General features: G+C 43.2%; 1 protein-coding gene across 3 annotated transcripts; it reads left to right on the top strand.

The window, feature by feature from the left end:
* The first annotated feature begins 51,001 nt into the window (after window positions 1–51,001).
* TCAIM (T cell activation inhibitor, mitochondrial) lies at window positions 51,002–131,966 on the top strand. Of its 3 annotated transcripts, XM_069730036.1 has the most exons (12): window positions 51,004–51,189; window positions 79,443–79,512; window positions 79,775–79,910; window positions 88,176–88,329; window positions 91,408–91,654; window positions 102,430–102,552; window positions 107,120–107,217; window positions 112,413–112,504; window positions 126,720–126,952; window positions 129,262–129,393; window positions 130,511–130,557; window positions 131,485–131,616. In XM_069730036.1, exons 2-11 carry the CDS (start codon window positions 79,484–79,486, stop codon window positions 130,554–130,556), a joined length of 1,290 nt encoding a protein of 429 aa, XP_069586137.1. In that variant the 5' UTR covers window positions 51,004–51,189; window positions 79,443–79,483; the 3' UTR covers window position 130,557; window positions 131,485–131,616. The 3 variants fall into 3 exon arrangements, with proteins under 3 accessions (XP_069586136.1, XP_069586137.1, XP_069586135.1); XM_069730035.1 differs by having other exon boundaries at window positions 51,002–51,189; window positions 130,511–131,626; XM_069730034.1 differs by lacking the exon at window positions 130,511–130,557 and having other exon boundaries at window positions 51,028–51,189; window positions 131,485–131,966.
* Window positions 131,967–144,179: the final 12,213 nt, after the last annotated feature.

Raw genomic sequence — 144,179 nt, 5'->3', positions numbered from 1 at the left:
ACTCCACTGCCAAACAGGTCATGTGGGAGGATATTCCAGGCAGACGAATGTTCTCCATGTGTCTCCAGACTGTGTCACATGTGCTCAGTGTGAACCTGTGCTCATCTGTGAAGAGCACAGGGTGCTAATGTCGAATCTGCCTATCTTGGTGTTCTCTGGCAAATGCCAATTGCCCTGCAATTGTGGACATTGGACCTTTTAAACCACCCTCTTGGAGTCTGTTTCTGACACTTTGAGCAGTCACATGGACATTGGTGGCCTGCTGGAGGTAATTTTGCAGGGTTCTGGCACTGTTCCTCCATGCACAATGGAGGAGGTAGCGGTCATGCTGCTGGGTTGTTGACCTCCTACAGCCCCCTTCACGTCTCCTTGTGTATTGTCCTGTCTCATGGTGCCATACCTGCTCAATACTCTGGACACTGTGCGGACAGATACAGCTACCCTTCTTGCCACAGCTCGAATTGAGGTGCCATCCTGGATGAGCTGCACTACCTGAGCAACTTCTGTGGGTTGTACTGAAGATACTGCCTCAAGCTACTGTACCCCTAGGAGTGAGAGCAATGACAAAATGCGAAAGTTACCAAAACAGCCAAAAAGGATGAGAACAATGAAATGGTATGTGGTCACCACCGGAAGAACCACTCCTTTTGTAGGGGTTGTCTTGTTAATTGCCTATCATTTTTACCTGTTGTCTGTTCCATTTACACAACAGCAGGATAAAATTGATTCACAATCAGTGTTCTTCATAACTGGACAGGTTGATTTCACAGAAGTGTGATTGACTTGGAGTTACATTGTGTTGTTTAGGTGTTCCCTTCATTTTTTTGAGCAGTATATATAGAGAGGGGGATCATATATGAGGGATGTTACGTGTCCCCCAGAATGTGCATAAAAACATACTAAACATAAAAAAGATTAAAAAAAAAAAAAAAACATACTAAACCCGCTGGAAAGCGTTGTAATTACAGTCCTACCTGTGGTTACAACACAAAATAAGTGAGTGTAGACTTGATCAAGATATTTGACTAGGTCAGATTTAGGGAAACCAGACATGAGCTTTTATTTTAGGAGAGATCTGTAAGAAGGTAGTGGGAAGGATCTCTCCCTCCAGTCTGGGTCTTGGGAGTGGCCCAAGCATCAGTGCAGGAGCTCTGTGAATGCCTGTCTGTGTGAGACAGAGCCAGAGAGCAAAATCCTTAGCACACGGATAATAACATTTGGATTTATTTTGTTTAGAGACGTTTAAGTTGCACTTTCTTGGATCATTGCCACATGGACGTGAAAGCTGCTGCCTTACACTATACAGTTGGTACAGAAAGTATTCAGACCCATTTAAATTTTTCACTCTTTATTTCATTGCAGCCATTTGGTAAATTCAAAAAAGTTCATTTTTTTCACATTAATGTACACTCTGCACCCCATCTTGACTAAAAAAAAAACAAATGCAGACGTTTTTGCAAGTTTATTAAAAAAAGAAGCTGAAATATCACATGGTCATAAGTATTCAGACCCTTTGCTCAGTATTGAGTTAATACAGCCATGAGTCTTCTTGGGAATGATGCAACAAGTTTTTCACACCTGTATTTGGAGATCCACTGCCATTCTTCCTTGCAGATCCCCTCCAGTTCTGTCAAGCTGGTTGGTGGACAGCCATTTTCAGGTCTCTCCAGAGATGCTCAATTGGGTTTAGGTCAGGGCTCTGGCTGGGCCAGTCAGGAATGGTCACAGAGTTGTTCTGAAGCCACCTCTTTGTTATTTTAGCTGTGTGCTTAGGGTCATTGTCTTGTCGGAAGTTGAACCTTCTGCCAAGTCTGAGGTCTACAGCACTCTGGAAGAGGTTTTAATTCAGGATATCTCTGTACTTGGCCACATTCATGTTTCCTTCAATGACAACCAGTCATCCTGTCCCTGCAGCTGAAAAACACCCTCATAGCATGATGCTGCCACCACCATGTTTCACTGTTGGGATTGTATTGGGCAGGGGATGAGCAGTGCCTGGTTTTCTCCACACATACCGTTTAGAATTCTCACCAAAAAGGTCTATCTTCCCCTCATCAGACCAGAGAATCTTACTTCTCATAGTGTGGGAGTCCTTCAAGTGTTTCATAGCAAACTCAATGTGGGCTTTCATATGTCTTGCACTGATTAGAGGCTTCCCTGTGGCCACTCTGCCATAAAGGCCTGACTGGTGGAGGGCTGCAGTGATAGTTGCCTTTGTGGAACTTTCTCCCATCTTCCTACTGCATCTCTGGAGTTCAGCCACACTAATCTTGTGGTTCTTCTTTACCTCTCACCAAGGCTCTTCTCCCACGATTGCTCAGTTTGGCTGGATGGCCAGGTCTAGGAAGACTGCTGGTGGTCCCAAACTTCTTCCATTTAAGGATTATGGAGGCCACTGTGCTCTTAGATACCTTGAGTACCTTAGACATTCTGCTGTAACCTTGGCCAGATCTGTGCCTTGCCACAATTTTGTCTCTGAGCTCCTTGGCCAGTTCCTTTGACCCCATGATTCTCATTTGGTCTGACATGCACTGTGAGCTGTGAAGTCTTATATAGACAGGTGTGTGCCTTTCCAAATCAAGTTCTGTCAGTTTAATTAAACACAGCTGGACTCCAATGAAGGAGTAGAACCATCTCAAGGAGGATCACAAGGGAATGGATAGTATGTGACTTAAATATGAGTGTCTGAGCAAAGGGTCTGAATACTTATGACCATGTGATATTTCAGTTTTTCTTTTTTAACCCCTTTACCCCCAAGGGTAGTTTGCCCGTTATGGACCGGGCCAATTTTTACAATTCTGACCACTGTCCCTTTATGAGGTTATAACTCTGGAACGCTTCAACGGATCCTGGTGATTCTGACATTGTTTTCTCGTGACATATTGTACTTCATGATAGTGGTAAAATTTCTTTGATATTACCTGCGTTTATTTGTGAAAAAAACGGAAATTTGGCGAAAATTTAGAAAATTTCGCTATTTTCCAACTTTGAATTTTTATGCAATTACATCACAGAGATATGTCACACAAAATACTTAATAAGTAACATTTCCCACATGTCTACTTTACATCAACACAATTTTGGAAGCAAATTATTTTTTTTGTTAGGGAGTTATAAGGGTTAAAAGTTGACCAGCAATTTCTCATTTTTACAACACCATTTTATTTTAGGGACCACATCTCATTTGAAGTCATTTTGAGGGGTCTATATGATAGAAAATACCCAAGTGTGACACCATTCTAAAAACTGCACACCTCAAGGTTCTCAAAACCACATTCAAGAAGTTTATTAACCCTTCAGGTGCTTCACAGAAATTTTTGGAATGTTTAAATAAAAATGAACATTTAACTTTTTTTCACAAAAAATTTACTTCAGCTCCAATTTGTTTTATTTTACCAAGGGTAACAGGAGAAAATGGACCCCAAAAGTTGTTGTACAATTTGTCCTGAGTACGCCGATACCCCATATGTGGGGGTTAACCACAGTTTGGGCGCATGGCAGAGCTCGGAAGGGAAGGAGCGCCATTTGACTTTTCAATGCAAAATTGACTGGAATTGAGATGGGACGCCATGTTGCGTTTGGAGAGCCACTGATGTGCCTAAACATTGAAACCCCCCACAAGTGACACCATTTTGGAAAGTAGACCCCTAAGGAACTTATCTAGATGTGTGGTGAGCACTTTGACCCACCAAGAGCTTCACAGAAGTTTATAATGCAGAGCCGTAAAAATAATACAAAAATTTATTCCCACAAACATTATATTTTAGCCCCCAGTTTTGTATTTTCCCGAGGGTAACTGGAGAAATTGGACCCCAAATGTTGTTGTGCAATTTGTCCTGAGTGCGCTGATACCCTATATGTGGGGGGGAACCAGCGTTTGGGCGCATGGGAGGGTTCGGAAGGGAAGGAGCGCCATTTGGAATACAGACTTAGATGGAATGGTCTGCAGGCATCACATTGTGTTTGCAGAGCCCCTAATGTACCTAAACAGTAGAAACCCCTCACAAGTGACCCCATATTGGAAACTAGACCCTGAAACGAACTTATATAGATGTGTTGTGAGAACTTTGAGCCCCCAAGTTTATACAGTTTATAACACAGAGCCGTAAAAATAAAAAAATCCTTTTTTTTCCCACAAGAAAATTTTTTAGACCCCAGTTTTGTATTTTCCCAAGGGTAACAGGAGAAATTGGACCCTAAAAGTTGTTGTCCAATTTGTCCTGAGTATGCTGATACCCCATATGTTGGGGTAAACTCCTGTTTGGGCACACGGGAGAGCTCGGAAGGGAAGGAGCACTGTTTTACTTTTTCAACGCAGAATTGGCTGGAATTGAGATCGGACGCCATGTCACGTTTGGAGAGCCCCTGATGTGTCTAAACAGTGGAAACCCCCCAATTATAACTGAAACCCTAATCCAAACACACCCCTAATCCTAATTCCAACGGTAACCCTAACCACACCTCTAACCCAGACACACCCCTAACCCTAATCCCAACCCTATTCCCAACCGCAAATGTAATCCAAACCCTAACTTTAGCCCCAACCCTAACTGTAGCCTTAACCCTAACTGTAGCCTTAACCCTAACTGTAGCCTTAACCCTAACTGTAGCCCTAACTCTAGCCCTAACCCTAATGGGAAAATGGAAATAAATACATTTTGTGATGAAGGGGGGTTTGATTTACTTTTATAGCGGGTTTTTTAGTGGATTTTTATGATTGGCAGCCGGCACACACTGAAAGACACTTTTTATTGCAAAAAATATTTTTTGAGAGCTATAATTTTTCCATATTTGAGTCCACAGAGTCATGTGAGGTCTTGTTTTTTGTGGGACTAGTTGACGTTTTTATTGGTAACATTTTCGGGCACGTGACATTTTTTGATCGCTTTTTATTCCGATTTTTGTGAGGCAGAATGACCAAAAACCAGCTATTCATGAATTTCTTTTGGGGGAGGCGTTTATACTGTTCCGCGTTTGGTAAAATTGATAAAGCAGTTTTATTCTTCGGGTCAGTACGATTACAGCGACACCTCATTTATATCATTTTTTTATGTTTTGGCTTTTTTTATACGATAAAAACTATTTTATAGAAAAAATAATTATTTTTGCATCGCTTTATTCTCAGGACTATAACTTTTTTATTTTTTTGCTGATGTTGCTGTATGGCGGCTCGTTTTTTGCGGGACAAGATGACGCTTTCAGCGGTACCATGGTTATTTATATCCGTCTTTTTGACCGTGTGTTATTCCACTTTCTGTTCGGCGGTATGATAATAAAGCGTTGTTTTTTGCCTCTTTTTTTTTTTTTTTCTTACGGTGTTTACTGAAGGGGTTAACTAGTGGGACAGCTTTATAGGTCGGGTCGTTACAGACGCGGCAATACTTAATATGTGTACTTTTATTGTTTTTTTTTATTTAAAGAAATGTATTTATGGGAATAATATATATATATTTTTTTTCCATTATTTAGGATTTTTTTTTACACACTTGGAAATTTTTTTTTTTACTTTTTTACTTTGTCCCAGGGGGGGACAATATAGATCGGTGATCTGACAGTTTGCACAGCACTCTGTCAGATCACCGATCTGTCAAAAAGAGCGCTGCAGCGTTACCAAGTGCCTGCTCTGAGCAGGCACTGGTTAAGCCACCTCCCTCCCTGCAGGACCCGGATGCCGCGGCCATATTGGATCCGGGCCTTGCTGCAGGGAGGAAGGTAGGACACCCTCGCAGCAACGCGATCACATCGCGTTGCTGCGGGGGTCTCAGGGAAGCCCACAGGGAGCCCCCTCCCTGCGCGATGCTTCCCTGCACCGCCGGCACATCGCAATCATGTTTGATCGCGGTGTGCCCGGGGGTTAATGTGCCGGGGGCGGTCCGTGACCGCTCCTGGCACATAGTGCCGGATGTCGGCTGCGATAAGCAGCTGACACCCGGCCGCGATCGGCCGCGCTCCCCCCGTGAGCGCGGCCAATCGCGCTGGACGTACTATTCCGTCCTTGGGACGTAGGGCCCACCCCACATGGACGGAATAGTACGTCTAATGGCAGAAAGGGGTTAATAAATTTGCAAAAAAAATTACATTTCTGTTTTTTTGTCAATTAAGATGGGGTGCAGAGTGTACATTAATGAGAAAGAAATGAACTTTTTTGAATTTACCAAATGGCTGCAATGAAACAGAGTGAAAGATTTAAAGGGGCCTGAATACTTTCCGTACCCAGTGTGTGTGTGTGTGTGTGTGTGTAGATAGATAGATAGATGGATGGATAGAGATACAGTTAGGGCCAGAAATATTTGGACAGTGACACAATTTTCGCGAGATGGGCTCTGCATGCCACCACATTGGATTTGAAATGAAACCTCTACAACAGAATTCAAGTGCAGATTGTAACGTTTAATTTGAAGGGTTGAACAAAAATATCTGATAGAAAATGTAGGAATTGTACACATTTCTTTACAAACACTCCACATTTTAGGAGGTCAAAAGTAATTGGACAAATAAACATAACCCAAACAAAATATTTTTATTTTCAATATTTTGTTGCAAATCCTTTGGAGGCAATCACTGCCTTAAGTCTGGAACCCATGGACATCACCAAACGCTGGGTTTCCTCCTTCTTAATGCTTTGCCAGGCCTTTACAGCCGCAGCCTTCAGGTCTTGCTTGTTTGTGGGTCTTTCCGTCTTAAGTCTGGATTTGAGCAAGTGAAATGCATGCTCAATTGGGTTTAGATCTGGAGATTTACTTGGCCATTGCAGAATGTTCCACTTTTTGGCACTCATGAACTCCTGGGTAGCTTTGGCTGTATGCTTGGGGTCATTGTCCATCTGTACTATGAAGCGCCGTCCAATCAACTTTGCAGCATTTGGCTGAATCTGGGCTGAAAGTATATCCCGGTACACTTCAGAATTCATCCGGCTACTCTTGTCTGCTCTTATGTCATCAATAAACACAAGTGACCCAGTGCCATTGAAAGCCATGCATGCCCATGCCATCACGTTGCCTCCACCATGTTTTACAGAGGATGTGGTGTGCCTTGGATCATGTGCCGTTCCCTTTCTTCTCCAAACTTTTTTCTTCCCATCATTCTGGTACAGGTTGATCTTTGTCTCATCTGTCCATAGAATACTTTTCCAGAACTGAGCTGGCTTCTTGAGGTGTTTTTCTGCAAATTTAACTCTGGCCTGTCTATTTTTGGTATTGATGAATGGTTTGCATCTAGATGTGAACCCTTTGTATTTACTGTCATGGAGTCTTCTCTTTACTGTTGACTTAGAGACAGATACACCTACTTCACTGAGAGTGTTCTGGACTTCAGTTGATGTTGTGAACGGGTTCTTCTTCACCAAATTAAGTATGCGGCGATCATCCACCACTGTTGTCATCCGTGGACGCCCAGGCCTTTTTGAGTTCCCAAGCTCACCAGTCAATTCCTTTTTTCTCAGAATGTACCCAACTGTTGATTTTGCTACTCCAAGCATGTCTGCTATCTCTCTGATGGATTTTTTCTTTTTTTTCAGCCTCAGGATGTTCTGCTTCACCTCAATTGAGAGTTCCTTTGACCGCATGTTGTCTGCTCACAGCAACAGCTTCCAAATGCAAAACCACACACCTGGAATCCACCCCTGACCTTTTAACTACTTCATTGATTACAGGTTAACGAGGGAGACGCCTTCAGAGTTAATTGCAGCCCTTAGAGTCCATTGTCCAATTACTTTTGGTCCCTTGAAAAAGAGGACGCTATGCATTACAGAGCTATGATTCCTAAACCCTTTCTCCGATTTGGATGTGGAAACTATCATATTGCAGCTGGGAGTGTGCACTTTCAGCCCATATTATATATATAATTGTATTTCTGAACATGTTTTTGTAAACAGCTAAAATAACAAAACTTGTGTCACTGTCCAAATATTTCTGGCCCTAACTGTATATATATCCATTGGCTAGAATGGAGACCTGTGTAAATTAAAAGTTATAACGGTATAGATGCCCCTCTACTCTATAGAGACCCTGTGTTAGGGGTCGAGTTCCCGCCTCTGCACAGGGGGAGTCTCGAACCATCTCCGCTGTGGTCTCCCATTCTTCTCCAGCCGCAGTGGAGCCTGCTCAGCGGAGACGTAGGTGTCTGGCTCAGCCTGATACTGTGCGGATGGTTACTGCTGCCTTTCCAGGCTCAGCCATTGTAGCCAGTACTCGTCAGTGGCGAGCAGACGTCTCTGAGGCGAAGTCCTGCGTTTACCCTTCTGATCATGCCCAAGGTCAGACTTCTCATTGGAGGTCAGGGGGTCACATGCTCAGGTACTGCAGCAGCTCCCATTGGTCCTCTAGGAAGGTCCTGAAGTTGCTCAGGTACTGTGGCAGTGCCCATTGGTCCTCTAGGAAGGTCCTGAAGTTGCTGCAGCTATAAAAGGTTTGCATGGCCACACGCCATGCGCTAGGATCAGCTTATGTCATGAGCTTTTGCTATTCAGTGGTCTTGTCTGCTAGTGGTCAGGGTCTGGCTGAAATAAGCTACTAGAATACCTGCACCTCCGGTGAGGAGTTTTGTATGGTGAATTCAGGGCTGATGTAAAGCCATTAGAATTCCGGCTCCACCGGAGAGGAGGTGTTTGTGTGCTTACTACTCCCTGACCACTGATTGCTTTTGCTCTGTTAGGCAGCTGTGTTCCCCTGTGACGCTAACAGGGCACAGCGTTTTCCCTTCTGTGCGACTCTGAGAAGTAACAGAGTTCGCTAAACCGCCATATTGTGCTGCCATTTGCTAGCAGCAGGTTCGTCTCCTGCACGGTGGAGGAGGTAAAATATAGTCTGATATTGAGCCTATTTTTGTTATTTCTTATTTTCTCTTTATTTTTATTCTTTATAGAATGGAAGAGGACAATTCTAAGCATAAAACCAGCTACCATGCTGCAACAGAAAGATTATTTGAAGCAAGCAGGTTGTCAACCCCCAGGCTTTTTATAAAGCACATGACGGTCAATAGCACAAATGAGCAAGTATACACTTTAGACAATAACTCTTCTCTTAAATGGCTGAATGAGAATATGAAATGGGCTGGTATTGTTTGGTGTTCATTGACGCCTGTCTAATAGTATGTGTGTACTACATTATAGATATGTATATAGAAATATTTCACGCAGTTTCATTATTATTTTTCAATAATAAAGCAAATAAAGCCATGACTAGTTACTCTGTATACATTTAATTTGATTCATAATTTAGGTTTTAATAGGTTTTTATTTGTTGTGTTTGTCACTGGTTCAAATGTTATACGAGATATAAGTATGAATAAATAAATATTTGAAACTTGTGATTGTGTTTTATTCTATTTCAGATACTTGGTATAACAGTTCATAAGGATAAATTTGGCAAGTGTGGTATTATCTTGAAAAACTATTTTAGTACATATTCCAAAGTAATATATGAACATTGCACATGTTCCCCTTACTTCTTAACCTTTGGCTACATCACACTTATATTTATGTAAAGAGGAGGAAAGTAGGGAGCAGGCTCAGGAGTTGAACTCATTTTATATGCAGGAGTTGTCATCTGTACATTTCAGCAGTCTGCAGAAAAAAAAGCCAGGGCCAGAGCTAGTTTAAAAGACTTGTTGGTTCTGTCAACCAAAATTATGGCTAATATCTTGTCTACCACTAAGGAGCTAAACAAACCAATTGAGTCATGTGCATATACAAAAGGATGAGAGTTGTCAAGCATTGGAGTAGTTGTATGAAGCATAAGGGGGTTTGCAAACGAACAAAAGTTGATTTTAAAGGGACACTGTCACCTGAATTTGGAGGGAACAATCTTCAGCCATGGAGGCGGGGTTTTTGGGTGTTTGATTCACCCTTTCCTTACCCGCTGGCTGCAATATTGGATTGAAGTTCATTCTCTGTCCTCCGTAGTACATGCCTGCACAAGGCAAGATTGCCTTGTGCAGGCATGTACTATGGAGGACAGAGAATGAACTTCAATCCAATATTGCAGCCAGCATGCAGCCAGCGGGTAAGGAAAGGGTGAATCAAAAACCCCAAAACCCCGCCTCCATGGCTGAAGATTGTTCCCTCCAAATTCAGGTGACAGTGTCCCTTTAATCAATAGATCTTGAAATAATAATAAAAAAACAACAAGAGCCGGAGAAACAACACGCCGAGCAGCACTATCCTCGATGGCTTAAAACATCTGACAGGCTGTGTCAACAGATCCGACAAATGGAAGCACAACTCCAACGAATCCTGACTTCGCGTGCTCCCCAGAAAAAACAGTGTTCAATACGATCCAATACAAGAAATGAGAGCACTCACCAGTCTTCACCGTGATTCGTACTTTATTAATAGATACAACTTGTTAAAAATCCATGGCCGGAGTTGAATGAGCCGTAGCTCGTGTGAGCAGGGGGGGTCAGGACGACGATTGTTTCGCGCTGTGCTTGCGCTTCAACAGGGACCTGTTGAATCACGGTCCCTGTTGAAGCGCAAGCACAGCGTGAAACAATCGTTGTCCTGACCCCCCCTGCTCACACGAGCTATGGCTCATTCAACTCCGGCCATGGATTTTTAACAAGTTGTATCTATTAATAAAGTACGAATCACGGTGAAGACTGGTGAGTGCCCTCATTTCTTGAAATAATAATAACTTCCACGATTGGATGTGTTTAAATAAAATGCTCCTGTGCTGAGATAATCTTATAAATGTGCCCCTGCTGTGTACTGTGTAATGGCTGTGTCTGACCATACGGGAACATGGTCTGATCATATCACAGCTCCTGACCAGGAAGGGGGTGCAAAGAGTATACAGACATTACAGCATGGGATCACATCTCATTTATTTTGTGAGGTAAAATATTTCCCTGCCTGTTTTTAAATAATGGTTTACTTCAAAGAATCATTTGTGATCCCGTGCTGTAATGTCTGTACACTTTTTTTTTCCCCACCCAGGAGCTGTGGTATGATCAGACCAATGTTCCTGCACGGTCAGATACATCCATTACACAGTACACAGCAGGGGCACATTTCTAAGATTATCTCAGCACAGGAACATTTTATTTAACTCCTTAACGTCCATGGCAGTGTGCCAGTTCTCACACCAGGATGGTCTGTAAACACGCAGTGACCGTTCCGTGCCGATAGCTGTCACAGACAGCTGAGAGGCACGGAGAGAGGTGCAGGGACCCCATGCTGTTGGTCCCCTCACACAGATTGATCATTCTGACTGACCGATCACAGCATGGTCGCGCAGGAGACGCTGAAATATCAGCACTTCCTCCCCGATCAGTGCAGTAGTTCAGCTCTGCGAGTGGCTGAGCTTCTGCACTAAGCTAGGAGCGGTGTCAGCACTGCCCCTGGCTGTTAACTCCCTAAATGCTGCGATCGAGAGTGATCGCAACATTCAGGAGTGAGGTAGAGGGACAGGAGCTCCCTCTGTCTTCAGATCGGCTCCCCGTGACATAATCGAGGGGACCCGATCTTTGCCATAGTGACCTGGGTCACCAAACTACAGAAAAAGCTTCTGAGACCATGCTCACAACATGGTGTCAGAAGCTTTCAGTATAGGTATAATGCAGTGCAATGCTATTGCATTGCAATGCATTGAACCTTCAATCAAAGTAAAAAAAAAAAAAAAGAACGTCCCATCAAGGGACTAGGTAAAAAACTGAAAACATTGCAAAATAATAAGACTATGTGCACATGTTGCGGATTTTGTTGCGCATCTGAAGCGTTTTTTCCGCACGGAATTGCACCAAATCCGCAAAGGGTAGCTCAAGCATTGTTAACCCCTTCATGACCCAGCCTATTTTGACCTTAATGACCTGGCCGTTTTTTGCAATTCTGACCAGTGTCCCTTTATGAGGTAATAACTCAGGAACGCTTCAACGGATCCTAGCGGTTCTGAGATTGTTTTTTCGTGACATATTGGGCTTCATGTTAGTGGTAAATTTAGGTCAATAAATTCTGCGTTTATTTGTGATAAAAACGGAAATTTGGCGAAAATTTTGAAAATTTCGCAATTTTCACATTTTGAATTTTTATTCTGTTAAACCAGAGAGTTATGTGACACAAAATAGTTAATAAATAACATTTCCCACATGTCTACTTTACACCAGCACAATTTTGGAAACAAAATTTTTTTTTGCTAGGAAGTTATAAGAGTTAAAATTTGACCTGCGATTTCTCATTTTTACAACGAAATTTACAAAACCATTTTTTTTAGGGACCACCTCACATTTGAAGTCAGTTTGAGGGGTCTATATGGCTGAAAATACCCAAAAGTGACACCATTCTAAAAACTGCACCCCTCAAGGTGCTCAAAACCACATTCAAGAAGTTTATTAACCCTTCAGGTGCTTCACAGCAGCAGAAGCAACATGGAAGGAAAAAATGAACATTTAACTTTTTAGTCACAAAAATTATCTTTTAGCAACATTTTTTTTATTTTCCCAATGGTACAAGGAGAAACTGAACCACGAAAGTTGTTGTCCAATTTGTCCTGAGTACGCTGATACCTCATATGTGGGGGTAAACCACTGTTTGGGCGCACGGCAGGGCTTGGAAGGGAAGGAGCGCCATTTGACTTTTTGAATGAAAAATTGGCTCCACTCTTTAGCGGACACCATGTCACGTTTGGAGAGCCCCCGTGTGCCTAAAAATTGGAGCTCCCCCACACGTGACCCCATTTTGGAAACTAGACGCCCCAAGGAACTTATCTAGATGCATAGTGAGAACTTTGAACCCCCGGGGGCTTCACAAATTGATCCGTAAAAATGAAAAAGTACTTTTTTTTCACAAAATAATTCTTTTAGCCTCAATTTTTTTCATTTTCACATGGGTAACAGGATAAAATGGATCCTAAAATTTGTTGGGCAATTTCTCATGAGTACACCGATACCTCACATGTGGGGGTAAACCACTGTTTGGGCACATGGTAAGGTTCGGAAGGGAAGGAGCGCCATTTGACTTTTTGAATGAAAAATTATCTCCATCGTTAGCGGACACCATGTCGTGTTTGGAGAGCCCCCGTGTGCCTAAACATTGGAGCTCCCCCACAAATGACCCCATTTTGGAAACTAGACCCCCCAAGGAACTTATCTAGATGCATATTGAGCACTTTAAACCCTCAGGTGCTTCACAAATTGATCTGTAAAAATGAAAAAGTACTTTTTTTTTCACAAAAAAATTCTTTTCGCCTCAGTTTTTCATTTTCACATGGGCAATAGGATAAAATGAATCCTAAAATTTGTTGGGCAATTTCTCCCGAGTACGCCGATACCTCATATGTGGGGGTAAACCACTGTTTGGGCACACGGCAGGGCTCGGAAGGGAAGGCGCGCCATTTGACTTTTTGAATGGAAAATTAGCTCCAATTGTTAGCGGACACCATGTCGCGTTTAGAGAGCCCCTGTGTGCCTATGCATTGGAGCTCCCCCACAAGTGACCCCATTTTGGAAACTAGACCCCCCAAGGAACTTATCTAGATGCATATTGAGCACTTTAAACCCCCAGGTGCTTCACAGAAGTTTATAATGCAGAGCCATGAAAATAAAAAATAATTTTTCTTTCCTCAAAAATGATTTTTAGCCTGGAATTTCCTATTTTGCCAAGGGTAATAGGAGAAATTGGACCGCAAATGTTGTTGTCCAGTTTGTCCTGAGTACGCTGATACCCAATATGTGGGGGTAAACCACTGTTTGGGCGCACGGCAGGGCTCGGAAGGGAAGGCACGCCAATTGGCTTTTTAAATGGAAAATTAGCTCCAATCATTAGCGGACACCATGTCACGTTTGGAGAGCCCCTGTGTGCCTAAACATTGGAGATCCCCCACATATGACCCCATTTTGGAAACTAGACCCCCAAAGGAACTAATCTAGATGTGTGGTGAGGACTTTGAACTTCCAAGTGCTTCACAGAAGTTTATAACGCAGAGCCATGAAAATAAAATAAAAATTTTATTTTCTCTAAAATGATTTTTTAGCCTGCAATTTATTATTTTCCCAAGGGCAAAAGGAGAAATTTGACCCCAAAAGTTGTTGTACAGTTTCTCCTGAGTACGCTGATACCCCATATGTGGGGGTAAACCACAGTTTGGGCACATGTCGGGGCTCGGAAGTCAAGTAGTGACATTTTGAAATGCAGACTTTGATGGAATGCTCTGCGGGCGTTACGTTGCGTTTGCAGAGCCCCTGATGTGGCTAAACAGTAGAAACCCCCCACAAGTGACCCCATTTTAGAAACTAGACCCCGAAAGGAACTTATCTAGATGTGAGGTGAGCACTTTGAACCCCCAAGTGCTTCACAGAAGTTTATAACACAGAGCAGTGAAAATAATAAATACGTTTTCTTTCCTCAAAAATAATTTTTTAGCCCAGAATTTTTTATTTTCCCAAGGGTTACAGGAGAAATTGGACCCCAAAAGTTGTTGTCCAGTTTCTCCTGAGTACGCTGATACCCCATATGTGGGGGTAAACCACTGTTTGGGCACACGTCGGGGCTCAGAAGGGAAGTAGTGACTTTTGAAATGCAGACTTTGATGGAATGGTCTGCGGGCGTCACGTTGCGTTTGCAGAGCCCCTGGTGTGCCTAAACAGTAGAAACCCCCCACAAGTGACCCCATTTTGGAAACTAGACCCCCCAAGGAACTTATCTAGATATGTGGTGAGCACTTTGAACCCCCAAGTGCTTCACAGACGTTTACAACGCAGAGCCGTGAAAATAAAAAATCCATTTTTCTTTCCTCAAAAATGATGTTTTAGCAAGCAATTTTTTATTTTCTCAAGGGTAACAGGAGAAATTGGACCCCAGTAATTGTTGCCCAGTTTGTCCTGAGTACGCTGATACCCCATATGTGGGGGTAAACCACTGTTTGGGCACATGTCGGGGCTCGGAAGTCAAGTAGTGACGTTTTGAAATGCAGACTTTGATGGAATGGTCTGCGGGCGTCACGTTGCGTTTGCAGAGCCCCTGGTGTGCCTAAACAGTAGAAACCCCCCACAAGTGACCCCATTTTGGAAACTAGACCCCCCAAGGAACTTATCTAGATATGTGGTGAGCACTTTGAACCCCCAAGTGCTTCACAGACGTTTACAACGCAGAGCCGTGAAAATAAAAAATCATTTTACTTTCCTCAAAAATGATGTTTTAGCAAGCAATTTTTTATTTTCTCAAGGGTAACAGGAGAAATTGGACCCCAGTAATTGTTGCCCAGTTTGTCCTAAGTACACTGATACCCCATATGTGGGGGTAAACCACTGTTTGGGCACACGTCGGGGCTCGGAAGGGAAGGAGCACCATTTGACTTTTTGAATAAAAGATTGGCTGGAATCAATGGTGGCGCCATGTTGCGTTTGGAGACCCCCTGATGTGCCTAAACAGTGGAAACCCCTCAATTCTAACGCCAACACACCCCTAACCCTTATCCCAACTGTAGCCGTAACCCTAACCACAACCCTAACCGCAACACACCCCTAACCACAACCCTAACCGCAACACACCCCTAACCCTAACCACAACCCTAATTCCAACCCAACCCTAACCCTAAGGCTATGTACCCACGTTGCGGATTCGTGTGAGATTTTTCCGCACCATTTTTGAAAAATCCGCGGGTAAAAGGCACTGCGTTTTACCTGCGGATTTACTGCGGATTTCACCTGCGGATTCCTATTGAGGAATAGGTGTAAAACGCTGCGGAATCCGCACAAAGAATTGACATGCTGCGGAAAATACAACGCAGCGTTTCCGTGCGGTATTTTCCGCACCATGGGCACAGCGGATTTGGTTTTCCATAGGTTTACATGGTACTGTAAACCTGATGGAACACTGCTGCGGATCCGCAGCGGCCAATCCGCTGCGGATCCGCAGCCAAATCCGCACCGTGTGCACATAGCCTAATTCTAAAGGTATGTGCACACGCTTCGGAAAACGCTGCGGATCCGCAGCAGTTTCCCATGAGTTTACATTTCAATGTAAACCTACGGGAAACAAAAATCGCTGTACACATGCTGCGGAAAAACTGCACGGAAACGCAGCGGTTTACATTCCGCAGCATGTCACTTCTTTCTGCGGATTCCACAGCGGTTTTACAACTGCTCCAATAGAAAATCGCAGTTGTAAAACCGCAGTGAAATGCGCAGAAAAACCGCGGTAAATCCGCCATAAATCCGCAGCGGTTTAGCACTGCGGATTTATCAAATCCGCTGCGGAAAAATCCGCAGAGGACCAGAATACGTGTGCACATACCGAAACCCTAACCCTACCCCTAACCCTACCCCTAACCCTACCCCTACCCCTAACCCTAACCCTACCCCTAACCCTACCCCTAACCCTACCCCTACCCCTAACCCTACCCCTAACCCTACCCCTAACCCTAACCCTAGTTCTAACTCCAACCTTAGTGAAAAAAAAAAAAAATTCTTTATTTTATTATTGTCCCTATCTATGGGGGACAAATGGGGGGGGTCATTTACTGTTTTTTTATTTTGACCACTGTGATAGATTATATCACAGTGATCAAAATTCACATTGGAACGAATCTGCCGGCCGGCAGATTCGGCGGGCGCACTGCGCATGCGCCCGCCATTTTGGAACATGGCGGCGCTCGGGGAAGAAGACGGACGGGACCCCGCCAGGATCGGTAAGTATAAGGGGGGATCAGGGCACAGGGGGGGGGAGATCAGGGCACGGGGGGGCGTCGGAGCACGGGGGGGGGAGGGATCGGAGCATGGGGGAGAGTGATCGGTGTGCGGGCGGGTGGATCGGTGTGCAGGGGGGGTGGCTCGGTGTGCAGGGGGGGTGGTTCGGAGCACGGGGGGGGATCGGAGTGCGGGGGGGTTTGATTGGAGCACGGGGGGGTGTGATTGGAGCACGGGGGGAGCGGGCAGGAGGACGGGGGAGCGGAGCACAGGACGGAGGGGAGCGGGCCACAGATCGGGGGGCTGGGGGGGCGATCGGTGGGGTGGGGTGGGGGCACATTAGTATTTCCAGCCATGGCCGATGATATTGCAGCATCGGCCATGGCTGGATTGTAATATTTCACCATTTTTTTAGGTGAAATATTACAAATCGCTCTGATTGGCAGTTTCACTTTCAACAGCCAATCAGAGCGATCGTAGCCACGAGGGGGTGAAGCCACCCCCCCTGGGCTAAACTACCACTCCCCCTGTCCCTGCAGATCGGGTGAAATGGGAGTTAACCCTTTCACCCGGCCTGCAGGGACGCGATCTTTCTGTGACACAGCATATGCGTCACAGGTCGGATTGGCACCGACTTTCATGACGCATACGCTGTGTCACAGGTCGGGAAGGGGTTAATCAACGGGAATCCAGAATTGGTGTGCATATTCTGTGGAAAATTCCACATTGATTCGCAGCGTTTTATTTTCCGCAGCATGTCAATTTTTTTTGCGGATCTGCAGCGTTTCTGCATCCATTGACTTACATTGAGTCAGTCAAATCCGCAGCTAAACCGCAGGTGTAAAAAGGTTTGTGGATTTGTGTGCCAAAAACGCTGCAGAAATGAGGGAGGTGAGTGTGTGGGCAGAGAATGTGTGTGTGGGCGGAGACTGTGAGCAGAGAATAAGTGCCTGTCTGTCTGTATCTGTGTGTGTGTAGCCAGGCATCGTCTGATGGGACTACTACTCCCATCTGGCTATGTCTGCTATCACATGTGACAGCATGAGCCGACGAAGGGACAGTAGTCCCATCATCCGGCGACTGTGTTCAGTTGTAAGAAGAAAAAAAAAACCTAATCCCCGACGCCCGAGTTCTCCTACAACAAAAATAAAATAATAAACCAACATAAACCAACCTTGCCGCCGTAGTCCATTTAATAATGAGTGTCCCACGACGATCTCACGTGGCCTCTGGTGATACACTGACAGGAGGTAATCCTCCTGCAGTGTATCACTGCACCGCTGTGAGAGTTCATCGGAGTTTGTGCTGTCATTTAATAATATCTGTAAGATCTATAACATCCATGTCTAGGGCGACTGGGATCTGATGTTTTTAGCCTGGGTGGGTGCCAATATACATGGCCCCTTCCCAGGCTATTAATATCAGCCCACAGCTGTCTGCCTAACCTTTTGTGGTTCGATTTTATAGGGGGACCCCATGTCAATTTTTTTTCTGGGGTTCCCCTGTAAACTAGCCAGTAAAGGTTAAGCAAACATTTGTGAGCTGATATTAATAGCCTGGGTACCTTTATGGCTATTTGCTCCTTCCCAGAATATTAAACTAAGCCTCCGGCTTTCCCTCTGCTGGTTAAGAAAATTACGCGGGAGCTCATGCAATATATATATATAATTTTATTTTTTTTTTGAAAATCAAACAGATATTGCGTTTCACGCAGATTTCATGTGTGTGTTTCTTTTATTTAACTCTTTATGTACCATTTTATTAATGAGGGTATCTGGCTGACATACATATATATATATATATATTTATATGTATATATATATATATGTGTGTGTGTATATATATATATACATACACACACACAGTACAGACCAAAAGTTTGGACACACCTTCACATTTAAAGATTTTTCTGTATTTTCATGACTATGAAAATTGTTCATTCACACTGAAGGCATCAAAACTATGAATTAACACATGTGGAATTATATACTTAACAAAAAAGTGTGAAACAACTGAAACATGTCTTATATTCTTGGTTTTTCAAGGTAGCCACCTTTTGCTTTGATGACTGCTTTGCACACTTGGCATTCTCTTGATGAGCTTCAAGAGGTAGTCACCGGGAATGGTCTTCCAACAATTTTGAGGAGGTTCCCAGAGATGCTTAGCACTTGTTGGCCCTTTTGCCTTCACTCTGCGGTCCAGCTCACCCCAAACCATCTCGATTGGGTTCAGGTCTGGTGACTGTGGAGGCCAGGTCATCATGGGTAGCACCCTATCACTCCTTCTTGGTCAAATAGCCCTTACACAGCCTAGCTCTCAAAATATGGTGATGCAAAATCTTAGTGTGTGACAGCAGTCAAACATAAACAACCAAATCTGGTATCGCTGTAATCGCATGACTCAAAGAATAGTCGCCTAATCACTTATACCGAACGGTGAAAAAAATAAAACTAATTCTTCACCAGCTGTTGATTTTTCTAATTCTGCCTCCCAAAGATCGCAGTAAGGCTCGGCTCACATTTATCCTGCCTTAGCGCTGAGCACTTACACTTGGGTTTCCATGTAAAAATCTCTAAAAATACGTGATTAAGACAGAAGCGCCGGCAGAAGGTTTCCTATAATGAGGCATATGAAGGCACTGTGGACACCATAGGACCTGTGATTCAGCAGTGCCTAAAAACGCTGTACACCATCATTTTGTACACCTCTGAAAGGAAGAACAATGCTGAACAGAGGCCAGACTGAGTCCAGAGTACCTCTGCTGCCTCATTATAGTAATTGGATCCCTCGGGGGTTTTATCTGTCACGTCACTCAGAGATTTAGATGGAAACCACAAAGTGCTCAGCGTAGAGCGACAGATAACTATGATCCCAAAAGTTATGTAAAATGTTCCTAATAAAAGCTTCAACTCGATCAACAAAAAAATAAAGTCCCCATCCCCGTCATCTGTTAACCGAAATATAGGGGGCTTGGACGTTACTGTTAGCACAAAGGCTCTGGAAAAGCAAAATGGCTCCTTGACCCCCCAAAAGAAATTCTGCAAATTCTGCGCTCCCAAATCTAAATGCCTCCCACCCTTCTGAGCCCCAGTGTGCCTAAACCACCTTTAGCGTTCACATTTGGCAGGTATATAATTTCCAAAGTGGGGTCACTTGGGGGGGGGGAGGATTCAGCTCTCCAGCACTTAGGGGCTCTGTATCTGGAATCCGTAAACTAGTCTTGGAAAATCTGCTCTCCAGGAGGCAAATAGCGCTAAGTCCCTCCCGTGACTCCGTATGGCTAAGCAGTACTGTACACAGTACACATTCAGCGGAAATTGTGGGACAAGTTCTGGTGCTAATTTTACCCACTTCTTGTATAAAAATGTAAAATCTGGGACTAAAACCAAATTTTTGTGGTAATGTACCGTAATTATTTTTTCTTCACTGTCCAATGGTATAAAATTGTGTCCCACTGGTGTTGTCAAAATGATCACTATACCCCTAGATTAATTCATCAAGTGGTGTATTTTATAAAATGGGGTCACTTTTATGAGGAGTTTTGCTGTTCTGGGGGCTCTCCCAGTGGGTCATAGTACCTACAAACCATAATAGTAAAATCTGCACTATAATATAGCGCTCCTTCCCTTTTGAGCTTTGCACTGTGGATTATGAAAACCTAAGCAGATCGCTACCTGAAGACCCCCTACAGGCCACCCTGGATCACGAGCATATCATTAACTCAAAACTGAAAATAAAGATTAAACAACCACAAGATGGATTTCATCAACCGAGGTATCATTTTATTCAGTATAACGGCACCAACCTGACACTGTCTGTAGGTTAGTCAGTACAATCCTGCTGACAGGTTCCCTTTAAAGGGAATCTGTCACTAGTTTTTTGCTTGCTATTCAATCTGAGAGCTGCATGATACAGGGGCAGATACAGATTCCAGTGATGTCAGTTACTGGGCTGCTTGCTGTAGATTTGGTAAAATTCCTGTTTTATCTACTGCAGAATGCTCTCTGAATGCTGAGCTTTTGTAAAACGCACCCCAACCACTGATTGGCAACTTTTTACCTATGCATAATTTAAATCCGTGGACTAAATGGCAGAAGTCGTTTAGTGGTAATCTTCTGTTAATAAAGCAATTTTATCAAAACTACAGCAAGCAGGCCCAGTAAGTGACACACAGCTGGAATCGGGGTCTATCTCACTCTCCATCTCTCAGCTTAGGTTGCAAAAAATCTGGTGACAGTTTCCCTTTAAACATTTAAGATGGGAATTTGTGCAAAGACTGGTAAGAACTCCATTTTGAGCAACACAATTATTATAAAAGATTGCCAATTGTGATTTCACGTTTTATCAACAACAGTGGCCTAATAAAACACAACAGTAGTCTGATTTTATATTTGCCAGGCAGCACATTTCAGATATGTTATTTTTCGTAAAGCATGTATGCTTCTTGTTACCAATTGCAGGGATAGCCCAGATCCTGCAACTGTCCACACATGAGTTCACACACATCAGAGGTGCTGGCAGGCATAGCCTCACATCACTGAACATGATGTTGACCTCGAGATAACGCTTTCTATGAAGGGAGTAAATGTTTTTTCCAGCTTATCCATCTTGTCAGAAATTGCAGAAGTCCACATTATACTACCTCCACAGAATTCAAAATGAAGGCTATAGCTAGAAAGCAGATATACATGATCAAAATAGCATTCTCATCCATTAGAAATATAGGAACCCAGTGCTGCATTACCATTATATGATTATTGTTAAGTGTAAAAGAAAGTCAGTGAAATAATTGAAATTAATTTCTGCACCACGTACATTCATAATATTGGGGTTTCAGCCCACATTTTAGAACTTGTAATGTAAGCCTTACCACAAATATCAACATTCCCTCACTTGCAAAATTAATCCAGAATTATCCACCACATCTTCTTGATTATAAAAAAAAAAATTTCTTTATTCAAATCCTCTTAAAAACCTTGTTGGAGCTCAAGACAGAAAGGGATAGCTAATCCCACATGAGAATAAAACTTTACGCGTTTCGACCCATGTGTGAGTCACAAAGCTCCTGACATGATATCCTGCTCAAGAGAGGAAATGACATGTGAAACAGCTGATGAGTAATCAATGTTAGAACATATACCAATCAATAAGGTACACTACACACATAAGAAACCACATATCAAATGAAAATCAAAAACTATGGAGCAAAATCCCAAGGATTATTTCTAAATATACTTTTTTTTTAAATAAAAATAACTTAAATCTGTTTTCTGATTCAAACCTAAGGGAGCTCTAGTGTTTAAACGCAGAATCCAACGTGCTTCTTTTTTATGCATTTCATGCACTATGTCCCCTCCTCAGTGTCTCATATTTATTTTTTCAATTGCAGTGATTTTTAAATCCGACACATCACCGGAGAGAACATGCAGAAAAAGCTTTGAAACATTGGACAAACTGCACGTTGTACGGTTTTGTGCATCATAAATATGTTCTGATATCCGTTTGCGCAGTGTTCTGGTGGTGCATCCAACATATTTCTCTCTGCATTTCTCATTTTGCAGGTATATGAACAATACCAAACAGTTTGTTTCTTATCAGACAGGAGAAACTTTCAATATAAAATTGATGATGAATTGTGGGAGCACATATTTAGTGCATCTTATCTCATGTGAGAAATGCAGAGTGTAATATGTTGGGTGCAATCATACCCCCCGATAAAGAGAGATTCTGTGATGAGCACATTAGACCTAAAAAGTGCCTACTGTCACTTACCCATACATTCTTCATACCAAAGAATCCTCAGGTTCGCAATAAAGGATCAGGGGAAAATTCAGCATTTCCAGTTTCGGTGCCTTCTGTTGAGTCTCCTCCACATTCCGAATCTTTACAGGGCTTATGGTAGAAATAATGGCTTTTCCAAGGAAAAAAAGACATTCTCTAGACGAGCTACTCTTAATAGCGAACTCGCCAGATAAGATGAATTCTCATCTAACAACAACCATTGCAGTCCTGAAGCGTCTGGGATGTTTGATAAATCTAAAAAAAAAATCAATTCCCAAGCCAGAAAAAAGAAAGATATTCCTGGGAGTGCTGCTGGATTCAGAATAACAATACTCCTTCCTGCCCCCACACAAACAGGAAACAATCAGGAAGGAAATACAGATCATCCAGAGGAGAAAGTAGATTCCGGTCAGGAAAGCAATAAGGATCCTGGGTTTAATGACCTCATGTATATCCAGCATTCTTTGCAATCAATTCCATTCAAGGGTCCTACAGAAGTTGTATCAGCCTGGGACGGCAAAGACGCCACACTAGACTACAGTGATTCTAATAGTTCCCTATTGGCCCAAAATAAGCTGGTTTTCCCTGTTGAGGCGGAGTCTTTAGAAGATACGATACTCCTACCAAGAAGACAAGATCTGCTTCAGGGTCCTCTATTCATCAGGATCTGGAGATGCTGCACCTATCAGCCTAGATACCAAGATCAAAAGTCAGTCACTTCTACAATTCAAAAAAGTAGGAAGCCAGTGACTTCAGCTATATATCTCAAGATCTGGAAAAAGTTTTGTTCTCAAAGTAGAATCCCAGTTTCTATCACTTCGGTCCCAGATATTCCTGGAATATTAGACATTCTTCAGTCACTGTTCAACAAAGGACTGAGACCCAGTACCTTAAAGATACAGATATCAGCCCTGGCCAATCATACTTCAGGTCAGCAGCTTAAACCTACAATACAGTGCTCGGTTACCCCATGGGATCTCAGTCTAGTATTAAACGCCTTATTCAAGGATCCATACGAGCCTTTAGACAAGGCGGACCTAAGATCCACATCCCTTAAGACCGTCTTCCTGGTAGCAATAACGTCAGCAAGACACATAGGCGAAATTCGGACCGATTCTATTAAAAACCTATAGTTAAAAATCCAGGGAGATTGTCTCATTCTAAGACTGGATCGAGCATTCCTGCATAAAGTAGTCACAGACTTCCACAGAAGCCAGGAGATTATATTGCCCTCCTCCTGCTAGAATTATAACAATCAAAGGGAACTTACATTCCACTGCTTGGATGTAAGGAGAACAGTCCTACAATACGTGAGGGTCATGGAAGAGTGGAGAATTGACTCAAACCTCTTCATCCAATTTGGAGGAAGAAACAAGGGAAAGAAAGCATCAAAATCTACACTCACTACGTGGATAAAGTCAACAATTAGCTCAGCATACGTCGCAGTAGGAAGATCTCCCCTGGAGAACATCAATGCTCACTCAATGAAAGCAATATCGACATGAAGGGCAGAGATAGCAGTAGTAGCTTCTGTAGATCAGATCTGCAAAGCAGCGACCTGGTCGTTTAAATACTCTTTGCAGAGATTATAAATTGGACGTTCTGTCAAACCAACAGACTGACTTTGGGAGGAAAGTCATCCAAGCAGTAATCTTGCCCTAAAGGAGTTATTAGGTATTTCTCCTGGTGGTGCTGTCAGGAGGGATGTCCTAGAAAGTAGGAATTAGTAATAGCGGTAATGGTGTTTCCAGGAGTCCGTTATGACAGCACCCCTTATTTTCATTTTCCCTCCCTTAGAGGGACTGTGAGTGCTACCTTTTCTTTTTCCTTCGACAAATACTTATTTCATGCAATAAAATGCAATTATTTTTTTTTTTTAAATCATACAATGTTATTTTCTGGGTTTGTCTTTTTATATTGTGTTTCTCGCCATTGAAGTGTACCTACAATAAAAAAAAATTACAGACCTCTCCATTCTTTGTAGGTGGGAAAACTTGCAAAATCGACAGTGAATCAAATACTTATTTTCTCACTGTACATACCCATGCTAATGATGTGGTTATAGTTTTGGGTGCACTACAGTGCACTACAGTGCAAAATTATACATATGTTCCAATGTCAAAGACCTGAAAAACAGTATCTGAATAAATAACATAAAAACTGTGTTAATATTTTTTCATGAAAATTCCCCAAAATTTGTTATGCAAAATTTCATAATGAACATGTTTATTATAAATAATCTATGTATTCAGTGGCATACCGGAAAAAAAAACTATAGTATGTAAAAACAAGTAAATATATCACAGTAAAGAACAAACTCCAATGCATCAGACTCTGTCATTCATCTAAGGACCATTGGCTACTTCATAAATAGTAATGCAACTTGGGGCGCATTAGGATATATGTACAATTCGGTCCGAGACTGGACTGCAATGCGCGGCCTGGTCACAGGTCTCCCTACCCAAGTGTGACCACTTCATATATGTCTACGAAGCTGTCAAACTCTGGTCAGGAGCACATCGGCTAGTCCTTGCTTTGCGGTCCGATCTTGGACCAATTTGTACCGAAGTCTGAATGCATCCTTACTCTTTGACAACATGAGGTCATCCAGGCTGTGAGTGAACTTTCAACGCATACGGATGCAACAGTTATCTCCACTCTTTCTGGCAAGACATTCTTTTTTGGAGATAATCTCATCTTTTGCCTATCCCAGCCTGTTTTGCTGGGAATCCTAATGAGTGCCAGGGTTTTGTAAGCTAGTGTACTATGCATTTGAACTTTACCCATCAATTTTTTATTTGGTCTAAAGTGTCCTTTCATTTTTTCATTGCTCTCCAGGGAAGTCTTAGACAGGGCTACAATTTATGGGAATAAGACAATCCTATGATGTGCTCCCTTCTGTCCTTTCTTTCATTGTTCATAGAGTTTTGATAAGCCAGGTTGAATTCACCCAGCCGCTGACTCTTTATTCCAGTTAAAGCAAGGGACTAATTCAGTGGGATGATGCCCCAACTATAATTGGCCTTGAACAAATAAGCTCTTTTGACAACCTTATACAATGTTTTGTTTTGCTGTGTAAAGGATGAACAGGAACCCATGTAAATTAGCACTAAAAAAAAAAATTTCTTCTACTATGAAATCCTGTTACCTGACGGAGGGACTGCATTTATATTGTGGAGAGAGTAGCCTTTCCCATTTGGACTGATCAAAGCTTAGAGCAAAGGTGCCACGTTTTTGTTTTTTTTTTTTATTTTAAAAATAAAAAAATTACATAACATATTTTAATCTGTGCTTTATTACATTGTATTTTTGTTTTTAAATTTTTAATGCAGCTAGTGAAGGTTGCCATTTTACTTTGTAGGTCTATAAGAGTCACTGCACGATATACGGCAGCCCATGGGCATAGGAGACAGCTGTCAAACGCCTACCCTATCTCTTACATTATAGCTGCTTCAGCTGTGAACTGGGAACCCTTTTGTGAGCTGCCCAATTCACAGTGGTAGGTGTGGCCAGTTGCCATTTTATTTAGTTCAGTGCTATCTGCTGAGCTCCACATACCCTCTATTGCCAGAACATGTAACCGGAAGCTGTAACGTTCACTTCCGGTATAACGGGTCCTGGCTTGCAAGGAGACCGTGGGAGTAGCAGACAGCAGTAAAGATCATGGACCGTAGGTTCAGCAACAGTGATGAAGGGCCAGACATGGTGCTTTTGTACAGAGGCAAAAATATGAGGGGGAGAGAGATGGAAAGACATGGAATGTGCTGTGGAGAGAGACACATGAAATGCAAGGTGGGGAGACGTGGAATGTGCTGTGGGGTGAGAGACGAGGAGTGTGATGGGGAGAGACATGGAATAGGAGGAGAGGCAATGGAATGTGATGAGGAGAGACATGGAAAGTGCTGTGGGGCGAGAGACATGGAATGTGTTGTGGGGCAAGACATGGAATGTGCTGTGGGGCGAGAGACATGGAGTGTGCTGTGGGGTGAGACATATGGAATGTGCTGATGTGCTGTGGGGGGAGAGACGTGGAATGTGATGTTAGGGAGCAACATGGAATATGAAGGGGGAGACATGGAATGTGGTGGGGAGGGACATGAAATGTGATGGGAGACACATGGAATTTGGTTTGGGGGAGAGACATGGAATGTGATGTGGGGAGACATTCTCATATTCCATGTCCAGAATCAGCGCTGTTGCCGTCCTCGATGATGCCATCTACTTGTTAGTATCACTGGAAGCAGGGCCGGCGTCAGCACCCGGCGCACCTGGGCAAATGCCGGGGCCCTAGAGACAGAGGGGGGCCCACTCATGCTGTCATAGATATAGCTGGGAGAGCAGAGCAGGAGATAACATGCTCTCTCCACCTACAAAGTCACTGCTGGCTGCGTTCTCTTAACCCCTATGTGCCAGCTCTGACACAAGCATCTTCTCACGCAGTCAGTGCAGCCAGACAGGCACACATAGGGGTTAAGAGAAGGCAGCCAGTGTGACATTGTTTGTGGGCGGAGAGAGCACATTCTCTGCTCTGATCTCCGCCCCTGGCTGGCTGCCTTGCTGTTGAAGTTATGAGGCAGATTCAGGAGGACTCGGAGCTCCTAGTCCTACCAGTGCCTGAGTGAGTGGCGCTGCTGCTATATACTATGTGGGCTGCGCTGCTATATACTACGTGGGCTGCGCTGCTATATACTACGTGGGCTGCGCTGCTATATACTATGTGGGCTGCGCTGCTATATACTATGTGGACTGCGCTGCTATATACTATGTGGGCTGCGCTGCTATATACTATGTGGGCTGCGCTGCTATATACTATGTGGGCTGCGCTGCTATATACTATGTGGGCTGCGCTGCTATATACTACGTGGGCTGCGCTGCTTTATACTACGTGGGCTGCTATATACTACGTGGGCTGCGCTGCTATATACTACGTGGGCTGCTATATACTACGTGGGCTGCGCTGCTATATACTACGTGGGCTGCTATATACTACATGGGCTGCTATATGCTACGTGGGCTGCTATATACTACATGGGCTGCTATATACTACGTGGGCAGTGTTATATACTACATGGCTGTGTTTATGTGCGATCATGAATCGGGGTATGTGTTAAAGGGGGGGCCCACTGAGACTCTTTCGCCCGGGGCCCTAAAAAACCTGGAGCCGACCCTGACTGGAAGTCAACAACAAAATGCCTTTCATCCTTTTTTTATCCTTTTACAAACACCCAAAAGTGGAGGGGACTCCACTAAAGCTTATTTCTGCAAATGATATGACAATCCCGCTTGGCCATATCCAATTCCAGACTGATAAGGTGATCCTCCCAAGTGGCAGCTTTTCATGTTCACATTTCTTTTCTAGTTTTACCTCTTATTGATACACTGATGCTCTTGGGACTGCCGTGGTTAAGGCTTCATTATTCTTAATTAATTGGTCAACCAAACCAGATCACCCAGTGGGGATCTTCTTGCTTCCAAAATTGAATTTAAGCTTTATCTTAGCCGTCTTATCTGTTGCATTCAACTTCCTTCAATTCCTCCAACCTTTTACTTCCCTATCGGGACTGCACAGACATCTACTTAGAGCAAAAGGCTGGAAATCTGCCATCTCACTGGCAATTTCACAGTTCTATTTCCTTTCTTTCAGTTCTTTCAGGAGCTGTACTACCCAGAGGAAACCTGTATCCTTAATCTCTTCTGGAGATTGAAGCAATGTCTGTCTATATTAAACGCAACTTAAGAGAGGGGATTCCGCATCATTGGCCAGAGCAAGGTGGTTCTTTGTGAAGAGGAAAAATGGATCTATCAGACCTTGATTATTGGGGCCTAAATCTCCACTAAAGATTATTACTTGTGACTGTCACGATTCCTCCTACAGGTGTGTCTAGACACATTGAGTTGATAGTTCAACTGTCCAATCTAGGTATGCAGTGTGTTGAGCTGTCATTATGGTGATGGACAGCTAAGCTGTCCAATGGGAGGCTGGGACATGCTGAGCTGTCAGTGTTTTGAGGGACTGTCCAGCCACCCAATCAGGGCCATGGCATGTGGGGTTTTTCTTCATATGTCTCGTTTGGAGTGATTACCTGGCTATTTAGCTGGCTCTCTGACTCCCAATTACTGTCAGTTGTAGCTTAGGTCAAGTGGTGTGTGTTTGCTCTGTGCTTAGTTTTTGTATTCTGACCTTTGTTGCCCATCCCTGGAATTGCCTTTGACATCCGTTTGCCTAGCTCCTTTGTTATGATCCATTACCTTCCTTGAATTCTGACCTCGAACAGTTCCCTGACTACACCTCTGTCTTTCCTCTTAGTTTACGACGAGCTCTCATGGTATCTGACCCCGGACCTCTTCTCTTCCCTGCCTGACTGCTGGTCTTTGAATAGTGACTAGCGCCACATTACAACTAGCCTTACAGTTTTTTCTACCAGAAATGGATCCTATTTGTACACAATGCAATCAGGTGACAAATCTGGCCCAGGTGGTTCAGGATCTGACCAGGGAGCACCACTTACTAAAAATGTCACAGTTGTAGGGTCAGTTTTCTAGTACGTTAGGTGCTTCCCAGAGCCCTCCGTTGATGCCTGTATATTCTGATGTGCAGTTGGTTTCTCCCGAACCAGTAATGGGCCTCTCTGATAGATTTCTGAGGGAGAAAGACCAGTTTAGGGTGTTCAGGGAGAGTATAGGCTATTTTTTTACCCTATGGCCCTGGTTATCGGGGAATGAGTCCCAGCAAATGGGAATATTTATGTCCTTACTGCAAGGGGTTGGTTCCTCAAACTTAGGCATTTTTTTTTGTCCTCACATACCCCAGAATGGTCATCTGTTGATGCCTTATTTGATACCTTATGGTTAATGTACTACAGAATTTAGGTCATGGAATCAAAGATCATGACCCTGACATGGGGGCCGCGCCACCGAGGACTATAGTACCAAGTTCTGAAAATGGTCCACTGAAGTCTGCGGAATGATGCAGCTCTCAGATGTCCGTTTCACTGAGATCTTTTGATTTCACTTAAGGACACTAGCTCTGTACACTCCACCCTGTTTCTTTGGGAAAGCTATGACTCGGGTCATTCGATTTGATCACAGGATTCAAGAGAGGTGAGATTAGCGATGGGGTTTCATTCATTTCCCCCAAAGCTGGCCACGCGCCTTAGGCAGAACCGATGGAAGTTGGAGCTCCCAACTCTCGGATCGTTGAGAGGAGACGTTTGTGCTATCTTTGACTATTGTGGCCACTCTAGGCATTTCCTCAAGGACTGCTCGATACACCCTCAAGCAAGCAGGCTATAGGGAAACACCCACGTTTGGGTGATTGTCGAGATCACCCAGAATTTCAGGTACCTTTTACTCCTCAGATAAAGTACTGCTGAACGTGGAACTACTTTTCCAGAACCAGTCATTATCAACATTTAGCTTTCATTGACTATGGATCCACATCCAACTTCATTGATTTAGGTCTAGTTCATAAATTAGGGACAGTTAGGTTGGAAGGACCCATTCAAATCTTTGCCATTGACAGGACACCTTGTAACTATGGAATTCACACATGGAGTGGGAACACTTCACTCTGAGTCTATCTCCTACTTTGTTTTGGATAATTTACATACTGGGTTCATACTGAGGTTTCCACGGCTTCAAATTCACAATCCTGTTATTGATTGGTGTCAGAAGGATATTGTTAAATGGAGCCCCAATTGTCACGAGATGTCTTAGTTCTGTAAAAAATTTTCTCTGCTTGTCTGAAGGGTTTGCTGTGGCACCTGAAAGACTTCGGAGATGAGTTCTTGGGGAAAAAAAGATATTACCTCTCCATCATCCTTATGACTGAAATTAATCTTATCCCTAATGCCAAATGAACTAAAGCTTGTTTGTATAATTTATCAGGTCCTGAACCTACTGCCATGAAAGCATATGTAAACGAAAGTTTACGGAACAGTGATATCCAAAGAAGTAACTGCACTATGGTCCAACGTGGACGACCTAGAAAATAGGCTCACCCACAATAATATCAGGACTGTGGGCATTCCTGAAAAATCAGAATCCCGGCTGCTGCAAGAGTTTAGGAAAGAAGTCCAATCTCCCTCATATGCTGTAGAGAGGGCTCACCAGGTTAGCACTCATCCACTTCTTCCAGGGAGACCACCTCAACCAGCCTTTGCTAAGATTCTTCATTTTAAAGAGCAGAATCCAATCCTAAACCGGACAAGAGACCATCAGGACCTAACCTTTAACCCCTTCATCCCAGAGTCTGTTTTCACCTTCGAGACCAGGCCAAATTTTACAATTCTGACCAGTGTCACTTCATGTGGTAATAACTCTGGAACGCTTCAACAGATCCCACTGATTGAGATTGTTTTTTCATGACATACTGTACTTTATCGTAGTGGTAACATTTCTTTGATATGACTTAGTTTATTTGTAATAAATAAAAAAAAACGAAATTTGAAAAATTTAGAAAATTTTGCAATTTTCAAACTTAATTGTTATACCCTTAAATAAGAGATTGATATAACACAAAATAGTTAATAAATAACATTTCCCACATGTCAACTTTACATCAGCACAATTTTTTAAACATATTTTTTGTTAGGAAGTTAGAAGTTAGAAGTTGACCAGTGATTTCTTATTTTTCAAACAAAATTTAGAAAACCATTTTTTTTTTAGGAACCACATCACATTTGAAGTGACTTTGAGGGTCTTATATGACAGAAAATACCCAAAAGTGACACCATTCTTAAAACTGCACCCCTCAAGGTGCACAAAACACATTCAATAAGTTTATTACCCCTTCAGGTGCTTCACAGGAATTTTTGGAATATGGAAAGAAAAAAATCAACATTTAACTTTTTGTCACAAAAATTTTACCTTCGACCCAAACTTTATTTTTGCAACGGTAACAGGAAAAAAAATGGCCCCAAAAATTTGTTGTGCAATTTTTTCCTGACTACGCTCATACCCGATTTGTGGGGCAAAACTACTGGGCTTGGAAAGGAAGGAGAGCCACTTTACTTTTTGAATGCAAAATTTGCTGGAATAATTAGCCATCCTCATGTTGCGTTTGGAGAGCCCCTGATGTGCCTAAACAGTGGAAACCCCCCACAAGTGACACGATTTTGGAAACTACATGCCTCAATGAACTTATCTAGATGTGTGGTGAGTACCTTGAAACCCTAGATGCTTCACAGAAGTTTATAACGTTGAGCCATAAAAATAAAAAATCAAGTTTTCTCCACAAAAATATTTTTTAGCCCCAAATGTAGCATTTTCACAATGGTAACAGGAAAAATTGGAACATACAATTTGTTGTGCAGTTTCTCCTAAGTGCGCCGATACCCCATTTGTGGGGGTAAACTACTGTTTAGGCTCACTGCAGGGCTCAGAAAAAGAGTTACAGTTTGGAAAGCAGACTTTAATGGAAAGGTCAGCATGTTATGCCTTGTTTCAAGTGGAAAAGGAAAACCCTCACAAGTGACACCATTTGGGAAACTAAAAACAATATTTTAGCATAATGAATGTTTTTGCATCATAATATGCTGAGAGCTATAACTTTTTATTTTTTCTTGAATGAGCCATATTAGGGCTTGTTTTGTTGCGTGACTTTTTTTTTTTAAATATGACTTTTTGAACACTTTTTATTCACTTTTTTGTGAGTTAGTATGATAAAAAAGCGACATTTCTGTGTTTTTTATTTTTTTACGGCATTCGCCAAACAGAATAAATTGCGTGCCAGTTTTTTAGAGCGGGTAGTTTCGGACGTGGAAATGCCAATTTTGTTTTGTCAGAAACGCTGCGTTTTGAGTGGCAAAATGGATTTTCGGGATTTGTGTGTACTTTTATGTGTTTTTCTATACTTTTTTACATATCTTATTTTATTTTTCTTCATACTTTTTCACAGTGGGACATGTATAATTTTTATTTTGATCACTTGTCTCATACACTGCTGTACTCATGTACAGCAGTACATGAGAGCAGTCAGTGTCTCACTGACACTGTTAGACTCGGCTTATGGCCGGAGTCACACTTAACATATGAAAAATCGGTCCGTTTCTCTCACCCGAGAGTCGCACAAATGTTCTCTGTATGGTCATCCGTGTGTAATGCGTTCGCAATGTGATGATGAGATTCTCGCACCTATGTATCTTTATGACATGCGTATGGCTTTACATTTCTCACTGCTTTTCCCCAATTAATTTAATAGCTCAATGGGCTGAAATGAGGAAAATGTGTGTGTATTTCTCGCAAGTCACACTGATGATCCGTTTGGTGTCCTTTTTTTTTTCTCGCACCCAGACTTGCATTGGCGAGATTCGGGCGATATGCGTGTACAATCACAGCATGCTGCGATTTCACTCTCATGTAGAATAGGCCAGAGGAAAAAAAACGTGATGTGAGCTTCCACATAGATTAACACTGGTCCGAGTGCTATGCAATGTTTTCTCGCATAGCACTCATCCGTATTATACGCTAGTGTGACTCTGGCCTATTGCTGGATCTCACCAGCCACCATATCCTGGGGTCATGACATGACCTCAGGGTACCATGGTAACCATCGGGACCCGCATTTCTCATTTCGGGAATCTGATGGTTACTAAGGGGGTCTTGTGACCGTCTTGTAACAACTTAAATACCGCTATCGTGATTGACAGCGGCATTTAAGGGGTTAATCGGCCCTGATTGGTCGCAAAGCCGTTCGGGACCGATACAGCACGGTGTCAGCTGTCATGTACAGCTGACACCCATGGGAATCACCACCTCCACTATTTCCTTATTTCGCATTAACGACTTCCATTTTAATGCTTATTGGCGGTTAAGGGTTTGGGTGAACCTGTTACTGACCACGTTACAGGTGCCATACTGAAATACCACCTTGAAAGCGTGAACCTGCTTTCCTCCTTAGAAATGAGAAATATGAGGGGAGGGGGAAGTAAAGAGTGCATTGACATTTTTACTTTGAGCTCAGTTTGGTAAAAAAAATCAAAAAAATACGGGGTAAACAGAGTATACACCATTATGGCAAAACCCAGATTTGCTGGAATTTACTATTTAGTTAATTGTAAGAAGAATATCAAATAAAATATTCTACCAATACCTACAGGAACAACATGCCTTTGCTTCTCAAAATAGGCACAAAGCTATAAGAATACAAAAAGAAGTTATGCTCTCAGTTTAGCGATCAGACGGTATAATGCTGGACTTATTTCAGACTTATACAAACTATAAGGTTTTTAGGTTACAAACTATTACTTAGCTTTTACATAGATAAATATATGCTGGTAAATATGCATAAATGGAAAGAGATATAGGGGAAAAAAAACAGACCAGAAAAACACAGCCTTACCATTACCAGGTCAGATCACAAATGCACAAGCAGGATGCAGCAGACCCCAAATAATAAAGGCAGGGTCAGCATAGGTGCAAACTACTGATGAAAGCAGCCACTCACAACCCTACTAATTTATGGATGATGCCTGCTGCCTCTAATAAGTCAGAGCAGGAGCCGCTGATGGGAGTATTCATCAGCCGGAGGCTGTGCTGTAGATAAATCATTTTAAAAAAAATGGTGTGGGTTCCCCTATATTTTTGATAACCAGCCAGGCAAAACTGACAGCTGGGGGCTGCAATCCTCAGCTGTCAGCGTTAAAAGGGCTGGTTATCAAGAATAGAGGGGTCCCCACTCCGATTTTTTTTTTAAATAATTTAAAAAAAACGGCATGGGGTACCCTCCCATTTTTCACCACCAGCCTTGCTAAAGCGACAGCTGGTGGCTGGTATTATCAGGCTGGTAAGGGGCCATGGATATTGACCCCCAGCCTAAAAATAGCAGCCCGCTGTCGCCCAGAAAAGGTGCATCTATTGAGCAAATTCTGGCGCTTTGCCTGGCTCTTCCCACTTGTAACGGTGGCAAGTGTGGTTCATATTTGTGGGGTTGATGTCACTTTTGTATTGTCAGGTGACATCAAACCCATAGGTTAGTAATGCAGAGGCGTCTATAAGACACCTATCCATTACTAATCCTATAGTTATATGGTAAAGACACAGCCAAAATAAAGTCTTTTATTAGAAATAAAACAAAACACACTTTTCCATTTTTATTTAAAAATAGCAAACAGTTATACTTGCCTAACGCCTAAGGGTATGTTCACACGTTCCTGATTTCCATCCTTTTTTTTTCAGGACTGAAACCGCAGCTCTTTGCAGAAAACGCAGGTGTGTTTTTTGGTGCGTTTTTTGATGCGTTTTTTTGATGCGGTTTTTAGTGCGTTTTTTGATGCAGTTTTCTCTGCAGATTGTCTGTGTTTGACACAAATAAAGCTTACTGCAGTGGGGGAAGAAAAAAAAAAATGATGTCATTTCCTTGTCCAACCCTTTTCTTCTTCCATCCTCCATTTTGGAACTACACATCAAAATGAGTGGACGTGCTGAGCGTAGGCCAGATGACAGCCCGCGGATCCAGCTCCGCACGCCACACCGGATTGCGATCCTGGGGTTGATGCTTCTAATTCTGAATCGACATGCACGTCAGGTAAGCAGATGTCTGTTTGTTTTATATATTGGGTTATGGGTACATGTCCACGTTCTGGAAACGCTGTATGTTTGGCGCTGCGTGTGGCCGCAGCGCCAAACATGCAGCGTCCACATGTAACAGCATAGTGGAGGTGATTTCATGAAATCACGTGTCCACTGTGTGTCATCCGTCAGCCCTGCGACTCCGGACATGCTGCGCGTCTTTTATGATCACAGCATGTCCGTGTTCCTTGTTGAGAAGCTGCGGCTCCGCAAGGAATAAAACAGGGCCCTATGCGTGGGGTGCGATGATGCCGGATTTGTACAATGAACACATCTGGCATCATTGCGTACCAGAAGGGGGTGGGGCTTTGCACATAGCGGCTTTGGCGCTCCAACGATAACGATGGCCATCCTGAATGTGGACACGTACCCTTACATAATCCGCATTGGTTTCCAGGCATGCTTGATATTTTTTGTTGTGTTTTATAAAAAAAAAAAAAATTTATTTACTTTAGAGGCAGCGGCGGCAGAGAAGACGTGCGCAGAAAAGGATGTGGGTGCACCCGCTTGTAGCAGACCGAACTGAGAAGGGGCACTTTTATGTGCTGTACAATGATTTAAGGAGGTAAGTAGAAATATATTGAATGACAAATTTATCCTTTTTTTGCTAACAATATTTGTGAAGTAACCTTTTTTTGTGTTTCTTTTTCAATTTTCAGATATCCTGAAAAATTTCTCTCTTTGTCGGCTACCAATTATGGCATTTGACAGACTGCTCACCATCCTGGCACCCCATTTGACACTGCAAGACACGGTGATGAGGAAGTCCATCTCTGCTGAGGAAAGGCTGCTCATCACCTTGCGGTAAGTAACAATTTTTGGGGGGGAATGTCGTTAGGTCTCTATTTTACATGTCTCTGTGTCCAGTATGTGTGATTAAACCCACCCAGTCCTCCTGTTGGACAGGGGGCACACATACACACACACACGTGAGATACGGCCGAGTGTTGCATGGTAATCCCCGGCACTGCCGCCTGCACTCTGGAGCGGAGTGTGCACCCACATACCAATACATGGAGCCGCACGCTCCACAACGGAGTGCATGCAGCAGGTCCGGGGATTACCATGCAACACTCGGTCATATCTCGCATGCGTGTGTGCACAAGTCCCATCAGGCCTTTTATTAATGTTTTTTACACCCTTTGTGTTGTGCTGGGTGTTAATGCCATCATTATTGAATGGTGCTGGACGCATATTATAGCGGCCTTAACTTGTGACATGTTGTAATTACCTTTTTGTGTGACATTTCTAATTTTCTTTTTTGTTTCTTTCCAGATTTTTGGCCACAGGAGAGAGCTATACATCCCTGCACCTCCAATTTAGAGTTGGTAAATCTACCATCTCTAACATTGTGAGGTGTACATGTACCGTCATCTGGCAGAAGTTGCAGCCTATAGTGATGCCTTCCCCAACCGAGGAGACTTGGCTGCAGGTTGCAGCAGGCTTTCAGTCTGTGGCCAATTTCCCAAACTGCATAGGTGCAGTCGATGGTAAACATGTTAGGGTCCAGCAGCCCCCATGATCAGGATCACGCTTCTTTAATTATAAGAAGTATTTTTCAGTGGTCCTGATGGCGGTGGCTGATGCCCATTACAAATTTGTTGCCATTGATGTTGGTGCCTATGGTAGTACTGGGGATTCTCGGGTGTTGCGAACGTCACAGATTGGCATGCAAATTCTTCGAGATGGCGGAACGCTCCCAGCCCCAAGACCTTTGCCGGGTTCCACACATCCAGTACCCTTTGTGATGGTATCGGATGAGGCGTTTCCCTTAACGACAACCCTGCTGCGCCCATACCCACAAAGGGGACTGGATGCCCGACGGAGGATTTTTAATTATCGGCTGAGTCGTGCACGCAGATATGTGGAATGCACCTTTGGGATCATGACTAGTCAGTGGAGGATCTTTCACACTGCCATTCAGTTGGACACAGACACAGTTGATGCTGTGATAAAGGCTTGCTGTGTACTCCACAACTATGCTCGTGAGTACAACACTGACGTAGATGTGGGAGTACCAGCAGCCAGTATTTAATCCAGTTGTCAACGGGGGTCTGGGCAGGCCGTCCAACTCTGGTGTGCGTGTAAGAGAATCCTTCACTGACTACTTTATGAGTCCAGAAGGTGCCGTGCACTGGCAATACTCCTGTGCTGGTGTTGAGCAGCCTGACCAGCAGAGAAGGATGCATCTACACTGACCGTCCCCAAAAAGTTGCCGACATCGCTGCTAACAGTTTTGAAAACATCCCGAAGAATGATAAACGACAGCAATCAACACAAAAAATTTTAAAAAAAAAAATTTTTTTCATGTTACCCAAAAAAGAGAAAAAAAAATTTGGTTGTAATATAAATAAAAAAGTTATTTTGGTTTAATTTGTTTTGTTTATTTGTATGTCAAAAAAATGGTTGGTGTTTTCATAAATTAACAGCAGTATGAGATATACAATAGTTAACACATCAACCCCTAAACCACTAATCGATAGCCCATAAACCCAGGACAGCGGCCTTGTCCCCATTGTCTAAAAAGAAGATAATATTTTGTGAAAAATAAAATTTATTGTAAAGAACAAAAAATAAGTGGTAATTTGTACAAATGATTTTTCAATTTGAAAAAAAAAATATAAACAGCCCCTTTCAAATCCAACAGGCAACTGGAGCTACAAACAAAAGCACAGGTCCGGACACCATAGTCATAGAAAAAAACACAAGAAAACCACAAGAAAAAAGAAGTACATTATATCTCGGATAATCATTAAAATTGTCAGTTTTTTGTTGAATATTAAAAATGACCAAAATATGACAGAAAAACCGTTATACTGAAATATTCGAATATTAGGGAACGGGTGCACCACAACATCCACTATCACATAACAGGAGGGGAGAAGGGCAGGAGTTGTCAAAGGAGTTATATGTCCCTGTACATCTCTATTGAGACCTCCAGTGCCAGTACTCAGTTATATTTTTTAATCCTTTGACAACGCATGTCCTTCTCCCTTCCTGTTATGTGATAGTTGATGTTGTGGTGCACCTGTTCCCTATTATTTGAATACCAATACGGTTTTTCTGTTATATTATGTTTTGTTCATTTTTATTATTTTCAATAAACTGATAAGTTTAACGATTATCACATATGATGTACTTCGTTTTTCTTGTGGTTTTCTGTGCAACTGAAAACTTTTGCCCAATTTATGTTCAATTAAGAAAGGTGTACTCTGGTGAATAGAGGAAATTTGTTCCCTCAGTTTCATACGTTGCTCCCCCCAGCTGCTGCGAACTGCCTCTATCTCCATAACTGCCTTGGATGCCTCTATGTCCAGAACTTCCTTGGCTGTTGGCCAAATACTGGGGTCTTGTAGCTGGTGTTTCAGGTGTTCTGTGTCGGGGCCTGAAAAGTCCCAACACCCCCATCAGAACCTCATTGTATGGAGAAATAGGAGCAGGGTCCTCCAGAGCAGTGAGGGACATCTGGACCATAGACATAAAAAGAGATTGTCTATCCGGTGGCAGGGAGCGTGTTTTTCTGGCGACAGTTAGTGCAAAGGAGTCGCAATGGTCATCTGTAGTTGATTTTTTTAATAAATCCAATGTGTCACAGGCAATTTGAACCGTTTGGTCCTCTTGGTTCTTCGTTTTTGTTTTTTTTTTCTCTGCTGCCACCGGATAGACAGCTCTCTTCTCCACTCTCACAGCTTCTACGGAATCAGATGCTTCAGCAGCTGCTGAAGCAGATGTTGATGCAGCAGCTGCTGAAGTGGATGCTGATTCAGCAGAAGCTGTGGGAATGGAGGGAGAGATGGTCCCTCCCACTCCAGAGGAACTGCCTGCTCCATCCTCTGTGTCGCTGTCCTCTAAATCAGCTGCAGACATGTTTCCTTCCGTCCTGTGGGGGGAAAAAAAAGATCATTAATACAATTTTTAGCACAACATATTATATATAAATAATCTTGTGGAGTGGATTTTAACTTACTTTCTCAATGTCCTGCTGGTCACAATAAACTGTAGCTCTTCACTGAAGGGGAATTTGGCTTTGCTTGGCGAAGAGCCACTCTTTGAGCAATCATTCAGAAATTTTGTAAATCGGTCTCTGATGGAGCGCCAACGTTGCCTCACATCTTTATATACCAAAAAAAGGTTCCAAAAAAAAAACAACAATTTTTTAGAGATCTAAACAAATTATATTTTTAATATACTCAAGGTTCACTAAATAAATGTAATTATAATTACCTATTGTCAGCTGTGTTGCCCCAGGATATCTGTCCCAATCGGGGAACATGTCGCGAACTATTTTCGTCCACGCAAGTTCCCTGAAGTACTTATCCTTATAGGATTGATCGGAAGGATCCCACAGGGCCGGATAATCACGAACCTACAATGAATACAATAGTGTCATCTCATAATCTATAGCACGACCAAGTAATGTTACACAAATGCTTTTAAAAAGTTGAAATATATCAAAGTAACCCCTAATAAATGAACACAAACACCAATAAAAACGTTCGTGTGCAGTTGTTTTACTACTAGCTCTGGCGCCGTCAATCATGAGCGGTGCGTGCGCCAATCAACAACATTAAGTAAAAAACCCACTATAAACTGAAATAGTTAGGGTAGGGTTAGGGCTCATAACCCTAAGGACCCTACCCCCAAAGGGATCCTAACCCGAAAGGGATCCTAACCCGAAAGGGATCCTAACCCGAAAGGGATCCTAACCCGAAAGGGACCCTAACCCTACCCCTAACAATACCCCTAACCCTAAAGGGATCCTAACCCTAAAGGGATCCTAACCCCAAAGGGATCCTAACCCCAAAGGGATCCTAACCCTAAAGGGATCCTAACCCTAAAGGGATCCTAACCCCAAAGGGATCCTAACCCTAAAGGGATCCTAACCCTAAAGGGATCCTAACCCTACCCCTAAAGGGATCCTAACCCTAAAGGGATCCTAACCCTACCCCTAACCCTAAAGGGATCCTAACCCTAAAGGGATTCTAACCCTACCCCTAAAGGGATCCTAACCCTACCCCTAACCCTAAAGGGATCCTAACCCTACCCCTAAAGGGATCCTAACCCTACCCCTAACCCTAAAGGGATCCTAACCCTAAAGGGATTCTAACCCTACCCCTAAAGGGATCCTAACCCTACCCCTAACCCTAAAGGGATCCTAACCCTACCCCTAAAGAGATCCTAACCCTACCCCTAACCCTAAAGGAATCCTAACCCTAAAGGGATTCTAACCCTACCCCTAAAGGGATCCTAACCCTACCCCTAACCCTAAAGGGATCCTAACCCTACCCCTAAAGGGATCCTAACCCTAAAGGGATCCTAACCCTACCCCTAAAGGAATCCTAACCCTAAAGGGATTCTAACCCTACCCCTAAAGGGATCCTAACCCTACCCCTAACCCTAAAGGGATCCTAACCCTAAAGGGATCCTAACCCTACCCCTAAAGGGATCCTAACCCTAAAGGGATCCTAACCCTACCCCTAAAGAGATCCTAACCCTACCCCTAACCCTAAAGGAATCCTAACCCTAAAGGGATCCTAACCCTACCCCTAAAGGGATCCTAACCCTAAAGGGATCCTAACCCTACCCCTAACCCTAAAGGGATCCTAACCCTAAAGGGATCCTAACCCTACCCCTAACCCTAAAGGGATCCTAACCCTACCCCTAAAGGCATCCTAACCCTAACCCTAAAGGGATCCTAACCCTAAAGGGATCCTAACCCTACCCCTAACCCTAAAGGGATCCTAGGGTTAATGATAGGGTTGCTATTGTAAGGTGGCATTAAGCACGGTTAATAATGGAGAGGCGTCAATAAGACGCCTGTCCATTATTAATCCTATTAAAGGGTTACTATAATATATGTGGACCCCCTAAATAAAAAATACATAGGGTCCCCCTATATTTTTAGTCCAGAAAGGCTAGGCAGACAGCCGTGGGCCAATATTTGAGGCCCGGGAAGGGGTTAAAATACCCCTGGCTGTTCCCAGGCTATGAATATTAACCCACAGCTGTCTGCGCAGCCTTTCTGGCACTAAAATATAGGGGGCCCAGAAAAAAAAAAGTGTTGGGGTCCCCCTATATTTTTAGGCCAGAAAGGCTACGCAGCCGTGGGCCAATATTTGAGGCCCGGGAAGGGGTTAAAATACCCATGGCTGTTCCCAGGCCATGAATATAAGCCCACAGCTGTCTGCGTAACCGTTCTGGCACTAAAATATAGGGGGCCCCGAAAAAAAAAAGTGTTGGGGTCCCCCTATATTTTTAGGCCAGAAAGGCTACGCAGACAGCCATGGGCTTATATTCACAGCCTAGGAAAGGGGCCATGGATATTTGCCCCCCCCCCCCCCCCCGGCTACAAATATAAGCCCGCAGCCGCCCCGGAAAAGGCGCATCAAAAAGATGCGCCAATTCCGGCACTTAGCCCCTCTCTTCCCACTCCCGTGTAGCGGTGGGATATGGGGTAATGAGGGGTTAATGCCACCTTGCTATTGTAAGGTGGCATTAAGCCCGGTTAATAATGGAGAGGCGTCAATAAGACGCCTATCCATTATTAAGCCAATGAAAGGGTTAAAAAAAAAAAAAACACAAAGACTAGAAAAAAATATTTTAATGAAATAAAGACTCACACTTTTTGACCATAATTTATTCTTCGCTCAATCCGTCCTGAAGACCCTCGACCTGAAAAAGATGCAAAATAAAAAAACAAATTCATACTCCCTGGCCCTGTCCGCAGAAATCCATCGAGGGTCCCACGAAGATGTTCCATGGAGAACAGACACATCCAGAGATGTGTCTGCTCTCCACGGCTGCAGCAACACACTGACAGGAGCCATAGTTCCTGTCGGTGTGTTACTGCGCATGCGCGAGCGAGTTTACCGGCGGTCATTGACCCCGGCACTCTCGCTTAACGGCAGTGCTGCGTGGGAAAGTTCAACGCAGCTGTACTGCCGTTAACCGAGACGCCGGAGCCATTGAACTCTGGGACAGTATGCGATACACTGCTAGGAGCTTCGCTCCTGGCAGTGTATCGCCGGAGAGCAGCAGATCGGCGTGGGACACTCGTTTTATGGATTCTGCGGACAGGGAGTATGAATTTTATTTTTTATTTTGGGATTTTTTCCTGGAGGATCGAGGGCTTCGCCTACAAGTGTGCTGTTGGTGAGTATATACTCTATGTTATGGGTTGTATGTACTGTACTGTGTGTCATGTATGTGTATTGTGTGTTGGTGTTTTGTGTAACTTTACAATTGTGCTAAGTCGCCGGACACAGGGACAACTCTCCCATCCTAATACCGGATGGGAGTAGTAGTCCCATACGGCGACTTAGCACAATGGAGGCACTATCGTCGCATGGGGACACACACGCAGACACACACACAGACACACACACACACATACATACCAAATCAATCAGACGCCCGACATCGATCCCCATGCGACGGTATGCCTCCATGATGACAGTCTCTTCGGGATACAGTCAGGACCACACTCCGCCCACGCACTTCCGCGCACCAACTTCCTCCCGCTTCCCCGCACTTCCTGCTGCAGCGGTTCTGCACCACAAACCGCAATAAAACCCGCAGATATATTTTTGATCTGCGGGTTTTACTGCGGGTTTGACCTCACAATGGAGGTCTATGGGTGCAGAACCGCTGCTGTTTCGGAAAAAGAAGTGACATGCTCCTTCTTTTTTCCCGCAGCTATTCAGCGCGGCTTTTTATGGCAAATTCAGGATCATGTGCACAGCGGTTCCTGTTTTCCATAGGGTTACATTGTAATGTACCCTGCATGGAAAACAGCTGCGGAACCGCAGCGGCAAAACCGCTGCGGTTCCGCAGTAAAAAACACACTGTGTGAACATGGCCTTATTCCACTGAATCCCTCATCTCCTGTAATAAATCAAAAATTGAAAACAACAATATCCCTCACCTGTCAGTCGTTCTGTCCCACACTGTAATCCATGTCTGCGAACACTTTTCAACCTGGACAGTAAAAAAAATGCGACCATTCAGGCTGAGATCCACTGGTGAATGAGCTGCTGCGAGTGCAGCCTCAGTAACTAGCGGTGACATCATCAAGGTTACCTTCGGTCACTGAGGCTCCGTTCCCAGCCGGGCTGAACTGCGACGACGTCTCTGAGATCCCCGTTAGCACAGTGAGAAAAAGTATCACGGTGCAGAGTCGAGTTCATTGCAGTTCAAATTCACTGCAGTGAAATTCGCCCACAAAACACTGACTGGCACTTCAAATCAGAAAACTGGTGTGTACAGATGCGAACTAAGAGTAGCCATATCAATACTTAACAAAGTTGCACTCTGTAGTTCTAAAGAATGTAAATATAAAATATGAATAGCATTACTGATCTAGATAAGAAAAAAATGGAGATGCTTAGCACATAATTTGGCCAATTCATGCATGCCCAGCAGCCAACAACAAAGCGATCGCCGATGTATAGAGATGGCTACTCTTAGTTCACACACGTTAACACAAGTTTTCTGATTTGGAAATGCCAGTCAGTCTTTTGTTATTTGTATATTGACTGTCCGACCGAGCACTCCACCCTCCAGCCTAGAGTGGATTTAATTGCAGCAGGATCCTACATACCTATAAATTCAGGTTTTAACCTAAAGGTACCTTCACACTCAGCGACGCTGCAGCGATACCGACAACGATGTCGATCGCTGCAGCGTCGCTGTTTGGTCGCTGGAGAGCTGTCACACAGACAGCTCTCCAACGACCAACGATCCCGAAGTCCCCGGGTAACCAGGGTAAACATCGGGTTACTAAGGGCAGGGCTGCGCTTAGTAACCCGATGTTTACCCTGGTTACCAGCGTAAAAGTAAAAAAAACAAACACTACATACTTACCTACCGCTGTCTGTCCCCGGCGCTCTGCTTCTCTGCACTCCTTTTGCACTGGCTGTGAGCGTCGGTCAGCGGTTACCAGCGTAAAAGTAAAAAAAACAAACACTACATACTTACCTACCGCTGTCTGTCCCCGGCGCTCTGCTTCTCTGCACTCCTTTTGCACTGGCTGTGAGCGTCGGTCAGCTGACCGACGCTCACAGCCAGTGCAGGAGGAGTGCAGAGAAGCAGAGCGCCGGGGACAGACAGCGGTAGGTAAGTATGTAGTGTTTGTTTTTTTTACTTTTACGCTGGTAACCAGGGTAAACATCGGGTTACTAAGCGCGGCCCTGCGCTTAGTAACCCGATGTTTACCGTGGTTACCAGTGAAGACATCGCTGGATCGGTGTCACACACGCCGATCCAGCGATGTCTGCAGGGAGTCCAGCGACGAAATAAAGTTCTGGACTTTCCTCAGCGACCAACGATCTCCCAGCAGGGGCCTGATCGTTGGTCACTGTCACACATAACGATTTCCTTAACGATATCGTTGCTACGTCACAAAAAGCAACGATATCGTTAACGATATCGTTATGTGTGAAGGTGCCTTTAGAGAGGATTCACATATATTCATATCAATCAAATTTACCACTAACATAAAGTACAATCAGGGACGGCGTTAGGGGCAGGCAGACCACGCAGCTGCCTAGTGCCCCAGCTCTTCCAGGGCCCCCCAGCCAGTGGTGTGCCTCTAATAACGTCACATCACGCAGCCACTATGGGGCCCAGCGCCACCCCCATCGTTCATTCAACTTATCGGCATCATAGACGGCAATATAGTTGAAAGCAATGCTGGAGGAGAGTGCTTCCTCTCCCATATCTCCCATCTGCTTGTGACTCAGCAGACACGCGATGATGTTACTTCATTGTGCACCACGCTGTGCCAGCAAATAAGCTAATGAAAACGGATCAGAGCCTGGAGCAGCGCAGAGAACGAGGAGGGGTGAGTATTGTGTGAGTGTGTATGCATTATTGTGTGTCTGTGTTGGTGGCAGCTGCACTATACTGTGTGTTGTGAGAGAGCTGCACTATACTGTGTGTTGGTGGGAGCTGCACTATACTGTGTGTTGGTGGGAGCTGCACTATACTGTGTGTTGGTGGGAGCTGCACTATAGTGTGTATTGGGGAGCTGCACTATACTGTGTGTTGGTGGCAGCTGCACTATACTGTGTGAGTTGGGGGAGCTGCACTATACTGTGTATTGTGAGAGAGCTGCACTATACTGTGTGTTGGAGCTGCACTATACTGTGTATTGTGAGAGAGCTGCACTATACTGTTTATTGGAGCTGCACTATCCTGTGTGAGTTGGGGGAGCTGCACTATACTGTGTACTATTGGAGCTGCACTATCCTGTGTGTGTTGGGGGTGCTGCACTATACTGTGTATTGAGAGAGCTGCACTATACTCTGTGTTGTGGGCAAGCTGCACTTTATATGCAACGTCAGCAGCAGAACTTCAGCAAGCCTGATGGGACCCTGATGGTGCAGAAGGTATTCCGCAGAAGGGACATTATATTCATGTGACGGGAGACCAGGACGCGTAAAGCACATACTCTCAGCCACGACTGAGGTCCTGCCTCTCCCTCACAGCCAAACTACTGGGGGAATAAAGTTAATTTCCGCCCTGCAGCAGGGTCCAAGTGCGGCAGCCACATGGTGTCAGAATACTATTACTATTGCCCTGCACATTAACCCCTTTCTGACCTCGGACGGGATAGTACGTCCGAGGTCAGAAGCCCGCTTTGATGCGGGCTCCGGCGGTGAGCCCGCACCAAAGCCGGGACATGTCAGCTGTTTTGAACAGCTGACATGTGCCCGTAATAGGTGCGGGCAGAATCGCGATCTGCCCGCGCCTATTAACTAGTTAAATGCCGCTGTCAAACGCAGACAGCGGCATTTAACTACCGCATCCGGCCGGGCGGCCGGAAATGACGTCATAGCCGACCCTCGTCACATAATCGGAGGTCAGCGATGCTTCTCCATTGTAACCATAGAGGTCCTTGAGACCTCTATGGTTACTGATCGCCGGTAGCTGTGAGCACCACCCTGTGGTCGGCGCTCACAGCACACCTGCAATTCTGCTACATAGCAGCGAACAGCAGATCGCTGCTAGGTAGCAGAAGCGATCGTGCTGTGCCTGCTTCTAGCCTCCCATGGAGGCTATTGAAGCATGGCAAAAGTAAAAAAAAAAAAAAGTTTAAAAAAAATGTGAAAAAAATAAAAAAAAATATAAAAGTTTAAATCACCCCCCTTTCGCCCCAATCAAAATAAATCAATAAAAAAAAATCAAATCTACACATATTTGGTATCGCCGCGCTTAGAATCGCCCGATCTATCAATTTTAAAAAAAGCATTAACCTGATCGCTAAACAGCGTAGCGAGAAAAAAATTCGAATTGCCAGAATTACGTTTTTTTGGTCGCCGCGACATTGCATTAAAATGCAATAACAGGCGATCAAAAAAACGTATCTGCACCAAAATGCTATCATTAAAAACGTCATCTCGGCACGCAAAAAATAAGCCCTCAACCTACCCCAGATCATGAAAAATGGAGACGCTACAAGTATCGGAAAATGGCGCAATTTTTTTTTTTTTTTTTAGCAAAGTTTGGAATTTTTTTTCACCACTTAGGTAAAAAGTAACCTAGTCATGTTAGGTGTCTATGAACTCATACTGACCTGGAGAATCATAATGGCAGGTCAGTTTTAGCATTTAGTGAACCTAGCAAAAAAGCCAAACAAAAAACAAGTGTGGGATTGCACTTTTTTTGCAATTTCACCGCACTTGGAATTTTTTTCCCGATTTCTAGTACACGACATGCTAAAACCAATGATGTCGTTCAAAAGTACAACTCGTCCCGCAAAAAATAAGCCCTCACATGGCCAAATTGACGGAAAAATAAAAAAGTTATGGCTCTGGGAAGGAGGGGAGTGAAAAACGAACACGGAAAAACGAAAAATCCCAAGGTCATGAAGGGGTTAAGGCCTCTTTCACACTTCCGTTTTTTACAATCAGTCACAATCCATCAAAATGTTGAAATTTTGATGGATTGCCACAGTCCGATTAGTCCCTTCCTACTCCCCTGCAGTCAGTGCCTGGCGCCCGCTCCATACTCCCCGCAGTCACCGTTCACACAGGGTTAATGCCAGCGGTAACGGACCGCGTTATGCCGCGGGTAACTCACTCCGTTACCGCCGCTATTAACCCTGTGTGACCAAGTTTTTACTATTGATGCTGCCTATGCAGCGTCAATAGTAAAAGGATCTAATGTTAAAAACAATTTTTAAAAAATAAAAAATCATTATATACTCACCTTCCGCCGCCTTTCCCGCTCCTCGCGACGCTCCGGTAACCACTCCATGCAAGCGGCAGATTCCGGTGGCAAGGATGGTATGCGACAAGGATCATGTGACATGTGTCATGTGTCCGCGACGTCATCATGGGTCCTGCACTACCAACCCTGGGACCGGAAGCTGCCGAGTGCACCGCACACAGGCGACATGACTACAAGGGCTCCCTCGGAAGGTGAGTATATGTTTATTATTTTTTAACCTGTGACATACGTGGCTGGGCAATATACTACGTGGCTCTGTGCTGTATACTACGTAACTGGGCAATATACTACGTGGCTCAGTGCTGTATACTACGTAACTGGGCAATATACTACGTGGCTGGGCAATATACTTTGTGGCTGGGCAATATACTATGTGACTGGGCAATATACTAAGCGGGCTATGCAATATACTATGTGGCTGGGCAATATACTATGTGGCTGGGCAGTATACTATGTAACTGGGCAATATACTACGCGGGCTGTGCAATATACTTTGTGGCTGGGCAGTATACTACGTAACTGGGCAATATACTACGTGGCACGGCAATATGCTACATGGCTGGGCAATATACTACGTAGCTGAGTAATATACTACGTGACTGGGCAATATACTATGTAGCTGGGCAATATACTACGTGACTGGGCAGTATACTACGTGACTGGGCAATATACTACATGGCTGGGCAATTTACTGCGTGGCTGGGCAATATACTATGTGGCTGGGCAATATACTACGTCACTGGGCAATATACTACGTGGCTGGGCAATATACTACGTGGGCTGTGCAATATACTACGTGGACTTGCATATTCTAGAATACCCGATGCCTTAGAATTGGGCCACCATCTAGTATTCTAGGTTCTTCAAAGTAGCCACCTTTTGCTTCCATTCACCTTTTCTGCGTCGCACAAAGACATGGTGGTTGGAACCAAAGATCTCAAATTTGGACTCCTCAGACCAAAGCACAGATTTACACTGGTCTAATGTCCATTCCTTGTGTTCTTTAGCCCAAACAAGTCTCTTCTGTTTGTTGCCTGTCCTGAGCAGTGGTTTCCTTGCAGCTATTAACCTGTGATTTTTGAGGCTGGTGACTCGGATAAACTTAAATAAATAAAGTTAATTTCCGCCCTGCAGCAGGGTCCAAGTGCGGCAGCCACATGGTGTCAGAATACTATTACTATTGCCCTGCACATTAACCCCTTTCTGACCTCGGACGGGATAGTACGTCCGAGGTCAGAAGCCCGCTTTGATGCGGGCTCCGGCGGTGAGCCCGCACCAAAGCCGGGACATGTCAGCTGTTTTGAACAGCTGACATGTGCCCGTAATAGGTGCGGGCAGAATCGCGATCTGCCCGCGCCTATTAACTAGTTAAATGCCGCTGTCAAACGCAGACAGCGGCATTTAACTACCGCATCCGGCCGGGCGGCCGGAAATGACGTCATAGCCGACCCTCGTCACATAATCGGAGGTCAGCGATGCTTCTCCATTGTAACCATAGAGGTCCTTGAGACCTCTATGGTTACTGATCGCCGGTAGCTGTGAGCACCACCCTGTGGTCGGCGCTCACAGCACACCTGCAATTCTGCTACATAGCAGCGAACAGCAGATCGCTGCTATGTAGCAGAAGCGATCGTGCTGTGCCTGCTTCTAGCCTCCCATGGAGGCTATTGAAGCATGGCAAAAGTAAAAAAAAAAAAAAGTTTAAAAAAAATGTGAAAAAAATAAAAAAAAATATAAAAGTTTAAATCACCCCCCTTTCGCCCCAATCAAAATAAATCAATAAAAAAAAATCAAATCTACACATATTTGGTATCGCCGCGCTTAGAATCGCCCGATCTATCAATTTTAAAAAAAGCATTAACCTGATCGCTAAACAGCGTAGCGAGAAAAAAATTCGAAACGCCAGAATTACGTTTTTTTGGTCGCCGCGACATTGCATTAAAATGCAATAACGGGCGATCAAAAAAACGTATCTGCACCAAAATGCTATCATTAAAAACGTCATCTCGGCACGCAAAAAATAAGCCCTCAACCTACCCCAGATCATGAAAAATGGAGACGCTACAAGTATCGGAAAATGGCGCAATTTTTTTTTTTTTTTTTTAGCAAAGTTTGGAATTTTTTTTCACCACTTAGGTAAAAAGTAACCTAGTCATGTTAGGTGTCTATGAACTCATACTGACCTGGAGAATCATAATGGCAGGTCAGTTTTAGCATTTAGTGAACCTAGCAAAAAAGCCAAACAAAAAACAAGTGTGGGATTGCACTTTTTTTGCAATTTCACCGCACTTGGAATTTTTTTCCCGATTTCTAGTACACGACATGCTAAAACCAATGATGTCGTTCAAAAGTACAACTCGTCCCGCAAAAAATAAGCCCTCACATGGCCAAATTGACGGAAAAATAAAAAAGTTATGGCTCTGGGAAGGAGGGGAGTGAAAAACGAACACGGAAAAACGAAAAATCCCAAGGTCATGAAGGGGTTAAGGCCTCTTTCACACTTCCGTTTTTTACAATCAGTCACAATCCATCAAAATGTTGAAATGGATCCATCGAGGCTATGTGTATGTGTCTTCCCGCTGCGAAAACGCATGTACAACACAACCCAGGTTAAAAATAATTTTTTAAAATCGTGATATTCTTACCTTCCGGCGTCCCCGCAGCCTTCCCGATACTCGCAATACTGCCGGCAGCTCCCATTCCCAGTAATTCCTTGCGAGCAATGACCAGTGATGATGTAGCGGTCTCGTGCGACCGCTACGTCATCGGGTCATTTTGCAAGGCATTACTGGGAACGGGAGCTGCCAGCATTGCGAGCATCGGGAAGGCTGCGGGGACGCCGGAAGGTAAGAATATCACGATTTTTTATTTTTTATTATTTTTAACATTATATCTTTTTACTATTGATGCTGCACAGGCAGCATCAATAGTAAAAAAAGAGATGCTCAGTTTCAAAAGACAGAACCCGTCGCTGGATTGCTGCTTTTGACAGTCAGCGATGGATCCTGCGTCCATAATCTTCCATTATAGCAAACAACGGGCAGCGCAGTATCTGTTGCTGAGCGATTTTCCAACGTACAGTACAAACGTTCCTCTGTACGTTTTCTCTGCCCGACAGCAATTTTACAACGGATCCAGCGCACGACAGATGAAACGGAAGGCCATCCGCCACAATCCGTCGCTAATAGAGGTCTATGAGAAAAAAACGGATCCGGAAGAAACATTTCCTGAATCTGTTTTTTTTCACAAAACGACGGCTTGTGACGGAAACAGAAAGACAGAAGTGTGAAAGAGGCCTAAGCCCATAGCTGCTGGGATGCAGCCCTATCTTACAGGACAGGTTCCCTGTACTCGGCTTTAGCTTCTTCATTCCAGTGGGACACCGGCCATCTTGCCCTCCGTGCTCCGCTTTGTTTTCAACGTGCTTTTTTTTTCTTTCGAGGGAAATAACATGTCCGTGCTTCAGGTGTTTCTGCTTGTAGAAAATGCTTCAAATTTGCCTACAAGAGAAGCAGACAAACGCCCCAACACTTATATACAAAACGCAGTGGATGAACAAGCCGCTAACGACAACTGCACGGAGCTCAGGGAGTGTTCCAACCTCCTCACCAACAAAAACTACCGCTCTGCGCTCCTCTCCGGGACGCTACCCGACGGGCCCGGTGAGCGCGGGTCCACCCTATGCCCGGACACTATCGGAGCCTCAAGGGAGAAAAAAAACTCCGGGTGACAGAGAATCCGTGCGGTGACGAGCTGTGGGCGGAGCCTGCACTACCAGAGGTGTGTCACAAAGGGCGGTGCAGCCTGCAGCTCAGCCTATCACAGGCCTGCGCCGTCCTTCCCCCGGGGCCGCCGCCTCCTCAGCTGAAGGGCAGTTTGCGGCCGACAAGATCTGTTGTTCTTAGTGGGAGCGCAAATATCGTCTGACGCGCAGAGTGATTGCGTCTAATGACCGGGAGAACGTGTTCTGCGGGGAGGATGACGAGTGAGGTGAGCGCAGCCGCAGAGCTGAGAGGGAGGGGATAGAGGGGAGGGGCAGCCAGGGAAATACACAGATGTAATGTACAACCATACTCCTAGGGATATGTATACGTGCTCTAGTGATGTGCAGTCATAGATATGTGTATACTAGATGATGGCCCGATTCTAACGCATCGGGTATTCTAGAATATGCATGTCCACGAAGTATATTGCCCAGTCACGTAGTATATTGCCCAGTCACGTAGTATATTGCCCAGTCACGTAGTATATTGCCCAGTCACGTAGTATATTGCCCAGTCACGTAGTATATTGCCCAGTCACGTAGTATATTGCCCAGTCACGTAGTATATTGCCCAGTCACGTAGTGTATTGCCCAGTCACGTAGTATATTGCCCAGCCACGTAGTATATTGCCCAGCCACGTAGTATATTGCCCAGCCACGTAGTATATTGCCCAGTCACGTAGTATATTGCCCAGCCACGTAGTATATTGCCCAGTCACGTAGTATATTGCCCAGCCACGTAGTATATTGCCCAGTCACGTAGTATATTGCCCAGTCACGTAGTATATTGCCCAGTCACGTAGTATATTGCCCAGTCACGTAGTATATTGCCCAGTCACGTAGTATATTGCCCAGTCACGTAGTATATTGCCCAGTCACGTAGTATATTGCCCAGTCACGTAGTATATTGCCCAGTCACGTAGTATATTGCCCAGCCACGTAGTATATTGCCCAGCCACGTAGTATATTGCCCAGTCACGTAGTATATTGCCCAGTCACGTAGTATATTGCCCAGTCACGTAGTATATTGCCCAGTCACGTAGTATATTGCCCAGTCACGTAGTATATTGCCCAGTCACGTAGTATATTGCCCAGTCACGTAGTATATTGCCCAGTCACGTAGTATATTGCCCAGCCACGTAGTATATTGCCCAGCCACGTAGTATATTGCCCAGCCACGTAGTATATTGCCCAGTCACGTAGTATATTGCCCAGTCACGTAGTATATTGCCCAGTCACGTAGTATATTGCCCAGTCACGTAGTATATTGCCCAGTCACGTAGTATATTGCCCAGCAATGTAGTATATTGCCCAGTCACGTAGTATATTGCCCAGCCGCGTAGTATATTGCCCAGTCACGTAGTATATTGCCCAGCCACGTAGTATATTGCCCAGCCACGTAGTATATTGCTTAGCCACTTAGTATATTGCCCAGCCACGTAGTATATTGCCCAGCCACGTGGTATATTGCCCAGCTACGTAATATATTGCCTAGCCACGTAGTATATTGCCCAGTCACGTAGTATATTGCCCAGCGACGTGTATTGAGGCCTATTTAGACAGGTAAGCATCTTTGCCTGTTTTTTGGTGTTTTTTCTTGAATGTGTCCTTTTTTGGTGTTTTTCATGTTAGAGTAGGACTGGCAATACGTAAGGACCCTTGGCGTGGGTTGCCAGCTTCCATATTATGGCCCTAATATCAACTAAGACCTTACATATATTTATATGTTTTTTTGCACGTATATTTTTTGCAGGGTGCAGCTGGGCCCGAATTGTTCTGTACACTGTGGCCTCTGTTCGCACGGGATGCATTTTTAGCACTGGGCAGCCCGCCATATGGCGTCATTAATAGGCTGTAGCCAGACGCTTTGTATTCCTTGTGTGAACACGCCACATACAGAGTATTTTATCTTAGTGCATTGGTGTACCACACGGCCAAACCCTTATTGAAGGCTGGCTGTTTCATTAGGTATTGCACCTGTGCACTTGCTATTTTGTTTGGGTCCGCTGCACCCTGCTTGTGCATTTGTATTGAGGCCTATTTAGACAGGTAAGCATCTTTGCCTGTTTTTTGGTGTTTTTTCTTGAATGTGTCCTTTTTTGGTGTTTTTCACGTGGTATATTGCCCAGCTACGTAATATATTGCCTAGCCACGTAGTATATTGCCCAGCCACGTAGTATATTGCCCAGCGACGTAGTATATTGTGCAGCCATGCAGTATATTGCCCAGTGACGTAGTATATTGCCCAGTGACGTAGTATACAGCAAAGAGCCACGTAGTATATTGGCCAGTCACGTAGTATATTGCCCAGCCAGGTTTATCACAGGTGAAAAAATAAAAAATAAACATATACTCACCTTTCCGAGGGAGCCCTTGTAGTCCACGGCAGCTTCCGGTCCCAGGGTTGGTATTAGCGCAGGACCTGTGATGACGTCACGGTCACATGACCGTGACGTCATTGCAGGTCCTTGTCGCGCAGGCGCACAGGGCCTTGATGACGTCGCGGTCACATGACCGTGACGTCATGGCAGGTCCTTCTGCCATGGAACCTGCAACAGAAGATGGCGGCCGGCGCGAGCTGCTACGGAGGGTGAGTATAGCAGTTTTTTTTTGTTTTTTATTATTTTTAACATTACATTTTTTACTATTGATGCCGCATAGGCAGCGTCAATAGTAAAAAGTTGGGGACACACAAGGTTAATAATGGCGGCAACGGAGTGCTTTACCCGCGGCATAACGCGGTCCGTTACCGCCGGCATTAACCCTGTGTTAGCAGTGACCGGAGGGGAGTATGCGGGCGACAGGCACTCACTGCGGGGAGTAAGGAGCGGCCATATTCTTCCGGACTGTGCCCGTCGCTGATTCGTCGCGGCAGCCATGACAGGCAGCTGGCGAGACCAATCAGCGAATGAATAACCGTGACAGAAAGACAGACAGAAGGACAGACGGAAGTGACCCTTAGACAATTATATAGTAGATACACTGTAGTAATGTACAGTCATAGATATGTGTATATACAGTACAGACGAAAAGTTTGGACACACTTTCTCATTTAAAGATTTTTCTGTATTTTCATGACTATGAAAATTGTATATTCACACTGAAGGCATCAAAACTATGAATTAACACATGTGGAATTATATACTTAACAAAAAAGTGTGAAACAAATGAAATTATGTCTTATCTACTATATAATTGTCTAAGGGTCACTTCTGTCTTTCTGTCTGTCCTTCTTTCCGTCACAGATATTCATTGGTCTCGGCCTCTGTCTGTCATGGAATCCAAGTCGCTGATTGGTCTCGCCAGCTACCTGTCATGGCTGCCGCGACCAATCAGCGACGGCCACAGTCCGATTAGTCCCTTCCTACTCCCCTGCAGTCAGTGCCTGGCGCCCGCTCCATACTCCCCGCAGTCACCGTTCACACAGGGTTAATGCCAGCGGTAACGGACCGCGTTATGCCGCGGGTAACTCACTCCGTTACCGCCGCTATTAACCCTGTGTGACCAAGTTTTTACTATTGATGCTGCCTATGCAGCGTCAATAGTAAAAGGATCTAATGTTAAAAACAATTTTTAAAAAATAAAAAATCATTATATACTCACCTTCCGCCGCCTTTCCCGCTCCTCGCAACGCTCCGGTAACCACTCCATGCAAGCGGCAGATTCCGGTGGCAAGGATGGTATGCGACAAGGATCATGTGACATGTGTCATGTGTCCGCGACGTCATCATGGGTCCTGCACTACCAACCCTGGGACCGGAAGCTGCCGAGTGCACCACACACAGGCGACATGACTACAAGGGCTCCCTCGGAAGGTGAGTATATGTTTATTATTTTTTAACCTGTGACATACGTGGCTGGGCAATATACTACGTGGCTCTGTGCTGTATACTACGTAACTGGGCAATATACTACGTGGCTCAGTGCTGTATACTACGTAACTGGGCAATATACTACGTGGCTGGGCAATATACTTTGTGGCTGGGCAATATACTATGTGACTGGGCAATATACTACGCGGGCTATGCAATATACTATGTGGCTGGGCAATATACTATGTGGCTGGGCAGTATACTATGTAACTGGGCAATATACTACGCGGGCTGTGCAATATACTTTGTGGCTGGGCAGTATACTACGTAACTGGGCAATGTACTACGTGGCACGGCAATATGCTACATGGCTGGGCAATATACTACGTAGCTGAGTAATATACTACGTGACTGGGCAATATACTATGTAGCTGAGCAATATACTACGTGACTGGGCAGTATACTACGTGACTGGGCAATATACTACATGGCTGGGCAATTTACTGCGTGGCTGGGCAATATACTATGTGGCTGGGCAATATACTACGTCACTGGGCAATATACTACGTGGCTGGGCAATCTACTACGTGGGCTGTGCAATGTACTACGTGGACTTGCATATTCTAGAATACCCGATGCCTTAGAATCGGGCCACCATCTAGTATTCTAGGTTCTTCAAAGTAGCCACCTTTTGCTTCCATTCACCTTTTCTGCGTCGCACAAAGACATGGTGGTTGGAACCAAAGATCTCAAATTTGGACTCCTCAGACCAAAGCACAGATTTACACTGGTCTAATGTCCATTCCTTGTGTTCTTTAGCCCAAACAAGTCTCTTCTGTTTGTTGCCTGTCCTGAGCAGTGGTTTCCTTGCAGCTATTAACCTGTGATTTTTGAGGCTGGTGACTCGGATAAACTTATCCTCAGAAGCAGAGGTGACTCTTCATCTTCCTTTCCTGGGGAGGTCCTCATGTGAGCCAGTTTCTTTGTAGCGCTTGATGGTTTTTGCCTCTGCACAGGGGACACTTTCAAAGTTTTCCCAATTTTTCGGACTGACTGACCTTCATTTCTTAAAGTAATGATGGCCACTCGTTTTTCTTTACTTAGCTGCTTTTTTCTTGCCATAATACAAATTCTAACAGTCTATTCAGTAGGACTATCAGCTGTGTATCCGCCAAACTTCTGCACAACACAACTGATGGTCCCAACCCCATTTATAAGGCAAGAAATCCCACTTATTAAACCTTACAGGGCACACCTGTGAAGTGAAAACCATTCCCGGGGACTACCTCTTGAAGCTCATCAAGAGAATGCCAAGAGTGTGCAAAGCAGTCATCAATTCAAAAGGTGGCTACTTTGAAGAACCTAGAATATAAGACATAATTTCAGTTGTTTCACACTTTTTTGTTAAGTATATAATTCCACATGTGTTAATTCATAGTTTTGATGCCTTCAGTGTGAATGTACAATTTTCATAGTCATGAAAATACAGAAAAATCTTTAAATGAGATGTGTCCAAACTTTTGGTCTGTACTGTATGTATGTATGTGTATGTGTGTATATATATATATATATATATATATATATATATATATATATATATATATATATACATATACATACATATATAGTAATGTATACTCATAGGGACATATACTATATATACTATATAATTATATGCAGCTATCAAGAATATGGCTCTGTTCTTTACAGAAGGTGTAAACCATAAATCTGGCCACTTCTATCTATTTGTAACGCGCGATTCATTTTTTTACAATGGACTGTGTCCTTCCTTGTCTATAAGCACCATCAGGTGCTCCTGTGTAATTTGGGGTCGGGCGACCTGAGTGTCCTGTATCTCCATCAAACCACACCACACACAGGCAGGAGACATTTCACTGGATGCCGGTGGTCGTATCGCTACATGTAGACCCGTGTGACCATTACACCTCCACAATCGTGGGCTGACACACAATATGGCCTAAGGATACTGTCACAAATAGATTGGGATCTAGAAATCCTCCAACAGCGACTTTTCCCAACACTGTAGGAGCATTTTGGTGATAAAGCTTTTTACAGCATGATGGAAACCAAGTTACCAAGCAAAAGTGATAGCTAAGTGGCTGGCTGAATAATACATTAACATTTTGGGTCCATGGCCAGAAAACTCCCCAGATCTCAATCCCATTGAGAACCTGTGGTCAATCCTCAAAGAGCAGTTGAACAAACAAAAAGATAAAAATCGTGAACTATTCCAAGCACTAATTATACAAATATGTGTTGTCATTAGTCTGGATTTGGCCAGAAGCTGATATCTAGCAGTCAGGATGAAGGGCAGAAGTCTTGAAGTCAGACTTTTGGGAAAATGAAAAAATTGTGTCCATTCTGTCCACGGCTGTACTACATAACTATCTGCTGTAATAATGAATAATCTTACAGGTAATGTACTAACGTGTATATGTGTTTGTGTATATGTATGTGTGTGTGTGTATATATATATGTATTATATTTGTATAGTCTTATATATATATTGGCAGGGCCGGTTTTAGATAAAGTGGGCCATGCGCAAAAGTTTAAAAGTGAGGCCCCAAATGCTCACATATTGCACCATCACACAGAAACATTTCTATTGTATTTACATGTGCTGTGTTCAGGCCGCTAAATGAGCGTGATTGACAATATTGAAGTTGTTCAACGCTTGTTTCCCGGGCTCTTTACACCTGGTGAGGAAGAATGATGGGTACAGATAGTCCTCGATACAGTATGATGCAGGTCCCATATGGTATAATGCAGCCCCCCTCACAGAGTATAATGCAGCCCCCCTCACAGAGTATAATGCAGCCCCCCTCACAGAGTATAATGCAGCCCCCCTCATAGAGTATAATGCAGCCCCCCTCACAGAGTATAATGCAGCCCCCCTCACAGAGTATAATGCAGCCCCCCTCACAGAGTATAATTTAGTCCCCTCAGAGCATAATGCAGCCCCACTCAAAGTATAATGCAGCCCCCTCATAGAGTATTATGTAGCCCCCTCAAAGTATAATACAGCTCCCTCAGAGTATAATGCACCCCACACACACTCACAGTATAATCAGCCCCTCCACACACACCACACACACAGTATAAAGCAGCCCCCCTCAAAGTATAAAGTAGCCCCCACAGAGTATAATGCAGCCCCCTCAGAGTATAATGCAGCCCCAACGCAACATAATGCAGCCCCCCACAAACAGTATAATTCAGCCCCCCACACAAACACACACAGTGTAATTCAGTCCCCCCACAAACACACACAGTATAGTGCAGCCCCCCCACATACAGTATAATTCAGCCCCCCACACAAACACACACAGTGTAATTCAGTCCCCCCACAAACACACACAGTATAGTGCAGCGCCCCCACACACACAGTATAATGCAGCCCCTTCAGAGGATAATGCAGCCCCCTCAGAGTATAATGCAGCCCCCCACACAGTATAATGTAGCACCCAGAGAATAAAGCAGCGCACCACACACAATATAGTGCACTTCCCCACATGCACAGTATAGTGCAGCCCCCCACACAGTATAGTGCAGCCCCTCACACACAGTATAATGCAGCCCCCTCAGAGTATAATGCAACCACACAAACACACACTATAATGCTGGCCCCCCATAGTATAAAGCAGCCCCACACACAGTATAGAGCAGTTCCCCCACACACAGTATACTTCAGCAAACACACACACACTAGAATGCATTCACACACACAATATAGTGCAGCAGACACACAATGCTTACCTCTCCTCCTCGTTCCCCCTGCTCTGGCTTCTGCATTCTGCAGAGCTTCTCAACTCCCCTGCTGGCATATGCTGAGGCAGAGAGAGAGTGATGGGAGAGGGAGTGTTATTTGACTCTCTGTCCTCCATCACTGCTTTCAACTGTATCGGCATCTATGATGCCGATAAGTTGAATGCTGGGGAGGGGACAGCGCTGGGCCCCTCTTTCTCACGGGCCCCATAGTCGATGCACTATATATATATATATATATATATATATTCTTCATCAAGATCCGCTACTGGCAGCTCACTTTGCAATTGCAAACCAATGATGTCCCTGATATGCCAGATGGCACACAAGTTAGGAGATGATGAAGGCCATAGTAGAATGTTTAGGACTTGTAGGCTGCACACTGTAGCACAAGCAAGATGTGGCCTGGTGTTGTCGTGTTCAAAAACAGCTCATGGAATACTTTACTTTAAGGTTCCCTCATGAAAGCCTCTATATGGCATTGCCCAAGTAGTCTCTAGGCCAATCTCCAGCTATTATTGCATCTAAGACAAATGCGGGACTTATTGCTGCTCCACCTGTTGCTGTTAAATGCACATGGTGGCTAATTAAATCAGCCATCATATGCCGGGAAAGATTGAGGCTCTCACAAAGTCAGGGGCACGACATATGACCTAAATGCATGTTGTGATGGGGTTAATTATGAGGGAGACCAAGTAACACACTCAAATGGTTCTCAATTCAAAGTGGAACTATAGAATAACTTGCCCTTTTAATGCTGCACAATAATGCCACGCTACAATGTGTTTTATGTAAATTTCCTCAGGCGGCGTTTAGCATAACACAGACAAAGTGGAAGATAAATAGACGGAAGAGGGGACGGCCGAAGATGATGCATCAGAGAAGCGTTAGCAAAAATGCCTGCCGTCTTGTGCTGAGCGTGTGCTAATGCTTCTTTACACATTATAAGGCTGTGTGCACACGTTGCAGTTGTTTCACTTTTTTTTGCGTTTTTTTGCTATAAAAACGCTATAAAACCGCATAAAAAACGCATACATTATGCATCCCATCATTTAGAATGCATTCCGCAATTTTTGTGCACATGATGCGTTTTTTTCCACGATTTCCCACTATATCATTGCATTGGGAAATCTCCGGAAAAATCCGCAACAAAAAGCGCCAAAAACGCTAAAAAAAATGCATGCGGATTTCTGCAGAAAATGTTCTATTTTGCTCAGGAAATTTCTGCAAGAAATCCTGAACGTGTGCACATAGTATAAGAAGTGATGAGTCATATATTATTATGTTCTACTTTTGATTCATCCATTTCTCAGTTTGGACATAGTAATTTGTTTCTAGATGTTCTCTTAGCTCTTCAATATCTATACACAGTCACAAGAGGTCAGTCGATCGGCACTGAACGAGCTTTCTCACATTCAGACCTCCACAAATTCTCCTTAGAGACCAGACGAGGTAAGCTTCTTCTGAAGACGGGGCGGTGCATGCACAAGACGCAGCTGAATCACCAAAACATGAGGAGATGAATGAAAGCAGCACTCACCCGTGATCTTCAATGATAATATAGTCCTTTATTGACCGTGGCTCAACATTCCCAGCTAGGAACAAGGCAGGTTACAACATGAGGAGGGAGCGGTGAGGGAGGGTGCAGAGACGAGACAGACGACGACGGCCGTTTCGCGAACAATCGCTTCAACGGGTCCAGTGAGTTGTGTTAGTGACGTCATATCCTTTTATAGGAGTTGACGCCCTACTTACCACATATGCGTGCAATTGACAAATACTAAAAACAACATAACTCATTCTACTATCTCCACATTTTAACGGATCTAAAGGAAAACCGCCATGTCTAATTTATCGTTAAGACCCCAAGCACCTTGTGCGTCAGTTTTTAGAATCCAGTGTGCTTCGCGCTGTAATAATAATTTATTATGGTTTCCTCCTTGCTGAGGGAATTTAACTACCTCTAAGCCGGCAAAACTAAGGGAACTAGGGTCGCCACCATGCGCATCATGTATATGTTTTACCAGGCGCACACGCCCCTTCCCTGTAAGTACAGAGTTAAAGTGCTCGCGAAACCTAACAAATAGGGGTCTTATGGTTTTTCCGATATAAAAACGATGACAAGGGCAGAAAATAACGTATACCACAAATTTACATTTACATGTTATAAAGTCTTTTACGAAATGAAAAAAAGTGCCTATTTTGAGGGGATTAGTAATATTATGGAGGTGACACATACTGCAACCACCGCACCTGAAATTACCTTGCGGGAGCGATTTTTTGATCCAGCTGCTGGTGTCAGCAGACAGCCGGTGCTTTACTACCAAGTCGCCCAAATTTACTGTTCGTTTATAGGCAAAACGCGGGATACAGGTGGTTAAATCGCGAAAAGCGGTATCATTTTTAATCACGTGCCAATTTTTTCGGATGGCTGCATGGATGTTATCATCAAGTGGACTATGTTTAAATAAAAAAGTAAAAGTCCCATTTTCTTTACGATTAGTCAACGTAGTATTATTTCCTCTACTCTTATTTCTCCCTTTCCTTAAAAGATCAGCTTGGGTTAAATTGGCGGCCCTTTGTTCTGCCTTATGCAGTATGTGATTGGGATAACCTCTATTTCTAAAGCGCAATTTGAGATCCTCCAGTTGTTTTATGTAATTTTCCTCACAATTATTAATTTTTCTTAATCTTACCATCTGACTATATGGGATACCACACTTAGTGTGAGCTGGATGAGCGCTCTGAAAATGCAACACATTATTAGTCGCCGTTGTTTTTCTGTGGACACTAGTTTTGATACTGCCTTCCTCTATCTCAATTTTTACATCCAGAAATTCTAGTTGCTTATCTCCAAATACAGACGTAAATTTCATATTTTGATCGTTGTTATTATTTAAGAAGCTGACAAAATCGTTAAACGTGGGTTCACCTCCATCCCACACAATAAAAACGTCATCCGCGAAACGCAGATAAAGGCGTATATGTTTTAGGTATGGATTTAGGGCTCCGGTGATGTGCTTCTCCTCGAACGCTGCAAGAAACAGGTTCGCGAAAACGCACGCCACCGGGGTACCCATCGCGGTACCGACCCTTTGACTGTACCATTTATCCAAGAATTTAAAGGTGTTATTGCACAGCACAAATTCAAGTCCTTCCAGCACAAACGAAACAAAGTCATGATCTTTGTCTGTATTAAGAAGAATACGTTGGATAGCTTCCAAGCCTCTTTGTTGTGGTATTCTCGTATACAGATTAACAATGTCTATCGAAGTTAGGGCAAAGGTGGGTTGCCAAACAAAGTTCTTAAGCGCCAATAAGAAGTCACCTGAATCTTTGACGAACGAAGGTATTTTCAACAATAGGGGTTTCAACAACCAATCTAAAAACTGGGATAACGGCTCAGTCACTGAATTCTTCCCTGAAACTATTGGGCGTCCAGGGGGACGCTCTGCATTCTTATGAATCTTTGGGATACTGTACCAGGTAGGGAAATGTGGGAATTCAGGTATTAATTTTTCTGCTCGCTTTTTAGAAATGGTCCCCTTTTCTACATATTTTCGTAACAGTGTTCTTAGTTTTTGTTTGATCCTATTAGTCGGATTATTAGGTAAAAGCGAATATGTGCTGGAGTCATTTAGTTGGGACAAAGCCTCGTCGATGTAATACGCTTTATCTAAAATAACGAGGTTACCGCCTTTATCGGCTTTTCTAATGATTACATCGTCCCACCTCTGTATTTCTTTCAGGGCTCTTTTCTCTTCAAATGACAAATTGGATTGAGGTTGTCTATATAATAATGCCTCTATATCTTTGATCACCAACTCCTGAAAAAGATCTATATTATTACCGGGTGAGATAGGAGGCATCCAGCTAGATTTTGTACCCCCTGTAAACGGGTTTGCTGGACCATGTTTAAAAGCTATTTGCCGATCATCATGAACCTCTTCAGCGTCCTCACTTAACCCCGCTAGTAGTGTACTCATTTCAATATCCCCTTGATCCATAACAGGATATACCATAAAGCCCAAAGATCCCACTGTGGCTGGTGTATCTGTAGAGACTGAGCTGGCCTGATTATCCTTACATTTAGAAAAGTGTTTATGTAAATGTAGCTTTCTAACACCTTTAAATAAATCAATTTTGAAATCATTTAAGTCAAAAGCCTCAGGCAGACAAAAATTAACCCCTCGTGAGAGAACTTTTATTTGATCCCCTGTAAGCATTCTTTGTGATAAATTAATAACTTGGAGCGAGTCATCTGGGTGGCTATCCTCACTACGTGTCTCTAACGTCTCCAAGACACTTGTTTGCGCTTCTTCCAAGCGCTTTTTTCTTCTGCCGCCTCGCCGGATTTTTTTCCTCCTAAAGGGATTGGAGTATTAACCGGTGCTGGGAGTGGAAGTGTGGCATTAGAGGTGGAAGCCACTTCTTCTCCACCCTCCTCCGTAGCGCTGGAATCTGAGTCTGTAATCCATCCATCGCGAGACGTTTTCTGATATTTAGAAAATTTCTTAGAACGAAACCGGGAAAAAGGTTTTTTAGGCTTATTTTGATTCCATGAAAAAATCTGTCCTGAATCAAAATCCCGCTTATCTCTGAGAAATTTCTCTTTTTTCTTTTCTTTCGTGTCCATCTGGACTACGATCAATTTTTTCTCTAACTTTTTCTCAAAGGATCTAAAATTATCCACACTTATGCGGGAGGAGAGTTCACATTTAGATTTTTCCAATTGTTCACAGATAAATTTATAGTCTTTCTCATTCTGAGTGGTGACTAATTGTAGCAGGTTTCGAGAGCACTCAAGATGAATTTGCTCCCATGCTTTCAAGAAGCCAGGATCCTCCTTAAACTGCGAAATCTCTTTAAATACTCTTAAACCTCTCGGGACACGATTACAATCCATATAAGACTTTAGAGACTTAATTGTCCAATAAAGGCGGATTTCTTTTTCTGCCAGATTCTGGATTTTAACTTCCAGGGACTTGGTGCTTATCAGCTCCAGTTCATCTTTGTGGTTACAATCCGTAAAAAACTCCCCCGCTCCCTCTCTGCCTGCCATAAGGCCATTAACAGCTTCATCGCCATTAGTCAAATCTTCCATTTCATCTGTCAACATAATGGATTGCGGTCTGACGGGGGCTCACCTTTCGTGCTCTGATCACCAAAAAGAGCAGTAAGCATACACAGTCACAAGAGGTCAGTCGATCGGCACTGAACGAGCTTTCTCACATTCAGACCTCCACAAATTCTCCTTAGAGACCAGACGAGGTAAGCTTCTTCTGAAGACGGGGCGGTGCATGCACAAGACGCAGCTGAATCACCAAAACATGAGGAGATGAATGAAAGCAGCACTCACCCGTGATCTTCAATGATAATATAGTCCTTTATTGACCGTGGCTCAACATTCCCAGCTAGGAACAAGGCAGGTTACAACATGAGGAGGGAGCGGTGAGGGAGGGTGCAGAGACGAGACAGACGACGACGGCCGTTTCGCGAACAATCGCTTCAACGGGTCCAGTGAGTTGTGTTAGTGACGTCATATCCTTTTATAGGAGTTGACGCCCTACAATTGATTTAATTGATTTATTTAAAGGTGTTAGAAAGCTACATTTACATAAACATTTTTCTAAATGTAAGGATAATCAGGCCAGCTCAGTCTCTACAGATACACCAGCCACAGTGGGATCTTTGGGCTTTATGGTATATCCTGTTATGGATCAAGGGGATATTGAAATGAGTACACTACTAGCGGGGTTAAGTGAGGACGCTGAAGAGGTTCATGATGATCGGCAAATAGCTTTTAAACATGGTCCAGCAAACCCGTTTACAGGGGGTACAAAATCTAGCTGGATGCCTCCTATCTCACCCGGTAATAATATAGATCTTTTTCAGGAGTTGGTGATCAAAGATATAGAGGCATTATTATATAGACAACCTCAATCCAATTTGTCATTTGAAGAGAAAAGAGCCCTGAAAGAAATACAGAGGTGGGACGATGTAATCATTAGAAAAGCCGATAAAGGCGGTAACCTCGTTATTTTAGATAAAGCGTATTACATCGACGAGGCTTTGTCCCAACTAAATGACTCCAGCACATATTCGCTTTTACCTAATAATCCGACTAATAGGATCAAACAAAAACTAAGAACACTGTTACGAAAATATGTAGAAAAGGGGACCATTTCTAAAAAGCGAGCAGAAAAATTAATACCTGAATTCCCACATTTCCCTACCTGGTACAGTATCCCAAAGATTCATAAGAATGCAGAGCGTCCCCCTGGACGCCCAATAGTTTCAGGGAAGAATTCAGTGACTGAGCCGTTATCCCAGTTTTTAGATTGGTTGTTGAAACCCCTATTGTTGAAAATACCTTCGTTCGTCAAAGATTCAGGTGACTTCTTATTGGCGCTTAAGAACTTTGTTTGGCAACCCACCTTTGCCCTAACTTCGATAGACATTGTTAATCTGTATACGAGAATACCACAACAAAGAGGCTTGGAAGCTATCCAACGTATTCTTCTTAATACAGACAAAGATCATGACTTTGTTTCGTTTGTGCTGGAAGGACTTGAATTTGTGCTGTGCAATAACACCTTTAAATTCTTGGATAAATGGTACAGTCAAAGGGTCGGTACCGCGATGGGTACCCCGGTGGCGTGCGTTTTCGCGAACCTGTTTCTTGCAGCGTTCGAGGAGAAGCACATCACCGGAGCCCTAAATCCATACCTAAAACATATACGCCTTTATCTGCGTTTCGCGGATGACGTTTTTATTGTGTGGGATGGAGGTGAACCCACGTTTAACGATTTTGTCAGCTTCTTAAATAATAACAACGATCAAAATATGAAATTTACGTCTGTATTTGGAGATAAGCAACTAGAATTTCTGGATGTAAAAATTGAGATAGAGGAAGGCAGTATCAAAACTAGTGTCCACAGAAAAACAACGGCGACTAATAATGTGTTGCATTTTCAGAGCGCTCATCCAGCTCACACTAAGTGTGGTATCCCATATAGTCAGATGGTAAGATTAAGAAAAATTAATAATTGTGAGGAAAATTACATAAAACAACTGGAGGATCTCAAATTGCGCTTTAGAAATAGAGGTTATCCCAATCACATACTGCATAAGGCAGAACAAAGGGCCGCCAATTTAACCCAAGCTGATCTTTTAAGGAAAGGGAGAAATAAGAGTAGAGGAAATAATACTACGTTGACTAATCGTAAAGAAAATGGGACTTTTACTTTTTTATTTAAACATAGTCCACTTGATGATAACATCCATGCAGCCATCCGAAAAAATTGGCACGTGATTAAAAATGATACCGCTTTTCGCGATTTAACCACCTGTATCCCGCGTTTTGCCTATAAACGAACAGTAAATTTGGGCGACTTGGTAGTAAAGCACCGGCTGTCTGCTGACACCAGCAGCTGGATCAAAAAATCGCTCCCGCAAGGTAATTTCAGGTGCGGTGGTTGCAGTATGTGTCACCTCCATAATATTACTAATCCCCTCAAAATAGGCACTTTTTTTCATTTCGTAAAAGACTTTATAACATGTAAATGTAAATTTGTGGTATACGTTATTTTCTGCCCTTGTCATCGTTTTTATATCGGAAAAACCATAAGACCCCTATTTGTTAGGTTTCGCGAGCACTTTAACTCTGTACTTACAGGGAAGGGGCGTGTGCGCCTGGTAAAACATATACATGATGCGCAGGGTGGCGACCCTAGTTCCCTTAGTTTTGCCGGCTTAGAGGTAGTTAAATTCCCTCAGCAAGGAGGAAACCATAATAAATTATTATTACAGCGCGAAGCACACTGGATTCTAAAAACTGACGCACAAGGTGCTTGGGGTCTTAACGATAAATTAGACATGGCGGTTTTCCTTTAGATCCGTTAAAATGTGGAGATAGTAGAATGAGTTATGTTGTTTTTAGTATTTGTCAATTGCACGCATATGTGGTAAGTAGGGCGTCAACTCCTATAAAAGGATATGACGTCACTAACACAACTCACTGGACCCGTTGAAGCGATTGTTCGCGAAACGGCCGTCGTCGTCTGTCTCGTCTCTGCACCCTCCCTCACCGCTCCCTCCTCATGTTGTAACCTGCCTTGTTCCTAGCTGGGAATGTTGAGCCACGGTCAATAAAGGACTATATTATCATTGAAGATCACGGGTGAGTGCTGCTTTCATTCATCTCCTCATGTTTTGGTGTCTTCAATATCTATATCTATAGCCTCCATCCTGAAAGTGTAGACTGAGGTTACAACATTTGCTTTTTGTACTGTGGAGGGAAGACCAACATACCGTATATACTCGAGTATAAGCCGACCCGAGTATAAGCCGACCCCCCCCCCCTAATTTTGCCACAAAAAACTGGTAAAACTTATTGACTCGAGTATAAGCCTAGGGTGGAAATGCAGCATTTACCGGTGAATTTCAAAAATAAAAATAGATCATTATTTCCCCATAGCTGTGCCATATAGTGCTCTGCACCGTTCATTTTGCCCCATATCTGTGCCCCATACTGTGCTCTGCACCGTTCATTTTGTCCCATAGCTGTGCCATATAGTTCTCTGCACCGTTCATTGTGCCCCATATACAGTGCTCTGCACCGTTCATTGTGCCCCATAGCTGTGCCCATATACGGTGCTCTGCACCGTTCATTGTGCCCCAGAGCTGTGCCCATATACGGTGCTCTGCACCGTTCATTGTGCCCCATAGCTGTGCCCATATACGGTGCTCTGCACCGTTCATTGTGCCCCATAGCTGTGCCCATATACGGTGCTCTGCACCGTTCATTGTGCCCCATAGCTGTGCCCATATACGGTGCTCTGCACCGTTCATTGTTCCCCATAGCTGTGCCCATATACGGTGCTCTGCACCGTTCATTGTGCCCCAGAGCTGTGCCCATATACGGTGCTCTGCACCGTTCATTGTGCCCCATAGATGCTCCACATAAATCTCTGCCGCCGCTGCTGCTGCTGCAATAAAAAAAAAAAACACATACTCACCTCCCTTGATTGCAGCTCCCAGCGTCTCGTTCCGGCGCCTCCATCTTCCCGGCGTCTCTGCTCTGACTGATCAGGCAGAGGGCGCCGCGCACACTATATGCGTCATCGCGCCCTCTGACCTGAACAGTCAGAGCGCAGACGCCGGGAAGATGGAGGCGCCGGCCGGGAAGATGGAGCGACGCCCGGCGGCTGGAACGCGGACAGGTGAATATGCTATACTTACCTAGTCCTGGCGATCCTCGCACTGTCCCTCTGCCTGGTCTTCGGTGCCGCAACTTCTTTCTCTATCAGCGGTCACCAGCACCGCTGATTAGAGGAATGAATAGGCGGCTCCGCCCCTATGGGAGGTGGAGCCGCCTATTCATTTTTTTTAATGAGCGGTCCCACGTGACTGCTGAAGAGGGGAAGACACTGCAGCACAGAAGCCCGTGGGACGGCAGGGACAGCGCGAGGATCGCTGGGACTAGGTAAGTATACCTCAGCGCCCTCACCCGCCGACCCTGCCACCCACCTTGACTCGAGTATAAGCCGAGAGGGGCACTTTCAGCCCAAAAATTTGGGCTGAAAATCTCGGCTTATACTCGAGTATATACGGTAATTGGCACACGACAAGGAATTCACAGCTGTGTGCCATCCTAAAAGAAAAAAAAATATCAATATAACATCTCCATCTCCATGAAAGCAACAAATGTTTTTCACTGGATGCATAATGCAGATGCGGTGCTCACATGCACCTAAAAAGAGATTGGCAAAGGAAGGTGCATGAGTGGCCCTCATTGCTATATCTTGCAATTGCAGATAATAACATTCTTTGAAAACAAAATAGTGTTTAAGAATGAATTTAAAAAGTGTCAATATTAGATTGCTCAGGTCTTGGTCCAAATTGTTGTTTTCCAAAAAGCTAAGAAACTATTGAAATATCATCATCATACTTGATGTATACAATGAATAATAATAATAGTATAAGTATTATCTAAAGTTAGACCATCCAGTCTATTCAAGTCCAAAGAGGTAGTAAAACATGCTAGTGCATATTATTATTATTATTATTTTTTATTATAGTGCCATTTATTCCATGGCGCTTTATATGTGAGGAGGGGTGTACATAATAAAAACAAGTACAGTAATCTTAAATAATACAAGTCACAACTGGTACAGAAGGAGAGAGGACCCTGCCCGCGAGGGTCCACAATCTACAAGGGATGGGGGAGGATACAGTAGGCGAGGGCAGAGCTGGTCGTGCAGTGGGTTTGTGGATCGGTGGTTACTGCAGGTTGTAGGCTTGTCGGAAGAGGTAGGTGTTCAAGTTCGTTTTGAAGGTTTCGATGGTAGGCGAGAGTCTGATTTGTTGTGTGGTAGAGAGTTCCAGAGTAAGGGTGATACACGGGAGAAATCTTGTATGCGATTGTGGGAAGAGCAGCTAAGAGGGGAGTAGAGAAGGAAATCTTGTCAGGATTGGAGGTTGCGTGCAGGAAAGTACCGGGAGACAAGGTCACAGATGTATGGAGGAGACAGGATGTGGATGGGTTTGTATGCCATGGTTAGAGGTTTAAAGTAAAAATCAATAATTTGACTTAGAACTTCACACAAACCACTGTTACCTGAGTTGATCGACTTGCCCGGGGTGATCTTCAGCATGTTTATGAATTTTGGGAATCAGAAAGTTAGAATGCATGGATTAGTCACTTGATGAGCCTCCAAAATATTATGTGGTATAATTCCTCTCTAATACGCCTGGCTTAAGATGGTTACCAATTCATCTTGGAAAGTAGCTGTGGGATTAAAGAAAAGTTTCTTGTTACATTGCTGATCTCTCAACAGTTTAGAGGCTTGTTCTTCATATTTTTTACATGGCCAGATCAGTTAATTACCCCCTTTTATCAGCCAACATCATTCCAAGTTTTGAGTTCTTCTAAGGCCATCCATTCTTGATAGATATTATTATCGAAATGTTTAATCTTAGTAGGCAAATTATTAATTTCTTCCACTACTAGTTTGACAAATATTTCAACTGCTGGACAAAGTTTGAGCGAAGGAAATTATTTACCTCTTTACATAGATGAGTAAACTAAGAACTTACCTCTCCAATAACGATCACTTTGAAAAACAAGCTTGAGACCTCAGTCTGTTTCAGGAGAGAGTCGATATCAATCTACAAATAAAAAATGGATATTGATGAGCTAATAGAACACCTAGAAGCAAATTACTTACCCAACCTGGGAAAAATAATAATCAATTCTAGAAGATAGTCAGGTACGACTCATACTGGGAATAATGCTCAATGCAGAGACTTGACTGACATTTTTCAATGACATCCAACTTTGAGTAAAGGTACCGTTACACTAAACGACTTACCAACGATCATGACCAGCGATACGACCTGGCCGTGATCGTTGGTAACTCATTGTGTGGTCGCTGGGGAGCTGTCACACAGACAGTTCTCTCCAGCGACCAACGATCAGGGGAAAGACTTCGGCATCGTTGAAACTGTCTTCAACGATGCCGAAGTCACCGGGTAACCAGGGTAAACATCGGGTTACTAAGCGCAGGGCCGCGCTTAGTAACCCGATATTTACCCTGGTTACCATTGTAAAAGTTAAAAAAAACACACAAAAAAACAGTACATACTCACATTCCGATGTCTGTCACGTCCCCCGCCATCAGATTCCCGCACTGACTGTGTCAGTGCCGGCCGTAAAGCAGAGCACAGCGGTGAGGTCACCGCTGTGCTCTGCTTTACGGCCGACGCTGACAGTCAGTGCAGGGAAGCTGACAGCGGGGGACGTGACAGACATCGGAATGTGAGTATGCACTGTTTGTTTGTTTTTTACTTTTACAATGGTAACCAGGGTAAATATCAGGTTACTAAGCGCGGCCCTGCGCTTAGTAACCCGATGTTCACCCTGGTTACCAATGAACACATCGCTGGATCGGCGTCACACACGCCGATCCAGCGATGACAGCGGGTGATCAGCGACCAAAAAAAGGTCCTGATCATTCCCCAGCGACCAACGATCTCCCAGCAGGGGCCTGATCGTTGGTCGCTGTCACACATAACGATTTCGTTAACGATATCGTTGCTGCGTCACAAAAAGCGTGACGTTGCAACGATATCGTTAACGAAATCGTTATGTGTGAAGGTACCTTAAGGCTTTACCTTTATTTCCCCAAATTACAGTTAAAATATGTTTAAACCTAAAATATATATGTTGGTCCATAGTCATTATATGCTTCACAAACAATGTTTGTGACATGAGGAACAATAACTAGATTTTTTTCCTTGCAGTTATAGCAAAGCATCTCTGAATTTGGTCAGCGGTTCAGAATTTACAAATTTGGAGGAGCGTCAAAAAGTCAGTATTAGACACCATCTCACTTGCAACTTTATGGGAGTTATATACTAACAGTGGCGTATCTAGGGGGGGGCAGCCGGGGCATTTGCCCCGGGCGCAGCCGGCAGAGGGGCGCAGTCGGGCCACCTAAGGCCGGGGACACACACAACGTATAAAAAAGGTCCGTTTTTTGTGGACGAGAATCGCACAAATGTTACCAAAACAGTGATCTGTGTGCAGTGCGAGGATGCGATTTTCTCGCATTAAATGATCCGTGTGACATCCGTATGGTGAGATTTTCTCACACACTTGCAAAATGAGCAAATAATGGCTGAGCCTTTCCTGTCACCTGCCCAATGCCTGAGAATTTCTCGCAAGTCACACTGATGGTCCGTGTGCTGTGCTATTTTTTCTCACCCCCATAGACTTTCATTGGCGATGCTGCGATTTCACTCGGATCCTGAATACGGCCGAGAAAATATCAGATGATGGGAGCTGCCCCATTGATTAACATTGGGACGAGGGCTATGCGATTTTTTTATCGCATTGCACTCGTCCGTATTACGGTCTAGTGCAGTGGTCCCCAACTCCAGGCCTCGAGGGCCGCCAACAGTGCAGGTTTTCAGGATTTCCTTAGTATTGCACAGGGGTTGGAATCATCACCTGTGCAGATGATCACATTACCACCGATGCAATACTAAAGAAATCCTGAAAACCTGCACTGTTGGCGGCCCTCGAGGCCTGGAGTTGGGGACCCCTGGTCTAGTGTGACCCCGGCCTTATTCGGCGGTCCGCAGTGTCTCCCCTGGCAGCTGCATTCTGCCGCCCCCGCACTGGGAGTCAGCTGTTCTCTGTGCCGACTGTCAAGCTGACAGCCGGCACAGAGAAGCTGCAGAGCGCCGGCTCCCAGTGTGTGCAGAGGGGCAGGGGAGCCCCTGCAGAGTGGCTGCGGCGGGCAGGGAGAAATCCCTGCAGCTCCACTGCCCAGCCGCACGATCTGTCTTCTCCCTGCTTCCTCTCACACAGACGCGCTGCTGGATGACGTCATCATTCAGCGGCCGGCTGTGTCAGAGGAAGGCGATGGAGCTGCTGCACAGAGCACGAGGAGAGGTGAGAGGAGTGTGTGTATGTGTGTTTGTATATGAGTGTGTGTATGTGTGTGAATGTGAGTGTGTGTGTGTGAATGTATGTGTGTGTGTATGTGTGTGAATGTGAGTGTGTGTGTGTGAATGTATGTGTGTGTGTATGTGTGTGAATGTATGTGTGTGTGTGAATGTGTATGTGTGTGAGTGTGTGTGTATGTGAGTGTGTGCGTATGTGTGTGTCTCAGTATTGTGTGTGTGTGTATCTCGCTGCAGGGGAATGTGCAGAGAAGTGAATGGTGTGTGGGGGGGGAGGAGAGGGCAATGATGGGGCTGACGGGGGGCATATGCCCTTGGAGGGGGGGGGGGCGCCAAAATGAATTCTTGCCCCGGGTGCCAGAAACACTAGATACACCTCTGTATACTAAGCTCAATGTCCCTGCAAGAAAATCTATGTTGGTTTAACTACCAGATAGCTCCATATCAGAGGAAGAGATATTAAAAAAGCCTGAAAGTTTATGACAATTCGCCTTTAAAAACTATCCCAAAAGACTTAAGAAATCTATCAATGTAACTCCCAACTGCTACGAATCAAATGCATTAATAAATTAATGATGAGATTAAGAGGTGACAACCTCAACAATAGGTTAGCATGACTTGAGTGCAAGTGGGTATATATGTTTTTATTTAAAATACATTTTTACTTTTCATTCTAATTAGTCTAGATAAGGAAACAAATATCAGCACGCCATGTATTAGTCTTTTTTTTTTGTTGTTGTTTTCGGAATGAAGAATTTTGGATAAGGGAAGAAATCAACGGCCAGCCGTCCAAAATACTATGAGATCTATTGCAATTTTATCAAGCTTGAACATGGACTCTATCTATATATATAATCGTCTAATGGGCACTTCTGTCTGTTTGTCTTTCTGTCTGTCACTGAAATCCCACGTCGCTGAGTGGTCGCGGCCGCAAGGCCGGGACCAATCAGCGACAGGCACAGTCCAGCCGCGAATTCGCCCCTTCCTACTCTCTGTCAGTGCCGCCTCCAGTCAGCGCTCACACAGGGTTAATGGCTCCGTTACACCGCGTTATGCCACGGTGTAACACAGTCCGTTAACTCAGCTATTAACCCTGTGTGACCAACTTTTTACTATTGATGCTGCCTATGCAGCATCAATAGTAAAAAGATCTAATGTTAAAAATAATAAACAAAGTAAAAAATCATTATATACTCACCTTCCGTCACCTTTCCCACTGCTGCTCGCGGCGCTCCGGTCCATGCATTGCGGTCTCGCGAGATGATGACGTAGCGGTCTCGCAAGACTGCTACGTCATCATCTCGCAAGACCGCAATGCATTCTTGGGACTGGAGCGTCGCGAGGAGCATCGGTAAATGCCTCGCCTGGATCCAGGGGCCGACGGAAGGTGAGTATATAACTATTTTTTATTTTAATTCTTTTTTTTAACAGGGATATGGTGCCCACATTGCTATATACTACGTGGGCTGTGTTAAATACTGCATGGGCTGTGTTATATACTATGTCTCTGTGCTATATACTACGTGGCTGTGGTATGTATTACGTGGCTTGGCAATATACTACATCGCTGTGCTCTATACTACGTGGCCTGTGTTATAAACTGCATGGGCTGTGCAATATATTACGTGGCTGTGTAATATATTACGTGGCTGGGCAATATACTACATGGGATGTGTTATATACTGTGTGGGCTGTGTTTTTACTACGTCTCTGCTATATACTACGTGGCTGTGCTATATACTACGTGGCTGGGCAATATACTACATCGCTGTGCTCCATACTACGTGGCTTGTGTTATATACTGCATGGGCTGTGTTATATACCACATCTCTGTGCTATATACTACGTGGCTGTGCTATATACTACGTGGCTGTGCAATATAGTACGTGGCTGTGCAATATATAACGTGGCTGGGCAATATACTATGTGTCTGTGCTATATACTACGGGGGCTGTGCTATATACTACGTGACTGGGCAATATACTACGTGGGCTGTGCTATATACTACGTGGACTGTGATATACTACGTGGGCTGTGTTATATACTACGTGGGCTGTATGCTAATTGGCTGTGCTATATTTCTCTGTTGTATCTGTGCATCATGAATTGTGGTATGTGTTAAAGAGGGGGGCCCACTGAAACTCTTTCGCCCGGGGCCCTCAAAAACCTGGAGCATGCCCTGGCTTCACTGATTGCCCACGGCCGGGCATGACCAATCAGCGACAGGCGCAGTCCGGCCGCCAATTGGCGCAGTATTTGAACCACGCTTCGCTAATTGGTCGCGGCCGGCCGAATCCTGTGTATAAATTGCATTATTCTGAAAACTTCATAAATAAACTACATACATATTCTAGAATACCCGATGCGACCAATCAGTGACGGGCATAGTCCAGCCGCGAAATGGCTGCTCCCTACTCCCCTGCAGTCAGTGCCCCCTCCATACTCCCCTCCCAGTCAGCGCCCGCCGCCCACATAGCGTTTTAGCAGTCCGTTAAACCGCGGCATAATGCGGTGTAACACAGTCTGTTAACGCTGCTATTAACACTGTGTGACAAACTTTTTACTATTGATGCTGCCTATGCAGCATCAATTAAAAAAAAGATATAATATTAAAAATAATTTTTTTTTAAATGGAGCTATTCTCACCTTCCGCCATCCACCAATGCACGCGAGCGGCGAGGCTGCCACCAGCTTCCTTTCACAAGTGAAATTTTCACATTTTGTTATAATTGTATTGCACATTTTATCATTGATCTGATCAATCATACTTGAAATATATTTTTGCATGGTATTCATGTGATATGTTTGTAAAGTAAAGTTACAGCTCTCAAATATGACAATGCTAAAACAAATTATTTGTTGTTAAATATTGTTTTTAGTCCATAAAAGTAGGAAAGCATAAATCTGGTATTGCTGTAATCGTACTGACCGTTCAATCAAATTGGTCTTATCACGTTTACAGCAATGTGAACGGCAGGAACAAAAAATTTATAAAACAACAATAACTGAAATGCTGTTTTTTTTCATTCTGTGTCCTGAAAAATCTGAAAAATCAATCAAAAAACGTTGTGTGCCTCAAAATGGTGCCAAAAAAATCTCCAATTTGTTGTTAAAAAAAATAAACCCTCATAGAGCTCTGTTTGCCAAAAAAAAAAAAAAAAATTGCAGCTCTCAGAATATGGCGACAAAAAAAGTATTTTTTATAAATAAGCATTTTTACTGTGTGATAGTAGCAAAACCTAAAAAAAATTATAAATCTGGTATCTCCATAATTATACCGACCAAAAGAATAAAGCCGCCTTATCACGATGAACCGCGCAAAAGAAAAATAAGAACTATTCTTGTACTGCTACTATCAATATCATCCAAACTGCTGTCTATGTGTTCATTCTACCTCTCAAAAATCAAAAAAAGGCTCCTCTCACATTTATCCAGTGCTCTCCTCTGAGCGCTCATGTGGGCATTTCTGTGTAAATCCCAAAAACTGCAATTCAGACAAAACCCCCGACGGAAACACTCACTTATGAGGCATATGGAGACACTTCAGACTTCGTATGGTCTCTGTTTCAATGGTTACACATTATTTTAGGTGAATTTTTAGCGCACAAGTGTGGACGATCATCGTTCTGTGCACGCCTAAAAATATGGACAGCACCAGAGCAGACGCCAAATGGACTCCATCTGCCTCATTAGAGTCAGTGGTTCTGTTGGGTGTTTCGTCTGAATTACATTATTGTGAGATTTATACAGAAAACCCAACGTAAGTGCTCAGCATAAAACACAAGAATGTGATCCAAGACTTCTACTTAAAGCGATCGAAAAATGTTATGTACACCAAATGTTACCAATAAAAACCCTAACTTAGGCCAAAGAAGAAAAAATAAGTATCAGTCCGTGATGTAGTAAAATAGTCCTTTCTTTATTCAATACAAGTAGTACATGGATTCAGGAGAGCAGGTGCAGCAGAGGATGACGGATGTTTCACATCGATCAGATGCTTCAACGGGTCCAGGTATGGAAGGAAGTGGATAGGCGGTCCCAATTCTACAGACAACGCCTTCTTCACCACCTCTCTGTAGCAACAATTAAAAGCAAGTATTTTTTAATTTAAAACCAACAGTCAAAAAAAATTTACAAAAAGACTGACATGTCGATCTTATCATTAAAGCCACATGGACCTTGTGCATTTGTGTGTATTATCCATCTGGCCTCCCTACGTAAAATAAATAATACCACAAATGCACAAGGTCTATGTGGCTTTAATAAGGGGTGGTGAAGAAGGCGTTGTCTCTATAATTGGGACCGCCTATCCACTCCCTTCCATACCCGGACCTGTTGAAGCGTCTGATTGATGCGAAGCTGCCGTCTTTCTCTGCTGCACCTGCATCCAAGTACTTGTATTGAATAAAGAAAAGATAGTTTTACTGCATTATGGCGGGCCACCTATTTTATCCTCTTTGCCAGGACTTTGTAGGATGCTGAACGTTTCATCCTGCATAAAACCAGAGCCCACGCAGGTCGATCATCCGTCACTGTATATATAGGGGGTTCCCCCATGTTACTGGTAGAACAAAGAGTCCGGGAAAGCAACATGGCTCCCAGACTCCTACCACTTCCCCTTCAATCCAGTAAAATCTGCTCCCCCAAATGCGAATGGCCCCTCCTTCACACAGTAAGCTGCCACATGTTTGGCATTATTGTAGGTGGGAGAGCCGAAATAACAATGTATGGGGGTATTTCACCATACAAAGGCACAATGTATGGGCACTAAACTGGCATATTTTCAATTTACTAGAATAACACTTGGCGTGGATGTTACAAAATAGGCAGTGCAGCCATAGATTAATTCATTGATAGGTGCAATTTCTACAATGGGGTCACTTTTTGGGGGTGTTTGCTGTTCTGGCACCTTAGGGGCTCCTCAAATGTCAGCCACAAACTTTTCAGCCCTGACGTGTGACCAGTAGTTTCTGATGACAAATGGGGCATCACTGCGCTCGGGAGATATTAAGCAGTAACTTGTGGGTCCATTTTCACCTATTTTACTTTATTCTTCAGTGCTGCCTGAAGCTGAATAGCACAGCTCTGCAGCTGAAAGTCCCTCAGGTGACAGCTATACATGACAGTTGGCACCCTGCGGTATCGGTCCACCCTGTTTTGAAACCAATCGGGGCCAATTACGCCTTAAATAATGCTGTCAAGCGGCATCTAAGTGGTTAAAAGGGGCATGCAAGGCCTCCCTTTTGCAGGATTGTCCACCTGTGATCATATTTGTGTTTGCGGATTCATGCCATGGTACCCTGAGGTCATACAGCTGGGTCCAATGTCTCCTATTATCCATTGTGAAAATTACAAATTTAGGGCTAAACCACAACATTTCAGTGGAAAAAAAGTAATTTTTGTTTTTACATCTACATTCTAAAAGGTTGTGTGAAGCACCGATTGGTTCAATATTCTCAACACAGCGACAGATTAATTCCTTGATGGGTTTAGTTTCTAAAATAGGGTAACTTTGTTGGTGTTTTTGCTGTTTTGGTACCTATCTATTCCAGCCAAGTTTACATTCCAGATACCATATGTCGCTTCTTCCGAGCATCTAAACAGAACTTTTTGACTGCATGTGGGGCATCGTCATGCTCAGAAGAAAGTGGGTAACAAGCTGTAGTGTCCACTTTTTCATCTTTCCTTTAGCAAAAGTAAAAAATTTGGGTATAAAGCGACAATTTGGTGAAAATTTGAAAAAATTCAAATTTTAAATATTACAACAAAATGTTATCAAATTCTGTGAAGTACCCGTGGGTTCAAAATGCTCACTATACCCATGTATAAATCCTTGAGGGGTGTACTTTCCAAAATGGGATCATTTGTTCTGGATTTCTGCTGTTTAGGCACCTTAGGGGAACTGCAAATGCAGCATGGTGCCTGTAATTTCAGCCAAATTTGTGTTTCAAAATTCAAATTCAAACGTTGATCCTCCTCTATGGTGCCCTGCTATTTGTACAAACAGAGGTTTCTGACTACATGTGGGGTGTCTGAAGAAACTGGGTAACAATTTTTGGGGTCAATTTTCTTGTGCTATTCCTTGTGAGAGTACGCTCACACTGGGATACAGTGGGGGAAATAAAAGTTACGGTACATATCCTGAAAGGGTTGCCCAAGCCATATTCCAGAAACCATTAGGAAACTACACAAATATCACCTGACATATTCCCTTTAAAGGATGGGTGAGATCCAGCACTAATTAAAAACAACCTTAGACTGGTGGGAGGAGTGCACAGCCAAATATGTCACCACCTCTAACCGTATAGTGCAAAAAACTAACCAGAACTTCCGAACAAGTGTCAACAGGTGCAAACGGCTATGACTGCATAAAATCCAAGCAAAAAAAAACACAGCAGCATGCTGTAAGCGCTAGGATGTATGCAAACATTGAATATATGATGTTTGGATTGCATTACTGCTCAATGCCTTCACCTGTTCAGACTTGCTTTATTTTGTTCGGAGGGGCTAGTCAGTTTTTTGTAATATACTGTTGGAGGAGGTGACTGTGGATATAGGATCTCTCATATAACCTACATCCACCACCATTCAGCCACATGTAACAGCATGCAAAAATGCTATATATGACTCCAATTTGCACTGCAAGGAAAAAATACACCTTTTATTATACTCCTCTATAGGGCGGTCCTGTCCGATGGGTGTCACTGATCTTCAATCGGCGCCTCCTCTCTTCTTGCGATGCCGTCCACCTTCTCTGCTTCGTGTACATGACTTGTCCTACGTCATCTAAAGTGTTCCCCTTCACGCCATTTAGAAAAAGCTGCACAATTTCCATAGTATTGCACAAGGAATATCCATTATGCTGTTATTATGCTTTGCTTATATAGCATCATAATATTCCGCAGAGCTTTACAGACATTATCATCGCTGTCCCCAATGGGGCTCACAATCTAGATTCCCTATCAGTATGTCTTTGGAGTGTCGGAGGAAACCGAAGAACCTGGAGAAAACCCACACAGATATGGGGAGAACATACAAACCACTTGGCTACAATGCTGTAATAGGGCATCTGTTAGTAAGATCAACCCTGCTAAGTAGTAGGAAGCTGAATAAAATGGTGCCTTAATACCTGCGATCCAATGTCATATTCCAGAGAGATCATCGTGGCATTTATTTTTTGGCTGTGCATGTTCCAAAATCTTTGTACAATCTGCAACACTAGAAAAAAAAAAAGTACGGTATATTTTAGATTTTTTTAATTTTATTTTAAAAGAAGTGAGCCTAAAGGGAGAGGTGAAATTAAAAGCTTTATATTTATTTTCTTCTTAATTTGCCTCCTACCCAGTTATGCCCTGTACAAGAAAATATATCCGAAAGTGAACTGAACTTAATAATTCCTTTATCTGTTTCAGGCTCTCCTTTGATTTCTTCTGGATTTCACACCAAAAGTGACATGTTTGCCTGCTGCAGAGCTACAAAGCAGTAAGTTGAAAGCTGACCTGAATAATTAATATTCCATACAAGTGTGTGTGGAGAATCACATCTAGTGACATCATTGACCTGACGGTGACTCCCGGAATAAGCGCTCCCTAAGCGCTCTACTAAGAACAATGATTTTTATTGTGCTGTCGATCAAGATCAATAAGAAAATGGGAGAACATAACAGTTTGGGGCTGTGTAAATGGACCTTAAAGGGGTAACTGATGAACCTATTTTTTATTTTTTCACTTTTTTGTTTCTTTAGGCTCTGTTGGGGTAAGCTCCTTTATATTCATCTGGTCCACGCCAGGTCCCTGTCTGGTGCTGATGCGGTCAACGCCTTAAGGCCATTCTATTTTGCTGTGCACCCAGATTTCTTTGGTCAGCACCCACGAGAAAGAGTAAGTTTTATTTACACAACCATTTTCTTTCTCTATGGTAATGTGTAATCTGGAGAACTGTGTCCTGTGCATCTTTTATTTAGGTCAAAAGGAGAATCAGATTTCTGGGAAAGTAAATGTTGCGGAATGTTCCCCTTGTGCTCAGATCTCATCTTAACTAAAATACTTAGTTTAACCCCCATTAACCTACTATCCATGGGCACCTTTTGATCCATTCGTTTTCTTTAGGACATGCTTTAACTTTGCTCCATTCAAAGGGAGTTCTTTAGTTCTTGGGATCTTAATGGGACCCAGTAGTCAAATGCCGAGCAATCAATAAATTATCCCCCATCAATAACCAGTACAACCCATTTAGCGATGACTTCTGACACTTGATTTTGTTGCAGAATTTCTGTGACTGAAAATCGTTTCTATATATTTGATAGAGGTTGTTTTAGATAAATGGTCCAATTTCAGGACTTTATGCAGCAAAATCTGGACCTCTGGACCCTGGAAATTCTCCCTAAGTTGAGTATTTGGTGAGTTTTTACCTCAGTATTAGTAAGCCAACACCAGGAGTGGGTGATAAATACAGAAGTGGTGACGTGTTTCTATTATACTTTTCCTCTGATTCTTCCACAACTGGTTTAGGCTTACAAATATTAAGGTGAAAAACTCACCAAATACTGAACATGTGAACGTGGCCTCCGAGTCATGGGAAAAGAAACTACACTATAATGCTGTGTTGCTGGGCCTGAATAACAATTGTGGGGTCTTCAGTAGCTTTAATGAACAAACAATCAATCAACTTCAAGTGTCTAGAAAATAACACACCTGCTTTCAAAATAGTTTTTCTATTCGCCACGACAGCACCCACTAGAGAGAGGGGATCCGCCCCTAGGAACAGGAAACCTACAGAGAGATAAAAGGGGCGGCCCCCCTCGCTCCTCAGTTGGTTTCCTGTTCCTAGATGAAGACCCACAGAGAAGACTCTATGGATAGGAAGAGGAAGACCTGCCTGGACTACCGCCTGTACGACTCTGCTGAGCGGCAGGGGTTCCAGAGCAGGTAGACAGAGTCGGGGGAATGATCCTGCGGGCTCCCCCCTCATCTGGTGCGGCTGACAGGCAGCCTGAAGTTATCCAACGGTCTCCCTGCTGGGACACCGTTGTGGAGACGCCGACAGTGCGGGTACCTGGTGCGACGTCCTCCGGTGTGCGTCTGAGCAGCGGTGAGACGGTTCCACGATACGAGGCCCTCCTGTCCCTCCAAGGTAAGAGGTGACATGGTGGGAGGCAGCAGGCAGCGGCGTCTCCCGGCATACAGGACGCGGGCGCATGCGCAGTAGCGTCGGCGTCCCGGAAATGGAGAGGAACTTCCGGGGCACGGTGTTGGAGGTCATTTCCGGGGGAACCGCCATATTGGATTCCCCCATGCGGTGCCATTACTCTAAACGCCGGATCTGTAAGTAAAAAAAAAAAAAAAAAAAAGTGGAGACAAAGCAAGGGGTGTGTACATTACTACACTATAAAGTGTAGTCAGTTAAGGTAGTCAGTGTGCCATTATGTCGTCCCAAGAGGAGGTCAGGGTGCACCCTATGGAAGAGCCATTAGTCCCTAGTGGTGAAGCCAGGAAAAGGAATAGTGGACACTCTAAAATAAGTGACTCCACTGATAAATCAGGAAGAAAATCCTCCCGTTCCACACCCCAAGCTAAGGCATCTCCGCAGCCGGTATAAATATTACGCTGGGTGAGTGCGTATATAGCTTCACTGAAGCTTATATTGATTCCTTTGCTTATATTATTTCTAGGCAAAGAGGACGGGGAAGAGTAAGCACAAACAATGTGCCATATGTACCGAACCCCTGCCTGACTCCTATCTTAAAAATCTGTGTCAGGCATGTATAGACAACACCTTACGGCAGGAGGAATCGGTTAAAATGAATGAGATACGTCTCATAATTCGGGAAGAACTCCAGTCGTTGGGAGGTGGTTCTACTTCTTCAGTAAATATGGAGAAACGAAGGAGAAAAACATCCTCTCCTAGAGCTGACACATCAGCGGAGAGTGGGGAGGTCGACTCTGATATTTCTCAGCAATCTAATTCCTCAGAGGAAGAGGACTTCGTCTGTTTTCCAACTGAGGGCATAAACAACCTAGTAAAATCAGTGAGAAATACGATGGGGGTGTCTGAATCAAAAGAACCCCAGACGCCACAAGAAGTTATGTTCGCTGGTCTTTCTCAGAAGCAAGGCCACGTATTTCCAATAAATCAGGCCATAAAAGATCTCGTTAAAAAAGAATGGAGTAGAGGTCAAAAGGGGTTGGTCCCAATATCCTGTAAGAGGCGCTACCCCTTTGATGATGAGGATTTGAATACCTGGGCCAAGATACCAAAAGTCGATGCGGCAGTTGCGTCTACATCTCGCCGTTTCTCCTTACCAGTGGAGGATGCAGGTTCCTTATCAGATCCTATGGACCGGAAATCAGACGCACTCCTTAAAAAATCGTGGGAGGCCTGTGTCACGGCATTCAAGCCGGCTATTTCAGCCACATGTACTGGCAGATCAATGCTAGTCTGGCTGGATCAGCTGGATCAGAAGATTAAAAGTGGCGTATCTAGAGAAAAATTAAGGGCATCTATCCCTTTGATTAAAGGTGCTGCGGCTTTTATTTCAGATGCCTCAATTGATTCCCTCCGCCTGGCGGCCAGAACAGCTAATCTCGCTAATACGGCTCGGCGGGCTTTATGGTTAAAAAACTGGAAGGGGGATGCCCAGTCAAGATCCAAATTATGTTCCATACCCTGTCAGGGTGAGTACCTGTTTGGCACAGTCCTTGATGATATTCTCACTAAGGCAGGCGAGAGGAAGAAAGGATTCCCTAATCCCTTTATTCCGTCTTACAGAAGGGCGTTCAGGAAGCCACCATTCGGAAGAAAGGGAGGCTTCAGAGACAGGTGGAATAATAAGGATTTCAAACAAAAAGGAAATCTGTTTAATAAACGCCCCTTCAAGCCAACCGATAAATTCCATCAGTGATATTTCTCCGGTGGGGGGAAGACTAAAACAATTCAGTCATCAATGGAAAGAAATAACAACTAATCAATGGGCTATTAAATTAACATCCTCAGGCCTCACACTAGACTTTATTAAAACTCCTCCGGATTCTTTCCTTCTTACCACCTTAAGATCCAAGCCTCAGCAAGAGGCACTTGAAACCGAGGTTAAAACCCTCCTACGTAAACATGTCCTAGTAGAGGTTCCATCTTCCCAGATAGGGAGAGGTTTTTACTCTCCCTTGTTCCTGATTAGTAAGCCGGATGGCTCTTTCAGAACTATAATCAATTTGAGGAAGCTGAATTCCTTTATAAAACCTAAAACATTCAAAATGGAATCCATTCGTTCAGCTATAAAAAATCTATTTCCAAATTGTTACATGGTAGTATTGGATCTAAAAGATGCTTACTACCATATTCCCATTCATAATTCACACCAACAATTTCTTCGGGTAGCAGTTTGTATAGAGGGGCAAATTCGTCATTTACAATATAGAGCAATGCCCTTCGGGTTATCTATGGCCCCAAGGATTTTTACTAAGTTACTATCAGAAGTAATGTCCTTTTTACGGGTAAAGGATACTTTGGTCATTCCATATCTAGATGACCTGTTGATTGTAGGAAAGAGCCCCCTACAGTGTGAGCAGAGATTACGGGAAGTAGTCATATCCTTACAATCCCTGGGTTGGCTAGTTAATTGGGAAAAATCTAGACTTCAGCCTGTAACGTGTCAGAAATTCCTTGGGCTCCTTCTGGATTCCGTTGACCAGATTTGTAAACTGCCTGAGGATAAGAAATTCTCCATAGTTGATAAGGTGTCCTCAGCAATAAAAAGACGTAGTATGTCACTAAGACAGGTCATGTCATTGCTAGGCTCTCTAACATCGTGCATTCCTGCGGTACAGTGGGCACAGTTCCATACTAGGCAGCTACAAAAATTTGTATTGGAGGAGGACATTAAGAATAGAGGATGTCTGGATAAAACAGTTTTTCTAACATCGGAAGTATTACACTCCCTTAGGTGGTGGTTGGATCAGAATAATCTTTCAAAGGGGGTTCTATGGGTAATCACTCCTTCTAGTGTTGTGACCACAGATGCTAGTCCTGAAGGCTGGGGGGCACATTTTCAGGATCAATGGGTTCAGGATCTTTGGTCCAGCTCAGATCTTAATAATTCCTCAAATGTCAAGGAGTTGAGGGCGGTATATTACTCCCTTCTCCACTTTCTTCCCCAGCTCAGCGGCTCTCATACAAGAGTATTCTCCGACAACACCACTGCGGTGGCGTATCTGAACCATCAGGGAGGTACAAGGTCGGACAAACTCAGGGAGGTGGCATCAGACATCATGGAATTAGCCGAAGGTCATCTACTATCACTATCGGCAGTACACATCAGAGGCACAGACAACTTTCGTGCCGATTTCCTGAGCCGTCATACTCTTCATCAAGGGAAATGGATGCTGAGCAGGAAGATTTTCAAGGCAATAACAGCTCGATGGGGTGTTCCTCAAATAGACTTGTTTGCCACAAGAGCCAACCGTCAAGTCAAGATGTTTGCCTCTCTAAACAGGGAGGACAAGCCGGACATACTCGATGCCCTCCAGACGCCATGGACATTCGATCTGGCCTATGCTTTCCCTCCATGGAATCTATTACCTATAGTAATAAGAAAAATAAGGGAGGAGGGCGCAAAAGTTCTGTTGATAGCCCCATTTTGGCCCAAGAGGCCATGGTTCTCATGGCTGAGGGCGATGTCAGTGTCAGATCCATGGATTCTGCCTCAGTCCAAGGACCTGCTCTCTCAGGGTCCATTCCTCCATCCTCAGGCAAAGGGCATGAACTTAACTGCCTGGAGTTTGAGAGGCGGTTACTAAATCTCAGGGGGTTTTCTAATGGGTTAATCGATACTCTTATGAAGAGCAGAAAACCTTCAACTACCAGGATTTATGTTAGAATTTGGAGGAAATTCCTTCAATTTCATACTACACAATTTTCCTCTGAGATTCCTATATTTCAAATGTTAGAATTTCTACAAAAAAGGCTGGAATTAGGGCTCTCCGTGAGCACTCTGAAGGTGCAGGTTTCAGCATTAGGAGCTCTTTTTAATCATGACATTGCAGGAAATAAATGGATATCCCGGTTTATATCCGCTTGTGAAAGATCAAAACCAGTTAACATTCCTCGGGTTCCTCAGTGGGATCTTTCGATAGTTTTGAATGCATTAACACAACCACCTTTTGAGCCTCTCCATACAGCCTCACTAAAGAACATTTCTTTGAAGACTGTTTTGCTAGTGGCATTAGTCTCTGCCAGAAGAGTGAGCGATCTCCATGCATTATCTATAGATCCTCCCTTTTTAACGGTAACATCAGATAGGATACTTTTAAAAACAGATCCTTGTTATCTCCCTAAGGTGGCTTCTACCTTTCATAGATCCCAGGAGATCTTGTTACCCACCTTTTATGAGAACCACTCAACTCCAGAAGAAGAAAGACTTCACACCCTAGATGTAAAAAGGTCTGTCCTAGCCTATTTAGAGAGAACTAGGGACTGGAGGAAGAGTAGGGCTCTCTTTGTGTCTTTCCAGGGTAAAACCAAGGGTGCCGGAGTCACAAAGAACACATTATCTCGCTGAATCAGAGAGGCCATAATCTTGGCGTATAAAGCTGGAGGGAAAGATCCTCCAATGCATGTGGGAGCGCACTCTACAAGAGCCTTGTCGACTTCCTGGGCAGAAAGGGCGAATGTGCCAATATACCTTATATGTAAGGCTGCAACTTGGTCTTCACCAAATACCTTCTATAAGCATTATAGATTAGATCTATCCTCTGCTTCTGATCTAACTTTTGGTGTATCGGTCCTTGACTCAGTAAACCCACCCAGTCTATAGTCTCTGCAATTCTCTCTAGTGGGTGCTGTCGTGGCGAATAGAAAATACCGGATTACGTACCGGTAATGCTCTTTTATAGAGCCCACGACAGCACCCGTTCACATCCCTCCCTTTTCTGTATATAGTTGCACATGGTGCTTGTTTGGTGAGGTGTAAATATTAGAAAGATATAATATGAGGTTGTAAATATGTGTATATATGTATATACCTGAACCTGTTAACTAAAACTTGGCGGCGGTTCCTCCTATTCTCTGTAAAACAACTGAGGAGCGAGGGGGGGCCGCCCCTTTTATCTCTCTGTAGGTTTCCTGTTCCTAGGGGCGGATCCCCTCTCTCTAGTGGGTGCTGTCGTGGGCTCTATAAAAGAGCATTACCGGTACGTAATCCGGTATTTTATTTTTATTTTTAGAACAAATAACTTTTAGAAAACATAAGTGTAACCAATTTAATTACATATAAAACTAAAATAACATATTGCTTTAGCGCAATATTATCTCACCCTTGGGCCTCTTTCACACTTCCGTCGTTTAGGAGCCGTCGCAATGCTTCGTTCTGTGCGTTTTTTGCACATAGACTTGTATTACCGACGCATCCCGATGTATGGACACACGTTCCATACGTCATGCACTGGATGCGTCAATATTTGGCGGACTGTCATACGAAAAAACGTTCCCTTGAACGTTTTTTTTGCTAAGTCAGGTCCTGCAATTCCTACCGCACATGCGCGGCCGGAACTCCGCCCCCTCCTCCCCGGGACTTTAGAATGGGCAGCAGATGCGTTGAAAAACTGCATGCGCTGCCCACGTTGTGACGAATTTTCACAACATCCGTCGGTACGTCGCGCCGACGCTTAGCGACGGCCGCGTACCGACGGAAATGTGAAAGAAGCCTTACAGAGCACAGGAGACAGGGGACAGAGCAGGGACCAGTCCCTGAAACGATGGTCACTGATAATGCTTCGTTTTGAGGGGTGAGCATAGACTGTGACAGTGACTGCATCTTCTGCCCCCCTGATAACGCGTTGAGTATCCCAGCATGCACTGGGATTCTCAAACAAAGCGCCATCGCACAGGAAGTAGAGAAAAAAAAATAGAATAGCTGTTAGCTAGTGTAGTTAAGGAACGGTAGGGAGTTTCCAAAGCAAGTTCCATATATTAGAAAATAGCTTAGATTATAGCATCAAATAGAAAGTTTAGAGGAAAATGACTTTTCAAACTGAAGTCGTATTCTTTTTTGGAGAGAAGGAGCTTTTTTTCTCCTAGGTTTCCTTCCATGAAAGGGTTTGTTTATTTTTTTTAATAAATAAAGGAGATTGGATCCCCAAACGGGGTAAATCTCCTAATTGCTCTGATAGGATACAAGAAAAGCCAAAATTAAGGATCGCTGCTGGGTGAATCTATAGCAATTTTCTGGATTTATATGTCCTGTTTATGTGCATTTTTCATGGTAACTTTTTACCATGTTTGACACACACTTTCTATGGTTGTATTTATTATGTTGGACATGCATTTCCCTTTTCGATGTTTTTAATAACATTCATTAATAAAGATAATTTGTATTTAATTTTGTCCTAGTAGTTTTCTTCTTATCGGTTATTTAGTTATTTTTTAGTAGGTTTCATAAAAAAAAAAAAACAATGAATAAACTCTTCTCTCAACTGTTTTTTTGTGTGTTTTTTTATGATGTTGGCTGAAGTAATTTGCTTGTAGAAGATGAGGAGGACTGCCCAATTTTTATACCATATGTCCTGAAAAAAATGCATATAATTGAAGGAAGGAGTACTTGTTTCACTATGACTGTATCTGTGTAATCCCGTGATGAGTAGTTTCAGGTTACATATCTGAAAACACTAAATAGAGTAAGACTATGTTCACACACAGCGTTTTTGCAGACTTTTTTCCTGAAGCTAAAACCGCTTTCAAGGCGTTTCTGCTGCTTTTTTTGGGTGCAGAATAAATGTGTGATTTGTCTACAGTACATGATTAATAAAGTTAGTTTTATTCCCCAAGATAGCAGCAAATGTGCATTTTTGCTGCTGTTTTTTAATGCAGTTTTTATTGTTTTCTATGGGTGAAAAACAAAAGCTGCAAAAACACTTAAAGAATTAACAGTGCTCAAATTAAGTGGGGGGGAATAAAAACGTGTGCATGAGATTTCTGAAATCTCATCATTTCTGCTGGTGCTGTAAAACGTAGTTTCTTTTCTACAGGAAATAATTGCAACTGAACCCCCTCCCAAAAAAACCACTGCGAAAACGCTGGCTGTGAACATAGCCTAAATAACAAGTGTGGCATCATTTACCGTTAATGTTACATTTTTCATATTTTCCCTTTGATAGGAGGTAAATGAAAACTCACTAAAGAGGTTAAATGGATATTTGGAGAATATCCAAAAACCTGGTCTGAGGTCACACAAACCTGCTCAACTTACATTTTATGTTCGAGAAACCGTACAGATCCCTGAAAATGATCAAGAGTCTCCCAGGCAATCAGGTATTTGCTTTGTTCGTTTATTGATGGGATGTATAAAGTAGTAAATGTTCAGCCATTCATCTCATTATAGAAATGTAATAATGAAGCACTGAGACAGTAGCCAGAATAAGACTCGTCAGTCATTTATAACAGTAATTAACCGAAGTTGACATAATCAGGCTTATCCTACATAAAGATTCAGCATAGTCCTATACCTATGTCCGTCATGGTCAGGATATTGTTACCCATGCTCACAATTCCAGTATACGGCCCAAACTATTAAGAGCAGGATAAAGCAGGATTTAGTGTGGCAGATGTAAGGGTAGTCCTCCACGGTATCCCGTGCTGTGGTGACTTCTCCAGCTAAGGCTGCTTTCACACATCAGGTTTTTTCTTTCAGGCACAATCCGAATCCGTTTTTTTATTACGCCGGATCCGTTTTATTCCCATAGAGTTGTATTAGTGCCAGATTGTGCCTGAAGGACATGCGTTTCATCCGTTTTGTGCCGGATCTGTCCCTTCAGGCTTTTTTGCCGGACACAAAAAACGTCTCCTGCAATGTTTTTTGTGTCCGGCGAAAAAGCCTGAAGGGACGTTTCCGGCAATAAACGGATGTGTGAATGAATGTTTCCGGCGACCGAATCCGTTTTTACACATTGAGCATGCCCAGAAGCTGGGTTTTCACGTTTTTACACATTGAGCATGCCCAGAAGCTGTGTTTTCATCTCTCTCTCTCTCTTTCTCTCTCTCTCTCTCTCTCTCTCATCAGTTTTTCACAATTTACGCAGGATCCGTTTTTTAGCAAATTTGCCGGATTTACCCTTAGGGCTCATTCACACAACAGTTTTTTTTTATGTATGAGAAACCACAGACTGTCATTTCCAAGTTTGATTTGACATTAGGATCCGTATTGGAATGAGAATAACCCCATAGACTCTCGTAGGTACGAGTACTATCCGTGAAAAAATAAAACAGATAGCACTACGTGAAAAACTGTGAATTGGCCCTGAAGAAGTTATTTTCTTTGTAGTGTATGCTACAATTCTTACTGTACAAATGTTCTGGGAAACATACTTTAAAGAGAACCTGTCATTCGATCCTTGCTGCCTAGCCAACGGGCAGCACAGTATGCCCCTGTGCACACCAGTTTTTTGTTTGGAAGTGACGGTCAGTCTTTTGATGTCATTATGAATAAGACACTGGCTGCACTATTACAACCATGTATGTTTTTCTCTAAAATAGCGCATGGTTTCAGAGAACATATAGTTTGAAATGCTAGCCAGGGACCATAAATGAAGCCAGGGAATGCATCGGATTCACTTTGTCTCTTCCTATGGTCTACGGCCTGCCTTTCAAAGTATGTTTTTTCAGAAATCCACTGCGTTTTAGAGAAAAATATACCTAAGATCAGGGTCCCATTAGCGTATGGCATCCAATGATTCTCTCATGTGAGAGCATCGGATACGATATGCTAATGACACTCGGCTCCGACTCTGCTGCGAGTGGGAGCAGAGTGTCAGTGCTCTGGGCTCCGAGCCTCACACATGAGCGCATCGAAGCACAGCTGCGGAGGAGACGGAGAAATTAATTTCTCCATCTCCTCTGCTGCCGGCCTTGGCGGGAATCGCACAGCACTCAGGTGATATCTGTGCGATGTCACTCATAGACTTATGTGGGTGCGTGTGATCCGATTCTCAGGTTCAGTCGCAGCATGCTGGGATTATTTTCGCATGCCAAATCGGCATGGGAAAATAATTGCAGATGTGAGCTGCACCATAGAGAAACATTGGGGCGATTGCAATCCGATTTTTTTTTTTTTTTTTTATCGGATTGCACTGATCCAATTCAGACTGCCATGGTTTTGGCAGCAAAAAATTAAGTGAAATAATGCAGCAGATTTTAGAACTAACCATTTCTTAATTCACTGAAATGTAGAAAAAAATTATATCACATCATTGAAAAAAAAAAACCATACTTACTCATACAAACACTGGGTAAAATACCAGCTCACTGCAGGCTACAAAGATAGAGGATGGAGGTAGCGCTAATGCAAAAAAAAACTGATGAATAACCACTCGCGCATCGATCCTCAATGAAGGTGTGGGGTTTGATACTTAGTAAAGATGAGCGGATTGCTTCACGCAACCGCGGTCCAGGGCAGTGCTTATGATTAGCCGTGTTGACAAGACGTCACCTGTCCTCCGCACACCATACAGATGTCACACCCGTCCTATGGAACCTGGAAGTTCAGAAAATTTGTGCAGTTCCTCTCCACGCCCAGAGATCTCTGACCTGGACCATGGACTGGGTTGCATGACGCGATCTGCTCATCTTTAATACTTAGTATTTTAAATGCGCACAGATAAGGCTTTGATAAGGTGCCATTTACACAGGGCTCTTGACTTAAGCTTGCATATTTTGGACAAAGTATCAACTAATGCCACATTTTTTATTTTTCTTTATCTAGCCCGACAATTGCTGGTGGGAAAAATAGGGTGTCTACATTTGTTGGATATACTTACACTGGTTCTGGGCAGCCACTGATCTAATAATATGGGCATCACCAATAGGCGGTTAGCTTGCATGGCGCACTACATGTATCTGTGTGACTGGCACCTTATAAGAGCTCAGTTTTTATATTAGCATTCATAATCCTAAGCAGCCATTCTCCTCCGGGGGATAGGTCTGTGAGTGCTTGTTCATCACTATGTTGCATCGGTACTACCACTATCACACACCATTGGGGACTGTCTTCATCCTGCAGAGAAATGGTATTGTGTGGCCTTTTCATACCAACCCTTTTCATCATTAAAGGGGGTTTGACTCAAAACTGTCACCTATTTGATAAATTCCTGCTTGCTGGGGTCTGACCTCGGGGACAATCTCGATCTCGATCCCAAAAACAAAGGTTCCAATCTCCACTGTGTTTTTGTAGTGGTAGTACACATGCGTTACCTGTGGGTAAGAGAGAAATGTATTTAGTAGAGAAGGCCTTTTTAAAGATTTAAGTGAAATAGTATTCAGTATTTAGAGTGAGAGGTTGTTTCTTTTTTTGTCACCATAAATCGTTAATTTCTGCATTTATTTTTTCATTTATAGGTTTTCGCGCAGTCAGTTTTACTTTAGATTCCAGGGACCTCTTGAGTACAGTCCTGGGCATTCTGAATTCCTGCAGCCTGTCTACCGACCATGTGCACAGCTCATCAGATAGTGTGAGGTCTACAAAGACTGTGGCATCATCATTCTACAGGCCCATAAAATGGGACAAGACCTTTTACTCATTCACTGGATATAAGGACCCAGAGGAAGAGCTGGAGCAAGCACACAAAACAGAAATAACTATTAAGTAAGTGGTATCAAAAGCAATAGTTTTGACATATGAGCTGCCTTGTAGACCGTCTGATAAATCTTCAGTCGTATATTAGAATAGCATATAAAGCTGCTGCTTTTAGCCACATTATTTCCTTATAAATAAAGATAGTTGGAGTGCTGACTTCAAAAATTAAACATGATTTTATTGATACAATGATAAGCATAATCATATACACAAAAATTATTGAGGAAGGAAAAGATAGGATCCACAATAGAAGCCCTGGAAATAAGGGGTTGGGGTAAGAAGCAGTTCCACAAATTACAGAAGTATACAGTATTGCAATATCTTCCTGAATTATGGATTTACCATACTCCTGTTTGGTGTAGATAGAATTCTTAAAATGTGTTCGGTAAGATGGCATCCAGATAGTTTCTGGAAGAGGTTACTGTGGAATAATATAACCTAGAGTAGAAGTTAGGGACATCGCATCCAGTCAGCCATCCTCCTCTTACCTCAGCTGAGGGAGGAGCGAGGGATCTGGTAAGACCCTTTATAGCAATGAGTAGTGCCAATCTGTCCATATTTCCTGCGGCGTTCTCCTCCAGAAGCACTCATGGATCCAATCCTTAAGACATACAGTACAGACCAAAAGTTTGGACACACCTTCTCATTTAAAGATTTTTCTGTATTTTCATGACTATGAAAATTGTACATTCACACTGAATGCATCAAAACTATGAATTAACACATGTGGAATTATATACTTAACAAAAAAGTGTGAAACAACTGAAATTATGGCTTATGTTCTAGGTTCTTCAAAGTAGCCACCTTTTGCTTTGAGGACTACTTTGCACACTCTTGGCTTTCTCTTGATGAGCTTCAAGAGGTAGTCACTGGGAATGGATTTCACTTCACAGGTGTGCCCTGTCAGGTTTAATAAGTTTGATTTCTTGCCTTATAAATGGGATTGGGACCATCAGTTGTGTTGTGCAGAAGTCTGGTGGATACACAGCTGATAGTCCTACTGAATAGACTGTTAGCTGCTTTTTTCTTGCCATAATACAAATTCTAAGTAAAGGAAAACGAGTGGCAATCATTACTTTAAGAAATTAAGGTCATTCAGTCCGAAAAATTGGGAAAACTTTGAACGTGTCCCCAAGTGCAGTGGCAAAAACCATCAAGCGCTACAAAGAAACTGGCTCACATGAGGACCGCCTCAGGAAAGGAAGACCAAGAGTCACCTCTGTGTAAGGATTCCGGACTTCCCTTGTTCCTGTTTGCCCTGATCCAAGATGGAGTCGTGGATCTCACCCTGTCATGGAACTTCCTGTCTGTCCTGATTATTTAACCCCTTTCTGACATCGGACGCACTATCCCGTCGAGGTGGGGTGGGCCCCTATGACCACGGACGGGATAGTACGTCCAGCGCGATCGGCGGCGCTCACAGGGGGAGCGCGGCCGATCGCGGCCGGGTGTCAACTGTCTATCGCAGCTGACATCCGGCACTATGTGCCAGGAGCGGTCACGGACCGCTCCCGGCACACCGCGATCAAACATGATCGCGATGTGCCGGCGGTGCAGGGAAGCATCGCGCAGGGAGGGGGCTCCCTGCGGGCTTCCCTGAGCCCCCCGCAGCAACGCGATGTGAACGCGTTGCTGCGAGGGTCTTACCTCCCTCCCTGCCTGCTCCAGACCCGGATCCAAGATGGCCGCGGATCCGGGTCCTGCAGGGAGGGAGGTGGCTTCACAGTGCCTGCTCAGAGCAGGCACTGTGAGACAGCCTGCACTGCTCTCAGATCGGTGATCTGACAGAGTGCTGTGCAAACTGTCAGATCACCGATCTGTGATGTCCCCCCCTGGGACAATGTAAATAAGTAAAAAAAAAAATTTTCAAAATGTGTAAAAAAAAAAAAAAAAAAATATTCCTAAATAATGGAAAAAAAATATATATATATTATTCCCATAAATACGTTTCTTTATCTAAATAAAAAAAAACAATAAAAGTACACATATTTAGTATCGCCGCGTCCGTAATGGCCCGACCTATAAAACTGGCCCACTAGTTAACCCCTTCAGTAAACACCGTAAGAAAAAAAAAAAAAAAACGAGGCAAAAAACAACGCTTTATTATCATACCGCCGAACAAAAAGTGGAATAACACGCAATCAAAAAGACAGATATAAATAACCATGGTACCGCTGAAAGCGTCATCTTGTCCCGCAAAAAACGAGCCGCCATACAGCATCATCAGCAAAAAAATAAAAAAATTATAGTCCTGAGAATAAAACGATGCAAAAATAATTATTTTTTCTATAAAATAGTTTTTATCGTATAAAAGCGCCAAAACATAAAAAAATGATATAAATGAGGTATCGCTGTAATCGTACTGACCCGAAGAATAAAACTGCTTCATCAATTTTACCAAACGCGGAACGGTATAAACGCCTCCCCCAAAAGAAATTCATGAATAGCTGGTTTTTGGTCATTCTGCCTCACAAAAATCAGAATAAAAAGCGATCAAAAAATGTAACGTGCCCGAAAATGTTACCAATAAAAACGTCAACTCGTCCCGCAAAAATCAAGACCTCACATGACTCTGTGAACCAAAATATGGAAAAATTATAGCTCTCAAAATGTGGTAACCCAAAAAATATTTAATATAAAAAGCGTCTTTCAGTGTGTGACGGCTGCCAATCATAAAAATCCGCTAAAAAACCCGCTATAAAAGTAAATCAAACCCCCCTTCATCACCCCCTTAGTTAGGGAAAAATTAAAAAAATGTATTTATTTCCATTTTTCCGTTAGGGCTAGGGTTAGGGTTAGGGCTAGGGTTAAGGTTAGGGCTACAGTTTGGGTTGGGGCTAAAGTTAGGGTTAGGGTTGGGGCTAAAGTTACAGTTAGGGTTTAGATTACATTTACAGTTGGGAATAGGGTTGGGATTAGGGTTAGGGGTGTGTCAGGGTTAGAGGTGTGGTTAGGGTTACTGTTGGGATTAGGGTTAGGGGTGTGTTTGGATTAGGGTTTGTTATAATTGGAGGGTTTCCACTGTTTAGGCACATCAGGGGCTCTCCAAACGCGACATGGCGTCCGATCTCAATTCCAGCCAATTCTGCGTTGAAAAAGTAAAACCGTGCTTCTTCCCTTCCGAGCTCTCCCGTGTGCCCAAACAGGGGTTTACCCCAACATATGGGGTATCAGTGTACTCAGGACAAATAGGACAACAACTTTTGGCGTCCAATTTCTCCTGTTACCCTTGGGAAAATACAAAACTGGGGGCTAAAAAATAATTTTTGTGGGAAAAAAAAAGATTTTTTATTTTCACGGCTCTGCGTTATAAACTGTAGTGAAACACTTGGGGGTTCAAAGTTCTCACAACACATCTAGATAAGTTCCATGGGGGGATTTCTACTGTTTAGGTACATTAGGGGTTCTGCAAACGCAATGTGACGCCTGCAAACCATTCCATCTAAGTCTGCATTCCAAATGGCGCTCCTTCCCTTCCGAGCCCTCCCATGCGACCAAACGGTGGTTCCCCCCCAACATATGGGGTATCAGCGTACTCAGGAAAAATTGGACAACAACTTTTGGGGTCAAATTTCTCCTGTTACCCTCGGGAAAATACAAAACTGGGGGCTAAAAAATAATTTTTGGGGGAAAGATTTTTTTTTTTAATTTTCACGGCTCTGCGTTACAAACTGTAGTGAAACACTTGGGGGTTCAAAGCTCTCACAACACATCTAGATGAGTTCCTTAGGGGGTCTAGTTTCCAAAATGGTGTCACTTGTGGGGGGTTTCTACTGTTTCGGTACATTAGGGGCTCTGCAAATGCAATGTGACACCTGCAGACCATTCCATCTAAGTCTGCATTCCAAATGGAGCTCCTTCCCTTCCGAGCCCTCCCATGCGCCCAAACAGTGGTTCCCCCCCACATATGGGGTATCAGCGCACTCAGGATAAATTGGTCAACAAATTTTGGGGTCCAATTTCTCCTGTTACCCTCGGGAAAATACAAAACTGGGGGCTAAAAATTAATAATTAATCATTTGTGGGAATAATTTTTTGTTTTATTTTTACGGCTCTGCATTATAAACTTCTGTGAAGCACTTGGTGGGTCAAAGTGCTCACCACACCTCTAAATAAGTTCCTTAGGGAGTCTACTTTCCAAAATGGTGTCACTTGTGGGGGGTTTCAATGTTTAGCCACATCAGTGGCTCTCCAAACGCAACATGGCGTCCCATCTCAATTCCTGTCAATTTTGCATTGAAAAGTCAAACGGCGCTCCTTCCCTTCCAAGCTCTCCCATCCGCCCAAACAGTGGTTTACCCGCGCATATGGGGTATCAGCGTACTCAGGACAAATTGTACAACAACTTTTGGGGTCCAATTTCTTCTCTTACCCTTGGGAAAATAAAAAATTGGGGGCAAAAAGATAATTTTTGTGAAAAAATATGATTTTTTATTTTTACGGTTCTACATTATAAACTTCTGTGAAGCACTTGGTGGGTCAAAGTGCTCACCACACCTCTAGATAAGTTCCTTAGGGGGTCTACTTTCCAAAATGGTGTCACTTGTGGGGGGTTTCAATGTTTAGGCACATCAGGGGCTCTCCAAACGAAACATGGCGTCCCATCTCAATTCCAGTCAATTTTGCATTGAAAAGTCAAATGGCGCTCCTTCGCTTCCGAGCTCTGCCATGCGCCCAAACAGTGGTTTACCCCCACATGTGGGGTATTGGCATACTCAGGACAAATTGTACAACAATGTTTGGGGTCCATTTTCTCCTGTTACCCTTGGTAAAATAAAACAAATTGGAGCTGAATTAAATTTTTTGTGAAAAAAAGTTAAATGTTCATTTTTATTTAAACATTCAAAAAATTCCTGTGAAGCACCAGAAGGGTTAATAAACTTCTTGAATATGGTTTTGAGCACCTTGAGGGGTGTAGTTTTTAGAATGGTGTCACACTTGGGTATTTTCTATCATATAGACCCCTCAAAATGACTTCAAATGAGATGTGGTCCCTAAAAAAAAATGGTGTTGTAGAAATGAGAAATTGCTGGTCAACTTTTAACCCTTATAACTCCCTAACAAAAAAAAATTTTGGTTCCAAAATTGTGCTGATGTAAAGTAGACATGTGGGAAATGTTACTTATTAAGTATTTTGTGTGACATATCTCTGTGATTTAATTGCATAAAAATTCAAAGTTGGAAAATTGCGAAATTTTCATAATTTTCGCCAAATTTCCATTTTTTTTCACAATTAAACGCAGGTACTATCAAAGAATTTTTACCATTGTCATGAAGTACAATATGTCACGAGAAAACAATGTCAGAATCACCAGGATCCGTTGAAGCGTTCCAGAGTTATAACCTCACAAAGGGACAGTGGTCAGAATTGTAAAAATTGGCCCGGTCATTAACGTGCAAACCAACCCTTGGGGGTAAAGGGTTAAGTACGAGTCATGTGGTGTTCTGTGCCTGAGTATTTTGTGTTGCTGGCTCCTGAGCTTCTGCCTGTGGTCTGGGGAACTCCCTGCTTCAGCTGCCTCGCCACTTTCAGCTGCATCTCTCCTCTGGAACTGCTGTGACCTGCAGCACACCTGTGGAATGATTTCCCTAGTTTGCTAAACTTTTCCCAGTGTTGTGCCTCTTTGCACAACCACACCAGGTGAGCAAGATTCTAGTGCTGCTTTTCTCACCAAGAGAGTTTTGTACTCATCTACTACGATTAGATAGCGCTCTCCCTCTTTTTCCCTTCATCCTCTTTCACCAGGACTTCATGCTGAATGCACCACCTGCATATTATTGAACTTCCACAAACAAGTGCTGTGCGCACGTATGATCTAGTTTTCTGGACTTCCTCGTTTAAGTACTGTGTGCATTTCCACTTCACTTCTGCTGGATTCCCAAGTTTAAGTACTGTGTGCATTTCCACTAATAACCTACTGGACTTCCTTCCTCGTCATATCCTTGCTGGACTGGTTCATATTAGCAGTCGCGTCCCGCTATTCACTGTGCTGTGATTACCATATTGTGCTGAGCACCTCGTTACAATTGCAGGAATATCTGTGTTAGTTCTGTTAGCATTTCTGTTTTATTTAAATACATCTTTTACTGCAGCTTTGCTCTCAGAATGGTTTTATCCCATGCTATCAGATTCCTTAACGTATATATTGTTACACTCTGCTTCTGAGGAGAAGTTTATCCGAGTCACCAGTCTCAGAAATAGCAGGTTAACAGCAGCTCAGATTATAGACCAGGTCAATGCCACACAGAGTACTAGCAGCAGACACATCTCTACAACAACTGTTAAAAGCAGACTTTGTGCAGCAGGCCTTCATGGTAAAATAGCTGCTAGGAAACCACTGCTAAGGACAAGCAACAAGCAGGAGAGACTTGTTTGGGCTAAAGAACACAAGGAATGAACATTAGACCAGTGGAAATCTGTGCTTTGGTCTGATGAGTCCAAATTTGAGATCTTTGGTTCCAACCACCGTGTCTTTGTGCGATGCAGAAAAGGTGAACGGATGGACTCTACATGCCTGGTTCCCACCGTGAAGCATGGAGGAGGAGGTGTGATGGTGGGGGGGTGCTTTGCTTGTGACACTGTTGGGGATTTATTCAAAATTGAAGACATACTGAACCAGCATGGCTACCACAGCATCTTGCAGCGGCATTCTATTCGATCCAGTTTGCGTTTAATTGGACCATCATTTATTTTTCAACAGGACAATGACCTCAAACACACCTCCAGGCTGTGTAAGGGCTATTTGACCAAGAAGGAGGGTGATGAGCTGCTACGGCATATGACCTGGCCTCCACAGTCACCAGACCTGAACCCAATCGAGATGGTTTGGGGTGAGCTGGACCGCAGAGTGAAGGCAAAAGGCCAACAAGTGCTAAGCATCTCTGGGAACTCCTTCAAGATTGTTGGAAGACCATACCCGGTGACTACCTTTTGAAGCTGATGAAGAGAATGCCAAGAATGTGCAAAGCAGCCATCAAAGTAAAAGGTGGCTACTTTGAATAACCTAGAAAATAAGACATAATTTCAGTTGTTTCACACTTTTTTGTTAAGTATATAATTCCACATGTGTTAATTAATAGTTTTGATGCCTTCAGTATGAATGTACAATTTTCATAGTCATGAAAATACAGAAAAATCTTTAAATGAGAAGGTGTGTCCAAACTTTTGGTCTGTACTGTATCTGCATTTTATCCATTTTATTTTTTACGGTTTTTTTCTCATTTATGTTTTTATTTTTTCATCTTTTTTTAAGCCCTGTATTATTTTTGTATATTAAATCTAAAACGTAATAAGTTTGCTACTTGCTGCTCTAAACATAGCCGCAAACCCTGAAGAGGGTGAGAATGGATAGTTGTTACCTTGTGTATGGGCCAGTGTAAGAAACGCTCGGGCGAGCGGGGTGCTGCATGTGCTAGTGTTCAAACCAGTGAAAACGGAGAGGGGGGCAGGAAAATGTGTGATGTGGATGTGTGGACTGGCTGTGGGGTGGGTGATCATTGTCAGCCTATTGCGATAGGTTAGTGGAAAAGTGAGTGTGGGAAGCGGAGTCCCCCATTACAGTAACATCTGAGGCATGTGTGTGTCGTGAGCGAATGTTGATTGTAAAATTAATATTAAAACAGTTTATCGGAACATTTTTTGAATGAGAATAAATCTATGAAATATCAAATGTCACTTTAGCCATCAAATCCCCCTCCAGGTCTCCTTTATCCTATTTTTCTTAACTAATTTGCAAATAGCACCTCACATATGCAACCTTCTTTCTGGCAATGGCGACCTCTTCTCTATCACTATAATCAATACCTCTCACTCACCCTTACAACATTCATGCTCTGCTTATTCCATCTGACAATGTCAAACCTCCAAATGCTCACTGGAAACTTACCTATTCCAATAAGTGGTTAACCTGGCCTGATAACTGCCTTCCACCTTACATTTCTATAGGTGGTGACAACTTTCCCTGACCTCTTGTATTGTAAGGTATGTGCACATGATAAAGGGAATCTGTCTGTAGGATCCACCCTCCTAAGCCATCTATATTGGCACGCAGGTCATAGAAAGCTGAATAAAATAACACCTTGATATCTGCGATCCAATGTCTTATTCTGGAGAAATCCATATGTAAATGAGCTGTTAAGATCTATGGGCCGGACACTGATCTGTCTGAAAATCTGCCTCCAGAGACTAATTTAAATAAAAGATGGTATTTCCAGTGTGTGACATGTAATGGCCTCTCTCTAATATATAAATGCCCTCTTCCAGGCTATGGGGAGGACGCTGCCTCCAGAGCTTATTTTACATGAAGAGGAGTTACTAGTGTGATGGTCGCTCTCCTGATCTCACTGCAGAGCTGTGTGTGATTATACCTGACACATCTGCAGGTTCCTATCAACTTCCATCTCACAGGCAGACAGTGTTACAATACAGCAGAGTTGTGAGAGCTGCAGAAAATGTATTTGTAAGAAGACAAAGTACAGTTCTACTATTGTGTTAGTTACGTGTATCACACTGGTAACTCTTTCTTTTATTAAAAATAATCTCTGGAGGCAGATTCTCATACAAATCAGTGTCCGGCCATAATTCTCAACAGCTCATTTACATATAACAAAACCTGTATATCTCTGGAATAAGAAATCGGACCACAGATTTTAAGATATTATTTAATCAGCTTCTAAAACCTACGTGTCCATATAGACAGCTTAGAAAGGTTGATCCTACTGACAGATTCCCTTTAAGTATTTTCAGCAGACATTTCTATCTCTTGGCAGGAAAAATGCTGGGTGAAAAACATTACAAAAACACTGAAAGAATTGACAAGCTGCAGATTTGGAAACTGCTTCAACTCTGCAAGGAAAATCTAAGCAGGATGTGCATTATTTCTGAAACCGTATTCCCTTTGCTGGTACAGTTAAACTGTGTTGTTGTTTTTTGTTGGAAAAATGCGGCAAAAACGCAGCTTCTGAACAAGCCCTAATTCCTACATATTATTATATAATCTGCCTAAGGCCATGTTCACACAGTGCGTTTTTTACTGCGGAACCGCAGCGGTATTGCCGCTGCGGTTCCGCAGCTGTTTTCCATGCAGGGTACATAACAATGTAACCCTATGGAAAACAGTCACTGCTGTGCACATGATCCGGAATTTCGTGTAAAAAGCCGCGCAGAATAGCTGCGGCAAAAAAGAAGGAGCATGTCAATTCTTTTTCCTGAACCGCAGCGGTTCTGCACCCATAGACCTCCATTGTGAGGTCAAAATCGCAGTAAAACCCGCAGATCAAAAATATATCTGCGGGTTTTACTGCGATTTGATGTGCAGAACCGCTGCAGCAGGAAGTGCGGGGGAGCGGGCGGAAGTGCGTGGGCGGAGTGTGGCTGCCCCCCCGTGCTCCGATGCCCTCCCCCCCAGTGCTCCGATGCCCCCCCCGTGCCCTAATCTCCCCCCCTTATACTTACCCGGCGTCCCGGTGTCCGTCCGTCCGTCTTCTCCCTGGGCGCCGCCATCTTGCAAAATGGCGGGCGCATGCGCAGTGCGCCCGCCGAATCTGCCGGCCGGCAGATTCGCTCCAAAGTGCATTTTGATCACTGAGATATAACCCATCTCAGTGATCAAAATAAAAAAAATAGTAAATGTCACCCCCCCCCCCACTTTGTCACCCCCATTGGTAGGGACAATAAAAAAATTAAGAATTTTTTTTTTTTTTCACTAAGGTTAGAATAGGGGTAGGGTTAGGGGTAGGGTTAGGGTTAGGGGTAGGGGTAGGGGTAGGGTTAGGGTTAGGGGTAGGGTTAGGGGTAGGGTTAGGGGTAGGGTTAGGGTATTTTCAGCCATTTTAGCCCTAAAAAGCTTCCCAGGAAACACACAGTCTCTGCATAGAAAACTGCATAAAAAAAGGATCAAAAAACGCCTCAAAAAACGCATCAAAAACGCATCAAAAAAGGACCAAAAAAAGGACCTGCGTTTTCTGCCAAGAGCTGCAGTTTTTAAAAAAACTGTCCTGAAAAAAAAAGGATGGAAATCCTGAACGTGTGAACATACCCTAAGTCATCCAAAATAAAAAGTTACTGCAGCATGGAATGAAAAAGGTTTTTGCCTTTATTTGGATACATATTTGAAAATCCATGGCATACAAATATAAAAGCTAGTGCGTTTCGGACACCACACTGTTTTTATTCATAGCTGTTGGTCATGCAAACATACATGTAATATATTGTGCTCCCAATCGATTAAATCTTTCAAGTGTTAATCACAATAATTAAAAAGGAATGTTTAAAAGAATAGAAATAGACAGTGAGCGTTTAGTTATATCAACAAGATACAAAATAATCATATCGACAAAACACAATGGTATATATTCTTAAATATATTGTTAAACACAAGGATCAAGATTTTAATGCAGGATGATTCTAATAGATATTTGAGAGAAAATACAATATTATACCACACTGTGAGAACGCAGGAGGTGGAGGGGAGAACAAATACTGATGAAACAACCAGTCACACACCCGCAATTCATGGAGTGGGGCGCAAGTCTTACCCGTGTGCATTTATAATACTAGGTAGCCACCCACTCCATGTATTGTAAGTGTGTCAATGGTTTTTTCATCAGTACTTTGCATCTTTGTTGTCTCTACCTTTTTCTTTGGGACATGGTATTGGCAAGTACGGCTGCTTTTTAGGGGGGCTACTGAGCTATTATGTTGTGACAGGTTTGTCTAGTTCACAGAGAATTGAGAGATACTATAAAAGCAGATCTCTACTTTGTTTTTGGTTGTTTTTTAATAGTTCTTGGATACAAAGTAACAAAGAGGTGGCACAGAAGAAGCTGAACACTAGTATTCCACTAAGAGAAGAACTAGAACGCCTGAAAACAGATCTGTCTGATGAACTTCAACTTTCTAATGTCCGGTAAATATCTACATAGGAAATAGATCACATTTCAAAAGTACAGGTCTATGCAACATGATATGCAGAATTTGTATGGCAATTTAGAAACCGTAACATTCACGCATTTTTCTTTGTACAGAAATAACATTTTAACCCCTTCTCAACATTGGACATACTGGTATGTCTAATTTTCCAAGCTGTTCTCGTAAATGGACATACAAGTATGTCAAGGTGATCCTGTCGGCACAGGACCTGAAATGATTCAGTATTACCTGAATTTTAAACATTTATCTCTCTGGGATTTAGGGTCCAGTGGGCGGTCCTGTCAGTCACACAGCTGTCTATGTATGCTCACAAAGAAAGCTGTCCGTCACTGATAGGACCGCCCACTGGACACAAAATCCAGAGAGAGTAGAGGGTTAAATGTTTAAAATGCAGGTTATGCTGAATCATTTCTTACAAAATTATAAATGAGTCTAATCTGCTACCCCTGCTCTCTAACATGGTGACTGTTTTTCCCCTTTAATTGACAGCCAGCATCATCGCTGACGCAAAATTTTCAAGCCAGTTTGAAGCAGCTCTGTCAAAATGGGCAGAGAGAAGGGGGTGAAACGCCAGCCAATTAACTTCAGCAAAAGTGCTAAATTTTTGCACACCAGAAATTATACTCCAATCTCTGACTAAAGTAACATTTCCGGGGAGGCGCATGATGGCACACACCACTGAGATGATGCGCCAAATTCATTACGTTTTTAATGAATTTAGCGCTTCATACTTCAGCTGGTCCTTCATTAATGCTGGCATGTGATATATAGAGGGCTTCCATTTACTGGTAACACAAAAGCTCTGGAAATTTGATGTGCCTTGCCCCTGAAAAATTCAGTGACCTCTACAATCCCAAATCCAAATGACCTTATTACTTAACAATTTATTGGGTCCATGTCTCCAGAAGTTGAGCACAATGTATTGGGCACTAAGTGGCATATTTGTAATTTTCACTTTTCAACATCAACTGCAGTTTATTTCTGGAAAACGTCTACAAAATAACCACCCTCAAGTCACCCTATTGTGGAAATTGCTCCCAACTTGGAATTCATAGCCCCTACACATATGTCCCGGAACACAGCGAAATACTTCCGGGACATAGTGCGCCGGCGCATGCGCACTAATGCTTTTCGGCTTTGCCCGCATTTGTGCAAAGCATACTGCGCGTGCGCAAGGCAAGATTGCATTGCGCACACGTGTACTACGGAGGAAACCTCATCAAATGCAAGACAATATTGCGGCCACCGGGAAAGGAAGGGGTGCATGAAAGAACAGAAAACACCGCCCATCGGACCGTTAACAGAGCCCGCCAAATTCAGAATCCCTTTAAAGGGGTAGTAGTAAATAAAACCAAACATGGCTTCTTTCCTTCAACACCCATGTTTGTTATGTTGCTATTTGTTGTTTTCATTTAAATCATTCTATGGATGTTTATGATACTTTTTCTTGAAAAAAAAACCATAATATGTTTTCGTAATCATATACAATGTTTTCCTACTCCAGACAGGGATGTAGAGTAGAAATTGCCCTCCAGCCCTGGGTCCCTAAGGGAACTCAAAAGACATATGTCACTTAAAGGGAATCTAGCAGCAGGATTGCACCCCTTCATACTATTTAAATATGCATGTAGCTCTTTAATAGCCAAGTCCAGAAATACCTTTACATGGGTAGTCCGGTCCTCTGTTACTGAGAAATCAGCATTTGAATTGATCTGGAAATGAGGCTGAAGAGCTTTTTGTAGATCTGAAGCCTCTGTCACTCCGGCTCTATTCCCTGCCTCCTTGCTGTGTCCTCGGGCAAGAGAACAGTCAGTCAAGCAGGAAAAAGGGAGACAAAAGCGCATTTAGGGTCTTATCCTCAGATTTAGTGCAGTTTTTAACAGGGAGCTGCTCACCTGATATTATAAAGCAAGAGCATGTGCGTATCGGCTGCTGCAGATCCACAGGCCGCCCACGCGACCTTCTCTACAATAATACAGATTCGAATGTAATGAAAAACTCTAGTGGTTTATTCAACGCGTTTCGAGGTCTGTCTGACCTCTTCATCAGGAAAATACCACATGATATGTCTTTGTGGTATTTTTTTCATCACATCCGAATCTGTATTATTGTGACAGTGCGGATTTAATCCACAAACTATCCTGCACAACGTCTCGAAGCAGGAAAAAGCGGCACTTGTCTGGGAATAGAGCTGGGGTGACAGAGGCTTCAGATCTATAAATAGCTCTTCAGCCTCATTTACAAAGTACAATGCTGATTTCTCAATAATGGAGGAACAGACCGGCCATGTAAAGGTATTACTGGACTTGTTGTTGAAGGAACTACATGCACATATAAATAGTTTGGGGGGTGAAATCCTACTGACAGATTCCCTTTAAACAGCAGTGTTGTAAATGACACATGGTAGGTGGGTGACATTGTTACATGTTTTCCAGTGGAATTAGAAGCTTCAAATTCTGTTCAAGTAAAAAAGAAAAAATAGGGAATGTGTCAGACTTTGCTTAGTGACCAGTAGGGTACGTTGCTTTCCCCAGCTTAAGTTTTCAGTATTGAGGATGATTGATGTCTTACGAATCCACTGAAAGAGCAAAGGCCGTCTTGCATCTACTATATAATTGTCTAAGGGTCACTTCCGTCTGTCTGTCTGTCCTTCTGTCACGGATATTCATTGGTCGCGGCCTCTGTCTGTCATGGAAATTAAAGTCGCTGATTGGTCGCGGCAAAACAGCCACAACCAATCAGCGACGGGCACAATCCGGAAGAAAATGGCCGCTCCTTCCTCCCCGCAGTCATTGCCCGGCACCCGCATATTCCCCTCCTGTCAGCGCTCACACAGGGTTAATGGCAGCGTTGACCACGGTGTAACGCACTCGGTTAACGCTGCTATTAACCCTGTGTGACCAACTTTTTACTATTCATGCTGCATGCTGTACTACGTGGGCTGCGTCGGTAACCGCTTCGATCCGGGGGCTCCAGAAGGTGAGTATATAACTATTTTTTATTTTAATTCTTTTTTTTTAACAGGGATATGGTGCCCACATTGCTATATACTACGTGGGCTGTGCAATATACTACATGGGCTGGGCAATATACTACATGGACTGTGCAATATACTACGTGGGCTGGGCAATATACTACTTGGACTGTGCAATATACTATGTGGGCTGTGCAATATACTACGTGGGCTGTGCAATATACTACTTGGACTGTGCAATATACTATGTGGGCTGTGCAATATACTACGTGGGCTGAGCAATGTACTACGTGGGCTGTGCAATATACTATGTGGGCTGCGCAATGTACTGCGTGGGCTGCGCAATATACTACGTGGGCTGCGCAATGTACTACGTGGGCTGCGCAATATACAACGTGGGCTGCGCAATATACAACATGGGCTGAGCAATGTACAACGTGGGCTGCGCAATATACAGCGTTGGCTGGGCAATATACTACGTGGGCTGCGCAATATACTACGTGGGCTGCGCAATATACAGCGTGGGCTGGGCAATATACTACGTGGGCTGCGCAATATACTACGTGGGCTGGGCAATATACTACGTGGGCTGCGTAATATGCTACGTGGGCTGCGTAATATACAACATGGGCTGCGCAATATACAACGTGAGCTGCGCAATATACTACGTGGGCTGCGCAATATACTACGTGGGCTGGGCAAGATACTACATGGGCTGCGCAATATACAACGTGGGCTGCGCAATATGCAACGTGGGCTGCGCAATGTACTACGTGGGCTGCGCAATGTACTACGTGGGCTGCGCAATATACTACGTGGGCTGCGCAATATACATGTACTGCGTGGGCTGCGCAATGTACTGCGTGGGCTGTGCTATACACTACACATACATATTCTAGAATACCCGATGCGTTAGAATCGGGCCACCATCTAGTTACTAATAGTGATGAGTGAGAGTGCTCGGATACAGTGTTAACCGAGCATGCTCGGGGGGTTATCCGAGTATCTCGGGCGTGCCTAACTAATATGTTCAAGTCCCCGTGGCTGCATGATTCGCGGCTGTTAGCCAGCCGGGTTTGCCTGTTTGTTAGGCAATCCCACATGTGTTGCAGCTGTCTAACAGCCACGAATCATGCAGCTGTGGGGACTAGAACATGTTATTCAGTCACTTGCGAGATACTTGGATAACACCAGAGCATGCTGGGATAACGCGATATCCGAGCACGTTCGCTCATCACTAACTACCAACAATGTGTCCCCCTTGATGTGTCTCTGAGGTCAAAGGTATGAAAACATTGCAAAGCTATACATTCTACCATTTCAGGATATTTTAAGTTATCGAGTCTCCTTTTTTTGAATAACTATAAACAAAAGATATTTATGTTCCATTGTTTATATAGCACCAATATACTCCACAGCGCTGTGCAGTGGTTGTCATCACACAAGGCGGTCCAAATAGTCCTCCAGATCTAAATTCCCCATATGAAACACATACTTGTACACTTAAGCCAATTTCATAGGATGCCAAAAGGACACCATTTTGAAAATCTACTATTCCCTCATTAACCAGATGGCAGAGAAGTTGGGGTATTGCACATCGCTGTGGTCAACTGCACAGTTTAGGTCGTCTTATCAAACATAATTGTGAGTCTTTGAAGATGGCAAAAGGTAAATACCTTACGTGATCTGCCTCCACATAATGATATGAATATTCTCTTTTATTCAGAATTTTTTTTATTTTACAGATAAATTATATGAGTACTGCTTAGACTGTTCCTGTAATTTTGAATATTTATAGTTTGTTTAATGGGTTTTCACAATGAATATGCCATAAGTGTCCAGTAGGCAGAGGTCCCTGTGAAAATGACATAGATGTCTGCAGTGGGAACCTCCCTACCCTTTTTTATAATCCGATTAAGAAAAATCATTAAAAAAAACACAGTGAAACATATGTATTGAATGATAAGATAGTCACTCACTACAGGTGGAAGAAAGGGGATTCCGACAGCTAAATAAGAAAGGGTTCTTTACAGTTAGAGCAGTCAGAATGTGGAACGCCCGACCACAAGAGGTAGTAATGGCAGACACTATAGCAGCTTTTAAAAAAGGGCTGGACAATTTCCTCAGTACACATAACATTGCGGATTATAGTTAAAGGGAACCTGTCACCCCGTTTTTTCAGTAGGAGATAAAAATACCGTTAAATAGGGCCTGAGCTGTGCTTTACAATAGGGTATTTTTTGTCCCCTGATTCCCTACCTATGCTGCCGAAATACTTTACAAAAGTGGCCTTTTTCGCCTGTCAATCAGGCTGGTCAGGTCGGATGGGCGTGGTCACAGCGCTGTTTCTTCCCCCAGATCTTGCTTATGTTCCCGTTGGTGGTGTAGTGCTTCTCGCATGCGCAAGTGCCGAATGCACTGCGCAGCTGTTGAAAAAGAGCGCGCTCGCCGCTATTCAGCGGTTTCTCGGTGGGCGCGGCCATCTTCCTGAGGCCGCGCGTGCGCAGATGGAGTCTCCTGCTTCCCGGGGCTTCAGGAAAATGGCCGCGGGATGCCGCGCGTGCGTAGTTTAGTGACAAAAAAAACTATTGGTGGAGAAATGTTGAACTTGATGGACCTAGGTCTTTTTTCAACCCATGTAATTATGTAACTGTCAAGAAACAAAGGGCTTAATGCATAGATGTCACATGAACAACACAGGAAATTATAATACAGATCCTGTATACAAATTACATTGCCCATTGGGCAAGGTCATAATTTATAGATTGGATGCTGCCTGTTCACTGGGAATTGCACCGATCACCAGAACACTCACTACTCTACCCAATAGAATAGAGTGGCAACGTGCATACTCTACGACTGCTCCTAACCTTTATGGGACAGCCAGAAAAAGCTGAGTACTGAGCTTGGCAGTCTCATAAATGGAGCTGTGGTCAAGCACGCACTCTGCTGCTTCATTCTGTTGGGGATAAAAGTGACCTGTTCTGGTTGGATAGGAGATAGTAGGTTAAGGGGTTGCATAAGTGAGGTGACAGGGATCATTGGAAGCTGTAAGCTTCTTTGAAGAGATGAGTTTTCACGTTTTAGCTAAAGGTTGTGAATAATGGAGAAAATCGGTCGTATTGGAGCACAGAATCCCAGAGGATGGGGCATGCTTGGGAGAAGTCTTGACGTCGATTAGTTGAGGAACATACGAGAGTGGAGGAGAGAATGAGATCTCGTGAGGACCGGAAATTACGTGTGGGATGATATTACGAGATTAGTTTTGAAGTATATAGAGGATACAAATTATGCATATGTAACAGTGCCTGGGGCGGTAGCCATGGGAGAGTATTATGATTTCTGGGCCCCAACACACTACAGAAAAATGTGGTTCCTGAGTGATTGTGTGGTGATACCTTGATGTTCAGTCCTGCCATAGTCTGCATGGCACTGGACCCCTTTATGGAAATGAGCACTGGAAACCAGACATTTGGTTAAAACAAAGTCCATTTTACTAATCAACCAACTGGCATACATAGGATGGCAGCAAAAACACTTGTTGACTTCTGCGCCAGAGAGAGGCATGTGCTTAATGGTTACTTGCAATGGCATATTACTTGTGATGAACATTGCTGAAAGTTCACAATTTAAGCAGAGGACCTTTATAGTATGTAACAACCCTGCTGGCATCACTGCATGGCCTCCCATCCCCCACCTGCATTACACTCAAACTCACTTCTCTGTGCCATGTTGTGACTTCTCTCTGCTGCCAGCTCCATGCTGTGTGCCTCATGTCTGCTGCTTGCTCTGTGCATGCTCTGTCTGTGTGCATAGGGGGGGCGGCACCGGAAACTCCTGTGTCTTATTGAGATTGTGTGCACCTTGCTAAGGTGTCCCCGGCCAATACTCATGAGGCTTCCTGTATTTAAGACTTCCCCACCCATTGGTGGGGGCCTGTGCAAATTACTCCCTCAGTCAGTTCTTAGCTGCTGAGGTGCCAGGTCCTGTCTCTGTTACTCTTATGTCTGCCACCCAGGAGGGCATTGTACCCTGGTCTGTGTCCTGTGTTTGCCATCCAGTGGGGCTTCGTACCTTGGCCTATGTCTGCCACCCAGAGGGGCGTCGTACCCTGGCTTGTGTCCAGGTCTCTGTGCCTTGTCCAGGTCGCTATGCCTTTACCTGTTCCTGACTTTGTCTTAGCCTAGTCCTGTTCCTGTGTCCGTCTATATTCCTGCCTTGGTTTCCTTTCCCTGCTGTGCGTACTCTGTGTCTTGCTTTGCTCTGCTCTCTGCGACCTTGCTTTGCTCCTTGCTCTGCATTCTGTGACCCTGCTCTGCTTCCTGTGGTTTTGCTCTGGGCTCTGCACTCTGTCTTGCTCTGCATTCTGACTTTGTTCTGCTCTCAGCTCTGTGCTCTGTGGCTTTGCTCTCAGCTCTGCTCTCTGTAGCTTTGCTCTGCATTGTGACCTTGCTCAGCACTCTGGCTTTGCTCTGCGGCTCCGCTCAGCTCTCGCTCTGTGGCTCTGCTCCTTGCTGTTCTACCTGGCTGCGCTCCTTTCGGTTCTACGTCTCTTGCTCTTGGCTCCGCCTCCTGCTCTTGGCTCCGCATCCTGCTCTTGGCTCCGCCTCCTGCATTTCAGCTCTTGGCTCCACCTCTTGGTGTGGCTCTGCCTCCTGCATTTCTGCACTTGGCTCCTGCTCTTGGCTCCGCCTTCTGTGTTTGGCTCCGCCTCCTGCTCTTGGCTCTACCTTCTGCGCTTGGCCTCCTGTGTTTCTGTGCTTGGCTCTAGCTCCTGTACTTTCGTTTTGCATCCGCTCTTGTGGTCTTTCTCTACCTATTCATAAGTCCTCCTGTCTAAACAGGTTCTTACCTGTTTTACATACCTGCCTGCAGACCGGTCCCTACCGATTCTTCCAGTGTACCAGCCTTGTCCGCCTGTCCTATCAGAGAGCCAGCTGTACCTGCCTGCCTATCAGAGAGCCAGCCTGCCTGCCAGTGTCTCTGTTGTACCCGTACCTGCATGCCAGAGAGCCAGCTGTGCCCACCTGCCAGTGTCTCTGTTGTACCCGTCCGCCTGCCTGTGTCCCAGCTGTGCCCGCCTGTCTGCCAGAGTGCCAGCCGTGCCCGCTTGCCTGTCTTTGTTCCGTTCTCTGGTGGGATCAGCAGCCATAGCCAGACACCACCCTGCAGTGGTACCTGGTAGCTTCCTGCCACACAAGTCTGACCTCACCATCAGAGGCTCCAGCGAAGACCAAGGAAGCTACTTAGTTACACCCCTTTCAAGGTAGTCTGGTCTATGGTCCAGTGGGGCCGGCCACACGCCCACGCATACCAGTCTGGGCGCGAGCATGACATATTATAACGCCGCCGGGGTTGACGTGTTTCGTCGTGGTACTGCGCTCGAACTAATCTTTCCCTGGGAATAGACATAAAGGAGATTCTCCCGATGTCTTCCTGTATGTGCCCCAAACCCGCTGACACAATCTCAGTGACTGCAGCTTTCAGGTCTGGCCATCTCTAGGACTGTTCCCACTAAGTCTTCTAAACAAGTTCCTATCTTATTTCATTGTTGGTCCCTTGACTTGCCTGTGTGAGGGGGAAACGCTGTTACCACTGAAGTGCTGTTGATGAGTCTTGTTTCCTATGCCACTATTTCCCGCACACACCCAATGATGATCCTCTTTTTCTCTAAGAGTGTCTTGTTTTGTTTCTCTCAACCTTAACTAACTTCCTTTTTCCTATCACTATCCCACAATCTCCAATCCTTCTCCCTAATAAGGGCCGGTCTCAGTTAACTGTCTCAGACCCTGCAGTCTGTTGCTGGGCAGAAATAACCTTCAACACAGTTCTATGCAAACATTATAACACTTATCTCTATCATGCATTATATTACTCAGGAAGATATTACATTTCACATGGCAATGCACAAAATTATGCAGTCAAATATTAACTCTATGTCCAGCAAACTCATTAAACATTATACATGAAACAGGCTGCCACAAGAGGTGGTGAGTTCTTTTTCAATGGAAGTCTTCAAACAGAGGCTGGACAGACATCTGTCTGATGGTTTAGTGAATAAAGCATTGAGAAGGGGGTTGGAAACGATGACCCTAGAGGTCCCTTCAAACTTTAATATCCTATGATTCCACATCACAATTCACATTACATCTTACATATTATATACCACAGTAGCATTGACGTCTTCAGGAACACGGCAGCTGGTCCACCTCCTCACAGATGGCTTTGTAGGTCAGTGTTAGTAGTTTAAACTGTATCTGTTGTGAAATTGAACGCCAATGAGGAGATTTGCAGAGCGGAGAGGCGGATGAGTAGCGAAGGGAGAAGTGGATTAATTGGGCATCAGAGTTGCGAATGGACTGGAGAGATGTGAGAGTGTCAGTTGGGAGGCCATAGAGGAGAATATTGCAGTAGTCAAGCGGGAGATGATGAGGTCATTAGTAATTTTGGCTAGGGCAGTTTCAGTGGATTGGTAGGGATGGAAGCCGGATTGTAGGTGGTCAAAGAGTACCGTAAGCTGAATGAGAGGAAATTTCAATGCGCAAGTGCTGGAGTTTATAGGTGAACACGAGTAGCGATATGGGGTAAGAGCCAGAGATTGGATGAAGGGATGGCTTCTTCAGGATAGGTATGATTATTGCTACCATATATACTGGGATACTGTAACTATAAATGATTTGTCCTTAAAGAGACAAACCTATTGTGAAAAGCTGCTGTTGTGTTTGATATACCAAAGGTTTTAGCTCTTACCCTAAACTGCGTGTGCTTTGGTTTAAAATGTTTTAGCTTTTTATTTTATTCCATGTGTTATTATGTCTTAAATTAAGCCATGGTTTATTATATTTTTATATTTTACGCTATAGGACACACAGTCATATTTACAGACCGGACTGGCATGAGTGCAGCTGGGCATGTGATGTTGGGGACAATGGATGTTCATCATCACTGGGCCAAGGTGATTTTAATTGAATGCTTTTTTGTTTACTTTTTTTCTTTATTTATTATACTTTGCTTATATAGCGCTATCATATTCGTAGCGCTTTACAGACATTATCATCACTGTCCCCATTGGTGCTAACAATCTTGATTGGCTATCGGGATGTCTTTGGAGTGTGGGAGGAACCCAGAGAAAACCCACACAAACACTGGGAGAACATACAAAGTCTTTGCAGATGTTTGTTTTTGGTGGGATTTGAGCCCAGGACCCCAGAGCTGCAAGGCTGCAGTGCTCCCCACGGTGTCTTTAATCCATATGTCTTACTGTACTGTAGTAATTAATTTATTTGCCTCCTACCGCCTTAGTGGCATAGTTTTAGTATTGTGATTACACATTTGGATGTCAAATTTTCACTTATATCAAGCAATTACCTTGATTTGATATTGTGGTGCCACCACCCCAACGCGCCTTTCGGCTGGCGTGCCTTCTTCCGGGGGAGTGGTATCACAATAGTATGCTGATCTTAAATAGTCATATTGAGCCAATGAGGGAGGGTGTCTCAAAGCCTATAGAAGAGATGTTGCTGTCGATTGATGCATGCAGCATCGACGCATGCCGGAAGTCAGCATCACCTAAGACGTCATTGGGAGAGGAGTGGCCGGAACGAATCGCTGTGCCGTCCATGTTGGATCATGTGAGCTGAGCCGCAGTCATCTCATCGCTGAAAGGAGACACCGCCAGCCATGACAAGCAACGATGCCCCAGCACACATGCGCACTAGCAACTATATAGCTGGATACAGAGGTAAGGAGCAGATTTGTATCCCACACAAATGTCCAATGCACAACCTCAGAAGAGATGTTATAGAGGAAAAATCAGCCCTGCATGTAAATGTACAATGAGGCATTTGCACAGTGTTCATTATTAAAGAAATAAAGTATTATATATCTGGTATCCCAACATTCTTCAAATATCTAGAGTTATTCAAATACAGTGTATAAACACAAGGATAATATTTGCACAATGTTGGACATAAAAATGATACAATACCATTTATCTTAAATTTCCAATTCAACAGATAGGAAGGTATCATTAACATAAAATGAAAACATATATATGCAGTTTATCATACGGCAAAAGAATATAGAAGAAAAAATGTAGAAAGGAATTTGAATGGTGTCATGATTTGTCAACAAATATGAAGTATGATCAAAGTGCAGAAGTGCATATATGTAAGAGAAACCTCAACTGGTTTAGAAGGTTATATTATGATTAGAGTTGAGCGAATTTTTCAAAATTCGGTCCCGATTATGATTGGCGGCAAATATTATTTTTGCAATATTCGGCGAACGTCGTTGAAGTCAATGGGTGTAGAAATGAACAAATATTTTCGGAACCGATCATCAAACATAAATTCGGTATAAATAGCGTACCTATATGGCAAATTCAGATTCGGCGACCGATTCCGAACATATTCTCTCAAAGCTAATTATGACTATGTGAAAAATGTACAGTGATGTATGTGCCTAAGCATTAGGTGCCAAGATATTAATGTGCATACAATAAAAATATAGGTGCATGCTTATGGTACTTGTGAATACTTTTATAAGAGCTATAATAGAATAAATTGCAAATGTCATAACAGTCTGATGTATAGATAACAGACCGTAAAGAAAAGTACATATTAAGACTTATAGGAACAAATATTACAGTTATATACTCGAGTATAAGCTGAGATTTTAAGCCCATTTTTTTAGGCTGAAAGTGCCCCTCTCTGCTTATACTCGAGTCATTGTCCCAGGGGGTCGGCGGGGGAGGTGGAGCGGCAGCTGTCACATCATACTCACCTGCTCCCGGCGCATCTCTGCATGTCCCTGCTTCTCCGGTGCCCACAGCTCTTCCTGAGTTCAGCGGTCACGTGGTACTGCTCATTAAAGTAATGAATATGGACGCGACTGCACTCCCATGGGGAGCGCATATTCATTACTTTAATGAGGGGTACCACGTGAGTGCTGAACATAGGAACAAGCTGCTGGCATCAGAGACCATGACATATTCACCTGTCCTCGTTCCACCGCTGCGTGCCGCTGTGTCTTCCGCGTCCTCTGGCTGTGACGTTCAGGTCAGAGGGCGCGATGACGTGTTTAGTGTGCGCGCCGCCCTCTACCTGAACAGTCACTGCAAAGACCCCCGGGGCCTGCTCAGGACAAGAGGTGAGTATGTCATTTTTTTTTTTTTTATCGCAGCAGGAGCATATGGGACAAATGTTGCTATGGAGCCATAATCAACCTTTCTTTCTTTTATTCAAAGGAATGAGGCAAAGCTTAATGTCTCATTGAAAACAAGCGGTTGCAAAGTACGTAATGTCCAGATCCATCTGGATTCCTTTTGAGCCATAAGCGACTTAGATTACCACCACATAGATTAGATTGGAAACAATCAATACCCTTGACGCAAAGGACTGAAGAGTCGCATGAATGATGGACTTTAAAATGTTTGGGAATTGTTTTTAGGACATACAAATTGTCTTCACCTGCAGCCGCAATAATGTCCCTCACGTGTTCACATGATCTAACCTTAAGGGCTTGTGTAGTGAACCCTGCATATATTTTGGAGCACAGACATTTGTCCTATTCAAACATGCCATGCCTCGTTATCATCACTTATAAGAATATAGTGAAGGCAAACAGAAACCAGCCTGAAGACTTGGCATGTGCACAGTTTTCATTGTGAGATTATTAAAGGGAACCTGTCAGCAGAATTGTGCTCAGTAAACTACAGACACTGTCAGGTCGGTGCCATTATACTGATTACAATGATACCATGGTTGACGAAATCTGTCTTGTGGTTGTATAATCTTTATTTTCAGTTAATGATATGCCCGTGCTCCAGGGCGGCCTGTGGGGGGTCTTCATGTGGTGCTTTGCTTACATATTCACCTGTATGGCTTATGACAGGTCACTGATCACTCAGCCCCCTATTTTACATACTGTATATGTTATGGTTAAATGCAATAGCATTTATTGGATCGCCGATTTATTATTATTTATTATGATAGCGCCATTTATTCCATGGCGCTTTACATGTGAGGAGGGGTATACATAATAAAAGCAAGTACAATAATCTTGAACAATACAAGTCACAGCTGGTACAGGAGGAGAGAGGACCCTGCCCGCGAAGGCTCGCAATCTACAAATGCTGTTGCGCAGGCGCGGCCGGCATCATTTTGGAAGAGACAAATTTTTCTTTCCTCTAGCAAAATGGTGTCGGCGGTGCCTGCGCTCTAGCATATATCTTGGAGCACAATCCTGCTGATAGGTTCCCTATAATAATATCACAGTGAAAACTGTGCACATCCCAAGTCTTATATTTTACATCTTCTGTCTATGCTGTGGGAACCAGGCTGGAAGGGGGCTGTCCAGGATTACAGAAAACATGGTTGCTTTAGGCCGCCGTCACACTTGCGAGTTTTACGGACGTATGAGTGCAGAAAATACGTCCGTAAAACTCGTCAAACAAACGGCACAATTATTCTCTATGCCCTTGCTCCTATCTGCCGTATTTTACTGATCAGTATTATATGGCTTTCTACGGCTGTAGAAAATCGCAGCATGCTGCGTTTGTCACCGTATTGCGCAAAAAAAATGCCAATGAAAGACTATGGAAGCCCCAAAAATACGGATTACACACGGACCAGCAGTGTAACTTGCGAGAAATACGCTGCAGTGTTAGAGAGAAAAGCCGGCAATTCAGTGCAGTGTACAGTAAAATCACACTGACAGCTTACATTAGAATAGGTAGAATAAATGTGTACACATAGAATAGGTATATATATATGTCATTGAGACACATATATGTATATATATTATTACTTCATACAGCGCTAGATAGCTTTAAAGCCGGTAATTCAATTACTGGCTTTTGCTTTCTCCTTCCTAAACCCGACATGATATGAGACATGGTTTACATACAGTAAACCATCTCATATCCCCATTTTTCTTTTTGCATATTCCACACTACTAATGTTAGTAGTGTGTATATGCAAAATTTGGCCGTTCTAGCTATTAAATTAAAGGGTTAAATGGTGGAAAAAATTGGCGTGGGCTCCCGCGCAATTTTCTCCGCCAGAGTAGTAAAGCCAGTGACTGAGGGCAGATATTAATAGCCTGGAGAGGGTCCATGGTTATTGGCCCCCCCCTGGCTAAAAACATCTGCCCCCAGCCACCCCAGAAAAGGCACATCTGGAAGATGCACCTATTCTGGCACTTGGCCACTCTCTTCCCATTCCCGTGTAGCGGTGGGATATGGGGTAATGAAGGGTTAATGTCACCTTGCTATTGTAAGGTGACATTAAGCCTAATTAATAATGGAGAGGCGTCAATTATGACACCTATCCATTATTAATCCAATACTAGTAAAGGGTTAAAAAAACACAAACACATTATTAAAAAGTATTTTAATGAAATAAACACAAAGGTTGTTGTAATATTTTATTCAACGCCCAATCCATTCACTGAAGACCCTCATTCTGTAACAAAAAAAATAATAAACCAACAATATCCATACCTTCCGAAGATCTGTAATGTCCAACGATGTAAATCCACCTGAAGGGGTTAAAATATTTTGCAGCCACGAGCTTTGCTAATGCAACGTTGTTCGTGGCTGCAAAACCCCGGAGAATGAAGGTAAAGTAGGTCAATGACCTATATTTACCTTCATTTGCGGTGAGGCGCCCTCTGCTGGTTGTCCCTAGATCGTGGGAACTTTCCTAGAAAGCTCCCAGGCTCGAGTTCATATGAGGACAACCAGCAGAGGGCGCCTCTGCTTTAAAGCTATCTAGCGCTGTATGAAGTAATAATATATATGCATATATGCGTCTAATGAGATATATATATATATATATATATATATATATATATATATATAATATATTTTTTAACACATGGATCCCTTGTATAGCCGTGTGTTGGTTTTGCAAGCCTGCGAGAAAAACACGCAGTACGGATGCCATACGGATTACATAAGGAGGATGCCATGCGCAAAATACGCTGACACACCCTGCCTACGGAGGAGCTACGGACCACTTTTTTGGGGACTTTTCAGCGTATTACGGCCGTAATATACGGACCGTATTGTCTTGCGCCAAGTGTGACGCCGGCCTTATTCCTAAAAAAAACACTATGGGCTGCAGCACAAGACTTAGGGCTCATACTCACCTGCGAGAAACGCGGATGAGTCTCGCATGGCAATACCCGGCGCTGCTGCCGGCACTCAGGAGCGGAGCGTGCGACTGCATGTATTCCTATGCGGCCGCACGCTCTGATCTGAGTGCCGGATATTGCTGTGTGAGACTCATCCGAGTTTCTCTCAAGTGAGTATGAGTCCTTATCCAATGAACAGGTCTGTTCTTTTTTTTTTTTAATCCTGTAAAACCTCTTTAAAAAAATCCCTCTGCTACTTTTGGTTTGTAAATTTACATAGTAACATAGTAACATAGTTAGTAAGGCCGAAAAAAGACATTTGTCCATCCAGTTCAGCCTATATTCCATCATAATAAATCCCCAGATCTACGTCCTTCTACAGAACCTAATAATTGTATGATACAATATTGTTCTGCTCCAGGAAGACATCCAGGCCTCTCTTGAACCCCTCGACTGAGTTCGCCATCACCACCTCCTCAGGCAAGCAATTCCAGATTCTCACTGCCCTAACTGTAAAGAATCCTCTTCTATGTTGGTGGAAAAACCTTCTCTCCTCCAGACGCAAAGAATGCCCCCTTGTGCCCGTCACCTTCCTTGGTATAAACAGATCCTCAGCGAGATATTTGTATTGTCCCCTTATATACTTATACATGGTTATTAGATCGCCCCTCAGTCTTCTTTTTTCTAGACTAAATAATCCTAATTTCGCTAATCTATCTGGGTATTGTAGTTCTCCCATCCCCTTTATTAATTTTGTTGCCCTCCTTTGTACTCTCTCTAGTTCCATTATATCCTTCCTGAGCACCGGTGCCCAAAACTGGACACAGTACTCCATGTGCGGTCTAACTAGGGATTTGTACAGAGGCAGTATAATGCTCTCATCATGTGTATCCAGACCTCTTTTAATGCACCCCATGATCCTGTTTGCCTTGGTAGCTGCTGCCTGGCACTGGCTGCTCCAGGTAAGTTTATCATTAACTAGGATCCCCAAGTCCTTCTCCCTGTCAGATTTACCCAGTGGTTTCCCGTTCAGTGTGTAATGGTGATATTGATTCCTTCTTCCCATGTGTATAACCTTACATTTATCATTGTTAAACCTCATCTGCCACCTTTCAGCCCAAGTTTCCAACTTATCCAGATCCATCTGTAGCAGAATACTATCTTCTCTTGTATTAACTGCTTTACATAGTTTTGTATCATCTGCAAATATCGATATTTTACTGTGTAAACCTTCTACCAGATCATTAATGAATATGTTGAAGAGAACAGGTCCCAATACTGACCCCTGCGGTACCCCACTGGTCACAGCGACCCAGTTAGAGACTATACCATTTATAACCACCCTCTGCTTTCTATCACTAAGCCAGTTACTAACCCATTTACACACATTTTCCCCCAGACCAAGCATTCTCATTTTGTGTACCAACCTCTTGTGCGGCACGGTATCAAACGCTTTGGAAAAATCGAGATATACCACGTCCAATGACTCACCGTGGTCCAGTCTATAGCTTACCTCTTCATAAAAACTGATTAGTTTGGTTTGACAGGAGCAATTTCTCATAAACCCATGCTGATATGGAGTTACACAGTTATTCTCATTGAGATAATCCAGAATAACATCCCTCAGAAACCCTTCAAATATTTTACCAACATTAGAGGTTAGACTTACTGGCCTATAATTTCCAGGTTCACTTTTAGAGCCCTTTTTGAATATTGGCACCACATTTGCTATGCGCCAGTCCTGCGGAACAGACCCCGTCGCTATAGAGTCCCTAAAAATAAGAAATAATGGTTTATCTATTACATTACTTAGTTCTCTTAGTACTCGTGGGTGACCCTTAATATAGGGTTTTCATTGTTTCTTGGGATTTCACCTAGCATTTCATTTTCCACCGTGAATACCGTGGAGAAGAAGGTGTTTAATATGTTGGCTTTTTCCTCGTCATCTACAACCATTCTTTCCTCACTATTTTTTAAGGGGCCTACATTTTCAGTTTTTATTCTTTTACTATTGATATAGTTGAAGAACAGTTTGGGATTAGTTTTACTCTCCTTAGCAATGTGCTTCTCGGTTTCCTTTTTGGCAGCTTTAATTAGTTTTTTAGATAAAGTATTTTTCTCCCTATAGTTTTTTAGAGCTTCAATGGTGCTATCCTGCCTTAGTAGTGCAAATGCTTGCTTTCTTTTTACTGTTAATTGCCTGTCTTACTTCTTTGTTTAGCCACATTGGGTTTTTCCTATTTCTAGTCCTTTTATTCCCACAAGGTATAAACTGCTTACAGTGCCTATTTAGGATGTTCTTAAGCATTTTCCATTTATTATCTGTATTCTTAATTCTGAGGATATTGTCCCAGTCTACCAGATTAAGGGCATCTCTAAGCTGGTCAAACTTTGCCTTCCTAAAGTTCATTGTTTTTGTGACTCCCTGACAAGTCCCCCTAGTGAAAGACAGGTGAAACTGTACAATATTGTGGTCGCTATTTCCTAGATGCCCGACCACCTGCAGATTTGTTATTCTGTCAGGTCTATTAGATAGTATTAGGTCTAAAAGTGCTGCTCCTCTGGTTGGATTCTGCACCAATTGTGAAAGATAATTTTTCTTGGTTATTAGCAGAAACCTGTTGCCTTTATGGGTTTCACAGGTTTCTGTTTCCCAGTTAATATCCGGGTAGTTAAAGTTCCCCATAACCAGGACCTCATTATGGGTTGCAGCTTCATCTATCTGCTTTAGAAGTAGACTTTCCATGGTTTCTGTTATATTTGGGGGTTTGTAACAGACCCCAATGAGAATTTTGTTACCATTTTTCCCTCCATGAATTTCAACCCATATGGACTCGACATCCTCATTCCCTTCGCTAATATGCTCCCTTAAAGTGGACTTTAGACAAGACTTTACATAGACAAACCCCTCCTCCTCTCCGATTTTTACGATCCTTTCTAAACAGACTGTAACCCTGTAAGTTAACTGCCCAGTCATAGATATCATCTAACCATGTCTCGGTTATTCCCACTATGTCAAAGTTACCTGTAGATATTTCTGCTTCTAGTTCTTCCATCTTGTTTGTCAGGCTTCTGGCGTTTGCGAGCATGCAGTTTAGAGGATTTTGTTTTGTTCCAATCTCCTCGCTGTGGATTGTTTTAGAAATGTTCTTACCTCCCTTCTGAGTATGTTTTCCTGGGTCTTCTTTGTTCAAGTCTAATGTTTTTCTTCCCGTCCCCTCTTCTTCTAGTTTAACGCCCTCCTGATGAGTGTAGCGAGTCTTCTGGCGAATGTGTGTTTCCCAGGTTTGTTGAGGTGTAGTCCGTCTCTGGCGAGGAGTCCATCGTACAAGTAATTCACACCGTGGTCCAGGAATCCGAATCCTTGTTGTCTGCACCATCGTCTTAGCCAGTTGTTCGCATCAAGGATCCTGATCCATCTCCTGGTGCCATGCCCGTCTACTGGAAGGATAGAAGAAAAAACTACCTGTGCATCCAGTTCCTTTACTTTCTTCCCCAACTCTTCAAAGTCCTTGCAGATTGTCGGTAGGTCTTTCCTTGCCGTGTCATTGGTGCCAACATGTATCAGAAGAAATGGGTGGACGTCCTTGGAGCTGAAGAGCTTTGGTATCCTATCGGTCACATCCTTGATCATCGCACCTGGAAGGCAGCATACTTCTCTTGCGGTTATGTTCGGTCTGCAGATGGCTGCTTCTGTGCCTCTCAGTAGTGAGTCTCCCACCACCACCACTCTTCGTTGCTTCTTGGCTGTACTTTTTGCTGTCACTTGTTGCTGTGTGCCATTTTCTTTTTTGCTTGCTTGTATTGCTTCATCCTTAGGTGTGCCATCTTCATCCTCTACAAAGATTTGATATCGGTTCTTCAGTTGTGTGGTTGGTGATTTCTCCATGGTCTTCTTGCTTCTTTTGGTCACATGCTTCCACTCATCTGCTTTTGGAGGTTCTCTGACACTTTTTTCACCTTCTGTGACCAGTAGAGATGCTTCTGTTCTGTCTAGGAAGTCTTCTAAATTTAAGAATTTAGGCAGCAAATTTATTTTTTAGATCACATTGTTAACCATTTGAATCGCAAATTGCACCCTTGGTTGGGTGTCAGATTGGGAAAATTGTGAAAATCCAAACAGAAACCAACTCAAAAGTCAAATAGATATGCACATAATAGTATTAATATATGTATTTGGCTTGTGGGTTGTTTTATGTTTGAATTGACCATATAGACTCCGCCATACATGTTTATATACTTTTTGGGTGCTCTTCATTTTTTTTTTTTATATTGTCAAACATGTAAAGCTATCCAATTAATGTTGGGGCACACCTCACTGAGGGCAATGAATCCTTGTCTGTTAATTCGTACATTTTCACAATAGGCAACAGAGAATGGCGCAGTGTAGAAGTATACGAAAATATCCTATATATCTGTATTTTATGGGGCGTGCAAGTATTGCCGAAGTCAGCAATATCAGAGGAGCTGACAGATCCTCGGGTCTTGGGATAGAAATGTTTCATAGGTTCTGACACTACTTTCTCCTCTTACTGATCTGAGAAAATGATTGCTTTGTCCAGATCTTTTGATCAGACTTGCCGCCGATGCTTTAATATACTTTCAGCTCGGCAATATGTGACTTTGCCTGACTACCTTATCAACCTCTGGGTGTTCTGATCTCATCGCTGAATAATCAGTTTAATGACTCTACCTTCCTGTGCAGGATGAAAGGAAAACTGCTCCAAATAAGACCAGGCTCACAAGTGGAGAGCGGATGCTTATGATGTGCTGCTGAAATGTTTTACTGCTTGATTTATGTGCATATTGTGGGCAGGAGCTTAGTTTTATGGCATGAAGGAGACTGGAGCAATCAGAATCCGTCTGTGCTGGGATACTTAGTAGAGATGTGTTTCTCTTCAAAGTAGATTATTCTAATTATATGCCGATGGATATTTTGCAAGAATAATGTCTGTAAGAGTAGTGTCAAACCATGCAAATTGTTTTCTTTTGTAGATCACTCGTAATTGATTCGTCATAATTCCATAATTCCTTTTCTTAGAAAATTATCAATGGATTGGGTGGGCACCCCAGCGTTCCTTTTTTCTTTTTTCAGCCGTCTTTCAAGAGCCATAATATTTTTATTTTTTCAATGACCTAGCTATATGAGAGCTTGTTTTTGTGGGAAGAGATCTAGTTTTAATTTAACATACCATGAAAAATGAAGAAAAATTGTATAGTAGAATTTGTTTGTTTTTAGGCAACTTTCATTCATATTGGTACAGACCTGCCATAAAACTGACCTGCCATTATGATTGTGCAGGTCATTACGAGTTCGTATATACCAAACATGCTTAGGTTCTTTTTAATTTAAGTGGTGAAAAAAAAATCCAAAATTTCTGAGACCCATAGTGTCTCCATTTTTTTGTGAAATGGGGCTGGTTGACGGCATATTTTTTGTGTGCCGAGCTGATGTTTTTATCGATACCAATTTGGGATGGATATAGTGTTTTGATAGACTGTTATTGCATTTTATTACAATGTTGTTGCGACAAAAAAGGAATTCTGGTGGTTTAATTTTTTTTTGTCATTATGCCGTCTACTGATTTGATTAATAATTATTTTTATATTTTGATGGATTGGGTGTTTATGAGTGCGGGTTTTACCAAATATGTGTATTGTGATTTTTTGTAATTGTTTTATTTTGAATAGGGGCAAAAGGGAGGTGATTTGAACTTTAATATTTAAAAAAAAAATGTAAATCCTTCTAAAAACCTTTTTTTTTTTTTGCTTTTTACCTAGGAGACTTGAAGCTTCGATCTTCTGACCGCTTGTGCTACACAGAGCAAGGCTGAGGCCCTGCTCTGTGTAGCAAAAATTCTCATAGCATGCCAGCAGTAACAACCGCAGGGGTCTCTCGGTTGTCATGCAAACCGATCGGTGTCCCGCTATCATGTGATGGGTGCCGATGGGAGTGGTTTGTGACGCACTTCTGGCGCGTGCATATTACATGCCGCTGTCAGAGATTGACAGTGGCATTTAACATGTTAACAGCTGCGGGTGGATTGTGATTCCACCCGTGACTGTCAGTGGCACATGTCAGCTGATCAAATCAGCTGTCATGTGCTCAGCACCGGAGCCCACATCAAAAGGAGAGATCCGACATGCACTATATATATATATATATATATATATATATATATATATATATATATATAGATATATAGATATATATAGATATATATCTCTATATATAGATATATATCTCTATATATAGATATATATCTCTATATATAGATATATATCTCTATATATAGATATATATCTCTATATATAGATATATATAGATATATATAGATATATATAGATATATATCTATATCTATATATATATATATCTATATCGTGCATGTCGTGAAGGGTTAAGTGGCTGATACTCTTTTTGGCATTGATATATTTAGATTTTTTTGTGTGTGTTTCAGTAGCTAATTTTGCTAGCTTCATTTTCTTTTTTACATTACTTATTGAGAGCTTTATGCTCCTGAAATGCTATTTCTGTATTCTCAGCCTTCAAGATTTTGAATGCCCTTTGTTTTTGTCTTATAAGGGTATGTGCACACGGTCAGTAAACGCTGCCGGTTTGGCACTGCGTACCTCCGCAGTGTCCAGATGTTACTGCATGGTGGATGGGATTTCAAGAATTCCTATGTCCACTATGCATGTAAAGATGCCTGCGGATGACCCACGGAGACAGACATGCGGCGCATCTTTCCAGACCGCGGCATGTCAATTTATTGAACATGGTGATTCCAGCTGGTTCAATGAACACATGCGGAATCACCTGCATTCAAAAGCCGACAGCTTTGGACACAGCGGACAAGAGCAATTACTGACCGTGTTCGCCTACCCTTAAACTTTGCACTGTTTTATTTATCCTTTTTATTGTTGAACATTTTATCACCATAAGGTACAAGTTTCTACTAGCACATCCTTAAATATGCCCCATTTATGTTCAGTATACCCAGTTACCATGACATGGTACAATTCTACACGATTAGGCTCTTTCCTTAATGGGGTTGTCTAGTCTAAATTGATAAGTCTGTAGTCACTCTGTGTGACTGCAGACTTTTAACAAGGGGCGTGGTATGGAGGGATTTATATGTCCCTTATCCTGGGCTCTGTCCTGGTATATATATTCCCCCATCTTGGTATATGTCCCCATTCTGCCGCTGTTCTTTAATGCATAGAAAAAAAAACCAAAACATTATACTCACCTTCCGTCCGTTCCCTCGGCATGCAGCGTCCTCTTCTGAAGCCAGCAGCTGATGTCAGAGTGCAAGCGATGGGAGCGCTTGACATCACTGTCACATGCACGCTGGAGTTTGTAGCATATTACAGTATATGCGCACAATTTTACATTCCACTGCCATAGCCCCGTCTTCTGTACTGACATCTGCCTGCTACGCATCCTGGCTATAGGTATTGGAGGCCAGAGCGCAGGAGGTGTTCACTGTCTTCACCAGGAGCCTGGACATACGGCAATAAATCAGTATGCAGCAGGTCTCATCCCCGCACTGCTGCTTCTCCTGTACGTATGTACTGCCTTGTCAATTAGTGAGAATGCTGTTCTAATCAATCTCTCCCTCACCGAATTACCCCCTTCACTATGCCCTGTGTCCTGATAGGTTTATTATCCCGTGAACGTTGGGAACCGGCACTCCAGTGCCACTTGCAGTTTCTGGATGGCTCGAGTTGGGGGTAATTTGTTGGTGTTTGGCCTTCGATGAGAACGAAATCCCGCACACCCAGCCTGAAAAAAAACATTGGACTGCAGTGATTTTATCATACATATTGTGCTTACCCGCTTGTGAATATATATATATATATATATATATATATATATATATATATATATATATATATATATATACACATATATCTATAAGGATTCATTTGGAATAAAAGAAAGGTCAGCTCATTTTTTGGGAGCATAGCTATATGATCCAGTTCACCAAAAAAGTGCTGGAGTGTCCATTACCGTGCTGCGAGTCTGTTGTCAGTGCAACGTTTCCCTCTCTGCTGCCATGGGTGCGGAGCTTGAAGATTTCCGTTGATCAATCCATTCATTTATTGCTCCATGGCTCCATTCTGACCTTCGTCTCGTGCAGATATCTGCATGGGGCTGATTTTAAAAAGGCGTCAATGACACCGATGGGGGATTATTGTGACCTCTGGAAGCTGTGATTCAGTAATAAATATGTATAATGCATATTTACATGTAATTCTATATATTACTGAAACACTCTATGATTATTCAGGTGATGCACTGGCACATGAGATGGCTATGTTTCATCAGCATCAGAACAAGATTATCTCTGAGTGGTGGTATGTCTCTGGCGCGGATGTGTGCATTATGCAGACTTGATGTCTCCCCTTCACAGCTTTTCTGTGAATTCTATATGTGACCACAACATGTGAAATCTGACGACATTGTGCCAATTCTGTACAGTGTTTGGGGCATTGCTGTTGTCTAAAACGTTTGGCTAACAAAGATGAAAAGCTTCATTTTGAAAGATGTAAACACCAATACTGATAATGGTTGGATTGCAGAGGATAAAGTCTTATATTAAAACTAAAAATGTATACGGTGTGTACTTTGCAAACAATGTGCTATGGCTACGTTCACATTGGCGTTCCGCCAATGTGCGTCGCTGTTGCACCGGCGACGCAGCGGCGACGCGCCCCTATGTTTAACATAGGGGACGCGTGCGTTTTTTGGGTGGCGTTTTTTGACACTTGCGTCGTTTACGACGCTAGCGTCGGACGCAAGAAAATGCAACAAGTTGCATTTTCTGTGCGTCCGATTCTCGTCAAAAAACGACGCACGCGTCGCAAAACGCGCGCGTTTTTGCGTGCGTTTGTGCGCGTTTTTTCGTGCGTCGCGCGTTGCGTCGCCGACGCAGGGCGGCGCAACGCTAGTGTGAACGTAGCCTAACACATTTATTTTATGTTTTGTTTTTTTTTTTTACTTTTTTTTGTTTTTGTTTTTTCAAGCTTTTTGAACGGTTACCCAGCTACTATGTACTTCAAAGAAAGTTGCTGCAGCGGCAGGATCGGATTAGCCACCTCCTTGGGGGAATAGATATAGTTCACATTGAGGAACTGCAGCCATTATTGACCATGGAGGAATATTACTCCGTCCTTGATGCGTTCTGCAAAAAACTGCAAAATAGAAGAGTGCCCATTCACCCCCGCAGTTTACGTGGACTGCAGATGATACTGGAAAAGTAAGTGACGGCTGGTATAAGATGCAGCTTCTTCACAGTGACGGCAATTCATACAGCAGTAATTAAAGGAGTTATTTGAGCCAGATGTGTTATAAAAGTGACACAAAACCATACTTTGCAAAGCAAAAAATGAAATCCTAGTCATACCTTCTTTTCTCCTTTGACTTAATGCTGATTCGCTGCAGAGAATATGTGACTTAGCGGTCAGGTACCATGCTTTACTGACATCACCGCTCGGCGCAGAGCCAGTAGGATGGCACAAGAGCACTGACGCTGATTGCATGCTGGCCAATATAAGCAAAGATCAGGGGGATTGTTGCGGAAAAGATGTTTGTTTTTTAATTTTATTTTGCTGGTTTCCTTTTTTATTCATTCAGATGCTCGATAAACATTTATAAAAATAATTTTAAAAATCACATTTTATTATGCCCAAATATCCAGCAAGATTGGAAAAGTGAACCTGTAACTGCAGATTTCTGTTCCTCACACCAAATTAGGGATCTCCACACCACACCAAATCGAATCCATTGTATAATATGTAGTGATGAGCGAATATACTCGTTACTCGAGATTTCTCGAGCACGCTCGGGGGTCCTCCGAGTATTTTTTAGTGCTCGGAGATTTAGTTTTTCTTGCTGCAGCTGAATGATTTACATCTGTTAGCCAGCATAAGTACATGTGGGGGTTGCCTCGTTGCTAGGGAATCCCCACATGTACTTATGCTGGCTAACAGATGTAAATCATTCAGCTGCGGCAATAAAAACTAAACCTCCAAGCACTAAAAAATACTCAGAGGACCCCCGAGCGTGCTCGAGAAATCGAGTAACGAGAATATTCGCTCATCACTAATAATATGCTATTATTTAAAGACCTTTTCATTTTATTTAACGTATTTAGGATATTGGTTCTTGTAACACAAAGTAACGTAAATGCTTCATCAATTCCCCATTTAATAATGTATATGATGTAAGTGTATTAAATATTTATAGATTGCCGTCTTTGCTGGTTACCAGCACCACTCTGGCCCATGTGAACTGAAATTGGACCCTATAGCTCATACAGAGCAGAATAGCTCATTCAGTCTTCTGTGCGAATCGGTCTGTTCACAGACCACAATGCACGGACTGGCTGCAGCTGTCACGCTCGAGTTGAGAGAGCTGCAGCCAGTCCGTGCATTGTGGGCTGTGATCAGACCGAGATCCACGGATGTCTGCATGAGCCCTAAGTCTATGCTTCCTCATGCTGAATCTCATACGCTTACACTGGAAAAACAATATTGTCCCACATAGTATAAGCCAACAAAGCTGAAGAGTGGTCATGTGGGCCAGAAGACGTCCGGAGCTAGAAACCAGGGAAGACTGAAACAAGTGCATTTTAGTACACTTTCACTACATTATATACAGTTATGCTCAAATGTTTACATACCCCAGAATTTGTGCTTTCTTGGTCTTTTTTTCAGAGAATATGAATAATAACACCAAAACTTTTTCTCCACTCATGGTTAGTGGTTGGGTGAAGCCATTTGTTGTCAGACTACTGTGTTTTCTCTTTTTAAATCATAATGGCAACCCAACACATCCAAATGACCCTGATCAAAAGTTTTCAAGCGCACAGTTCATGCTAGACAGCACAGGAATTTACCGGAACTGGAGGCTTTTTGCCAAGAAGAGTGGGCAGCTTTACCATCTGAGAAAATAAAGAACCTCATCTACAACTACCACAAGACTTCAAGCTGTCATTGATGTTAGAGGGGGCAATACACGGTATTAAGAAGTGGGGTATGTAAATTTTTGATCAGGGTCATTTAGATGTTTTGGGTTGTCATTATGATTTAAAAAGAGAAACCACAGTAGTTTTACAATAAATGGCTTCACCCAACCACTAACCATGAGTGAAGAAAAAGTTTTGGTGTTATCATTCATATTCTCTGAAAAAAGGCCAAGAGAGCAAAAATTCTGCCGGGGTATGAAAACTTTTGAGCACAACTGTACATAATAAACTCAGTTTATTTCAGGAGCATACAGAACAATCTGTAGATTTACAGTGTAGACAAAAGTTACCTTTAGCTTTATTAATTTAGGTTTCATCATCCTATAACCAGTACACATTGTATTGAGATTATAAATAAAAAGACTGAACGTGCGACAAAGGAGACCATTGCACATCTGAAGTTATGCCGAGCTATGATAGTCCTTACATACATAGTATTTTTTTTTTTTTCACATCCATTTACACTACCTAAAACCACTGGTAGGACATTAACATTAGGCTGCTAAACCAAATTGTGTGTATTTTCCTATAATATACAGTGATCATTATGTGCCACGGTTACATGAGATGGGACATTTCATCATACCAGCTGCGTGTGACCCACCATCTTTACAATGGTTTCTTCTGGCTCATGCTCCAAAAGCAAGAGAAAAGTTAAAAAGAAAAGAAGAGTAAGTGATAATGAGCTAGAATGTGTCTTTTCTTTGTTTCCTTCTTGACATTTCCCATACAGATGTATTTCTTCTGTAGGATGCATTATTTAAAGGGAACCTGTCACCTCCAAAAAAGCTATTCGCCTGTAGATTATTATTATTTATTATGCTCACTTATATAGGGGTGCCATATTCCATAGTGCTTTATAGACAGTATCATCACTGTCTTCATTGGGGCTCACAATCTAAATTCGATATGTCATTGGATTATGGGAGGAAACCGGAGAACCTGAAGGAAACCCACAAAAACACGGGCAGAACATACAAACTCCTTGCAGATGTTGTCCTTGATGGGACAGCACTGCAATCTCAAGGTAAATAACATTTAAATCATGTCTTGCTCGTTTACTAAAGCAGCAGCTACAGGGAGAGAATGCAGTGATATGCTTCCCTGCAGTACTCACTTTCAGTCACTGACAGCACTGTGCTTTAGTCTCTTCCTGGCACTTTGATTGACAGCCTGCTGTACAGCACATGGGTGCAGCAAGTGTGCCGAACAGACTGTCAATCAATGTGACAGGAAGGGATTACAGCACACTCACTTTGCAGTGAGTGATGGCTATAATGCTCCCTTCACCGTCACAATGACTGGAAACAAGTGGCTGCAGGGAGAATATAACGTAATTTCCTCCCTGTACCGGCAGCTTCATTAAACCAGCCTAACATGATTTCAATGCTATTTACTTGCAGATTACCACCATATCTGTAGTTAAATAGCATTTCTGGAGGCCTTTAAAGCTGGTCATACACTTGTAGGTCTTAGCTCTGAATTACCTTTCAGTGTTTCTATATTTTACACTATTGGGATGCTGGTTGCTAATAGAGTTGTACCACAAAAGGACATTTCTCACTGCATAGGGGATACATTTATGATTACTGGAACCCCACAGATCATTAGAACAGAAAGTTCAAGCTTTTGTTAATGTCCAATATAATAAATCTGGTAAGAAAATTAAAAATGAATTTACTACAAATGCGGCACAATGCTGGCTAAATTTGCTCCAAAAAGTAGTATTCGTGCCATGTGCTAAAATATAAATATGTATTTTTGACCCATTACATCTTTTTTACTCAGTGTCTACAAAGTGCAGTATGGGTTAGTTACAAGGGTTGTGGTTTAAGGTAAGCCTACCTAGATGTCGCATACGTAAAATTGTCTAATATGAAGCATCAAATTTATCATTCAGACTGTGCCACCATTTTTTAAGGCCAGTTTTGCTTTGGTTAGCTATAAGCCTTTCAGATCGTGCTTTGTATGGTCAAACCTGGATTTAAGTAAAAAACAAAATATTCTGATTTATTGCTTAAATAAACCTATTAATTTGTACTGTATTTCCTTATCATTAGACGGCACAAGCAGATATAAATATCTGCATATGAGTGAAGACACATTTATGTATTAAAAATAAACCTGTTTTACAGAAAAAGACCATGTTCACACAGTCAGTATTTTCTATCAGTATTTGTACCCCACAGTCAGGAGTGGAACAATCTCTCTCTCTTCTTCCTCTCAGTCTCTCTCATTTTCTCACTAAACTTGCCTTTCTCCTCATGTTTCTCTTCCTTTCTCTCTCCTCCTCTCTCCCTAGATGTCTATTGGAAAGGGCTGTAACCTGATCTCTCAGTTAGGCTACATTCACACGTTCAGTATTTTAGTCAGTATTTTACCTCAGAATTTGTAAGCCAAAACCAGGAGCGGAACAGTCGGAGGAAAATATACTGGAAACACATCACCACTTCTGCATTTATCACCCACTCCTGGTTTTAGCTTACAAACACTGAGGTAAAATACTGACTAAATACTGAACGTGTGCACGTGGCCTAATAGTTGTGTACGTATAGGACAGTAAGTCACCCTACAGTCTATCCAAATTCAGCTGCCAGTATTGCAAATAATAGGGATAACGTAGAAATAGTACAAAAAAAAAATCTTCTTTTTTACTTCCGGTGTACAATTGTCCTATTTTAATTTACTGTGCCATAGTAAATAAATTGGTTATCTGAAGCCTCAAAATAATGTTTTGTTTTGTTATTCTCCAATTTAAATAGGCTAAAAATCAAGGAACAAGAATTAACCAGCGCATGCAAAGGCAGTGCATTGTTAAGTAGACTGTATAAGGAGCCCAGTGTATCATGCGAGCAGATGATCAGCTGTTGTCGACGACTGATTGGGGAACCTCTGCCCAACTTGGTGGGGATGCATCTGTGCGTCTCTCATTACTACTCTGTGCTGCAAGATGGAGACTTGTGTATTCCTTGGAACTGGAAAAGCTAACAATAACTACCACAATATGACTATTTTCTATATAATTCTATAGCAGTAATAACAAGATAAATCTATATTAGTAGATTGCAACTGCTGTAGTGAAACTATTACCTGTGACAATCATTGGCCCACTAAAGCCACCATACAGACGTTTCAAGGACATTTCCATGATGTCTAAATTATATCATTGCAAAGGATGTGAACATTAATACACTGTATTCAGAATCTGGAAGAATGTGTTCATTAAAAATATTTATTTTTAATATTTAAGGTTGTCGTATATTGTCTATAGTCCTGCAAACTTTTTCTTTAAATTCTTTCATGCTTGAGTTGCTGATAATATGACGTGTACTTTTTTTCAGCTGTGCGAGATTAGCAGGGATTGCACAGAATCTAGTATACAAAGAAAAGTATTAACCGAAATGTAACATAGTTGTGAATTTTGTAATTATTACTGTACAACTGACAATTAGTAGTGACAGATTAACCCCTTCACGCCGCAGCCCATTTTCATTTTTGTGCTTCTGTTTTTTTTGCTCCCCTTCTTCCCAGAACCATAATTTTGTTATTTTTCCATCAATATGGCCATGTGAGGGATTGTTTTTTTGCGGAACGAGTTGTACTTTTGAACTACACCATTGGTTTTCCGACATAGTGTACTGGAAAACGGGAAAAAAAATTACAAGTGCTGGTACATCGCAAAAAAGTGCAATTCCACAATTTTTTTTTTTTTTACCATGTTCACCAAATGCTAAAACTGGCCTGCCATTATGATTCTCCAGGTCATTACGAGTTTGCAGACACCAAACATGTATAGGTTCTTTTTTTTATTTAAGTGTTGAAAGAAATCCGAAGTTTATTAAAAAAAAAATAACAATTGTGTAATTTTCCAAGACCCAAGGCATCTCAATTTTTCTGGATCTGGGGTCAGGTGAGGGCTTAATTTTTGTGTGCCAAGCTGACGTTTTTAACCCCTTCATGACCCAGCCTATTTTGACCTTAATGACCTGGCCGTTTTTTGCAATTCTGACCAGTGTCCCTTTATGAGGTAATAACTCAGGAACGCTTCAACGGATCCTAGCGGTTCTGAGATTGTTTTTTCGTGACATATTGGGCTTCATGTTAGTGGTAAATTTAGGTCAATAAATTCTGCGTTTATTTGTGATAAAAACGGAAATTTGGCGAAAATTTTGAAAATTTCGCAATTTTCACATTTTGAATTTTTATTCTGTTAAACCAGAGAGTTATGTGACACAAAATAGTTAATAAATAACATTTCCCACATGTATACTTTACACCAGCACAATTTTGGAAACAACATTTTTTTTTGCTAGGAAGTTATAAGAGTTAAAATTTGACCAGCGATTTCTCATTTTTACAACGAAATTTACAAAACCATTTTTTTTAGGGACCACCTCACATTTGAAGTCAGTTTGAGGGGTCTATATGGATGAAAATACCCAAAAGTGACACCATTCTAAAAAATGCACCCCTCAAGGTGCTCAAAACCACATTCAAGAAGTTTTTTAACCCTTCAGGTGCTTCACAGCAGCAGAAGCAACATGGAAGGAAAAAATGAACATTTAACTTTTTAGTCACAAAAATTATCTTTTAGCAACATTTTTTTTATTTTCCCAATGGTACAAGGAGAAACTGAACCACGAAAGTTGTTGTCCAATTTGTCCTGAGTACGCTGATACCTCATATGTGGGGGTAAACCAATGTTTGGGCGCACGGCAGGGCTTGGAAGGGAAGGAGCGCCATTTGACTTTTTGAATGAAAAATTGGCTCCACTCTTTAGCGGACACCATGTCACGTTTGGAGAGCCCCCGTGTGCCTAAAAATTGGAGCTCCCCCACACGTGACCCCATTTTGGAAACTAGACGCCCCAAGGAACTTATCTAGATGCATAGTGAGAACTTTGAACCCCCGGGGGCTTCACAAATTGATCCGTAAAAATGAAAAAGTACTTTTTTTTCACAAAAAAATTCTTTTAGCCTCAATTTTTTTCATTTTCACATGGGCAACAGGATAAAATGGATCCTAAAATTTGTTGGGCAATTTCTCATGAGTACACCGATACCTCACATGTGGAGGTAAACCACTGTTTGGGCACATGGTAAGGTTCGGAAGGGAAGGAGCGCCATTTGACTCTTTGAATGAAAAATTATCTCCATCGTTAGCGGACACCATGTCGTGTTTGGAGAGCCCCCGTGTGCCTAAACATTGGAGCTCCCCCACAAATGACCCCATTTTGGAAACTAGACCCCCCAAGGAACTTATCTAGATGCATATTGAGCACTTTAAACCCTCAGGTGCTTCACAAATTGATCTGTAAAAATGAAAAAGTACTTTTTTTTTTCACAAAAAAATTCTTTTCGCCTCAGTTTTTCATTTTCACATGGGCAATAGGATAAAATGAATCCTAAAATTTGTTGGGCAATTTCTCCCGAGTACGCCGATACCTCATATGTGGGGGTAAACCACTGTTTGGGCACACGGCAGGGCTCGGAAGGGAAGGCGCGCCATTTGACTTTTTGAATGGAAAATTAGCTCCAATTGTTAGCGGACACCATGTCGCGTTTAGAGAGCCCCTGTGTGCCTAAACATTGGAGCTCCCCCACAAGTGACCCCATTTTGGAAACTAGACCCCCCAAGGAACTTATCTAGATGCATATTGAGCACTTTAAACCCCCAGGTGCTTCACAGAAGTTTATAATGCAGAGCCATGAAAATAAAAAATAATTTTTCTTTCCTCAAAAATGATTTTTAGCCTGGAATTTCCTATTTTGCCAAGGGTAATAGGAGAAATTGGACCGCAAATGTTGTTGTCCAGTTTGTCCTGAGTACGCTGATACCCCATATGTGGGGGTAAACCACTGTTTGGGCGCACGGCAGGGCTCGGAAGGGAAGGCACGCCAATTGGCTTTTTAAATGGAAAATTAGCTCCAATCATTAGCGGACACCATGTCACGTTTGGAGAGCCCCTGTGTGCCTAAACATTGGAGATCCCCCACATATGACCCCATTTTGGAAACTAGACCCCCAAAGGAACTAATCTAGATGTGTGGTGAGGACTTTGAACTTCCAAGTGCTTCACAGAAGTTTATAACGCAGAGCCATGAAAATAAAATAAAAATTTTATTTTCTCTAAAATGATCTTTTAGCCTGCAATTTATTATTTTCCCAAGGGTAACAGGAGAAATTTGACCCCAAAAGTTGTTGTACAGTTTCTCCTGAGTACGCTGATACCCCATATGTGGGGGTAAACCACAGTTTGGGCACATGTCGGGGCTCGGAAGTCAAGTAGTGACATTTTGAAATGCAGACTTTGATGGAATGCTCTGCGGGCGTTACGTTGCGTTTGCAGAGCCCCTGATGTGGCTAAACAGTAGAAACCCCCCACAAGTGACCCCATTTTAGAAACTAGACCCCGAAAGGAACTTATCTAGATGTGAGGTGAGCACTTTGAACCCCCAAGTGCTTCACAGAAGTTTATAACACAGAGCAGTGAAAATAATAAATACGTTTTCTTTCCTCAAAAATAATTTTTTAGCCCAGAATTTTTTATTTTCCCAAGGGTTACAGGAGAAATTGGACCCCAAAAGTTGTTGTCCAGTTTCTCCTGAGTACGCTGATACCCCATATGTGGGGGTAAACCACTGTTTGGGCACACGTCGGGGCTCAGAAGGGAAGTAGTGACTTTTGAAATGCAGACTTTGATGGAATGGTCTGCGGGCGTCACGTTGCGTTTGCAGAGCCCCTGGTGTGCCTAAACAGTAGAAACCCCCCACAAGTGACCCCATTTTGGAAACTAGACCCCCCAAGGAACTTATCTAGATATGTGGTGAGCACTTTGAACCCCCAAGTGCTTCACAGACGTTTACAACGCAGAGCCGTGAAAATAAAAAATCATTTTTCTTTCCTCAAAAATGATGTTTTAGCAAGCAATTTTTTATTTTCTCAAGGGTAACAGGAGAAATTGGACCCCAGTAATTGTTGCCCAGTTTGTCCTGAGTACGCTGATACCCCATATGTGGGGGTAAACCACTGTTTGGGCACATGTCGGGGCTCGGAAGTCAAGTAGTGACGTTTTGAAATGCAGACTTTGATGGAATGGTCTGCGGGCGTCACGTTGCGTTTGCAGAGCCCCTGGTGTGCCTAAACAGTAGAAACCCCCCACAAGTGACCCCATTTTGGAAACTAGACCCCCCAAGGAACTTATCTAGATATGTGGTGAGCACTTTGAACCCCCAAGTGCTTCACAGACGTTTACAACGCAGAGCCGTGAAAATAAAAAATCATTTTACTTTCCTCAAAAATGATGTTTTAGCAAGCAATTTTTTATTTTCTCAAGGGTAACAGGAGAAATTGGACCCCAGTAATTGTTGCCCAGTTTGTCCTGAGTACACTGATACCCCATATGTGGGGGTAAACCACTGTTTGGGCACACGTCGGGGCTCGGAAGGGAAGGAGCACCATTTGACTTTTTGAATAAAAGATTGGCTGGAATCAATGGTGGCGCCATGTTGCGTTTGGAGACCCCCTGATGTGCCTAAACAGTGGAAACCCCTCAATTCTTACGCCAACACACCCCTAACCCTTATCCCAACTGTAGCCGTAACCCTAACCACAACCCTAACCGCAACACACCCCTAACCACAACCCTAACCCCAACACACCCCTAACCCTAACCACAACCCTAATTCCAACCCAACCCTAACCCTAAGGCTATGTACCCACGTTGCGGATTCGTGTGAGATTTTTCCGCACCATTTTTGAAAAATCCGCGGGTAAAAGGCACTGCGTTTTACCTGCGGATTTCACCTGCGGATTCCTATTGAGGAATAGGTGTAAAACGCTGCGGAATCCGCACAAAGAATTGACATGCTGCGGAAAATACAACGCAGCGTTTCCGTGCGGTATTTTCCGCACCATGGGCACAGCGGATTTGGTTTTCCATAGGTTTACATGGTACTGTAAACCTGATGGAACAATCCGCTGCGGATCCGCAGCCAAATCCGCACCGTGTGCACATAGCCTAATTCTAAAGGTATGTGCACACGCTTTGGAAAACGCTGCGGATCCGCAGCAGTTTCCCATGAGTTTACATTTCAATGTAAACCTATGGGAAACAAAAATCGCTGTACACATGCTGCGGAAAAACTGCACGGAAACGCAGCGGTTTACATTCCGCAGCATGTCACTTCTTTCTGCGGATTCCACAGCGGTTTTACAACTGCTCCAATAGAAAATCGCAGTTGTAAAACCGCAGTGAAATGCGCAGAAAAACCGCGGTAAATCTGCCATAAATCCGCAGCGGTTTAGCACTGCGGATTTATCAAATCCGCTGCAGAAAAATCCGCAGAGGACCAGAATACGTGTGCACATACCGAAACCCTAACCCTAACCCTAACCCTACCCCTAACCCTACCCCTACCCCTAACCCTACCCCTAACCCTACCCCTACCCCTAACCCTACCCCTAACCCTAACCCTACCCCTAACCCTACCCCTAACCCTAACCCTAGTTCTAACTCCAACCTTAGTGAAAAAAAAAAAAATTCTTTATTTTATTATTGTCCCTATCTATGGGGGACAAATGGGGGGGGTCATTTACTGTTTTTTTATTTTGACCACTGTGATAGATTATATCACAGTGATCAAAATTCACATTGGAACGAATCTGCCGGCCGGCAGATTCGGCGGGCGCACTGCGCATGCGCCCGCCATTTTGGAACATGGCGGCGCTCGGGGAAGAAGACTGACGGACCCCGCCAGGATCGGTAAGTATAAGGGGGGGAGATCAGGGCACAGGGGGGGGAGATCAGGGCACGGGGGGGCGTCGGAGCACGGGGGGGGAGGGATCGGAGCATGGGGGAGAGTGATCGGTGTGCGGGCGGGTGGATCGGTGTGCAGGGGGGGGGGATCGGTGTGCAGGGGGGGGGGGTTCGGAGCACGGGGGGGGATCGGAGTGCGGGGGGGTTTGATTGGAGCACGGGGGGGTGTGATTGGAGCACGGGGGAGCGGACAGGAGGACGGGGGAGCGGAGCACAGGACGGAGGGGAGCGGGCCACAGATCGGGGGGCTGGGGGGGCGATCGGAGGGGTGGGGTGGGGGCACATTAGTATTTCCAGCCATGGCCGATGATATTGCAGCATCGGCCATGGCTGGATTGTAATATTTCACCATTTTTTTAGGTGAAATATTACAAATCGCTCTGATTGGCAGTTTCACTTTCAACAGCCAATCAGAGCGATCGTAGCCACGAGGGGGTGAAGCCACCCCCCCTGGGCTAAACTACCACTCCCCCTGTCCCTGCAGATCGGGTGAAATGGGAGTTAACCCTTTCACCCGATCTGCAGGGACGCGATCTTTCTGTGACACAGCATATGCGTCACAGGTCGGATTGGCACCGACTTTCATGACGCATACGCTGTGTCACAGGTCGGGAAGGGGTTAATTATACAATTTTGGTGTAGATACAATCCTTTGATCGCCCGTTATTGCATTTTAATGCAACGTTGTGGAGACCAAAAAACGTAATTCTGGCAGTTTTACTTTTTTTTCGCTAAGCCGTTTACCAATTGGATTAATTCTTTTTATATCTTGATAGATCTGGCGATTATGAACGCGCCAATGCTAAATATGTGGGGGTTTTAATTTTTTTAAAATATAGTTTTATTTTTAATTGGGCGATTGGGGGATGATTTGAACATTTATATACAAGTGCTTCTCACAAAATTAGAATATCATAAAAAAAAATGTATTTCAGTTCTTCAATACAAAAAGTGACACTCATATTATAGAGTCATTGCAAACAGAGTGATCTATTTCAAGTGTTTATTTCTGTTAATGTTGATGATTATGGCTTACAGCCAATGAAAAACCCAAAACTCATTATCTCAGTAAATTAGAATAATTAACAAAAAACACCTGTAAAAAGGTCCCTTAGTCTGTTTCAGTAGGCTCCACAATCATGGGGAAGACTGCTGACTTGACAGATGTCCAGAAGGCAGTCATTGACACACTCCACAAGGAGGGTAAGCCGCGAAAGGTCATTGCTAGAGAAGCTGGCTGTTCACAAAGTGCCGTATCCAAGCATATTAATGGAAAGTTTAGTGGAAGGAAAAAGTGTGGTAGAAAAAGGCACACAAGCAACCCGGATACTTCATCCTTGAAGGATTGTTAAGAAAAGGCCATTCAAAAATTTGGGGAAGAGTCACAAGGAGTGGACTGCTGCTGGAGTAATTGCTTCAAGAGCCACCACACACTGACATATCCAGATCATGGTGTCACGGGGCTACCGCGACAGAGAGGTTCCAGAGAACCGCAGCGCTCTGGGCCTCGTTCACACACAGTGAACAGAAGCTCTTCACCTGTATTCTGACCTGGCTGCTTTGTGCCAGCAGTGCAGGAGTTAACCTTATTGCTGAGTTGCTGAGAGCTGGGTCTCTCTCAGCTGAAGTGGATTTTGTAATCTGATCCTTTATATAGACCCAGTCCTGACTTCAGCTATTGTCAGTGATCAATTCTACTGCCTGGCTTGGAGGTTGAAGGAACGTAGTGTTGGAGGTTTATTTACAGAAATTGGTGTCTGCAGTTAAACCTGTTTTCCTTCCTAAGTTTATTCCTTCTCTTCCCTTCTCTGTGTTTCCTCGGTGGTTGTGTGAGCATTTGGTGAGTTTGAGACTTTTAGTTACCTTGTCTGTATACCCTGTTATTTGTTGTATTATTACACTGGTGCAGTCCACCTCCTTTGGGGGGAGAGTTAGCCCCTGATAGGGCCTGCACAGGAGACAGGGATACGCTGGCAGCTCGGGCCTCCTAACCATCATGGGTACCCCCGAGATAAGGGAAAGCCAGGGCCCCATTTAAGTGGTAGGGACAGGTGAGGGTCCCAGTACGCCGTCCTGCCCCTTTATCGCCGTTTACGGCGTGACACATGGGCTACAAGTGTCGCATTCCTTGTGTGAAGCTACTCATGACCAATAGAAAACGCCATAAGCGTCTTACCTGGGCCAAAGAGAAAAAGACCTGGACTTGGACTGTTGGTCAGTGGTCCAAAGTGTTGTTTTCAGATGAAAGTAAATGTTGCTTTTCATTTGGAAATCAAGGTCCCAGAGTCTGGAGGAAGAGTGGAGAGGCCATAATCCAAGCTGCTTGAGGTCTCGTGTCAAGCTTCCACAATCAGTGATGGTTGGGGGAGCCATGTCATCTGCTGGTGTACAGTAGGTCCAATGTGTTTTATCAAGACCAAAGTCAGCGCAGCAATCTACCATGAAATTTTAGAGCACTTCATGCTTCTCTCTGCCGACAAGTTTTTTTGGAGATGAAAATTTAATTCTCCAGCAGGACTTGGCACCTGTCCACACTGCCAAAAGTACCAACACCTGGTTTAAAAACAAAAGTATCTCTGTGCTTGATTGGCCAGCAAACTCGTCTGACCTTAACCCCCATAGAGTATTGTCAAGAGGAAAATGAGAGACACCACACCCAACAATGCAGACAAGCTGGAGGATGCTATCAAAGCAACCTGGGCTTCCATAACGCATCAGCAGTGGCACAGGCTGATCGCCTCCATGCAACGCGGCATTGATGCAGTAATTGATGCAAAAGGAGCCCCGACCAAGTATTGAGTGAATTTAAATAGATTTAAATAGAGTTCCATATACTATATATAGATAACTACTTTTTTTTCTATCGGATGCTAATAGGAGTATCAAGAGGGTATTGTTATAAGGAAATTATTTAATTAGCACTAAGCACCTTATTTAGCCCATATGGACTGCCATTATATTTGACCGTTTGCTTATAAGCCTTTTTCATTTGAAGTGGCCATTATTTCACTATAACCCTACTACCCATGGTATTTATTAATAATAATTAATTATTTGACATTTATTTTCACCTTTCTTCTTTTTGCCTCAGGGCAATTGATGACGTTACTATATTTATTTGGTGAATTTCAGTTGTCTGGTGACGTCTCCTTTTTTAGACACTCTGCTTCTTTATAGTTCATGTACTGTGACTTTGTGACTTTTTAATATTGTTGAAATATAAATTATATATTTTATCTCTAATGGAGCTCTTCTTTCCCGTGGGCTTATTTGTACCAGGGTTCTAAATGTTTAGCTGATGCGAAGTGCCATTGCTTAATTGTTTGGACACCTTTGATAATAAAAAAAGAGCCTGTAGAATTTCGTCATAGTCCTATAAGTAACCCTTGCCACTGTTAAAGGGGTTTTCTGGACTAAAACTAAATCCCTGCCATGTCTCAATGGTAGCTCAGTCAGCTGTGTTTAGTAGTGCACTTTTCACTTGTATCTTCTATGGCCACATGCCTGATTATCTACTTAGCTGCTCCTGAGTGCTTTCAAACATCCAACTCTACTGGTAGCTTAGGGCTACTGGTGCTGCTAGCAACTTCAACTCAGCTGCATCAAGGTACCTGCATACCAGCCTTTGTTGTTCAAAGTGCTATCTACACACTTAGGTCAAATGCAGTGACATATTCCCTTTATCTAAACTATTAATATGGGCATACAGATTATAGAATGCTGAAACAAGTCATACATGTATGCCTTGTATCATATGTCTTGTTGTTTTATCATCTTTGATTACAGAGACCTAGGAGAGAAGCTGAAGGCCAGGACCTCCAAGAAAAGCTGCTGGTGCCACGAACATCACTAGAAAGACACCGGGAGCTTAGGGAGAAAAATATGTGGTTTAGAAATTGGCGCAGGAAGGAAGTGTTTGGGTCCATGGAGAACTGGGCCAAGACAGGCTCTATGGTAGGCATGGGCTGCACCTGAATGGAGAGAGTGCAGCTGTGCTGGGAGGAAAAAATGAGCAGACAGATGGAGGAGCTTTTAACCCCTTAAGGACCAAGCCATTTTGTAGGTTAATGACCAGGCCTTAAGTTTGAAATCTGACCACTGTCACTTTATGTGGTTGTAACTCTGGAACATTTCAACGGATCCCACAGATTCTGAGATTGCTTTTTTGTGACATATTGTACTTTATGATAGTGGTAACATTTCTTCAAAATTTCTTGTTTACTTGTGAAAAAAATGTAAATGTGGTTAAAAAAATAAAAATGTCACAATTTTCAAACTTTTAATTTTTATGCCCCTAAATCAGAGTGTTATGTCACACAAAATAGTTAATAAATAACATTTGCCACATGTCTACTTTAAATCAGCACAATTTTGTAAACAATTTTTTTTCGTTAGGAAGTTGTAAGGGTTAAAAGTTGATCAGCGATTTCGCTTTTTTCCAACAAAATTTGCAAAACCATTTTTTTAGGGACCACATCACATTTCAGTGTCTTTGGAGGCCTATATGACAGAAAATACCAAAACGTGACACCATTCTAAAAACTAGACCCCATAAATTAAATGCCCTAACATTAAAATACTTTTTATTGTTAAAACCAAGGCAAGCTAAAGTGACCAAAAACTCAAACAAAACAAGTGCTCAAACAAAAATACCCAAAATCTAAAGGGGGAAAACTAGATAACCCTAGCACAAGCATCTATAATCGCCCCTACCTGGCTGCGGAGGTTGACGCCCTAGGGGGGAACGTTGTGGCGCCCCCACTCCACAGTGGCTGACCCTAAGGGCCCTGATGAACCCTACCGCCGCTAGTGATGGCCTCTACCCACATACTAGAGGATCCTCTAACACTAAACAGAGGGCTTCCTGTGCTAAGGAAAAGCTAGGTCCCCAATAATTATAAAATCAATGTATGAACACATGGCGCATATTGATTTAAACAACAGATAATGCCGCACTGTAAGAGAAAACTTCTGTTCAAGCCTGAGTGATTTTGGAGTCACTCTTATGGATATCCCACGTGATAGAGCAAGGGTCACCAGATCACCTGTACATTCCACATAGATAGATACAGCCACCATGGAGCGGGGGCGCCACAACGTTCCCCCCAGGGCGTCAACCTCCGCAGCCAGGTAGGGGCGATTATAGATGCTTGTGCTAGGGTTATCTAGTTTTCCCCTTTAGGTTTTGGGTATTTTTGTTTGAGCACTTGTTTCGTTTGAGTTTTTGGTCACTTTAGCTTGCCTTGGTTTTAACAATAAAAAGTATTTTAATGTTAGGGCATTTAATTTATGATTTATACCTTTTCCCCTATAAAAAAATATATATATTCTTAAAACCTAGACCCCTCAAGGTGTTCAAAACCACATTTAAGAAGTTTATTAACTCTTCATGTGCTTCACAAGAATTGAATGTGGAAGGAAAAAATGAACGTTTGACTTTTTTCACTAAAATTTTACTTTGGACACAATTTTTTCTCAAGGGTATCAAGAGAAAATGAACCAAAATATTTGTTGTTCAATTTCTCCTGAGTATGTCAATACCCCAAGTATGGAGGAAGACCACTGTTTGGTCGCAGGGCTCAGAAGGGAAGGATCACCGTTTCATGTTTTGAATGCAAAATTGGCTGGAATCGAGAGCTGACGCCATGTCATGTTTAAAGAGCCCCTGATGTGCCTAAACAGTGGAAACCCCCCACAATTGACCCAATTTTGGAAACTAGACCGCTCCAGGGACATATCTAGATGTTTTGTGAGCGTCTTGAACCCCCAGGTGCTTCACATAAGTTATAACGTAGAGCCGAGAAAATTACAAATCCCATTTTTTCCACAAAAATCATCTTTTAACACCAAATGTTTTATTTTAACAAAGGTAGCAGGAGAAAATGGACCCCAAAAACTGTTGTACAATTTCTCCTGAGTACGTTGATACTCCATGTATGGAGGAAGACCACCATTTGGGCGCACAGCAAAACCCTTGAGGAAAGGAGAAAGATTTGACTTTTTGAACAAAAAATTGGCTGGAATTGAGGGTGAATGCCATGTCACTTTTGGAGGGCCCCTGATGTGTCTAAACAGTGGAAACCCCCCACAAGTGATACCATTTTGGAAACTAGACCCTTCAAGGAACTTATTTAGATATGTGTTGAGCATCTTGAACAACCAGGTGCTTTACAGGAGTTTATAACAGAGCTAAGAAAATTATTTAAAAAAAAAACAACATTTTTTTCTCACAAAATGTTTCTTTTAGCCCCAATTGTTTTATTTTCTCAAGGATAACAGGAGAAAATGGAGCCCAAAGTTTGTTGTTCAATTTATCCTGAGTGTGCCAATACCCCATGTGTGGGTGAAAACTACTTTTGAGGCTCCTGGGCTGGTGGGAGGAAAATTTGATTTTCGGGGACACTATGTACACAGCCGAGGACAGTATTGTCCTGTGGCTGCGATATATAGATGTGTTCATCATCTGGAAAGGTGATGAAGAAGGTTTTCGTACGTTTGTCATAGGTCTGAATGATAATGACCTCGGCCTACACTTTACCTTCGAATTGAATGTCTACAGACTCGCATTCTTGGATGTTCTTGTTGAGAGAGGGGAGGATGGCCAACTTGTCACAAGTACATGCAGAAAACCAACTGCAT

The sequence above is a fragment of the Ranitomeya imitator genome, chromosome 6 (genome assembly GCF_032444005.1).
Source record: "Ranitomeya imitator isolate aRanImi1 chromosome 6, aRanImi1.pri, whole genome shotgun sequence".
Taxonomy (NCBI): domain Eukaryota; kingdom Metazoa; phylum Chordata; class Amphibia; order Anura; family Dendrobatidae; genus Ranitomeya; species Ranitomeya imitator.
Note: the sequence above shows the minus strand (reverse complement) of the source record. Positions and strands in the feature narration are given on the sequence as shown.

Bases quoted from the DNA above. Each gene is read 5' to 3' on its own strand.
- TCAIM (XM_069730034.1), top strand. From the start codon at position 79,484: ATGTTTGCCTGCTGCAGAGCTACAAAGCA. The intron at 88,330-91,407 runs GTATTTGCTTTG...TTTCATTTATAG, and splicing joins AGAGTCTCCCAGGCAATCAG to GTTTTCGCGCAGTCAGTTTT. The intron at 129,394-131,484 runs GTAAGTGATAAT...CAATTTAAATAG, and splicing joins AAGTTAAAAAGAAAAGAAGA to GCTAAAAATCAAGGAACAAG.